The 144,179-nt window shown below is 36.1% G+C and overlaps 2 protein-coding genes across 3 annotated transcripts; one reads left to right on the forward strand and one right to left on the reverse strand.

The window, feature by feature from the left end:
- Window positions 1-30,922: 30,922 nt before the first annotated feature.
- Window positions 30,923-61,632, forward strand: LOC149771920 (uncharacterized). 2 transcript variants are annotated; one of them, XM_089948089.1, is made up of 5 exons: window positions 30,923-31,164; window positions 40,916-41,110; window positions 41,651-42,124; window positions 54,508-54,773; window positions 57,991-61,632. In XM_089948089.1, exons 3-5 carry the CDS (start codon window positions 41,683-41,685, stop codon window positions 58,246-58,248), a joined length of 966 nt encoding a protein of 321 aa, XP_089804215.1. In that variant the 5' UTR covers window positions 30,923-31,164; window positions 40,916-41,110; window positions 41,651-41,682; the 3' UTR covers window positions 58,249-61,632. The 2 variants fall into 2 exon arrangements, with proteins under 2 accessions (XP_089804215.1, XP_089804214.1); XM_089948088.1 differs by lacking the exon at window positions 40,916-41,110.
- A 7,391-nt stretch (window positions 61,633-69,023) lies between these two features.
- LOC149771921 (ras-related protein Rab-4B) lies at window positions 69,024-102,906 on the reverse strand. Its single transcript, XM_089948087.1, has 7 exons — window positions 102,836-102,906; window positions 94,884-94,964; window positions 92,895-93,009; window positions 91,242-91,304; window positions 85,531-85,685; window positions 81,468-81,563; window positions 69,024-77,281 (listed from the first exon to the last, which is right to left on the reverse strand). The coding sequence occupies exons 1-7, from the start codon at window positions 102,849-102,851 to the stop codon at window positions 77,166-77,168; spliced, it is 642 nt and encodes a 213-aa protein (XP_089804213.1). The 5' UTR covers window positions 102,852-102,906; the 3' UTR covers window positions 69,024-77,165.
- Window positions 102,907-144,179: the final 41,273 nt, after the last annotated feature.

Below are 144,179 nucleotides of genomic sequence, written 5' to 3' on the forward strand. Positions count from 1 at the left end.
TTTAATATTTTAATATTTTAATGGCCATAGTTTCTTCAGTGTTACTTCATATATGCATATAGCCATATATTATTACCGTTTACTGATAATACATTTAAAATATAGTTAAAAATAATGTCATACCTAAAGTACTTCTTCCTTTATGTACTTTGATCAAGAAGTGACCAACATATAAGAAATAAAGCAACATATACACCGAGTTTCTTGATATGTGGAAGCCTGTGAAACTGACAGGCTTATACATTTTTGGAGATAACTCTCTTATTGGTTGATCTTAAAATTAGTCAGTACTGAAACGTTGTAATCTACCATGACAATAAATAAATAAATAAGTTAATTAATTAATTAATTAATCTATTTATTCTTCTTTATATAATATTAAGAAGAAGAAAAGCAAGCAGAAGAAGGAAATGAATTATCTAAATTGATATAATGGTATGGTGATGACAACAATGATGATAGTGCTGCTAATTATAATGATGATGATGTAGCTGGAGGTTGCTTATTTTGTGGGTGAACATTATTTTTAACATGATTGTATATATTCATGATCACCTTAAAAAAACTCTTCTGTTTAAACACTTTTGGGAACCGAAGAAAATTGGACTTAATTTATTTGATGAAGAGATACAGTGCTTTTGTGGAAGATGTTTTTATATTTGTGTGTATGTGACACAATTACACAAACGTGGCAATCATTTTTGTTTCACTTCCGCAGATTATCACATCACTAGCTAAGGGTTATTTACCCTAGCTACCTTATGTTTCATCGTCTCGGAATACATAAGGATGATAATTCAATACTTTAATTCAAAGTTTGAATCTCTTCTGGGACTATTTTAGTAATAAACTAGTATCGCTCATTCATTTTAGCTGATATTAAGTGGCATGACAAGGAGATCAAACCTGGGGGTGGGGGTGGGGGGCTTCACTCAGATATATGACTTGACTTATATTTGGAAGCATACGATTAAGAAACCTTGATTTTAGGTCTATGATGTCAGGAGAAGGAAGTAGATAATATAAACTTGCATGCAGTAGTGCAGTAAAGGAGGGTGGAGGTACGGACGGAGTGTTTGCTCCGGGCGCCAGTGGCCTTGGGGAACCAAAATCATGGATGGGCGCCAGAGGTGTTGTGGCGCCAAAGCCCCTCTGGGCTGTCATCGTCGTCCCGACGCCATTTACCTTTAGTACGTCACTGCTTGCATGCAAATTTAGAATGTATTTATGCTTTAAAACAAACATTGCTCTTGTGGCAATGACAATTTGTTACTTTTGATAAGACACATTATTATTATTATTATTATTATTATTATTATTATTATTATTTTGATATTTTGTTCTTGTTGGCATTGCCAATGACATAAAAGTAGAAAAGTGATACAATATACATCACTTTTGCTTTGCATGTAAAACAAAATAAATTCTTTAAATTGCCTGACAATTTATTCAAAGCGTGCACTTACAGGCAAGTGTGTAAAATGTGGTACAGGCAAATACAAATTTATTTCCGGACACAAAGTGTCTGGTGGTGATATCTCTGTTTCATTAGGAAAATTACCAGGAGCTCTATGGGCTAAGTATCCAGGAGAAAAACATCTTCCTGGATATAATTATTTTGGTCCTGAAACCCGACTTGATATCCGACTTGACAAAGATCAACCAAGACCTGGAGAGTGCCCAATAAATGCGATTGATCAAGCATGTCATGTTCATGATGTAGCGTATAAAAATAAAAATCTACAACAACGACATATTGCAGTTGTAAAGTTGATTCACTCGTTAAATTCCATACAAAATAAATCTCTCAGAGAAAAACTTGCTAGCTTCCTAGTAAAATCTGCGATGAAAGGTAAACTAGTGCTAGGGGCCGGTAATAATTCAACCAGTTATTATTATAATGGAATCGATTTATTATAGCCCAAGAGGAAAATGGAAAGGCAGAGAAGCGATTAGTAAATTTGCTGATGCAGCAAATGTTACACGTTCTGTTGCTGAAAATTGGTCAGCACGACAAGCAATATGGCAAATTTATTTACGACCACCTAAACGAATTCAGCACGCACATTTTGATTCAGCATTCCCAATGAAGTTCATCAGGCAGATATTTTATTTTTACCACACAGTACTATTAAAACCGGTAGACGTCAATCACGCACATACAAATACGCGTTGACTGTCGTTGACGTTGCAAGTAGGTATAAAGAAGCAGAACCACTATCAACTAAAGCAGCAACTGAAGTTGCATTCGCGTTTGAACGAATTTATAACGTGGTGGACTACGACAGCCACAGCTGCTACAGGTTGATCCTGACAAGGAATTTCTTGGTGCAGTATAATCTCTTATGAAAAAACATAATGTCAAAATCAGACGAGGACATACCGCAATTCATTGCGATCAGGCAATTGTTGAACGATTTAAGCGAATACTTCCTGAGAGATTGTTTGGATATCAGTATGCAAAGGAAATAATTCGGAAAGGCAAGAGATCTTGTGAATGGGTTGCAAGCATTCCATGTGTGATAGCTGCGTTAAAAATGAAATTACTCTTGCAATTTCTACGAAACCCATCAGTGTGATCACAAAAAACATATACCAATACAACGACATGACTTTTCAAAACAACCAGTACTAGGTACTGTGACTGTAAGATATTTATATGAACCTGGTGAACTTGAAGGTGGTGAAAAAAGAGCGACTGATCCTATTTGGAGTATTCTGACACATAACATTTCCAGTGTGGTAAGATCCACGGGTAGACCTGCAATCTACAGTCTAGATTCAACTGCTCCTCAGCGTCGATTTGTACTCGAACAATTATAAGTAATTCATGAAGACACACAATTACCACTGCGTTCACTTTTGTGAACTGGCGCCTCGACGTCGATTGCATTCATGACAGGTCAGCATCATATTTTCGCGTGTGCGACCAAGACTACTATTAATTCTATCTACGGAAAACTGTCTTGGATTATTATTTGAATATTGCCAAAACATTACTGTGTTACAGCTCGCACAATGATTATTCTGTTGTTGTTTCAGCGTCATTTTAAATTCAGCATCGAGATCAAAGTCGCGTTTATTTTTTTTGTCACACTGTTTATAACTAATTTGTTTCTTACTACATTGTCGCTATTGTCAGCAATGGTTTCTTGAATTTGATTATTATTTTCTGTGAAAATGATAACCCTCCGCAGCGGAGATATTCTTCTCACTCGAGACACTGCGAGATAAACTAAATTTGACCATTCGATACGACCATCAACAATCCAAATATTAATATCAGAAATAGTTAATCCTTGCGACGAACGAATCGTTATATCATATCCCAGAGTCCACGGTGTTTTGTCCATCGTTAAAGCGCTCTCAACGACACTGACACGAACTAAAACAATATCATTTAACACAAGATTTCGTTTCCTTGACTCTGCCATGTTGGAATTTTAACGTCGTTATTTTACCGTCGCGTATCTGCTGGTCGATAACACAATGGTGCAGGTATTTTTGAAAACTTTTCTTTATGTAACAGAAATAATTGTTGTTGAAGTGTATCACGAACTATCTACTTGCTACTATCAAATCATCTGGTCTCCACACTTGCAGAAAATCGTTCATAGGAGTTTCTGAAATTATCTCACGCATTATTTCACCATGAATTTTATTTGGTTGTAGTCTAATTTATTTCTTAAGCTCTCTTAATTCTTGATCAAGCGCTCTATGATCATTAGTTATTTCCTCATAATAATCTACAAACTTTTTTAGCCATTCGTGTGGAGACAATCCAACAAAAGGTGGCTGTTGACCACGATCGCCGCACATTATTACAGCATTATTTTTTTTCAACAACCAATCAAGAAATATTTTTAATGTCTGCAACGACACTGTGCATATTTCATCCCAGATAATAATCTTTGGAATATATTTCTCGCCCATTCATTCAGAGTCCATGTATCTCCCTTCCATCAGAAGAAGCTGTGATAGGTATGAGATTTAACTCCTTCATTTGTTCATTTTTCACAGATGGTGATGATGACAATTTTGATATTTAATTATTTTTGTAATAAATATCTTTGATTTAAATTTATCGAAACGTAAGCTAACATTGAAGATCTTAAATGAGTAAACTGCGGTGACTCACCATCAGTGTAACTCACAATTGTACCTAATTTAGTTCCGTCCGATAAGTTAACATTTCATCGTCTTATAAATGTATTTTTTTTTTGTTGTATCAGCAATTATAAAATCTAGTTCAACATCATCTATAATTAATTTTGCACAATGTCGTTTATGATCATATGAACCTCCTTCGGTAAATTTACCAATTTTTTTTTCTGCCAAGATTTATTTTACGATTTCATTCTCAAAATCAGTCATATCAGGATTTTCATCATCATAATATTTCTTTTGCTGTGGTAACCAAAGGTGTTTCTGCGAACTATATGATATAATTGCTCTTCACTTACAACCAACGATAATAATATTTTTGAATCGAACATAAATAGTAATAAAACTATTTGTGCCCACATTTTCTCAGAAAAGTGTTTGCCAAACCAGACATAACAAATCATATTGAGATCTTCGGCAAACTTAAATGACTCGATACAAGCAAATCCAGTCAGGTCAAAATTTGGTAATGGTTGGATGCCCAAATTGCCCAAAAAATTTCGAGCATTCTCCCATTCCAGGAAAATTTCCGGGATAACATGCAACCATATCAACCAAGATAATATCTTAATAATCGTATCTGGTATTCCACAATCCACCGTGTCCGTATTCCACACAAATGCATTGTATTTCTTCAAGAAATTTCAACCGTGTTGGTTTCAATGAAATTTCCTTCTGAGCAACAGTTAAAGATACAGAAGTTGAACAATTCGTATCTCTCTCACGCGCGATTGAAAAATTTAGACCAGAATTATCTCGCGAATATGGAACAAAGAAGAGTATTAATACGCGTGTAAGACAATTGAAAATGACTATGTCAAATCGTGAAACGATCCATGGTGAAAGTGAAAATGAAAGCGCTGTCATTAGTGACAAAGTCACTTAAGGGGATTGTGAAAATGAAAGTGAAAGTGTTAATACCAAATAATAATACGTGTAATATTTATTCTGAAATTTATTTTATTCTGATAATATTTATTCTGATTGAGTCATATAATCATTATTTTAAATACCATTTACCCCATCAAATTATAAAATCTGACTGCCTTGACTTTGTCAAGGTTGAGTACCATTTACCTGAAATCTGGACAAGAGTCAGTATTCTGTTATAATATATTTACTTATTCCTTGACAAAGTCAAGAGTGGAATTATTATTATTATTTATTTTATTTTTTTGTGTGTTTTGGATGAGATTTTTATTATTTTGAATATTATTTATTCCATCAATTTGATGAAATTGTTTGATAATCTGGTTTAATTTGGGTAATATGCCCATCAATTTGATGAATTTGTTTGATAACCTGATTTACTTTGGGTAATATATACATCAATTTGACGAAATTGTTTGATAATCTGAAAAATTATGGGCAATATACCCATCAAATTATAAAATCTGACTGATAATGATTAAAAAATAAATTCTGTTATAATATATTTTATTTTACCTGATTAGGAATCAGGAAAGAAAATCAATCACGAACGTGAAAGATTTATGATCTTACATACAGATTCAAATTCAAAACTTTTCATCTCAAATCAAGCAAGTGTCCGGATTGGTCAGTAAGCTTGAAATGTATCCTTGATAATAGCGGATTATGACATTGTAGATAAACCAGATTAATGGGTTCTTGTACGATCAAATATCCAGGAGGTACTTGAGGCGTAAATGTATATAAAATATATCCCTGTTGAGCCTGACTGGATTTTTTCAAGATCTACTTGATAGCTGCCATCACATACAAGATTACTGCGATCGTTGATGTGATGCTTACAATTCCTGGTGAAATATGACGACCTCAACCGTATGGAGCATTATTGTGTTTGAAAATACCTGGAGGTGGGGCTATTTTTCTCCAGGATTCAACAATTTTAGGAAAATATTCAATGACTAATTTTTTTAGTTCCTCTTTGTCATAATAGAGTAATATAAATGAAAAATCGCCTGGTTCATTATACTCTTCTTCGCTTATTATATAATCATTGATAAACGGTTCTCCGCGAAAGAGAAGTGCTTGGTTTAATACTGCTTCAATGAAACTTTTATTAACATAATCATAATCTGATTCTATTTGATTTAGATTTTGTATTGTTTTAATAATTTATATTTTTACATCATCATCATAATGTTGTGATATCGACAAAAACAGATTTATTATTTTGCTAATTGATTGATTAATCTCAGAATTAATGGGATTGGAATACATTTTATAAACTTCTGTGTATCTTAACTCGCCACTAGTAGTATAAAAACGATGCAAATCCCACGGAAAAACATCTCGATACACTGGAATGTTTACATATTTTTGTTCGTTAGTAGAAAATTCGGCGCGTTTTGGTTCTCGTGGTCCTTAATATTTTGGCGGGATTTCTGGGCATCCTAATACTGTTCGGATGGACGAGTGATATGTATCAACGGCATAATCTAGAGTATTTGTTTCTATCGCGGTTGATAATGTTGGTTCGTGAACAGTGATAGCTGTTTTGGATTCTTTTTCTGCGCTGGAATTCATCGTTGATTTGTTCAATCTGAAAATTGCCTGTGGGAATGCTAACAACTTGCCAATCAGGAGTTCCATCTGGTTTATTTTTATTTGCAAATACGACTGAATTATTTACTGGTAATCCAGCAAATGATTTTGATCTAATATTTGGCCAACTATGATATACTCGTATTTGTGCTAGTGCTATTTCTTTCGCTGGAATTGCAGTTGGAAAGTTGACGCTAAACGCAGTATTAGTTGAACTTGCTGATATCATGGTGGTTTTCAACGGTGTTGTATTAACAACAATTCGTTTGGCGTTGACACTATTATTATTATTATTATTATTATTATTATTATTATTATTATCATCATCATCATCATTATTATTTTCTAAGTCGGAGGAAGATTATGACACATTTGTACCTTCGAGGTAAATCTTAATCAATTCTGTAAACTCAGTATCTGATATTATTACATCACTTAAGCCTGATGATATCAACGAAGATAATTTTGGAGTATGCTAGCGTCGCTGTTTGTAACTTTATTATATATTCCTGTTGTTTATTTTCGCTTCACTTAGATATTTTTTGCGATAATATTAAGAATACCGGCAAATGTTGTTGCAGCTGAAACACAAATAGCAGCAGAGGGGGCGAACAGACCGACTTTGGAAGCGTCCAAAAACCGAAATAAGCCTTCCTAAAAAAAAGGATTAATAACTTTAAAAATCGAAATAACTAACTACAGAGGCTCTCTCAAAGAGTTTTCCTCTGGGTTAGTCCACGTTATTTCTCCAACTAAAAACTTGTTAATGGCGAGTATATTACAAAAACGAACCAGCTTGAGGTCCCGCCCGCTCTGCTGCTATTAATTTATCCAAATATTTTATCAAGTCCGATTCGATATCTTGTTCTAGGATCGTGCAAATTTATTGTTATAAATCCATGTGCAGTAGTTTGCGCTCGTGGAAAGAAATTTCTGAATTTAATCATATCCATGTCACCGCTGCACCAAGTTTGATGAATATTTCGCAACGTATGTGTATCAGCTCCATTAAACACAACTAAAATATTACAGTTATCTCTGATCACTTTTGGTATTTGTGTGTATCGCTGAGTAACATAAACGACATCGGTATTTTTATGTCTACCTCGAGAAAAAATCCTAGCTGGATTTGATTGTTTATCCAGCATCACATCATCGTATACAACTAAATTATTAATAAATCCGTCTATGGAATCTACTGATGGTGCTTCATCAATATCGGTTATAAACTCGATAACATCGTTATCTTTATCTATTCGCGCGTTTTCATTAAAATCCTTGAGCACATCATAACATCGTTGACCATCAACTGACGGGGCTACCAAATATAATTTATCCCACTTTAACCATCTCATTATAAGATTAAGTAACAACTGTGTCTTTCCACTTCCAGATGGTCCTATTATTACCATTCTGATGGAATTTGGTAACGCAGGATGGTGCTTGACAGGTTCTCGTTTTCTTGTCACTGAAAAATCAATTATATCTATGCTGTATAAAATATCCATGGATTTATATTGTGTGAAGTGCAGGACGCGTACCCCGACGGATACACTAACAACAATTACCACAAAAAATAACAGATCAGCGGTTACGGGTAAGTGTACGCGGTGTGGTACAAAGAAATTTAAATTTATTCCCGGTGATAATTCAGGGACAAAGTCAGCGTTAAAAAAAAAAACCAAAAAAAAAAACCCACCAAAAAAACGAGGTGATATTGCAGCAAAATTAGGAAAATTACCGGGAACTTCGTGGGCTAAATATCCAGGAGAAAAACATCTACCAAGATATAATTATTGCGGTCCTGGTACTCGACTCGATATCAGGCTTGATAATCAGGATCAACCAAAACCAGGCGAGGAACCAATAAACGCTATTGATAAAGCATGTCATGCCCATGATGTTGCGTATAAAAGCAATGATCTACAACATAGGCATATTGCAGATGTGAAATTAATTAATGCGCTAAATTCTATAAAAAATAAAAATATCAAAGAAAAATTAGCTAATTGGTTAGTAAGATCCGAGATGAAAGGTAAATTAGCACCAGGGGCAAGTAATGTATAAATGGAATCGATTTATTATTCACCAATTGGATACTGGAAAGGTAACGCAGCGATTAGTAAAATCGCCGAGGCATCAAAAGTTACACGTGTTACTGCTAAAGCGTGGTTATCCAAACAGACAATATGGCAAATTTACCTACCACCACCGAAACAAATTCAGTACTCGTATTTCGATGTCAGCGTCCCTAATGAAGTTCATCAAGATGATATTCTGTTTTTACCACATGATACTGTACGTAGAAAAACGTACAAATACGCGCTAACCGTTGTTGATGTTGCAAGTAGATATAAAGAAGCAGAGCCGTTGTCAACAAAGATTGCTGCTGAAGTTGCTTCTGCGTTTAAACGAATTTATCAACGAGGTGGTCTACGATGGCCACAGCTGCTACAGGTTGACCCTGGCAAAGAATTTCTTGGTCCAGTATCATCGTTAATGAAGCAACATAATGTCAAAATACGACGAGGACATACTGCAATTCATCGTGATCAGGCAATTGTTGAACGATTTAATCGAACACTTGCTGAGCGGTTATTTGGATATCAATACGCGAAGGAATTCATTCAAGATAAAAGATCTCGTGAATGGGTGGCAAGATTACCAAATGTGATAACTGCATTAAATAATGAGATTACTCGAACAACCAACATGAAACCTATTCATGCAATTACAAAAGCGCATATACCAATACAACGACGTAATTTTTTAACACAGCCAGTATTAGGTAATATCACTCTAAGATATTTATATGAGCCCGGTGAACTTGAAGGTGGTAAAAAAAGAGCGATTGATCCTATTTGGAGTGTTACCACACATAAGATATCCACCGTGACAAGATCCACTGGTAGACCCGCAATCTACAGACTGGATTCAACTGCTCCTCAACGTGGATTTGTACGTGAACAATTACAGATAATTCCCGATGACACACAATTATCACCAAAATCACTTAACTAGCACCTCTACGTCGGTTACATTCAAGACAGGTCAACATGATATTTTCTCGTGTATGACCAAGATAGTTATTTTTTCTATCTACGGTAAATTGTCTTGGATCATTTTTCAGATACCGCCATAACATTATACAATTACAACTTGCACAATTATTATTCTGTTGTTGTTTCAGTGTGTTTATAAAATCAACATCAAGATCAAAATTGCGTTTGTTTTTTTTTTGCCACTTTGTTTATAACCAGATAATTTTTTCTTATTATATCATTTTGACATTCGTCAATATCATCATTGATCACTGACGAGTCCATGACGATTCTCCGCAGTTGAGATATTTTTCTAACTCGAGACGCTGCAAGATAAACTAAGTTCGACCATTCGATACGATCATCAACGATCCAAACAACTGTATCAGTAATAGTTAATCCCTGAGATGAATGAATCGTCATCGCGTATCCAAGCGTCCACGGGGATTTATCAGCACGTAGAGCATCTTCAACAACATCAACATCAACTGCAACAATATCATTCAACACAAGATTCTGTTTCCTTGACTCTGTCAAGTGTCCTGGTATATCAACGTCAATATTTTGCCGTCGCGTATCTGCTAGTCGATAACATAACGGAACTGGCAACGTTGGAAACTTTTCTCGTTGTAACTGAAACAACTCCCGTTGAAGTGTATCACGAACTATCTTTCTACTTGCAACTGTCAAATCGTTTGGTCTCCACGTTTGTAGAAAGTCTTTCATGAGTGTTTCTGAAATTATCTCGCGCATTACTTCACACTGAATTTTATTCGGTTGTAGTCTGATTAATTTTTTAAATTCCTTTAATTCTGCATCAAGTGCTCTATGGTCATCAGTTATTTCTTCATAGTAATCAACGAAATTTTTCAGCCAATCATACGGGTGGTGGTTGACCGTGATCGCAGCACATTATCACAGCAGTATTTCTTGTTAATAACCAATCAAGAAATATTTTTAATGTTTCTAGCGGTACAGTGCATATTTCATCCCATATTATGATCCTTGGAATATATTTTTCTCCCATCCTTAAAAATGTCCATGTATCACCCTTCCATCGGAAGAAGCTGTGATAAGTACATGATTGTACTCCTCGTTGTTTCATTTCTCGCGCGAGTCTGTATGTAGGTGTTAGCACAATCATATCTGAATTCTGAAATAGTTCGATAGCTCGAGTGGTTTTACCAGAACCGCCAGGTCCGTTTAGATAAACTGTTTTGTGTCTAGTTATTGGATCGTATACCGATGGTAACAACAAAGTTGTCGACGACAGTTTTGATGTTTGATATTTTTTACAGTAAATATCTTTAACCGCAACATCAGCGGATTCGGAATAATTAAGTATATTTTCCTTTTTTATTCTCCACGAACCCCACGATGCACAAGTGTCTATGCTTAATTTTTCTAACAGTATTGAATATTTTTTACTTATATAAAACGAATCCGTAGCAACTCTGACAACAAACTGAAAAACCTTATTTATCATCGATAATAAATTTATCGAAACGTACGCTAACATTGAAGATCTTAAATGAGTAAACTGCGGTGACTCTCCGTCCATGTAGCTCACAATTGTACCTAGTTGATTTCCATTTGGCAAGAAAGCTATTTCTCGACTTATAAACGTGTTCTTATTCGTTGTATCAGCGATTATGAAATTTAACTCAGCGTCGTCCATGATCAATCTTGTACAATGTCGTTTATGATCATATGATCCTCCTTGGATGAACTTGCCAATTATTTTTCTACCAAGATCTTTTGTGATCTTATTTTCATAATCAGTTTTATCCGGGTTTTCATCATCAGAATATTCCTTTTGTTGTGGTAACCAAACTTCGGTTTGTTTTTGATATGATATAATTGCTTCGCTGATCGTCAGCGATATTAATATCGCACAATCAAGCATATACCATAATAGTACTATTGGTGTCCACATTTTTTCTGAAAAATGTTTTCCAAACCAAACATAACAAATTGGACGAAGTCCTTTAGTAAACTCGAATGACTCGATACAAGCGAATCCAGTCAGGTCAAAATCCGGTAATGGTCCATTTATCGATACTCGCGTCATTTCGTGCGTCGGATGACCGAATCTTTTAAGGTATACAGAACAATCTCCCATCCCGAGAAAACTTCCGGGATAACACGCGACCATATCAACTGAAATAACATCTTTATGATCGTATTTAGTATTCCACAATCCGCCGTGTCCATATTCGACACAACTGGATACTATGTCATCAAGAAAATCAAACCTAGTTGGTTTCCACGAATTTTTCTTTCTAGTAAAATGAGCCGCAACTGACGGAACAGTAAAACAGTTGCTCAATAGTTCGTCAGTATCATCAGTATATTGCAGTGCAAGATTTTTCATTTTCTCGTGAAGAAGATCTGTTCGATAAATAACGCCATTTGGTCTTACAAACAGATCAAAATTATTCTTTCTTCCATATCTGATTCGTCGTTAGAACTCTGAAATAACCATACTGACACAGGATCGTTTTTACTTATTTCGTAAAATCAAACATATCTCCATCAGAATTGTCTATGGGATAACATTTAACAGTTCGATCTCGTGGAAATATTGTTACTGCGTTAGTCCGCGCGTGTGCGTTATGATCAATAATTTCAATCGAAGCTCCTTTTGATTTATATTTTGATTCATACAAAATCTCTCCTGTTATCGTCGCTACGGTTATTGGAAATTTTAATTTTTTTCCTAACTCAGCGACATCTTTGATAGACGCACCGGTATCTTGAACCATTTCTCCCCACGTGTTTATTATTTTACGTCTTCTATCCGTTAGACCGTTTCCACGAGTCGAAACGGTAAAATGTTCTGTTACTCGTTCAGCTACACAGTTTATTTTTGAAAATTTCGACGGCGCCAGTTTATCACCAAAAATCGCCAAAAATCAGTAAAATTAGCTCAAAAAAATGAGATTTTTCATGCGATTTTTGTTAATTTTTCTGGTAATTTTCGAAAACAAATGAGGATTTTTAACGATTTATCGATAAATCAATTAGAGAACCGCTTGAGGTTTGACCTGACGAAAAACTGTAATTTGACGATTTTTCCTTGACAAATCGACTAAAATAGCTGAAAAAAATAACAAATTTGACTAAAAATGTTGCAATATTTCTGAAAAAATTAAATATTTCAGAAAAAATAAAATATTTCAGAAAAAATGAAATAAAATATTTCTGATAAAATAAAAATATTTCTGATCAAAGATCTATGATCAAAGATCATTACGATAAAAGTATTTAAGATTTTACATGTACATTGACAATCAATTCTCCCCACGCAGGTCAATTAATCGTCCTATGTGGTCTGTGAGTTTGAAATGTATTCGTGACAAATACTGATTATGTGTACGTAGATAAACAGGATTGGTTGGCTCTTGCACGATCAAATCCCCAGGGGGGAACTTGTTGTGTGAACGTGTATAAGATATATCCTTGTTGAGCCTGATTTGATTTTCCGAGATCTATTTGATAGCTGCCATCGATTACGTCACAAACAAGATTGACTGCGATTGCCGATGATTCCCGGAGATACATGTCTGCCCCCGCCGTATGGATCATTATTATATCTAAGAACAGTTGCTGGTGTAGCTATTTTTCTGCACACAGCTAGTATTTCAGGAAAGTTTGTCGCGATAAGATCATTGAGTGATCTTATCAATTCGCCGGTTTCAAATCCTGGTAGTGTAAAATTTAATAAATCTGCTTCAGTTATTTTATAATGATCAATATATGCTTGTTTGATACTATTTTTTTCTCCTGTGTATATATATATATATATATATATATATATATATATATATATATATATATATATATATATATATATATATATATATATATATATATATATATGTATATGTATATATATATATATATATATATATATATATATATATATATATATATATATATATATATATATATATATATATATATATATATATATATATATATATATATATATATAATTATTAACATTTATAACTTCAATAATAGTCTGATTAAAATATTTAAGATCTGATACAATTTGATTTAAATGTTTTATCGTTGCAATTATCTGATGTTTTAGATTGATATTGGGATACTCCAGGATATAGTTTTTAAATAAATGCGCTAAAGTCGTGAATGTAGTTGTGTATTCAGTTTTAATTATATTAGCTGATGATTTGAAATTTCTTTCATAAACAATATTAGTTGAAGTTTTTATATCAAAATCAATGATAGAAAACGGTGTTATAGGATATCTTTTTCCACCACGAATAATAGCATAAGTATCCTTGTCAGTCCATGGATAAAAATTTCGGTATTTTGGAGTTATTATAAACTTTGTTTCGTCCGTGAGAAATTCAATTAATTTTGGTTCTGGTGGTCCATGATATTCTGGCGCAATATCAGGCCATCCTAGTACGGATCTTATCGTGGACTGATAAATATCAACGACGTAATCAGGCGAGTTTATTTCGATTGCAGAAGACAGTGTTGGTTCATGAATATTAATCGATATTTTTTATTCTTTTCTTGTTATTGATTTTATTCTACGCGCAAATTCATCATTGATTTGTTCGATCTCATAACTACCAGTTGGTATTCCAACAACAACCCAGTCAGGTGTTCCTTCGGGTTTATTCTTATTAGCAAATACGTGGGAATTATTTGCTGGTGTACCATTAAATGATCTCGACCTGATATTTGGCCAACTATGGTATACTCGTAATTGAGCTAGTGCAATTTCTTTTACTGGAATTGCAGTTGGAAAATTGATGCTAAATTCAGGATTAATCGAGCTTACCGAGATCATCGTGGTCTTGTGCGGGGTTGTGTTTGTCACGATCTGCTGGAGTAATTCCGTCATTATTAATACTCGTACCTTTAATACCAGCGCAGTTGTATATTTTAATCATCTCTGAAATCTCAAAATCAGATATAATTGCATCACTGAGACTCGCTGATAACAACGAAGATAACTTCGAGTATGCGACCGTTGCTGTATGTAATTTTATCATGTAATCGGATAATTTTTCATTCGTGCAAGTACATATTTTTTTTGCAATGATATTGAGCACACCCGCAATCGTTGTTGTAGCTGAAATACAAACAGTTACAGCTACTGGTGCCATCATTGTCATTGTTGATAATATCACACCGGTTCCAGCAACAACAGCGGATACTGAATAAACGATCACGTCGACGATAACTAGTCGTCGTCGATATTTCTTTACTTTTACTGTATATTGTTCGACTCGATCTTTCAACGCTGCCTGCCATTCACGCGCTTGATTGTACCTAAATTTTTGAACTTCGATTGAGGTACTCATTATATTTTATGCAGTAACCAATTGAGGTGTTTCAGCTACAAATTCTAGACACCACCAGGAAGATGTTGCGGTTAATTTCTTATCAGCTGCTTCCAGAATAAATATTTCTTCGTTTCCGCTATTAATTTAACAGATGCAACCCCGGAAAACTTATCAGTTGAATGTCGCCATGGATACGTTGTAAATATTTCAAATTTTGCAGCACTGAACACAAACAGTCTGTACACGCCAGTGACTGTTGCGGTATATTTGATAGTTTTATTTTGCTGCGCCCATGTTGCCAATCCAGATGATACTGTGTATACGATGTTGGTAATATGCCCGGGAGTAACCCGGCGGGGGATTTTGATCAAACTGGTTTTATTAACGATCTCAGGAATCCCCGCTGCGATGTTTTGCTGTGTTTGTTTGATCGTGTCGATGTTCGTCTTGATATCAACGAGTTTTACGTCAACGATCAACGGATTACCAAACAATTCCTCTGCGGTTTCATTAATTTTTCTAAAGTTTCTGCGAAGATTTGTGAACGCGTTTGTGTGAACGTCATACTCGGCCCGCAACGTGGATAATTTACCATCTACGGTGTTGTAGTTGACGTCAACGTATTTTTTTTGTTGTGGAATCTTCGTCGGATGTTGGATCTCTCAAAACTACTATCTTATTCCCGTTCATACTGAGTTCTCCCGTCATTGTGTCACCGGTATTTTTCACGCGATTAGCAACACTTGCTGTAATTTGATCTCTGATGGTTGTAAACGATACACTTGAATCCCTGATTTTTCCGCTGTCAGTAAACACAGGGATATTATCCGTAACTGCGCCAAGTACTCCTCGAATTATATCATTCCATTTGATATTGCTGGTTTTTAGTTTACCATATCGATCCTGAAAAATAACAACCTCATCTGGGTCAACTCCAGCCAAGTTCATAATATCAGCGCGTTCATCTTTAGTCGCATTCTTCGACAGATCAATGTCATCGGACTTTTTCTTAACGCGTGAAGAAGATCTTCTTCCGTAAATATCAACCATTATATAAGATCTAAGATCTAAGATCTGTTTAAAACGAATTGGTTGCCTGTATAATCATGCACGAATTTATGTGGTGGTTTGGATGATTTTGATATAGCGTTAAGTATATTAATTACTTCCGGCCGCATATTGGCGGATCTGTCATTGTTTGTGTGGGTAGCGTTGAATACCAAACTTGCGCGTGAAGTGGTGCAACATACTTGATAAACTCACGCGGTGGAGTTAACCCGTATGAATCAAAATAAACGATTCCACGTGGATCAACCGCGTATGATACCCAATGAGTACCAGGTCCTGAATTCTAGTCAAGATTAATAATACCTGTTTCAATATTGTTTGGTCGGTCCGGCAATTGATCTCGCATAAAAACACCCCTGAAGTTTTTTATTTTTAATCGTTTAGCAGCATCAAGTAAATCAAAATTTTATGCTGGAGCATCTAACGAAGTGATCGTGGAAGCCTCAGACCTCTTTCCCAACGAGATCCCGGCAATCTTAGGCCGCGTCCCTTTTTTATATCCATTTCCTGTTGCTTTCTTTGGAGCCATTCCAGCAGCGGTTGCAACAGCATCTAATGCGGCTGCTTTTGCTACGGCTGGAGCGTCAGCAGCTATTAACGCTGGTATTGCTGCAAGAAGTGGAAAAATACCACCGGTTTTAACTGAGTCCTTAATCGCACCCGCAGAGAGATTAAGTTTGACGCCTGTTTTTGATTGTTTTGCGCCTTTGAAATGTTTAAGTTGACGTTCTGATAATGATAATTTATTTTGACCACCCGTGATCTGATCTCGCTTTAGTGATATTTTCATTCCGCAGTTTTTTGCTGAATTTGATTGAAGGTTTTTAATCTGACCAGGAGTCAGACTGACACTAACGTGATGATATGACATTTTATGATAAATACTTGCTACGCTCCAAATAATGATTAAAGATTTTCCACTGGTGCATCAACGACTCTCATTCGACCACTACCACCTTCAAGTAACATGGCTTTATCGCTGAGTATAACCGCGATTGCTCTGTAATCAACACCACCTGTACTTAACGTTGCTTTAAGATGTATATCAAGGGCAGATTGTTTTGATAGATCAAGATGCTCCAGTGAAAAATAATAAATCGGATACAAAGTTCTGAAATCATATTGTGATATTTGCAATCCAGTATCTACATTTTGATCACGTCCCATGAATGACATCAAACGATGATATACACATCCTATATGATTTTGTTCATAATTTAGTTGTAAATTTTCTGTTGGTTCTTGTTGTCCGTTTATCCGTAAAGAAATATCTGTGATACCTAGTTTATCAATTATCAGATGAGAGCGAGTTTGTGAGTTTAAACGATTATGGATCTGAAACGCAATAAAAATATGCCGTGGTGCAGAAACACCTTGTTGTGATGCTATATGCCATGTAAACTGACCGTTAACGTCAGTTTGTATACTATCTGTGCTTGTTGTTAACCATGACAACAAGGATTTACCACCTGTGTCCATGAAAGAAGTCAATTTATGTTCTTCTGCGATCGTTGGAGTCATTACCGGCATCCACAGTGAAAGTTTCGATAATACTACTTTACCAGCATCACCAATAGGTCTCCACAGAGCATCGTTATCATCACCCTTTCTTGCAAAAACAACCGTGTGTCTAGCTCCAAAAATAACCTTTTTAATATTCCTACAAAATCCAAAAATATGCGATAGTGGAATTGTACATGAAAAACTTCTATTGGCTCCTAGCAACATATTTTTACGCGTTGCAAATCCCAAGTTGAAATCTGGGTTAGCACCATGAACCACTGGCCACACAGCAGCATCAGCGGTATTGGTATCGTCTCTTGGTCGTCTTATATTATACGGATCGCTTTCAGGGTTATCAGAATTATCTTTTACAAACATCATTGTGGGACCTGCTGATCTTGTATAATCATCAGAATATCTTGCTAGACCAATTATTGTTGTAGCAACGTCGACATCTTTCTGAATTGATTAAATATTTTTCAATCGATCATATATATGGCGCTATCAAATAATGCCATGATCCCGTTGTTGACAAAACCAGCTTTTACTGCATCTGCGTAATTAGTATCATCCGTCCTTACAATTGTACCTTCTACCTCAATAAAAGCCTCAGCGGGTAGAAAATATCTACTTGTGTCATGAACTTGTAGTTCAATTCTTCCACGTTGATCTGGTATTCGTGCGTCATAAGAATAAAACTGATAATCACGTACCGATTCATCTTTAATGACAGGTGCTTCCATGTCAAATGCTCTGTCGGACATGCGTTTGAACATTTTATTGTAATTATTTTCGTCTAACACGTTGATTACCGAGTTCGGGAATTCCACTTCGGGAAGTTCCACTTCCTGATATCAAACTTGAAATATTATTTCCCGATTCACCGAGTCCCGGATCTGCTAACGCTGCCAATATTTGATTTGCAGCTTGATTTATTATTTTGCTGACATCTGCGGGCATAATTTCAGTACTTGGTAATTTTACTGGTTGTCGTTTGCATCTTATTAATCGTGCTAGTCTATCTTTGATCGCAGAGAACACCTTACCAGCAACATTGACAATTGCACCAGGAGTTTTTTCACGAATAATATCAATAGCTTTCATCGATAATTGTTTTGCAATAGGCGCTGCTTTTGGGGCTAACCTTGTAAATAATCCCTGAATAACATCACCAAGTCCATCTCCGTAAATTGCTCTATAGATTGGTAATCGTGAGTTTACCGCTCTGACCTGTACGGATTTACGATGATTATTGTGTACGATCATCTTATTTTATTTACCATTTATCTAATCGCGGTGACTAATCATCAACGAGCTCATCAATAACTTCCCGGTAAACGCCAATATTCATGATGCCGCCGCGAAATAATCGTTGGCAAATATCAGCTGCTTCATTAATTATTTCTGGTGAATTATTTCCGGCACGTTTTAACCGTGACACGTCATTGAGGATATTATCGGGACAAACAAAATTATTTGCTGCGGTGAAGAAGATTGTTGTTGTTCTATTTGTTGCAGAGGTGGAGGAAGTTGATATGAAGGTTCCTGCTGGGAGAGTTGTTCTTGTTCTAGTTGTTTTATTTTCTCTCTATAAAGTCTTTTTACTTCTTTATCAAGATTTTTATATTCTAGATCTCTGTCTTGTTTTTTTGTTTCTGTTACGCGATATATCCATTTAATAAGATTATCATCACTTACTTTTTCATGACGGGGTTTTAAAATATCAGATTTATTAAATAACCAAATAATATTGTTTCGGGTAATTTTTCTCTTTTAGTATTTCTAATATCTTCGACAAACCCTTTCCTAAATATTGCAATCAATTCTAAGTTTTCTTCTATTGGTTTGGGTTCAAGTGCAAGTTCTTTTCTCACGTCGGCGACATCAGTACGAAGTTTTCCAATATCTTCAAGTATTTCTTCATCGACAGGTGGAGGTTGAGCCACAGCTATATTAGTTGGAAGATCTCGTAAATTCTTTTTTGTTTGTTTGGTTCTTCTTGCTATTTTTTCAGTCTGCGTTGCAGTTTGTTCTATACTGGAAAAATACCCTCTTTCCTCTTCTCATCCTCCTCCTTAATATCTCCCCATATAGTTTTTTCAACAGCCGCTGCAGCTTTCTTAGTAGCTGCAGTGACGGGCTTAAATAGTCTTTTAGTGTCTTCTTCGTATTCATCTTGTGCTTCCTGCTGCGCTTGTAGTTTTTTTCTGAATGAATTTCTAACAGTAAGAAATTTTTTGATTGCTTCTAATCGTTCTCGAGCTATCCTTGCAGTATGAGATTCCGGATGTACCATTTTATTATAACATAATGATTTAATTATAGCAGCAGAGGGGGTGGGACCTCAAGTTGGTTCGTTTTTGTAATATACTCGCCATTAACAAGTTTTTAGTTGGAGAAATAACGTGGACTAACCCAGAGGAAAACTCTTTGAGAGAGCCTCTGTAGTTAGTTATTTTGATTTTTAAAGTTATTAATCCTTTTTTCTAGGAAGGCTTATTTCGGTTTTTGGACGCTTCCAAAGTCGGTCTGTTCGCCCCCTCTGCTGCTCAGATTGTTACAACTGCAGGTGATGTCATTGTTATTGTTGATAACAATACACCGGTTCCAGCAATAACAACGGACGCTGAATACACAATTATGTCAATAAAAAGAACATGTCTGTGATAATTGTTTGCTTTTACTGTATACTCGTCAACAACATGTTTTAGTTTGGTTTGCCACTCACATGCTTGATTGTATTTAAAACGCTGAACGTTGATTAGAAATCTCATTATATTTTAAGTAAGTGGTAGTTTAGCGACTAATTCAAGACACCAATAGTAAATCAAGCCGTTTTTATTTTCTTCAGGTCCCACTACGAATGTTTCCTCGTCGTTTTGCTCCAACATCACTAACATAGATCCAGAGGATCCAGTTAGTGGATAACGCCGTGGTATAGTGGTATATATCGTAAATGTTTTTACGTCAAGTATTGAGAACCTGTATATACTGGTAACCTCAGCGCGATGTTGAATTGATTTATTAAGTGGTGACCATAATGCTTGTCCAGACGCTATTGTATATACTACACTGTCAGTGTTTTTTTTTTTTAAATTTTTATTTCGGATAGTTTAATACCGATAACTGTTGGCTTTCCAAAGAAATCATCAACGATTCCATTTATTTATTTTGCGAAAATTTTTAAGCGCGTTCATATGATTAGAATACTCAGATCTAAATGTGGTCATTTCATTATTAATTGAAATTAACGAGTTCATTATTGGGAGATTTCTATTGTCTATGTATTTCTTCGTTACAGCGTCATCGTCTGAGTCTGGTTCTCCAAGATCAGTAATTTTATTTTTAGACACATTGAGAGAACCAGTTATTGTATCACCTGATTTTTGTACTCGACCACGTTTATTATCTGATATCGTTGACATAATAAAACCGGATTTATTTTTCTATTATTATCAATCACAGCTATGTTATTTTGAGTTACTCCATTAATTATAACGATAATATCTTGCAAAGAAAGATTACTCGCTTTTTCCTTGCTTATCTTGAAATACAACCACTTCGTTTTTATTTACATTTGCAAGATTTTATAATTCAGATATTTCATCACTAATTTGTTTACTTACATTTTCTGTAGTTATCCTGTTAATTATTTTGTTTTTGTGCAGAAGATCTTCCGTAAATATCTACCATTATACTTTAAGATCTGTTTAAAACGACTTTATGAGGTGATATTGTTGATGATGACACAGCGTCGAGTTTAGCAATTACTTCACGGCCGCATATTGGCGGATCGGTTATTGTCTGTGTTGGTAATGCTGAATACCAGACTGGAATATGTTGCACTCTGCTGACATATTTTAAAAATTGTTTTGGTGGCGCCAATCCATACGAATCAAAATAAACAATTCCACGTGGATCTATCGCGTATGCAACCCAATCAGAGCGGGAACTTTTATCGAGATTAATGATATCTGTTTCAACGTTGTTTGGTTATTTTGGTAAATGGTCACGCATACAAACACCTCTGAAATTTTGTATATTTTTTATCAGCATCAAGTAAATCAAAATTGGACATAGGAAGAAGATATTTTACGTCTAACGAAGTGTTCCTGGAAATCTCAGACCTTTTCCATACCACGAATGGGGGGTTCTTGGCAGTCTTAGACCATTTCCCTTTTTTTTTTTAGAAGTCTTTATTTCTTTTCCTGTTGTTTTCTTCAATACCATTCCAGCAGCAGTTCCAACAGCACCAAGTGCAGCTGCTTTTGCAACAGCTGGGGCTTCAGCGGCTATTAACGCTGGTATAGCTGCAAGAAGTGGAAATATACCACCAGTCTTGACTGCGTCTTTAATGGCACCCGCAGAAAGATCAAGTCTAACACCGGTTTTTGATTCTTTAGCTTTATTGAAGTGGCTGAATTGACGTTTTGACAAAGATATTTTATTCGAACCACCTTCGATTTGTTCTCTTTTTAGTGATATTTTTGTTCCACAATTCCTTTTTGATACTGATTGTAGTTTTTTAATCTGACCAGGAGTAAGACTGACACTAACATGATGATCTGACATTATAATATCATGAGTGATTTAATTACATGTTTTCTACTAGGCATCAATGACTCTCATTCGCCCACCAACATCTTGAAGCAACATTGTTTTATCTGAAAGTATGACAGCGACTGCTCTGTAACACGAGCTCGGAAGTGTACATCAACGACAGATTGCCTGAATAAATCTATATGTTCCAACGAAAAGTAATAGATTGGATACAGCGTTGTGAAATCCCACTGAGATATATGCAAGCCAGAATCAACATTCTGATCACGCCCTATGAATGTCATCAACCTATGATAAGCACGTGCAACATGATTTTGATCATAATTTAGCAAAACTTCTTCAGAAGGTTCTTGATGTCCATTTATTTTAAAAGCAACTTCAGAAACTCCAAGTGTGTCAAATACCATTGGATTTCTTTCCTGCGAATTTACTCAGGCAGTTTCCTGAAATGCGATGAATATATGTCGTGGTGCTGACACCCCCTGCTGCGATGATATCTGCCATGTGAATAACCCAGCAGCATTACTTTGAATAATATCTGTGGTCATTGTCAACCACAATAATGTTGATTTAAAACCCTGACTCATAAAAGAAAGTAACCGTTGTTCTTCGACGATCGATGGAGTAATTACTGGCATCCATAGGGAAAGTTTTGTTAGTATTACTTTACCAGCATCAACTGCGTTGGGTCGCCAGATTGCATCATTGTCGGTGGCTTTTCTGACAAGTACCACGGTGTGTTTAGCGCCAAATATAACTTTTCTAACATTTCTACAGAATCCAAATAAATGTGATAGTGGAATCGCACACGAAAATCCTTCTTCTCCATTTAACATTGATCTACGTGCGGCAAATCCTAAGTTGAAATTATCATTCATTGTTAGTACTGCGCTGATAGTTGCAGCTCTTGCAGCATCTCGTACATCACCTTCTCTTACATTTCTGTGTTCGGGCTGATCAGTGGTATCCTTTGCAAACATCATCGATGGACCAGCTATCCTGAGTAATCATCGCAGTATCTTGCAAGGCCAAATATCGTCGTGGCAACATCAACATTTTCGAGGCACGATTCAATATTTTTCCGTCAGTCATGTATATGGCGCTGTTATATAATGCCATAACACCATTGTTAACAAAAGCAACTCGATCACCAATTCCGTATGCTGTATCATCTGCTTTCAAAAGTCTACCTTCGATCTCAATAAACGCCTCAGCGGGTAAGAAATATCTACTTGTATCCTGAACCTGTAATTCGATTCTTCCACGTGCGTTAGGTACAACTGCGTCATAAGGATAATATGATAATCCCGCACAGACTCATCTTTGAGAATTGGCGTATCCATGTCAAATGCTGGATCAGATATAGGTTTGAACATTTTATTATATTTATTATCGTCTAACACGAAGACCACTTCGGGAAATTCCATTTCCTGCTATCAGACTAGCAGTTATAATTTTTTCTTTTTCTGACAGGGGTACACCAGCCAACTCTGCTAGTTTTTTATTTGCAGCTTGATTTGTTATTTTACTAATATTTGAAGGCATCGCTTCAGTGCTGGATAATTTTGCTGATTGCGGTTTTCGTCGTATTAATCGTGCTAGTCTGTCCGTGATTGCTGAGAATGCTTTACTAGCAACATCACCAACAGCACTGTGAAGGGGTAAATTTCTGGCGATCTGTGAAGAACACATTAGTTTGAGATCAGAGAACAATTGATTAGATTTATGGGGACAGGCGCGTATCAAATCGCTATACTGCCATGATCGGTAATGTCTTTTCGAGGGGAGAATTTCATTCTTAATTAAGCATTTGTTTATTTAGCCAACAGAAGACTGGTGGAGACAAAAGCTAACTTCGATTCCATAGTGTAAATGTCAAAATTGAAAGATCGCAGAACACTGTTACTCAAACAACAAGGTCAGGTTGACCACGACTTTGGCGCCTCTGGAAAAAGGGCGGCAAATATATTTAATCCTGATTGGTTACGCTAAATAAGGGCGTGTTTCCCACGCTAAATTTCCTAGTTTTAATGTCGCCACATCGAAAATTTTAATTAGTCTAAGCTTTTCTGCAAGAGATAACAAGTGTAAGAAGACTCCGAGAGTAAATTTGGCAGAAATTCGTAAAACTGTTGTCCAAGAGGACTGTTGTCGAGGAAAACCGACGAACAAATTTGGCTGTAGAAGCGAGGAACGCTGAAAGCTCAAAGGTATTTGTGACAATTCCATGTAATTTGTTGATGCCATATATAATGCTTTGCTGAATTTATTTACTTATATTTGCATGAATCTATTTGCTACATTCGTATATCAATTTGCTTTATGAAGTATAACTGTGTTGAGCTTATGCATAGGAAGTCGTACATTAATCTTTAGATAAGTTTGACGAATTGTTTAAATTTGTCGTCTTGTTTGCATAAGAATTAGTTTCCAAGAATTTAATGCATTACATTAGTTAATATGAGTTACGAGAATCCATGTGAATTCACCGAATTTAGAAGATTTCACGTATGATTAAGTGTAAAGGTCTCGTTGACTACCTTAGGTTGGGCTGGGGTGCTCCTAGTATTATCTTTAATTATTACAAAAGACCCACCCTGGCTCGTTTTTGTTAGAAACTGAAGTAGTGATAGAGATGCAAAGCTCCGAGTCCCCAGTCAGCGATACCGACAGTTAAATTACTGAATACACAAAAGGTGGAATTCAAATAAACAACAAATTTAATGCCATTCAATAACAGATAGTCCTTCCTCAAATGAAATTCAATATTCAAAACCCTATCACTCGTCTTTCACTCGACCAAGTGACGGCCTATTTCATCATCTGACTTAGCGTGATAGATTTTCCTCCTATCCTGTGTTTCTACTCATCTGTAGTATTTCTTGACTGGTACCCAGTACCCCTTCAGTCCAACAACCACGTCCTTCACCTTTCCACTTCCTCCACTTCCGTTCTCTCCTTTTCTTGTCTCCCAGAGACTCGGGACCAACTGTACCAGGGTATTTCCCTTCTCTGTCTCCTACAGCTCCTCCGGTCCCTAAAAGCTTCCTGTCCGAACACACACAAGGACATTAGTATATTCCTCTAGCTATCTAGTCTCACACTAAACAACAATCTATCATCAGATAAGCCATTACCTTCTTTGGTCACGCATTCGTGAACATCGAAATACCCATACTTTCTGGTATGGTATACACGGTATCGACTGCTTATCATGCATATATCAATAGATTTCATAACATCGGTATATATAGATTCTCAATCTTATTATACAGAACAATATCACATAATCAGACGCATTTCTGTACATTACACTTCTACAATGCGCTGATATATCCTTACACATTATACTCCTACAAAGTATACACAAATAGTCAAATACCCCTATTAACTAATGTTGCGCACTGCAACCATTATACAAGGTTATAATTCAATTCAACATTTGCAAATCTAGAATATCACATGAATAAATGCACGAGGTTACTACGAATTAACCAAACAGCGAATTACAATATTAATTCTTTACGTAAACATTGTTTATATCTCAAAATATGCATGTAGATCAAACACTACAAATGAATCAAACCCTACAAATGGTAATTCTACGTACTAACGATTCTAGTAATGAAGTATACATACTGCACATAATTAAAGTACAATTACCTTGTCGTAATAGATTGCGACAATCGAGCAAATAAGTCACTGACCTGTCCGAAGCTCCTTTGTAATTCCCAGAATAACAATGTTTCCCGCCAATTTCGAATGACGTCGGAGTAGCTTATAACTTCCTTATGCAATTCCCGCAAGATGGTTTAGCGACTACTGACGTTTAGTTTCAAGACACTAGATTTAAACTTGCGATTACAATGGTGGCCACACCTTCCTCAATTCCGAGTGGATGTCGATTCACCCATGGTCTACATAATTAGCGGACATTGCCCCCTCCACGGCAGTCTGTCAAGGGTGGATTTACGACCCCCACTTGATGTTCCTTTGAGCCCAACACCGGCAATTCATGCCACTTATCTGTGAATCGCACTCAGCCAAATAAGGCGCCAGTAACAAGTTCCTATGGCCATGTTATATACAACTGGCTTCCCACCCATCCTTTTGATGTCGGCTTACACTATCGTAACATAAGTTGGCCGGCCAGCTGTGTACACATCTCTTTGACACTCATTGTTCGCAAGGCTGACACTCGCAACATTTATGAAGCGAATAATTAGCCTCAGGGTTGGCATATACATGTTGCAATCTGGCTATTGTACCTTGCTTATAACGTGACATTAAGGTTGAGTGTGTATTCGCCGAACATAGCGTAGTAAGCTATATAATGTATTTCATTTATTCACTAGTGTAAATTGAGGCTGGCTCGGAACCGTTATGCCTCGTGTGGTCTTTATGCGTGATGAATTAACCATTAAACTAACTAGGGTCGTTATAGGACATGTGGAGCCGACTGATAGCCTTAGCATTTGTTTAGTACCGATAGTAAGATCTGATAACGAGAGGGGGATAGTGCAAGCCCTTGTATCATAAACAACAGAAAATTTAGGTTGTCTCTATTTATATTTTTTTAAAGGGAGAAAATAGTTTCTGTGACGTATTAACTTTGAGACGTATCCTGCGACGTATTATCTCTGAGACGTATTCTAAGACGTATCCTATGACGCATTATCTCTGAGACGTATCCTGAGACGTATAGTGAGACGTACTTGTCCTGAGATCCAGGTGTCTGTGAATCTACGTGCTACGCACAGAGTGAGGACAGAGAGAGGCAAGACCGACGAAAGTCGAAGGAACAGCTACAGTTGTAATGGAGTGAACCGGAGGAACAGGTTATGCAATTGTACAAGGCATTGACTTCGATTGTTCACTCGATCCTAAGATGAACTAAATCTACCAATAAAAAAACAAAAAAAAAACAGATCGGCAACTTTATTTAAATATATTTGTGTTTTGGTAATCCGGTGAAAGTTTTATTTCTAGAAGCAGATTATATTCCTGATGTAATGAATTCTCACAGTTGTTTTATGTAATTGATTAAATTGTTGTTTACATGTACGGGGGCTCGTATTGGTCTGTTCTATATCTCTGCTCAGATACCGGGCAATAACATCGAGGACGGTCAACGTCTATTTAAAGAGAACCAAATTAAGCGGACACCTTGGAAGAAGGTACAATCCGGCAACCCACAAAACTCTTGCAAGAAGAGGGGGACTTTGTGTAAAGTTTCTACAAAGTGGACCGTGTCACGGAATGGTGTAAATGTTGTTAATCAAATACATGTACTCGGGTTTCGTTTCTTTTCTCTGTACAACGATACCCGAGGGTGATTATAATATGGTCTATGTATTTCGAAATCGTGAGTACGATTCGTCCTGTGCCACACGTGCAAGGTGCCTTTGATAAAGAATAACGAAAATTCTAAAGGTATAAATACGTTACTACATGTAAAGGACCTTTACAATACTAATGGTTTTGTCAGCAAGCGGCCTGCTTAAAGGATTCGCACAACTCCAGCTGTAGGGCTGAGTTTTTGATGGTAGGAATATCCGGGGTGTCCGGTGTTGTCAGAGTGTAGAAACGTCCGTGTGTCCGGAGCGTTTAAGGTGCCGGAGCGTCTAATGTCTAGCGTCCGGAGTGTCCAGAGGGACTAAGGTGACCCAGCTGTAGAGCCGTCAAAGGACCAGGGGGTCCGGAGGGTCTAATGTTTCAAGTGATCATAGTATTCCGAGGGTCCGGAGTCTATATTGGTTGTGAAATTGATTCGGAGGAGCTGTGGAGCGGATAAGGTGCACGGGTGACGGAGTGCATCTCCACACATGTATTTTTAGCTGTATGCTAATTTTGGGTTAGTAAGACCCAGTGTATTATTCAGGACTGGAAGGATAGATTGTATATCCGTTCTTGTTTAGTGACATAATTTCGCTACCTGGGCGAATACATTTTTTTACTATGTGTAAACGCTTACATTGTTTACTATTTGAGTGAACTATATTCATCTTTCCATTATTGAATCATTTGTGAAATCATTTTATCCTGTATTTTAGGGTTACTGAACTAAATTTATTTGTATATTTTTTTCATCTTTGAAACTGTGCGTTTTTTGTTAAATAGATCCAATATTTGGATTATAAATACGCACACATCTTCATCATCCACTACTCATATAAATCGCCACATTAAACCATATATGTGTCGTCAAAACGTGTTCTGTTGTTAATCCGAAATATCCCACCCGGTTATCTTGTTACAGACCGTAAATACGCTTACAAGCACTAATACCTTTATCACGAACAACGTCAATAGCTTTCATTCCCAGTTGCTTTGCAATCGGTATTGCTTTTGGGGCTATCCTTCTAAATAGACCCTGAACAACATCAGCGAGTCCATTCCCGTAGATCGCTTTATCCGAAGGTACTCGCGAATTTACCACTCTGACCATGATCGGTCCACGTTGAGCATTCTGTATGATCATCATATTTTATTGTCACTGATCTAATTACATACCCTCAATCACTATGATAATCATCAACGATTTCATCAATAAGAGACCGATAAACCTTAATATCCATGATACCGCCTGTAAATAATCGTTGACAAATATCAGCTGCTTCATTGATGATTTCTGGGGAATTATTACCAGCTCGTCTTCCGCCAATCAGAATTTCTAGTCGATCGACATCAGCAAGGACGTTATTGGGACAAGTAACAACACCACTTCCCCTGGTACCTGTACCAGGAGTAACAAGACAACTTCCAGTTGCTCATTGTTCCTCATTTGTTGTTTTATCTGCTTTTTTTCTTCAATGCTCTTGAGATTTTCAGATCCGATCTGCGGAGTATTAGTAGCGATGCGATATATATATCGACAGATTTCATCGCTCCAACATATTCGGGCTTTACATATTTACCTCTATTACGATATCCAAACGTGAAAATATCAATTACTCGTTTTGGGTCCTTGATAGATGCAATACCTTCAGGCGTGAATTTATCTGTAATGTTAATTATGACTCTTGGCAGTTGTGGTTGAGGAGGTTGCTGGGGTGGTGGTTGAACTGCTTGAAGACGGCCAGCAATATCAACAGGCGATGTTTCACGAGCTTTTTGAGCCGCCTCCTTGCTGTAACAATTTTCTTGGTTGGTTCGACAATTGGTTTAAATATTTGTTCTGTAACTTCTGCAAATTCCACCTGAGACTCTTGACGAGCTTGTAATTTTTGTTTAACAGCACCACGGACTGGAATATATTTCTTAACTGTATCTAGTCGCTCTCGAGCTAATCTATCTGCGTGAAATTCCAAAGCTGGCATACAATCACACACTATTAATGATTTAATTGGTGATTTAATTACACGGAATCTACCCCACACGGATTTATAATAATAAATTTCCATGATCCTCGATCAAGAAATCGTATAGGTTTTGATAAAATCTTTAGATAAAAAGACAGTAGCAGGGAGGGTGCGACCACAAATGAGTGTCCGACGGATAAACAAAACACAAATTTGAAAACAAACGACAAAGATAAAGTAACAAATAAAATAACCCAACTAGAGAAAATCTTGGTCGGTTGGGCGTTATTACGCTTATATTTTTCAGTCTGTAGAAAGCTTTATTTTTCATGAATGGACCTTGCAGCAAATGGTCTGTTCACCCTCCCTGGTGCTATATCAATGGCACTTGCGTCATCAAAGCGGGCTGCGCGGCCTCATTTCACCGTTATTGCTTTGGCGCGTGACAACAAATCAGTTGCTTAGTCATTTTGTCCAAAATGATGTAACGAAGCTACTGATCTGTTGATGCACCATGTTCAAATGTTTTGCGTTGTTGGCAGAATAAGTATTAATCTTCCTTTAAATGCATGGGCCTTCTCTGTTCTTTTCACAAATGATCATTTGACTATCGTGTTTCGTTCATTTGTCAATAGTGTTTGCGCACGAGTGTTTTGTATGTGTATCATTCCTTACATTTTCTGTTGTATCTTTGTTTCATTTTACCTTTGCTTACCCCGTTTGATTTTTGTTTATTTTATTTAAATTTGGTTTATTTCATTTGGAATTAGTTGGATTCATTTGCATTTTGTTTGTTTCTTTTGATAGTTGTCTTTTTAGGATGTGGATCCTTTGTTTTTTTTGTTGTTAATTTTTGTTGCATTATTTATGTTATTGATTCAAATACTTATTTCATTTGGCGTTTGCTTATTTCATTCTTGATATTTGTTTCTAATGACATTTCTGTTTCGTTCGTGCCACATTTGTTTTATTTAAGACTTGATTTTTATTTTCATTAAGTTTTTCTTGATTTATTTCAATTACTCATCTTATTTTAAAATCGTATTTTTGGCGGCGCTGTTTAAACAAACGGTCTGGTTTCCATTTCGATAGTCCATATCAGTGTTTCCCAAAGTCTGATACTCGCACTACCAGTGGTACGCGAAAGGTAGAGGGGGTGGGGGATGCCCTCGGCAGAAAATAAATCACTAATATTCGAAGAAAAAAAGCAAACAAACCACCCCCCCCCCCAAAAAAAAAAAAAAAAAAAAACCAACAACAAAAACACTGCGGTACTGGGAGAAGGGGTACGCCGATGATACTGATGTCCCAACAGGGATACGTGTATGTTTGAGAAACAAAAACTTCTTTCCTGGAATTAAATTGTGTTGCATTTGTAAGTGATGTCCCTTGGTGCTTGAGTGCGTTTGGTCACGTGTTAACTACCAAAACGAGTCAACCTACAAAATGCATGATATAGTGCAAAAGTCAGGGATGCTTTGCAAGAATTGATAGTGTCAGAGTATGATGTTATTCAATTCATTTCATATGTGATAATGGACAATTGTTACAGAGCAAAATTTACAATAAGCGGGAAGAAAGCGAGCGTGTTTCAACATAGTCAACACAGACTTTCCATTCTCGGTTTTTGTGAGACGAGTTTCATTTTCATGAAGGAATTGGGCTAAGTCGGTGAGTCTTCGTAATGAACCGTTTAGTAGTTATTCAGAGCAAATACAGATGTTTATGATGAAAATAGGGAAAAGACTGTATAACAAATGAAATTTATGTAAGGGACATTCAGGGATGGTCCTGGCTTTTAAAAAGCTGTCGCCCAAAAAATCGCCGACCTCAATATTTTGTCGCCAGTTTTCAAAAAGTGTCGCCAAAAAAAGTAGTGTACATTTTTCCAAGTGTTAATTTAGTCTATTAATGTAACAGGCAATGAAAATTACAAAAGATGGATTAGTTCATACTTTAATTACAAGAAGCATTAACAAAATGTTACAAAGTGTTACATGAAGATCCGTCGCGATTTTAGGGCTGCCCACTTGTTGAATGCAGTTTCAAAGTCTAATTTTTCACATCTGTACATGCTGATTCTCATTAAATTCTCGAGAGATGAGATGCAGAGCTTATTTCTGTCAGTTTTTATGAAGTTCATCTTACTGAATGCACGTTCACAGTGTACAGTGCTGACAGGTGACACCAGTAGTCTCTCAGCAGCCCCCCCCCCCCCTTATGGCTAGCTTCACAAAGCTTGTAGCGAATTGCTTCCTAAATCCCAAGAATGATCACTGAATGCTGTATAAATTTTCTCGACAAGAAAAATAGGATCTCCATTCCCACGAATGAAACTTGCACGAGTCAACACCTGGCAATATTGGACCGTATATATAAGCATAAATTCACACCCAACTTAGGGATTCTTTCACTCCTGTATTTTGAGAAATAAATAATTATTATTAATTATGCAAAACTGTTTTTGTTTTTTTAGCTATTTCTTGTTGCGGAGTTTAAGTCTCTGTAGCCGTAACATAGGACTGATGGCAAAAGGAAAAGATCAATGAGTAAAATGCTGCACTGGCGACAGATGTAATTGTGATTTAGATTGTTTCCATTTGCTTTGTATTTATACACAGTTGTCGGTACTTCAAAGGTTATCAGTTTTCTATGAAGGTTCAGCAAAACTATTGTATTGGTATATGTATAAAAAAACAGAAGGATTAGCCATTCAATTAATTGTGTCTGTTCTATTCACGTCTTCAGAAGTCGGTCAGTTGTAGGTATAGTGCGGTAGCATGATTGACTGTATCGCAGCATACAGTACTCAGCCCAGATGTCAGCATAAGCAGATTATGATGTAACAATGCACTGTAAAGATGGGGTTGTCAATAAGAACAAAGGATTGTTTGTGTAACAGATTGATACCAATGCATTGCTTAGTCAAGTTTGTGGCTTCCTTTCGTTCTGCCTTTTAATTTATCCAGTCCAAATCCATGATTGTATGTACAAATTAAATAACCAAAAAGTATGTCGCCAAAAAATCGCCAGATGGGATATTTTTGTCGCCAATAAGGAAAAAAAATCGCAATTTGCGACATTGGCGAAGCCCAGGACGATCCCTGGACATTGCTCCAGTATGCTGTGCTCATTTCAAACTGTTGATTGGATTACTAGAATCACCGAAATACACTTAAAAACCCGAAATACACATATTTTATACCCTAATACTCATGAAGATAAATGTATTATGATTTTTATGTGCTTGAGTCATGAAACAAAAAATCAAAATAAAATTTGATTTTATTGATATTTGTAGGAATTATTTACATTTGTCTGTTTATCGCTCCATTTGTATAATGAAGCCACTCGGTCGTACTTTATTTGACAGCTTTTACTGCATTTTGTATGTTTGTGACAGCCATATTTACTTCAAAACACGTATGTGATATTACCACCAAAAATATTTAATATACATTGTGGATTCTCACAATCATAATCTCACTCTTAATATTTTAAGCTATGACTGATTCACGATTTATCATACCCATGCAGTCGAGTAAAATCAAGCATGACCGAGTGACTTTTTACATAGATTGCACCCGAAATTGGTAAAATATTAAATAATTCGGATCAAAATAAAAGTTTGTTTTGCATATTATCATTATTATTATTATTAAAACTATTACAAATCATAATATATAGGTTTACACCAATATATTCAGTGGTTTCCTTTACCCTCAGTTGTGCTTCAGGGACTCCCAAAATTTTAATTTGTCTCCCAATTTTGAGGCCAAAGTTTGTTTTTTATTCAATCTGACTCCCAATTCTGACACCAAGGGGATTTTTGACTATCAGTCTGTGACCCCTAGGGGATACACTGATATACACCCAAAAGATGTAAATACATAATGTGTATTTTGGTGTTTATTTTGGTTTATGAGTATATTATGGTGTTTCTAGTAACCGCTGATGATTTATTTTACTTTTTAGCATATATATTATTATAACTTGTACAGTCACCTTTGACTGATAAACAGCAGGTGTGCTCAGTCAAGATAATAGTAAATATGGTATCAGAAGGGCTGACAGAAGAATGATAACAAGAAAGGTAGAAAAAAGTGGAGAGTGTCACACTATATTTGTATCATTTCATACGCAGATCAATCTGGCTACCTTGGGGACACAAGGGTTAGTGTACCTCAACTGGCACAGCCATGAGAATCATTAGTGAGTCTAACTTGTAATGACGACCGCATTTGAAAGTGATGGTGGGTAGCTCCTGCTTGTTTGATTGTTGATACATGTCGGGAGCTTTAGCAATGATGGCTGTTAGGTTGTTTCATGTCCAGATAGTATGCAGAAAGAAGTTGAACTTGTAAGATATGTAGCTTCAAATATGTTTCAGAACTTCTTGATGTGGTTACTTCGGGTCAAACTAGATGTTAGGGTATTTCTCAGCAGGTTTGTCTACTAATAGTACTATAGTTCATTTCACACAACATTGCGAATGATATTCGTGTCTGTTGCTCAGTGAATTTCATGTCAGCGTCTTTAAATATGCACAGAAGTACTTAATTTGTTTTGCACATGAACTATTTCAACACCATTTATAATGACAAAAACCGTTAACGCTTGCCACTCATTAAATGCTGAAACAGAGTGGTTTGTTCATGTCAAATTCTTTGATGCCACAATAATAATAATAATAATGAGGACTTTGTATAGCGCCTAATCTTTAGAAGCTCTAAGCACTTTACAACATTAGACAACACCTGTAAGATAAAAAATGTATAATGATATGATTACAAAAACAAACACCATGAAATTAGAAAACATTAAAAAACATGCTGAGAATATTTAAGGTAGGAAACATTATTAGGTCTTTAAGTTTGTTCTTGCAGTCGAAATAAGTGAGTTTTGAGAGCCCTCTTGAATGTGATAACTGTGTCTTTGTGTCTAAGTTCAGTGGGCAATTCATTCCACGTTGCTGGGCCCTGGTATGCAAAACAACGCTGTCCATATGACTTTGTCTTCATAGTGGGAATAATGAGCATATGATTGTCAGAAGAGGAGCGTAAGTATCTTCAGGGATGGTCCTGGCTTTTAAAAAGCTGTCACCAAAAAAATCGCCAACCTCAATATTTTGTCGCCAATTTTCAAAAAGTGTCGCCAAAACAAGTAGTGTACATTTTTCCAAGTGTTACTTTAGTCTATTAATGTAACAGGCAATGAAAATTACAAAAGATGGGTTAGTTAATACTTTAATTACATTAACAAAATGTTACAAAGTGTTACATGAAGATCCGTCGCGAATTTAGGGTTGCCCACTTGTTGAATGCAGTTTCAAAGTCTAATTTTTCACATCTGTACATGCTGATTCTCATTAAATTCTTGAGAGATGAGATGCAGAGCTTATTTCTGATGTCAGTTTTTATGACGTTCATCTTACTGAATCCACATTCACAGTCCACAGTGCTGACAGGTGACACCATTAGTCTCTCAGCAGCCCCCCATCCCACCCCCTTTATGGCTAGCTTCACGAAGCTTACTGAATGCACGTTCACAGTGTACAGTGCTGACAGGTGACACCAGTAGTCTCTCAGCAGCCCCACCCCCTTTATGGCTAGCTTCACGAAGCTTGTAGAGAATTGCTTCCTAAATCCCAAGAATGATCACTGAATGCTGTATAAATTTGCTCGACAAGCAAAATAGGATCTCCATTCCCACGAATGAAACTTGCACGAGTCAACACCTGGCAATATTGGACCGTATATATAAGCATAAATTCACACCCAATTTAGGGATTCTTTCACTCCTGTATTTTGAGAAATAAATAATTATTATTAATTATGCAAAACTGGTTTTTTTTTTGCTATTTCTTGTTGCGGAGTTTAAGTCTCTGCAACCGTAACACGGGATTGATGGCAAAAGGAAAAGATCAATGAGTAAAATGCTGCACTGGCGACAGATATAATTGTGATTTAGATTTTTTCCATTTGCTTTGTATTTATACACAGTTGTCGGTACTTCAAAGGTTATCAGTTTTCTATGAAGGTTCAGCAAAACTATTGTATTGGTATATGTAAAAAAAAACCAAAACAGAAGGATTAGCCATTCAATTAATTGTATCTGTTCTATTCGCGTCTTCAGAAGTCGGTCAGTTGTAGGTATAGTGCGGTAGCATGATTGACTGTATCGCAGCCCAGATGTCAGCATAAGCAGATTATGATGTAACAATGCACTGTAAATATGGGGTTGTCAATATGAACAAAGGATTGTTTGTGCAACAGATTGATTCCAATGCATTGCTTAGTCAAGTTTGTGGCTTCCTTTCGTTCACCCTTTTAATTTATCCAGTCCAAATGCATGACTGTATGTACAAATTAAATAACCAAAGAGTATGTCACCAAAAAAATCGCCAGATGGGATATTTTTGTCGCCAATAAGGAAAAAAAAATCGCAATTTGTGACATTGGCGAAGCCCAGGACAATCCCTGATCTTGCTGGTGTGTACACATGGGTGAGGTCGGATAGGTATATTGGACTAGAGTCCGACAGTGAAACGTAGCACAGAGAACGAATTTTATGTTTGATCTGCTAACATCAATAACCTCTGGAAGATTCGATTTGTTTAGTAAGGAGTGATCAACTTTCCTATTTGGCTATTTTTGGTCATAATGTAGTTGCCTCCCTTTGATTTCTTTATAGAATAAAATATTGACTGTTCCAGAAATCAGGATGAATATGATAGATGACATTTACACAGACCAGTCATTTTCAGCATGTGTCGATTGAATGGTTTTGCGCTGTATGTCAATATGAATTGTGTTTAAATCTTTTGTGCACAAAAAGAATTCGGTAATGTCAACTACATTTCGAGACACTGATGTGAAAATTCAATGAGTAACAGACATTGATATCATCTGCAATGCTTTGTGGAAGGAACTATAGGTTTTTGATGATCTTGAACCACATTGTGAACTGATCCTTGGTTTGCCTGGACTTCAGTGACTCCCACTGGAGATAATTCAGCATGGTTCTGATGCTGCGGGTATTCTTATATTTGTTGGTATGTAGAAGCTCTTCTCTATCTGTTTCATCAGGTTTTGGTTATGCAGTTTCCAGCAGTCAAGCTGTTTTAAGCCAGGTCACACAAGCAAGAAGGATGCAGAGCTTTTGACTTCCACACTGCTGACTGTCAGGTTGTGTAGCATAATTTTACAATTTTGTTGTTTGTTTTTTTCTTTACCATCTTGTCTATGTAGCATTTCCAAAAGATTTAGAGAGTTCCACCCCTAGATAATATGTTGCATCCTCAGTGGCTGGCATATGTACCCTGGCAGAGTAGTCAGACAGGATTGGATACTTCTTCATGTAACCTTTAAGGCTGCTACATTTCTTTGGGTGGAAGGACTACCCCAGTTTTTTTTCCCCAAAGAGCCAGTCATTCCAGTTGTTCTTGTAGAATTTTTAAGTTCTTGTGGGCATTGATTTTCTGTTTGACTATATACATATCTGTAAATAGCCTTTTATTAGATTTGACACTAGATGGTAGGTCATTGATGAACACATGGAAGAGGATTGGACTCAAAACATTGCCTTGAAGCACTCCGCTAACATCAAGTGGGGGGACAATAGCCCTCTGGAATCTGCCTGTCAGAAAATCTCTGATCCATTTCAGAACATTACCTCTGATGCTGTAGTGAGCCAGCTTACAAAGGGATAGATTGATGAGGAACACATAAGCCTTACTAAAGTCAAGGACTTCAAGATTCTGTTGCTTTCCTCTGTTAAAGGGTCTGGTAAGCTCATCTGCAAGGGTAACAAGTTGTGTTTCACAGCCTTCTTGGGCACTTAAATCATACTGGTTGTCTGTTAGGAAGGTGAAGTATTCCAGATGACTGTGATGTTGCTGACTGTTATGTGTTCAAGCATTTTGCAGCTGATGCATGTACAGTAAGGGAGACAGTAAATTGAATTTTTCTCCTTTATTGAAGATGGTTTTGACATTTGCTGTTTTTCATACATCAGAGATTGATCCTGTTGAAAGGCAGTTCCGGTAAATATGGCACAAATATAGTACACACTCTGTTGCTAGATCTTTCAGGATCCTTGCTGGAATCATGCTTATTCCAGTGGCCTTCTGTGAGTTAAGCTTCCATAAAAGGCTTTGTACACCTTTTATGGTAAGTTGAATATCAGGCATAGCATAGTATGGTTCTCCCTGTGAGCTGGGGAGGTAACTGTTGTTGTGTAACAACAGACTGGCATTGCCAATTCAGTATGTTGACCTTGTAAGATGTCTTTGAATGTAGTTGCCCATGTTCTTTGAAGGGGGGGGGGGCATACAACATTTGTCTCTCTATATGGTCTTCATATTATTCCAAAATCTGTTCTGCTTTGCATTGGTGTTCTTGATCAGTGTTTCCATTTCCAACAGGTTTGTAGCATTGGTGTTCTTGATTGGTGTTTCCATCTCCAACAGGCTTGCCATTGGAAGTGTTGGGCTCTTGATTGTGCTTCTTGGTAAAGTCACATATCTCTGGACTTGCTGTTTTCTGTCATGCAACAATTTTGTTTCATCTTTTGGGTTTTAACTGATTAATCTATCCAAGGCTTTTGGTCTTGTTTCCAAAGATCATCTTTAATCCTATGACTTTGTCCATTAAACTTTTTCATCTTCTTCTCAGAAAGATTCCTTGTAAAATTTGCAGCATGGTCTTCTGTTTTGTTTATGAATGGCTCTTGATGGATAATCAGTTAATCACACATCTGTCCATAACAGTGACCTGTTATTATGGGATTTCTTCATTTTCATTGGTCATAGGCAGGATGTATGAAAACTGCTTCATGGTCAGCAGTTTCTAATACGACATCACATTTATTGATTAATGTCTCATTGCTTGTCAAGAACAGATCAATCAGGTTGGAGGAAACTTCAGTGACCTGTTTTAGTGCATCTACAGTTCCAAGAAGATTTCCTTTATTGAAAGAGATGTATAAAATTTAACTTTGAAAACATTCTTACTTTTGTTGTAGCAAGCCATGTTTGTGTTGCTGTCTGCAATTTGTAATGTATGTATTGCTGACTTTATTTTTCCTCAGAAATTTAGTGATGCTCATATTTGTTCTCTGACTCAGAGGTGTATACATATGCATCATAAAGTCTTGTTAGATTCAATATTTTTATGCATATTCCCTCCTAATTAATACAGACTGATATACTGTAAGCTTCTAAAATGTCTATATTTATTTTACCTGGGGACAATAAAGATGAGCCTCATTCCAAGTGACTCTACGATACTTTCTTTCATTTAGTCCACCTTTTAATTTTAGTGAATTATTTCCATAAAAAAGTCCCATTCTGTGGAAACTCTTCCCCATTGTGATCACACTAGACAACACAATAGACAGAGAGTGAGTGACAATCAACTCTGAAAGAATAACACACTAGACACCACAATAGACAGAGAGTGAGTGATATCAATTCTGTCTTCTTAGGGAGAATAACACACTTGACACTGCAATAGACAGAGAGTGTGTGAAAACCAGGCTGTCTTCTTCAGGAGAATAACACACTAGACACCACAATAGACAGAGAATAAATGAGAATCAACTCTGTCTTCTTGGGAGAATAAAACACTAGACAGCACATAGACCAAGAGTAAGTAAGAATCAACTCTGTCTTCCAGGGAGAATAACACATTTTCTTTAAGACACAGCAATAGATAGAGAATAAGAATCAACTCCTTCTTCTGTTGGAGAATGACACATTTTCTTAAGACACAGATATAGACAGAGAGTGAGTAAGAATCAACTCTGATTTCCTGGTGAGAATAAAAGTAGCATATGCATATACAGTGTGTGTGTGTGAAAGAGAGAGATGACGTTTTCTGTAGCAGCAGTTTGTGATCACTATAATCGTAACTTTTTGTTCTGCTATTGAATTCAGAAATGGTCAAAAGGAAACAGTTTAAATTTTTGATATCTAAAATTGTATGAATGTCTGCTGATTGAAAAGAATTTGTGATGACCCAAGGTTCCACATTGATGATGTTCTTATTCTTGTTGTTTTGAAGACAAAAATTTTAAGATTTTTTTTACTGTAAACTAGCTTTTTCGTATTAGATATGTCAGGGACAGATTAAAAAAATATGAATCAATTACATAGGTCATTAGTAAGATCTGAACTTGTTTATTGCATGATTGTGTACAGATGAGCTTGTAAATGTTACTTCCAGATGCTTGATCCAATACATAATCAGGGATGTAGACTTTGTCTAGGTCCATTTAGAACTTCCCCATCAGAAAGCTTCAAACCATCACTTGAATTCAAAAGAATGAAATTGTCTCTCCTGAGAGACTGTCACCTTATCCAGCATATGATGTAGTCTTCAGGACCAAATTCCAAACCTTGTGTGTTCAGAAACTAACTTCAGTCCATCACATACAAATTCATCATTGCTTAAAAACAGTAAGCCTGTTTTTTGAAATACTGCAAAATTATGTGTTCCAAAATCACCACTTTGGCAGTAAGGCAGTTAAAATCTTCAAAATATATATGTAGAAAGTTCTTTCACAGATTCTGTTGTTAAAACAGATTGTTATTGTATTTACATATAGATGTTTTATGCTTCAAAACACAAGTTGGTTATGTTTTCATCATCAAATGATAACTTGTGGAAATCTAGTGGTGATATCTTGTTGGGGTAAGACATTAATGGCCAATTTTTTATTAAAATGAGTGAATGTGAAAAAATTTGTTTTGCAGCACAATTGATATGAACACCTATTAAGCCACATTCACTACATTTTGCTTGCAGCTGCAACACTCGCTACTTGGCAAGTTGAGGGAGCATCTCAAAAGCCATAAACTACTGCCTATGTCTACAAAAAATGACATGGCAAAGTTGTTTTTGCTTTCCTAATAGAAGAAGGCAAAGTTTACATTCTTTCACTGACTTAATCACCCACTTTGCATGGTAGCGTGACCCCTACATATGGTTTGAAAGATGAAAACAAAGTTGAAACGGCCATTTCAGCTCCCCATTGCATTATCTCGAGCTATAAAGCAGAAATGTTTACTGCCAAATCTTTTTGCTTATAAAGTTTTGAACAATATCGAAATCTCTCAAGGAACAAATTTCATCATCTTTTCGGACTTGCATAATCTTAAATTTGGCATGTTAATATCCCAGATGTTTCAGAAACTTGATTTGCTCATGCACTATGGGGAAGTATTCTGTACTGTTGTCTGCCTGATCACATTTGTATAAAAGGTGATGCTAGGGCATAAAAAGCAGCCAAAGCTGCCCTGCAGTCACCGGTTTCCAAATGGAAGAGTCCACATATTGACTTCAAATATAGTATAAATCAGCATGTTCATCATACTTGGCAAAAATAATTATATAGAATGAAAACTCCAAATTAATTTCAGAACATCAAACCTACGTATCACGGTGATGAGGTGGTATTGTGCTGATCACATGTCAGACATACATACCTGACTCGTGAATACCTTGTGAAGGGTGAACCGCAGCCAGAGTGCATACCATGCTAGTGTCCAGTGACAGTGGTATACATTCTTGATGAGTGTCTGGACTTCCACTCTGCAAAACAAGAGTATTTTGCTGTGAGCTTGACAAAAAAACTAGGATGATGTACCACCCTAGAAATTTTTTGACTTTCTGAGGAAATGCAGTTTAAGTAACAAATTGTAATCATTTGTTTTAAATATTTTAGGTGTGTTACCATTATCTTGTTCATAGACATTTTTCTGAATTTTAATGTCTTTGCTGTTTTATTGTTACTTACTATTCTTAATGTTTATATTTATTTGGAAGGGTTTATCTTCCTACCATTTTTTGTAACAAATTCTAAGCTCTTTGCATTTTATTTCTTACAGGGATTTGTGAGATTGAAAATTGTATTATTATGTTTTAATTACATTCTGCCAGGAAATGAATGAAAATGTAATTTTTTTCACTGCTGATGTTCATTACTTCTATAAGCGTTGTGTACAAATAATTGAGCTACAAGACACTCAGATTTAGAAATTTACAAGAAAAGCGTGTTAATCCTGTTGAGGCATAATAATTATTGTTCCATCAATGTTCTGGAATGTTGAGAAACAGATTTTGTTAAAATTAAAATTCTTTAATATTTTTTTCAGTTAAATTTGAAAAAGCTTTGACAACAGTCAAAATGGTGTCAAAAAAGTCTGAATATCGACAAGAGTATAAGCCATGTCTTTTGAAGAGGAACTTCCCCATTTATTTAGAAAATGTGCAGTACAGGAATCATCGTAGAGACCTAGAATTTGCACACACCCCAATATCCTGGGAAGCAGAAGATTCAACACCAGAAAGTACATCTTGTGAAGATATAGCTGCTGATAAAATTCCCCTCTCAAAACAGAAAGTAGAGGAAGAGAATGAGGAGAAGAAAGATGATGGAAAAGAGGTCAAAAAAGAAAAGGAAGACGTGAAAGATGCCCAGAAAGAGGAGGAAGACAGTGTGGTCATTATCAGGCAAAATCGAGATCTAGCTAAGGTAGCCAAGGAAAAGTTGAATAAATATGCAAGCAAGGAGAATAAAAATGAGTCAGAACCAGAAAAACTGGCAGCAAAAGAAAAGGACGAGTCAAGTGAGACTTTGTGTATTTTTGTAGCCTTGAATTTTAAAGGATTGTACTGATACTGTCTTACTTGCTTATAATTTGGGTACAGCTGCAAACAACATTGACCCTCATCTGGCATTGCATAATGCATCGGCAGATAAAGCTGTCTGTTGTTCTATTTAGTATATCTAACAAAATGCATAGACCCTAACCTGCCAGCACAGTATGTTATGGCAGATTTGGGTGCACAAAGTTTGCAGTATTTTGGACTAGACCTATAGGCAAGTAATTATATATATATATATATATATATATATATATATATATATATATATATATATATATATATATATATATATATATATTGCACTTGTTAAGATTGATAATTGGTTTTGGTTTTGAATCCAGCTACAAAAACAAAAATTTCATCTTTCCCATCTATACTCCATGTAGACCAAGGAAGGAAACACCCTCCCCCCATCCTTCAGTGCACAGAGGAATCTTTTCTTAGACACAGGCCTATGGCAAGTAGCTTGAGAAAAATCACTTGCCTGGTCAGACACAGGTCCATGGCAAGTAGCTGGAGAAAAATCACTTGCCTGACCTGAAAGCCAGACAAGACATATTTCTTTACTACATCATGTATTATTTTGAAACACCCAACATCTTCTGGAAAATTAAATGGTCTGTGATGTATACTTGTGATAATGTTTATGAGACTGAACACTCTTTTTCATTCTGCTGTAGAGGGACTAACAGCTAACATTATTTCCAACAATTTCAGTTTCTGCTTATCTGGTGTGGAATTCTGAATAATTGTGGCATACACCTCTGTTCTTGTGATCTCTGACTCCATTCCTTCAGCTTTGCCTTTAGGTCGATGTATAGTCTGTATTTCATTACCACAGAGAGGAGTATTTGGGGTCATTGGAGAAGTTTTGCTGTTTGGATGGTGCAAAAATCTCAGTAATTCTAAATCAAGTTGGAAACAGAAATGAAGCAGAAGTGGCTTTAAGTTTAATAATTGATATTGTGATAGTACTGTGGTTATCTTACAGACAGACACTCTGTATCAGTAGAATCAACAGCTACCAACTCTTTGAACTAAATGGATTAAAATAGTGTAATTATCCCAGTTCATGTAGGGTGATAAACATTGTACTGGAGGATTTAATAAGTTTAATCTTCAAACAGTTACATAGGTACTTCTTAATATATAAACCACTGATTAAAAGAAAAAAAAATGTATTTTCTGCACAATAACTTGAGTTCTCTGTTATTATTGGTTTCCAACCTTTGTGAATGGCTTGCACTTGGGGTGAGGATGAACCCTGTTGATTTGGGGGTTCAAAGATCAGAGGTCATGTTCATTGTGATGTGGAATATAAATGGTTTCTGCACAATAACATTAGTTGTACATGATTCACCTCAACCAAATTTTTGGGATGGCTTATACTTGGGCAAAGGAAGAAGCATACTGAATTTGGGGTCAAAGGGAAAAAGGTCAAGTTTATTGTGACTTAAAGAAGAAAAATGATTTCACACAAGAACATTGGTTGACTTTTGGCTGGATGCTATGCATGATAGAATTTTCTGAATGCATTTGCACTTTCAGTTTTTTGTGTGGATTAGCTATTAAACTTGGTACATAATATGCTTGTCATCCAAAGATATGCATATTTGATAAGTCATTTTGCTAACACTATTAGCAGAATAGTTATGATCTTGTGAACTCACTTGGTGTAAGGTTAGTTAAGGCATGGCCTTGTGTTTGTTCTTCATTGTTCATTGTGCATCTAGCTGTCAACAATTTCTCATTACCACTCTGGAGTCCATGTTTCTGATCTGATTGCAGTTAAACGTGGCATATGGCTGTATATCATCAAAATCTCAGATGAGTTCGATAATATGAGATCACTGGATACTAATGATGTGGTCATGTACATAATTGTTTAAACTTGTACCACACTGGAGTCCATGTTTCTGATCATATTTTGATCAACCTAATAATACATGTTTATATCATTAAGTTACTAGATGATTTTGTTAATGAGTTAAATCTTGCATACTAATGAAGTGATCTTACTTCTGATTGGTTGAGGTTGTTGTTACACCGCTGGTTGGCCATATTTCTGAACTGATTTTGATCAAACTTGCAATAAGTGTTATATCATCATGATCTTAAAGGATTCGATAAGGAGTGACATCCACACATATTAATGAGGTAATCTTGCATTTAATTGGCTGAGCTTATTATCATAAGATCATGGATAAATTTGGTAATAAGTAAGACAGTGTGCATAGTAATTATGCATTTATTTTAAGAAACCATTTTACCATTTATGCATTTATTGTAAGAAATAACTTTGATTAGAATATAATTCAATATGATATTGAATTCTGTCAGTACATATACTACAATAAGCCTGCATAGGGAAAAGATGCAATTTTAAGTAGGAGAGTGATATAAGTCCACTTAAACCATGTTTTTATCATTGACTCTATTGTTGGGTAGGGGATATATTTGAGAAAATTGCTCACCATTCCTCAATATTACTTTATAAGAAAAGATAGCTGACTTTCAGCCGTTTGTTTTTGTTAAACAGGGTGAAAGAAACTTAAATTGTACTATGAACAGTAAAGAATTCCATTTTAAAAAAAGCAGAAAAAAAACCCTGTTGACCTCAGTCTGCTGATGGAATAGACCTGAACATTAATCCCATAATCCTTAAGGTTATGCTCTGCAGTTTCGTAGTTGGCATAGGGTTAGAATTTAAAGACAATTTCCATGGGTTTTCTCACTGGTTATATTGGTTATTTAGAAAAGACCTTGTATGTCTTAGGTATTATTCAAGAACCTTTAATTTAATAGCAGCCATTAGTTATCCTGTCACTGTTGCATAGCTAATCTATTTTCTTGCTGTCCGTATGATGTGAATACCTCCTCCCAGAGTGAAGAAAAGGTCATTTTGACCTTTTGCACACCACTGTCGCATAGTGATGTGCAGAAGGTAAATATACCTATATGTCATTCTTTTCATGGACGCCATGCTGTATAGATGTCTGAAGCCATTGTGACAGGGAAGTTAAGCCTGTGGACAACTAATATTCCGCATTTAGTGATCTCTCTCTGCAATGTTTAATAATTCTCAGTGTTACTATTGTCCGTTCATTTCTAAAACCGTATTGTAGCTTTCTGTTTTCCCCCTTTGAATTTTGTTCTTTGCGGGAATTCGGAAGCTATCTTGTGTTCTACCTGTGGTGGTAGACACTTTTACTTTAAAATATTAACTGAATGGTACGGGTAAGTCCCTATATTCTTGGAACGATAAGAGGCCCTGCTCAGATGTTGAGGACATCATTTCCTCCATTTTTCTTCTCAACTCAATAAAATAGTTATAACTTCGTACAACGCTCGCATTGACATTCATGTATTTGCATGTTACCTCAGTAACAAATCATCAAAACTGGAATATCTTATTTCTTTCAGTAAAAAAGGAAATACTTCAACGATAATTTCCATCCTTTGTTTATTCATGTGTAAGTTGAGTTTCACAACAACAAGGGACCACATCACTGATAATATATATATATATATAAATTTTCAGAGACAAAACATGCTGTAGGGCAGTGTGGCCACAAAAAGATCTCATGGGATACAAACACAGACTGCATCAAGTGCTCCAGGTGCACTTGGAAAAACCATTGCACCATTTGTGATTTGTGGTCTTCCAGCACCTGGCATCTAGTAGATTTCAGGCATACCTATCAAAGAAAAAAATGGAAGAACATTCCATTTTCTTTATCCAATTTTTCTGGCTTTTCTTCCAGATCTCACATGTTAGGACAAACATGTTCAGCGGCTGTTGAACCTCCTCCAGAATGAGGGTTTCAATATTTGAGAAGCCGTTCAGCTTCCCCCTTGTAGGGAGATGAGGGGAAGTTCTCGCATCCCTAACAGAATTCACACTTCAGGTAGCAAGCTGCTCCTTCCTGTTGGGGAAATAGAGCACTGCAATCGTGGGTTGTGCCCTTCCATCAGGGAGGTAGAGCACTGTCTTATGTTACGTGTTTAGGCTCTAATAAACAGTAACAAAAGAAAGAGTGAAAACAACAAGCTTTGAAAAATTTAACAAATAATTTATTCCATGGAAGAACAATGTAAAAATAAAAAAAAAAAGAACTTACAGTTTTAAGAATCAAATCCAAAAATAATCCATTAATAATCCATGAATTAAATTTTAGAAGTCCTAGTAATGAAATGTTCTGATGAATTCACGTTTGAGTCCCGACAAAAAATCCAAAATGGAAGGCAATGAAATATACTGTAGCCTTTATGCTGCTGTATCATCTACAGTTCTTTGTTATTCCACAGTCAATAATATTCCAGTGTTTGAATTTCCGAATAATGTTTAAATAAATGTCTTTGTCCAAGAATTCTGTATGAGCACTCATATATTTCCAGGAAAAAGAATTAATCTTTAAGAATCCAAATAATTTGAATAAAAATTTAAATATAACTCTAAACTGGTCACAAACAGACACTTTCCAATGTAAAGTAAAAGCCCAACTGAGAAATATCTCTATAGACATCGGTATAAAACCTGAATACTGCACAATTTCGGAAAACCCAGAATTGTGAAATAGAGGCTATTTACATATAAAATCACGTACTCCCAGTATGATCTTGACAGCAACCAATCATTTTACTTTTAGAATAAGATAAAAGTAAAAAGTTGTTTACTTGTCTCAGTGATTTCTGAATCAAGGTTGGGCACTAAGTCAAAAATAGAAACAGTGTTTCTATTATTAGGTGTTTATGAAAAGAGTCCGGTCACACTGAATTTTCTGGAAAATATCAAATTCCTAGTAAACAAAATTACATTACTTTGACATGTAATGAAATAAAAATAATTGAAAAAAAACTTACAATTAAATTAAATCAAATATAAATTAAATCAAATAACAACTACGATAGTGGGTTGTGTCCTTCCTCTAAGGAGGTTGAGCACCATGACTGGGTTGTGCCCTCCCTTGAAGGAGGTTGAGCACTGTAACTGTTGGTTGCACCCTCCCTTTAGGGAGGTTGAGCACCATGATAGCAGGTTGCTCCCTCCCATTAGGGAGGTTGAGCACCACAATACATATTGTGCCTCTGGCAATGTGTTGGCCCCTTCAGTTAGGGAGAGAACACATCACACCCATGATGCACAGTGAAGATGAGGTCTTCTCCTCTACACTCATTGACCTCATGATACAGGGTCAGGGCCAGGATCGAGCTTCTCCCTCTCCCCCCTTCCACCATCCCAATATATGCAGGATTTACAACCCATACACAGGTTTGAGGCAAGGGATGGGGACCGTTTTGGTGCCCCCCCCCCAGTTATACCTTTGAACCCTTATGGGATGTGGGGCTTTCAACCTCAGGGACCTTGGTCCATTATTCCCCCATGAACTACTGGACCTTGCCATACCAGTCAATGTGATGCTGCAGCTCGTGTCCCATCATCACCTCACCAAGTGGGTTCCTTCCGGATGGCTACAGATGTTACATCATCGAGGATAGTTAGACGTTCTTGTCTCCCCTCTGCATCTCCTGATCAACCAGGGGCTGCGACACATAGTACTCCTATGCCCCTCCATCAAGGGACATAGTTATACCCAGCCACTCTCCAACTCAGAGTGACCTTGACTATGAGGACGATGATGCTTTCTCCATCCTCATTGACTCCCATTGAGTTTGAGACAGAAGCTGTGGCAATGACTTCTTCTCTCAGGCCCACACCCTCATCTCAGGTGGATGTGGAACAAGAGAAGGTCTGGTCCTTTGATAAGGGAGTAAACAAGGTTTACCATTTGTTACCCCATGACTTGTGCCCCAAGCCATCTGGCACACAGTCCAAAAATATCCTTTCCCGTTTGGAAACCGCTCCGGTGGCCTAGTGGTTAGAGTGTCCGCCTCAGATGTGGGAGGTCGTGGGTTCGATCCCCGGCCGAGTCATACCAAAGACTTACAAAAATGGTACTAACAGCTGCTTCGCTTGGCGCTCAGCATTAAGAGGTTAGTGTTAGGACTGGTCGGCCCGGTGTCAGGATAATGTGACTGGGTGGGACAACATGCTACATGTCTGCGGCATGATGCCCCAGTGCTAGACATCACTATAAACTGCCACATTGCAGACATCGTAGCAATATGACTGGAAAATTGTTAAAGCTACATTAAAAATCCAAATCACATCACATCCTTTCCCGTTTGGAAAAGATCTCCGGGGTACCACCTCAACCAGACCTCTTACTTCTCCCACATTCATCTACAATTGAGGAAATATCAGGAAGGTTTTTAAAAGGCCAAAATATTGCTTGACAATGTAGAGGGTGGTCTTTCCTCTCTCTCTCTCCGTTGACACCCCGTATCTCCTTCAAGCTACCAGGTACCTTCCCCAAAGTGGCCTATTAAACCTCCTTCGGGTGCTGATGTGGCCAAAGTGGGTATTTGATTGGGATCCTGGGCATGCCTTCCCATCAAAACAATTGATGCCAAGGAATAGAAAAACCAATTGCTTGTAACTATAGCATCACTTGCCAAACTTTTCTCTGCTACTTCCTTCAGTATACTGAGAGAGGTCTCCCTGAATTCAGCTGCATTCATGTGCTGGAGGCTATGGCCAAAACATCCTGGCATGCTCTATCTGCTGCCATGGCATTATAGGTGGAATTTCTGCACATCCACCATGTTGCTGCATTGGACTCTTTGCAGGTCTTGCTTAACCACAGTAAAGACCTTCTAAGGACTGCTCCTCTTTGGAGGCCTTATTCCTACCATGGCTTCTCAAGACTTACTCGATCACCAACATCAGTCTTTTACCTCCACTTCTGGTCCATCCCAATCAACCAGGAAATGAGGTCAGGCAAATAGTCCTTGGGGACCATCTGCCAAACCCAGGCACAACCCCAGTCCAATCCACAAATTCTTGCTAGACCACCTCCTCCCTCATCAGGTCCATGGTGCTCATGTTGCCACAGATGCAAGAGGAAATTTTCTAACCCACTTTCCTTTCCTACCAGGGCAGGAAGGGGGTAGGAGCAGCCCTAGCAAATTACCCCATCTCTTGCCGTGCATCCCTTACCTAAACATTCCAGTAGGTGCTCACCTAGGCCTTTTCTCAGAGGCTTGGTCAAGTATCATGGACAATGGTTGGATCCTCTCCTTTGTAAACAAGGGTTATCAACTCCAGTTCAGGAACAACCCCCACTATCAAGGATGCCCATTTTCTTTCCCCAGTCCAATCTGGTGGAATTAAGGGAAGAGGTGCACACCCTTTTGCAAAAAGGGGCAGTCGAGAGGGTTTTTAAATGATCAGTCTCCCGCCTTCTACTCCCAAATATACCTAGTCACCAAGAAAAGCATGAAATTTTGAATCATTATCGATCTCTCCCTGCTCAGCCAGTTGCTGTTGGTGGAAACCATCAAGATGGAGACAACCTCCTCAATCCGGAACACTCTTCGTCAATCTGATTGGGCAGTTTTCATCGACCTTCAGGATGCCTAATTACACATCCTCATATTTCCTCCGCACTGCAATATCTTCATTTTTGCCGAGACCAGGACCTTTTCCAAATTCAGGTTCTGCCATTTGGAATCTCTTCTGCAGCCAGAGTCTTCACCCAGGTTATGGGAGTAGTAGCAGCCTACTTTCGAATACAGGGAACATTGATTCTCCAGTATTTTGACAACTGGCTGATTCACTGTGTTCATGTTCAGTCCCTTCATCAGGATCTGTTCCGCTCTTGGTCCACCATAACTCATTTGGGTCTCCTACCTAACCGCGAGAAGTCAGAACTCATTCCATCACAGAACTTTGTTTACATGGGGATGAACTTTCTCATGAAAGCCAAACTTGGTCCAGGTTCCCTTGGATCGGGTAGATTGAATCCTGCCTCTCCTAGAGATGCTACGAGCAAAAACCATCATATCTTTTTCTGTCCCTATTCAAAACCTTGAACGCCTCTGCCAAATTGGTTCCTTTAGGACATCTTTACATGTGTCCTCTACAGTTCCTTCTTCTGGCAAGTTGGAAACTTCAGAGATTCTCTATCAACCCCAATCCTTCTACGACCAGTATTTCACCACCATTTGCTTTGGTGGATAAATTGAGATTCATGATGGGGGTCCGTATGCATGCACCCGATCCCCATTCCTGTCTGTTCGCAGATGTGTCAGATTCAGACTGGGGCGTCCATTTAGAGCCGGAGGGCATAATTTTATATGGTTCCTGTACTCGGGCCAAATTGTCCCTCCACATCAACAACCTAGAAATGAAAGTATTTATAGCATTGCAAGGGTGCATCAACTTAATAAGGGGCCGACATCAAGGAGGCACACATACCCCTTCTCTTTGAATGGAGGTCTGGAACCTTTTCCTCTGGGCAGCCTCAGAGAATGTCACAATCTGAGTTAGCCACATTCCGGGTAAGATGAACATATTAGCAGCAGCCTGTCCAGAACAGACAGAACTGTCGTCACAGAATGGTCTCTTCACCACTCAGTAACAGAGTCCCTGTTTTCCCTTTGGAGAAGACCTCTGGTGGAGCTGTTTGTGACCAAGCTGAACAACAAACTTCCCTGTTATGTGTCTCCTGTCCCAGATCAGAAAGCATGGGTAGTCGATGCATTCAGCTTCCAGTGGAATCACCTATTTGCTTATGCCTTCCCACCATTCCAACTGCTTCCACAAGTTCTGCAAAGAGTCTGAACTTCCACTGCTCAGATCATTCTCATTGCCACATTGTGGCCCCAGCAACCATGGTTCATCAATCTCCTAGACCTCTTGATAGATTGATCCAGGTCTCTATCACACAGGAGGGATCTTCTGTCACAACACCGATCCACTTCAGCCCAGACATTTTCCACCTTCACACCTGGCTCATATCAAACGATCTCTCTGCCAGAACAAGTTTTTGGACAGAGTCACCAGTTGCATCATTCAAGCCAGGAGAGCTTCTTCATACAAAGTTTATGATGCCAGGTGGAGAATCTTCTGTGATTGGTGAAGTACAAAACATGTTGATCCTATCTGCCCTTTCTGTAAATTCCATTGCTGTTTTCCTTTTGTTCCTCTTTGAGACCAAAAGATGTTCAGCATACACTATTAAAGGCTGTTGAGCTGACTGTGTTCTTTGGTCATTAACCAAAGCACCTTATGAACCACTGAGTGAAGCTTCCTTTGTGGATCTCACACTCAAAACTGTGTTCCTTCTCACCGTTGCCTGGGTGAGACGAAGAAGTGAAATTCATATCTTGTCCATTAACTCAGGCTGTCTTATCCCCTTACCCATAGAGATTCTCAGTCTCAGTAAAATATGCACAGGTGATGATCAAGATAGAGTTTTATGCCCTGTTAGTGCACTTCTATCTTAATGTCTCTAAAACAAAAAGAAAAGGTAGGAAACATTCTTTCTCCCTATTAAGGGCTCTGTAGACATTCAGCTGCCACTATCTCCTGGTGGATCGTCATGACAATCAAATAAGCCTATGAATCTCTCACTGATCGAGACCTCACCTTTATGAAACGTAAAGCCAATGAGGTTCGAGCCATTGCTACCTCATTAGCCTACTTTAATCATTCCGTTTTGGAGGATATTATGAAAGCAGCTTTTTGGCTTTCTCATAATACCTTTTCCTCCTTTTACCTCCACTTACCTCCACTCATTAGCAACAACAGAACACAGGAATTTTTTCTCTGGGTCCCATTGTTTATGGCACAGCATGTTACTTACAGAGACATGAACATTCTACAGAAGTGTACCTCTCCATCTATGGTGAGTATATTTAATTTCTCTGTTTTTGATTAGTTTGACATCAGCCTACCAACCTTACTGACAAATTCAGCTAAGCAATAGTGACAGGATAAGTAATTCCTGCTTTTAAAATGTAGTTTTTTCTGGGGTAGAACTAATTTTAATTATGCACTACTTACCTGTCGCTATTGCTGAATACCCTCCTCCCACCCAGCTCTGATATCTTGCATAATTGTCATCTGTGAAAAGATGACATATCGGTACATCTACCTGTACCATGCGACAGAGTGGTATGCAAAAGGTCATACTGACTTTTTCTCCACTCTGGGAGGATGTATTCACATCATACGGATGGTATATTTTTGGCATGAAAATCGATTAGCTAAGCAATAGTAACAGGTAAGTATTGCATAATTAAAATTAGTTTTACACACACACCCCACTACATTTTCCTTTATTTTGGTGTATGATTGATGGGTGTAATATGGATTATAGAGTATACAGTTTGGCCTTACTCCAGGTGTGCACCTTTCAAAAAACTGCTAACTCCACTTGGTCATTTTCACTTCCTGAACTTCAGAGGAAAATTGTAAAAAAAGAAAAAGCGCCAATAACTTTTTTTTTTTACATTTTATATATTTGGTAGTTCCTCAATTACACTTTCAGAAGCTGGTATTGTCTAGTTGGGCAAAATTCATTTTCTTACTTTTATTAGCAGCTAAAGATAGTGTACTTTAGACAAATTGAGGCTGATTTTTTTAGCACAAGGTAGCAGTCATTTTAGTTAGCAGTGTGTTTAGATCATGTACAATTTCCACAATATCCAAAGAAATGTTAGCCTCAAAGTTGCATGGAGATATGCCAACATTCTCTCCACTGTGTATGTTTCAAATGCAAAAAACTTCACCTTACATATGCCACTCTCGCAAAAGTACATAATATCTGGCGAGTGCTCCCTTAAAGAGCGCATACATATTAGTATTGTATGATTTAATTTTGATTATATGGCAGAAACATTTAAGTTGCAAGCATCAAAACAGTCCTTTTGAATAATTCTCCTGTATCCCCCCCAACAGTATTTATTAGAGTCAGTCTCACACAAGCATGTCCCCCCCAACTCATTGATGAAAAGTGAGCTATTTTAAAAAAGCACATTACATTTTGTCAACATAGCAACCAATCTTATGCTGAAAGACAGGAACATGAAACTAGACAAAATTATTCCTGGGATGTCAACAATAAATTTTACAGTTTGAAAGGGGATGGAACAGATGAGGTGCATCAAGATCAGTGGTCAAAGGTTAAAATATTTGCTTATTGTTTAATATGGAAGAAAGCTTGTTTTGTCATCATTTATTTTTTAATTTCATTGCAAATAAATGAAAAGAAACATTTTAATTATATAATTATTTTACTTAATGCAATAGTTTTAAATTTAAGTTGACTTTATTCCTATATTCTGAAACCTCTAATTTCCCTATAATTAAGGTCACTACTCATACAAACATGTGTCAAGGCATATTATGTAAGCAAGAGCAAAATAAACAGAATTAGTTTATTTACCATTTTGTTCAGAACATCATACATAATGATATGAATATAAGAAAAATAATTGCTTAAATTTTCATATTTGTTTTAAGTTGGTGCTCTACAGTTTCATATTTTGCATAGGGTTAGAATTTTAAAGAAAAAGAATTTCCCCCGGGTTTCCTCTCAGGCTATACTGGCTATTTAAAAAAAGACCTTGTATACATCAATGGTATTGTTCAAGAACCTTTAATTTCTTTTATTTGGTGTAGGATTGATGGGTGTAATATGGGTTATAGAGTATACAGCTTGGCCTTACTCCAAATGTGCACCTTTCAATAAACTGCTAGCTCTACTAGGTCATTTTCACTTCCAGAACTTCAGAGGTAAATTGTAAAAAAATAGAGAGATTGGCAAAATTCATTTTCCCTATTTTAATAGCTGCTAAAGATAATGTACTTTAGACTAATTCAGGCTATTTTTTTTAGCACAAGGGAGCAGTCATTTTAGTTAGCAATGTGCTTAAATCATGTACAGTTTCCACAAGTACAATATCCAAAGAAATGTCAGCCACATTGCGTCAAAGCAGCATAGAGGTATGCCAACATTCTCTCCAGCTGCATGTTTCTAATGCAAATAACTTCACCTTACATATGTCACTCTCTCAAATGTACATCATAACTGGTGAGCTCCCCCTCAGATGGCATATGTACACTTTTGGTCTTTGTTTTAGTTTACTTTTGTAAAAGGAGCATCCCAGAATATAGAACCGGACAAGAAATCACAGTATAGGTTTGCCATCTAGGAACAGACAAGAGTGATGGTTTGTTTTGTTTATCTCATTTTACTCATCACAATATAATGCAGTGAGCATACTTTTTCTGAAGATATAACTTTAGTGATAGGTACATAATTCTCATTTCTGAGTTACTATATTTGGTGTGGTCAAATATTTGGATACAAGATATATTTTGTTTATAACTCTAACTTATATTTTTTCCCAAATGATGTATGTCACAGATATTTGTCCCCTTTATGGATCCTACAGATCTCAGTAATTATAATGTAATCTTTAAATGGTACAGGAAGTAAAAGCACTTTGCTGCAGCCCAAAAAAGTTGATGATAAAACATTTGCAAACAAGTTGAGACCAAAGCGACCCAACAGACTGAGAAAATTACCCAAGGCACAACCCTTCTCTGCAGCTATGGAAAAGTCCAAGAGAAAGAGTCCACCCCAGCGCCCTGCCAGTGCATCTCATGAACATCCTCCATTTGCCATGTATGGTGTCTCAGAAACAGGAAGAGATGTAGGAATGCAGAGGACATTTAATGTTAGAGCATCCAAAGAGGTAAATATACTCTTCCATATTGTGTATTTGTTAATTTGTTTATTTTCTTTTTCTATCCCTGCAATACAGCAAACAGTAGGGGGATTTTGTTTTCTATTTTGTAAATATCCTGAGGTTTCTTTTCTTCAGAACTGGCGATCTTTTAAGAAAAAGAATTTCAACTAGAATCTGACTGAAACTTAGGCTAAACTATGGTTGATGTAATTGTGATATAAATTTTTTCATGGCCTTTTTAAAAAATCTAGGTAACTGCTGAAAACTTGGTGTTATTTTGATTTAAGAAGAAAAAATTTTGCCACTTCTCCTCTAGGCTACTTGGCAAAATTAACATTAAATTAATGGGTGAAATCAGTGACTGATGATGTGCAATAAGGGATTTTCCCTTGGGATGAATTTAGGATAGGTTTCTATAAGAGTTGTCAAGAATGGTCTTATTTGAGAAGTAGTATTTCACAGTTGGCTACATTTCAGAAACCTGCATGAAGTTAATATGTTCATGTAAGATTTTATTTATTTGAAAGTTTTCTAATCAGACACTGATCATAATTAGTAGCACATGGATAATAATAGGTTGGATATAATGGGTAGGAAGGCAGCTAAAGAAACCACATAGATACTAAATATTTCCTTATATAATAATTATTGATCATAGTGTTTGCACTGTTGGATATTGTGGAGGAGATCGAAGTACATACACATGCACACACACTGTTCAGTAGACCAGATAGTAATTACATATCAGTAAAAAGAATTGCTGGTTATATGTAATAAATGCATTGCCCTCTTTAAGGAGATGGTGAATGTTCTTTGTTGGAAAATTAGAAAATGAATGCTGATATCTTAAAAAAAATTTTTGCCAGTTTGTGCTCAAATTTTACAATACATTATATAAAGTGAACTCTTTCAATTCAGTACATATTATACACTGCCCAAACTGTCGATCTGCCATTGCATAATACACCAGCAGATCTGGGTCTGTGCAGTTTGTTATGAGTAATTGTTGAACAAATAAAATAGACCCAGATTTATGCAACAGGGTCTCTCTTGTTAGCAGTAGGAGTCAACTGATAAGCAATTATATATATTAAATATTGTCAGTAGAAAATGATGTTGTTCCTTAAGCAAGCTCTGGGGACATTCTCCTAGTCCAAACTGCCAGTCTTCCCTCATGGGATATTCTTCCAGCCAAATGTGCCACTGTTTCCCCATGAGACACTCTCCCAGCCTAAACTACCAGTATTCCCCTAGGGGATATTACCTCTGTAAAAACCTGCCAGTCTACCCCCATGGGACATTCTCCCAGTCAAAACTTCCATTGTTCCTCAAAGGGACATTCTCTCAGTCTAACCTGCAAATGTTAACCATGGGTACATTTTCCAGTACAAACCAAAAATCTGCCCTTGTTCCCTCAAGAGACATTCTCTAAGTCCAAACTGCCAGTCATCCCCCAGGGACATTCTCCCAGTCCAAACTGCCATTGTTCCCTCAGATTTAAGAAATCTCCATATAATGATTATTATAAAGGTACAGAAGTACATAAAATGTGCCCCCCCCCCCCCCCAGCTTAACCAAAGTAAAAGTCTGGAATATGTGTTGCTTGGCACATTTGTGGTCTTATCATCAAGGTCACAGGTCAAAGTTCAATATTGTAAAGGATTTTTTTTTTCCTTCACTATATACATGTACACATGTGCATGTAAAAGCTATTTTAGATGCAGAGATAAACCATGGTACACTTATGGTTATCATTTTGATGGCATCTCAGTGGTCACTCATTTCTGCATTGATATTAAGTTTGATGGTCTGTGTTTTTAATCTCATGATCAAATTCTTTTCTCACAAAGTTTCAAAGAAACCATGCATATGCTTGGTATAATATGTGATTTTAGCAGCTTCCCATTACATTATAGTTTTCTGGTTTAGCCAAAGTCCAGCAACATGGCTGATGACAGATGTGCTACTAAACTGTTAGAATTTTCTGGATATAAGGAATATTACAACTCTGAAGTACGCAAAAATAAAATTGTCCATGAAATAATCTGGAAAACAACAAATCAATTAAAATCTTAGGTTGATTGATTATGATGGGCTATTGATCAATATTTCAGTTTTTTTCAACACTACTTATTGCTTGTACAAACATCGTGATGATATCGTAAAAAATATGTCAGTATCTAGATTCATCTTTTTATTTCTTGATAAAATAACTAACAACGAGTGGGGTTTATACTCAACATCTCTGATGTGAAGGTTGATCAGTTGCTCATCTAGCTTGATTCTCTCATATGTTCCCTGCTGATTAAGAACATTTTTTTTTTAAAGCAAAGAAACATGGAAAATGTGATGTTTTCTGAGAGAATATATATAGAAAAGGACTTTCATTCACCATAGTCAGAACCAGATTGCTGATTTAGTGAACCTCAAAAAGCACGTAATAAAATAAGGTGCCCCAGTTTTTAATGACAATATTAAGATTTGGATCTTCCAAATACATGATGAGTATAGATTCAAGAAAAGCAATAGAAAGTTTTAATATGCTGTTTTTATTTTCTTACATGCATTCATTTGACAAGTGCTAAATTACATTGAGGTGACAAAGATATTTTTATGTTCATGCATGCTGTTGTTATCAATCATTTGCATTGCACGGTAGTTTGGTACATTATGTTGTCAGCAGTAATGGACCCCAGTTACTATGTTGTAGTGATGCAGAGCTGTATTTTAGAATGAAACTTGAGCATCAAGTTAGCCTTCATGCTTAGGCATTGTCAGGACCTTGATTTCTTGCTTAGGCATTGTCAGGACCTTAATTTCTTACTTAGGCATTGTCAGGACCTTGATTTCTTGCTTTAACATTGTCAGGACCTTGATTTCTTGCTTTGGCATTGTTATGACCTGGATTTCTTGCTTAGGCATTGTCAGGACCTTGATTTCTAGCTTTGGCATTGTCAGGACCTTGATTTCTTGCTTTGGCATTGTCAGGACCTTGATTTCTTGCTTAGGCATTGTTATGACCTGGATTTCTTGCTTTGGCATTGTCAGGACCTTGATTTCTTGCTTTGGCATTGTCAGGACCTTGATTTTTTGCTTTGGCATTGTCAGGACCTTGATTTCTTGCTTTGGCATTGTCATGATCTGGATTTCTTCCTTAGGCGTTGTCACGACCTTGATTTCTTGCTTTTAATAAGTGTGACATTCATCTTTTTTGTCCTTTTAGATTGTAAATCCAGCAGCTTTTCTGGCACTAAAGAGACCTCTGATTGAAATTAAGCGGCGAGAAGAAATGCAACGGAAAGTTTCAGCACGGGAAAAGAAAATGAAAGACCCCCTCATTGACAAAATATCCAGAGAAACATCCAGTTGGGAGACAGAATATCAGAATAGATTTCCTGCCTATGAGAGATCAGAATATGCTAAAGTTCTGTCAGCTAGAATTCCTAAAGATCGACCTATCTCAGTGCCTTACTTTTTTTGAAGAATTTTATTGATCCTTGTAAATATTTATATCCTGCTAATTCAAGAATAGTAATTTTACCTGACAGAAATGCAGTCTGTTTGTCATACATTTATATCAGATTAGGCAAATTAATTAATTTTATGTACACAGGAGTTATTTTATGTTTAGAATAATTTCTTATTGCAGAGGCAAATTTATGTAGCATAAAAGGTTGCCAAAAAACTTGATGGTTATATTGGAAGGCAGTCTATACATTTGAAGTTTAATACACATATTTTCAGTTCGAAAGCTGTTGATGACAATAAGCATCCTTTAAAAAAAACTGACAAAATGTAATTATTTTGCTCATTGATATCATTTTACAATCAAAAACACTTGTCATTGCCAAGTCTGCATTAAGAATCTCATTTTACCTTCTCTGCATAGTGAGTGATTTATTCTAGAATCATGTGTCTATTTTGTAGCATGTTAGATAGTGATGCATAGAGTCTTTAACATGGTTCTTTTGAGTTTGAAGTGAATTGGTGCATATAGAGAGCATGTAAGAACTTTGGTAAATGTGTAACATTTGATGCTTATGAACTTTCTCAACATGCATAGATTCTATATCTACAGTGTCTAAAACATCAGGTTGGCAGTGATACATTCTAGATATGAATTAATCCCATTATCAACAACTTTATATATTTTGTTGGTGATTCTTATTGGTTACAGTATACATGCAATGTACAAAGTGCTTTACAACTTTAATTGACTCAACTTTTCCATAAATTAAAACAAACAAAAAAGATAAACTTCTTTCCCAGCTGGGAATAATCATTTTGAGCAACCGTTATTGGTGTTGGGTTTTTATGTGGCATTAAACATCCTGCATAGGAAATGGGAGCTAGCTGACTTTCCTGCGGACACAATGAGGCACCTGACCAGTTATGTTTTAAAAAATGATCAAATGGTCCATAAATAAACTAATTAGATAATCAGATCATTATGAAATAAATTGATATAATGGTAGAATAATGGTTTTGTTTCAGAATACTGCAAAGCATTCATTTGACTTCAATATCTCCTATTTTTTGTCAGTGTGCAAAATATTTGGTGGAAATGTATTTGAAAGATATACATACATTTTTACCTACACAATATGGTCATGCATACTTACGTTGTCATCTTTGAGATGCATTGAATACTAACAAAATAAGTGTATCAACTGACTGAATCGGTGACAGAATTGATAGAGGCACATACATGCCTGGAAAAATATAGAAATCTTCCTTCATAAATTATATAATTTTAGAAAATAATGGGTCAGGACTGTACAAACCTTGGAACAGATGAAAGATAGCTCATAACATTAAAAGGATGAAGTAGACAGTTACATTAAATTCATCTATAAAGTTAGTTTTGATAGTTTTTTAAAATTGGCTTTAGCTCAGAAAAACATGCATACATGGTGGTTAAATGCCATGTACTGGGTATGTTAATATGTTGGTCATCAGTGATGCATTTCCACAATGCACATGTTTAAAGTCATGTTCTGTCATGTGCCCCGGTCATGTACAAACCAATGATCTGTTAGATCTTACAGCCATAATGGCACTTATGCCAACCATTTTTACTGGAATCATGTGATATTTATTTATGATGGGTTGGTTGGTGTGTTTTTTAATGTCACATTCCACACTTTATATATACTCATAATCACATATAATTGTTACGGTTTTGCCTCATAATATTCTTTGATAACATATGCTGTTGGAAGCATTCTTGTGCACTTTTGCCAAGTCACTCGGGTACTTAGGCGTGTAGGTTATATTTCAGAGTATGATATTTTTGCATCAGTACAAGTTTTCAGACTAGTCAAGAATTACAAGTAAAACCATTATTTCTTGACAAGATTTTATGTTCAAAGTCTTGCTCACATTTTTGATACTTCTGACTAAGGCCTTTAGTTATCTACTTAGAATATACTTGGGAAGTTATGCATAAGGGTGATTCCTTAGTCAAATATTAGGAATAATGACTTCCTACCCAGTGAATGTGTTATTATTATTATTATTTTTATTATTTCTGTCTATGACTGCCAAAAGACATTCACTGCTTAAATTTTCATTCATTTCTATTTCAAGACTTTCTTGCAAAAAAATTTGTACCATACTGTGATACTTTTATTTCATATTTAAATATATTTTCTTTATGAATCTAGTCTTTGTTTAATTTCTGTACTTTTCAGTTCTTACTGCAATTTTCAGGAATGCATGGTGTAGTGAGGGCATTTTGAGCCATGTAGTGATGGATCATATTCACTTTCAGATTTTAACCTCTGTCCATTAATTTGAAGTTTTACTAATATTTATGTACCTATAATAAGGTAACATCTGAAATTATTTATACAAGTGATTTTTCAAAAACTGCATTGCCAGTTATTCATTGAAGATTACTTGACACATTGTTGGGTTGCTGAGATTGAATTTTTCAGTTAACTGATGCACTGTTGTATAGTTAAAAAAATAAATAAATGTGATATATAGTTTAACTAAGATATATATAATTAGATGAATGTGAAAGATTCTGTTGTATATACTTGCATACAAGTAGCATCCAGTTGCAAACAGATCACAATTTGCATAATGCACAGGCAGATCCGAGTCAGTGTTGTTTCATTGTTTAGACATAGATTCAGATTTGCTGGTGCATTATTCAACAGTGGATTTGGCTCTGTGCTGTTTGATGTTATATCTCACTTGTACAAAAATCAGTAGCTTTTTGTCAATCTTACTACATATATCACTAATTATTGAACCTGCCCTGGCAGAAAGTTTACATAGTGATCACTTTGGTGTCCATGTATGTGTCTGCCTGGCCCCTGGATTAATCTCAGTGTTAGAATTTTTACCTTAATTTCAGTTCCATTTTATACACTACTCATGATATTTGGAATACAGCACAGCTTCAGTATGAACTTTTCTTTAGCTAGCTCATTAAATGCCCTCATTGCTGAAGCATATAAGGCAGGTTCGATGTGCAGACCATGACCAACTTCTTGTTTTGTTGATAGCATGGCATACTTAAAGCAGAACCCTTGTTATCGGTATCAGTTGTTGAAAGTTTGGAATTTTTTTGTATGCAGTATCACTAAAAATTGTTTCAGATTCCCATTTAACTATAAAAATATTGTTCACTGCTCAAGATATGACAAGTTTGGATACCATTGTGTATAGATGTTTCACATGGATAAGTCAGTCCTGTGTGTTGTAGATACTGTGGAACTAAAAATGATCATTACTTTACAGTGTATGCCACAGACTTTAGTTGTAGCTCATCAAACATGCTTTCTTTGCATGTACTTTTGTGATTCGAATGTAGTCTTTGCCATTTTATTTTAATAAATAGCCCTTAACTGTTTCATGGTTAGTGTTGTCAATTCAAACTCCTTAACTTAAATTGTGTTTACAGCTTCCATCATGAGTAGAACAATGTTCTTGTCTGTTTCCTTTCTTTTGGTTTTGAAGCTCAAAACAAGATGAATATTGCATCTTGGGGTTTTATTTAAAGAATATAGTACATAAACTAAATAACTTTTGATCTTAGAAACTGTTAGAGAACATCATAGTTTTACTGAACAGAAATGCAAACAGGTAACATTTCGTTAGAACCAAATTCTCAACCTTTTCAAGGGGAAAACCTAGCTTGCTTTACAATGAATATTTTTTAAAAAAAAAAATCATAATAAGGATTTAACAATGTCTAAATCTGGTGACACCATATCATGGCTGTAGAAATAAAGGTTGCGAACATTTTGTGCTGGAATTTCAGCATATACAGGAAATGGGAGTTTGAAAAATCCCCTCCAAGAAGGATGTTTGCAAGCAACTTTACTGTAGCATCAGCATTATACGAAACACTTCGGGATGGACCATTTAAGTTTTGAATGGAGTTTGGGCAGCCCATGTTTTTTTAAAATTCAGCTCCCATATAGCTTGACAAATGTAAACTGATTTGTACCAAAACTGAAATCAATGAAACTCACTATAAGATTATGGCTGAGGTCCACAGTTGCCATCTTGCCATGTACTGTATCATGCAGTATCAAGATGAGTCATTGTACAGAATTTAACTTGAATATATTCCATAGGAATCTGAATACTGTATGCAGTTCATTTGATTACAGCATTAATAATTGGTAATGAACAAATGGAGTAATTTCTTTTCTTCAGGAATGGACTATGTTGAACTTGTTGATTGATTGCATGATAGTTGTCCAACAACACACCTAAACCCTGTACAAATGATGACAACTTTTCTTTTTCATGTTTGAAGTAGACACTGCATAACAATTTAACAACTTTAAGCCACCTATGGTACTCAGCCAAATTTTTTTTCTCCATAAGTAGCCAGTAAAGATACTGCACTGTATAACCTCCTCAACTCAAATTGTAGTTCCTAATTATAAAATTGGGTCTTCATTGTAGGTAAGGCCACTTTAATGGATTTTAAAGACAGGGCTGTTTCATACTGGGTATAACATGCACCAAAAATAGACCATGTAATATGTGCAGTTCATATTTGAATGTTATCAGCTAAGGACTAAAATCATGTGAAATGAATTCTGTGGAACGGATACAACTAAATTTGGTCACTTGAATGCGATCCATTACAGATGCATGTTATATGAGGTGTTACAGTATAATGGTTTATTGTGAAAGACTTTTGTACATGAATGTGCACCAAAATTCCTCACTTGTCAAATGTTGGAGTGTTTATTTTTTAAAAACGTGTATCTTTACATAGCAATGGGTTCAAGCAATCCAAATATAAAAAAAAACAATAGATTGAACTAGATATGGATGGGTACCTGGCCAGAATAATTACCTACCAGGTATCAAGACCTGCATGCCCAACCCAGATATATATATATGTATTTATATATATCTGTACCTGGACCCAATAAAATTTCCCTACCCATCCATCCCTAGTTGGGGTGCATTTTCTTGTGATATTCGTTAAATATCTATCCTCACGTAAGGGTCATTACATAGAAAAGTATGGGTGGGGGGGAGGGGGAACATACCATCACCAATTGCCCATAAATTAATATCAGAATAAGTATTTAAAAATTCAGATTTGCACAGATTGAAGATGAGAAAACTCGCATAAATATTTCACAATAGAAAGCCAGTACTGACAATTTACAGAAGGTTTTAAATAACTAAAGATTTTAAAAGGTGTCAAACTTTGTTTTTTTTATATATTTCCTGATAACATCAATGTTTAGGATATAAGCCTGCTTATTCCCTAATCCAGCCCAAATAAAAGATGAAAATTCATTTTTTCTGTCTACTTCATATAGACAAATGGCAGTAACTCTTGCTCATTACCTCCCCTTACCACCACCACCACACAGATGCCTACTTTCATGTCCCTATTCACCTGCCATTTCGAAAGTTTCTTTGGTTTGCTTCCCATGAAAAGTTTACCAATTTCTGTCCTCTATTCAGTCTAAATATCAATTCCTAGGTCTTTACCAAATTTTATGGATTGTGTTATCCTGATCAAGTCAACTTCCTATACAGCAACTGTGGCATATCTGAATGATCTCCACCAAAAACATATGGCAAGTTTTATCCTCCTCGGAGGCAAATGCAGTCTTTCTTACCATTTGAATCCTCTCAGTTTTCTTGTGAATTGGGGAAAAAATACAACCTTCATCCATCCCAATGTTTTGTACACCTTGGTATGGAGGATATGACCAATTTCAATCACGAATGTCTCCCTCATGTCTGTGTCACATGGACTGTTGAACTGGCACAGTTATTTGCAACAGGATGGAAGTTTCTGTGAGGGAGTTCTTGCAACTCCTCAGTGTAGCAGTGGAATTGATCCCGCTGGGCTGCCTTTATATGCGCCAATTACAAATGAATTTGCTGGCTCACTGGTGCCGTCTTCTAGTCTACTCGATCAAAATGTCAAGATCACTAACAAGGCATGATCATTCATGTGTCATGGTGCAACCATGGTTGGCTCATGACATGAATTCCCAACAGGATGTGGCAGTATGTACATGTGCCAGTACATGCGATTGGGTAGCCCACCACTTGTTAACAGACTTTGAATACAGTCAACAACAAGTGGGGACTAAGGAACTAGCTCATTGCATCAACCTCCATTAGGAAGCTATCATAAATGCCTTTCAATCCAAGAAGGACAGACTCTGAGAGAAGTCCATCCTAATTATGTCTGACTACTACGTAGAGGTAATTTACCTCCTCAAACAGGGGGCTACCAAACTGCCTTACCCATGTGTACTGGTTTGGCAGTTTCTTTATCAGTGCTGCCAACTTCTTATCAACATATTAATCATACACATTCCCAGCAAAGTCAGTGTCCTGGCCAATGTTCTGCCCAGAGAGGGTCCGGTTATTCATAAGGAATAGTCCCTTCATCTATTGGATTAGGGGGTGTCCCATGATCTGCCTTTTGCAACAAGTTGGAACCATGAATGCGTAACTTTTGTCTCACAGGTTCTGGGTCCTAAAGCTTGGGCTATGGATGCACTGTAAATATTGCAAGATAATTCCGATAGTCCATGTCAGATGAGACAAAAAGTCCTGGGTCAACAAACTGCTCTTTCTAGCAATAGACCTGCCCAGGAATATTACAGCCAAACTGAATCTCTCCAAACAAACATGGTTGTACGTGTTACACTCATGTCTGGGACCATCATCTCTTTCATGGCTCTTGTCAGGACAGTCTTGCAAAAGAAAGAATATAGACCTTCAATTGTGGAGAGAATCTTGAGAAGACCTTCCACTCTGAGTGCTTGTGAAGGAAAGGGGCATGTTTTCAGGGACTAGTACTGAGTCAAAAACAGTCTCTCCAAGTACCTCAATCCCTGATCTAGCTGACTTTTTCTCTGGCTCTGTGAGGAGAAAATATGGGCACCAGTTACAATGAAAAGCTACAACTCCATAATATATGACACACTCAGCATCATGGCAGAAGAGATACTGGTCATCCCAATTTGATTTGAATATGCCGAAACGTTACCCTGTTTCAAGCTGGAATCTGTCCTGGCTCTTATCATGTGTCAATTCTGAAAAATTCAAGCCATTAGTCCAGACCTTGCTGAAGCTGTTATCATACTAATCTGTTTCCTGATAGCTTTAGATTCTGCATGCAGGTTGAGAGACATGCCTTTTCAGTTGATCCAATTCTTATCAGATGGTTTGGTGATCTTCATGACTTAACCAGGCATAGTACTCAAGAACCAGTCACCATCAGGTGCAGTCAGAGTCATCATATGCTTCCACTCATCTGTAAATGAGTTGAGAGCAGTCGCCATGTATGATCCCGTCTGTACTACTTGAAATGCACATAGACAAATCAAGGCATGTGCAAAGGTCTTCTTTATGCTTGTAAAGGTGAGAAATTAGGTCATGGCCTTCCAAGTTAAATCCTTGAGGCTTAAGTGGATTATATGCTCTGCATACTCTGACATCTCAATAGCTCAGAGTCGCCTCATGAGAGAGAATTTCAGCTTATGAAATAAGAACAATCTCTAAAAGCCTCACCATTCTAATGCAAACATTGTGATCTGAGACATCATAGAAATGTTGCCAGGCATATAGCATCAACCTTCTTGTAACTTTTATCTTGGGGATTTAGCTTTGCTGACACAAAACCTTAATCTAGTGGGTCCCAAGGATGCGCCCAAGATGACCATCAACTGAATTAAACTAACACACCTCTCAGCCTCGCTGGATTCACCAGTGAATTTTGATGGTAAGAAGATTTCAATAATCATCTTCTTAATCTGACAGTGTGGTCACAGTTCATGTGACCATATACTGTGTTACTTTAGGTAGGTGAGTGGGTTATCATTCACATAGGGAATTCAATCTTTCTTCCCTAGAAGGATACCCATGGTATAGGTAGGATGTTCAGCATTCCATCCTATTCACTTACTGTTAATGTGATCAGGGAAATATTTGAAGGAAAAAGCAAATTTTTAATTATGTTTTTCCTTTTCATACATTCACCAGTCATATTAACATTAGGGGATATAGGCCTGCTACTTCGTGAATCCAGCACTACTAAAAGGACGAAACTTTGTTGTTTTTGTCCATCTCATGTAGACAAAGGGCAATAACTCTTACCCATTACCTCCTTGCCTTACCACTACCCGGTGTCACTAGTTTTTATGCTTTGCTTCCACGCAACATCATACGAGATACCTCATGAACCCAGAGCTTTGTGTTAAATATGAACCATCCATACAGGAGATGGGATTTATTTAGATTAATATTCATTCCTAAACAAGTGATAAATATTATTTCTTGAATTTTACAAATATTTTATGTAAAACTCTTCTTAATAAATTTGTACACTTGCTTCGACTTGGCAATTTGTAGACCACATGGTACAACACACTTTCATTGATGTATGTCACTATCCATGGTTTCATTTACACTACTGTTTGGTTAGTAAAGGTTGTTGTTTTATTGCCTTACTAACATGTTGCATTGTTCATTTATAAATTTTGATTGTGTTTTGTTTATCTTGTCATTTCAGTGAAACCTGTCCATGGAGTATAATAAATGCAACAAGTTCAAGGCTATGATTTGCATGTGATGTGCCTTGTGTGTACAAAATGTACTTTGCCAGTACCATAAAGTCTGTGCTCTATATGGAATGAGTTTGTATTGATTGCAGTTTTGCATAGTTGACCAAGGCAATGAAAGGGTGATGATGACGCACAAACTTTACAATTCCTACAAGTAAATAGGATACAGTGAGGGAGTTTATCCTCCTTTGTATGCAGCCAAGGTGGTGCAAGTCCCTCCACGTCTGAGGATGGCCGTCAGACCTGTAAGTCCAGGCACATGGGGTTTCTAATGGATCTATTTTTTTTACTACCTTATAGCCATCTGAAGCCATCAGCTATCATCCAATCAGTTGCACCATCCTTCCAGCCATCTCATTCAGGGGATCCTCTGAAACATCCTACTGTATCTCTAAGCCTATGGCTTGATCTTTCAACAGTTGTGTAGATTTTTAATGATAGATTTTCTGTCCTAACATGTCTATGGCTACATATAGTAACAATTATGGGGATCTTAGTGACATATCTGTTGATCTCACCAGGTGTATGGCTTCATCTTTTGACAACTCTGCAGAGCTTAAGGATAGATTTTCTGTCCTAACATGCCTACAACTCTATACAGTTACAATTATGGGGATCTTGATGATAGATCTACCCATCTTGACAAGTCTACAGCTTCATGTCTTGCTACAATTACTGTGATCGTAATGATCTATTAAGCTTAGCAGAGACAAAACTTGAATCAGTGGGTGCCGTGGTTATGGCCCAAATGACCACTAGACCCAATTAAACCATCACAGTCTCTTAGCTTCACTGGATTCACTATTGAATTTTGATGGTAAGAACATTGAAATAATCATCTTTTTAACATGATAGAGCAGTCATGGTTCATATGACCATAAACTGTGTTGCTTTAAGTAGGAGAGTAGGTTATAATTCACATAGGGAATACAGTCTTTCTTCCCCCAGAAGGATGCCTAAGGTCTAGGTAGGATGTTCAGCTTTCTCTCCTACATGCTGTCCTAACATTAATGTGATAACGAAAATATTTAAGAGAAAGCAAATTTTTAATTATGCTTCTCTGAGAATACTTACCTGATCACATTACTTAAAAACACTTCCAACCACCCTATCATGCAAGCATCATCACTGGTATATCACTTGGCATAAAAACTATTGACACCAGTGGTGGCAAGTTGAGGTAACATGCAAGAGTTATTGCCCTTGGAATAAACGAGATACAGGTGGATTATGGAGGTAACAGGCTTATATCCCTAATGGCAATGTGATCGGGTAAGTATTATTGCAGAATGAAAATTTAATGAAAAATTTGCTTTTTGTTGACTTTGTCATTTTCTTTCACAGAACTGTTATTACAGTTACAGTTTATGAATTTGGCAATTTAATTATTAGCTTGCCTGGTCATAAGATTAAGTGAACTTGTATTGCTTTGTGAGCATCATTTGTTCATTTGCTTGTCACCTTTCTGAATTTTTTATCTGATTGTGATCAAACTTGGAATGTAGGTTTTGTAGTCAAGATCATGGATGAGCTCAGATATGAGCAAGATCAATGTATATTATATGAGGTGACCATGAATCTGATTGGCTGAACTGGTTACCACTCTGGAGGCATATTTCTAATCTGATTTTTATCCAACTTGGAATATGAGCTTATATCCTCGAGATCTAGAATGACAAATTATATATGGCATTACATGTTATTGGAGAGTTAATAATAAATGGTTGTGCAGTATACTGATTATGTGCAGCGACTAGTAATAATACTATCTTATTTTTTGACCCTGAAGATCCCAACAGTTATTTGTCAAGAGAAATTAAAATCCAATGGATCAAAGATGGATGATAAGATAAAAGAATCATATGCTATATTATTCACGGGGATTATGATGTATGTGCTGGCTTATAGTGGCAGACAATGTAATTGCAGCTGGGATTTTATTTGTCTGGTAGATAAAATGGTTAAGAATAACATTGGATGTTACTGTGTTGAGCTCATCTGAGTGACTGAATCATCTCAAGGTGAGGTTTTACATGCCAAATAAGTATACAGTCATAGTGTGTGTGTGTGTGTGTGTGTGTGTGTGTGTTCTTAACTGATGAAGTACATCATATATACCGCCATGAACTCTTTCTGGGAACTAAATATATGGAAGGAGATAGAAAAACTAGTATCAACTTGTAACTTTATTCAATGACATTCTGATAAAACACTGGTTGTAGGTAACATTTGATGAAATTAACTGCATTTTGATTTGATTTGATTTAGCCTTTATATTTCCACTTGCAAATGAAAAAACTAAAAGCAGAATTTAATTTCTTCTTACTCAATAATATGTATTCAAAATGCTGTTTCATCTACTTGTTACTAAATAACCACAAAGTCAAGTGTAGTAAAATTTAGGTTACTGTGACCTACTAACAATCTCAATGAATGCAGTCCTTAAGACAAACACACTTAAGAATTCTTTTTTACCATACATGCAACAGTGTTCCTAATAATAAGCTTAATATGTGAAAAGCTTTTACACAAAATTTAAACATTAATGATGCCGTCTACATTCTTGTGATATCTTTGTCTAGGATGTACTTTGATGGTGAGACATAATAATTCAATTTATTTGTGAAAGAACAGATCAGTCTATCAGGAGCATAGAAGAAAATTTGACTGGTTATCAAGAACCCTAAATACTTTTTATAAAAAAAACAGTTGCCAAGGTCATGTGCAGTCTGATCAAAGTAAGACAAGTTTCATAAAGGATCAACAGATCCTACATTATGATAGATAGTATGTAAGACAGTAAATTTATGTCATTCCAACATTATGATTAAATAATCTGCAATCAAATATTTCTTTTTTTTCTGAGTGTTTATCATACTCTGTGTTTGAGTATCACTTTCTGATAGATTTAGCCGAAGAAATGGAGCATTCCTATCTGAGGAATAAATAGGTGGTGAAAACTGGATGTGCATTTATGTACAAGTGTTGATATCACTATATAAATATACATCCTTACTTGTTAAATGAATATTGACATACAAACATTTATCATGCAGCAAACAAGTTAGATCTTAATATATGCATCAAGTAAATATCAGTCACTAAAGAAAACAAAGATGATTGGGAAAAATATCGTATACACTCACTTATAATTAAAGTCCAACTGCAAACAACAGAGACAATGATCTGCTACTGCATAATGCTCTGGCAGAACGGGATCTATGTCACACTGATTACTCCAAGCAGATGTGGGTCTATGCAGTTTTCAGTTTGTACGTTATGCTATGATAAAATTGCTAAAGTGAACAGAAATTTCAGTTAGCCTGAGCAATTAAAAAACTGAAGATATTGATACACTCCTTGTGTAACTGTAATCCAGAAATAAATTAAAAAAGATGAAAACTGTGAACCTTGAGTCAACTAAAAAATAAAAACATGGTGTGTCCATGCAAACATGAATTTCAACAAGAATACATTTAAGAGTAGGTAACAATATACAGAGTGGTATGGAGGATCAATGACAAGGAAATTGACTAACACAGAAACACAGCAGGACTACCAACCCAGGCTTGTCTGGACTGGATGTGAACCCATTACCCACTGTTTGTAAGTCTTAGATTACAAATGAGCCACTGTATGGAGGACATAAATATAAATACAATCTACTGTTTTTAATTAGTCTTACCATAAGAGGGTTAAACACATAGACATAAGAAACAAATGACTAAAAATACAAATGATACTCAAGCATAAAACTGAGGGCAAAGTGGCTTAGTTTTGATATAAAAGAGTTAGTCTGGTGGAAATTCATCAACATACAAATTTTTTCATGTGTAGATGAAAATGGGTTCAACATGCCGTGTGTAGTGAACAGAAGCTGAAAATGTACATTAGTCAATCATGAAAATTAAGCCACTGTGGCCTACTTTTGGCATGGAAGATTTGATGAACTTGAGGTGCATGAATATACCAATTTTCATCAGTGAAGGTCATATAAGGTACATAATACTAATTGCATAACAAATGAATGCACAAACATGGGAACAAATTGGAAAGACTATGTCCCTTATTCTTTGGCAAAGGAATATAAAAAAATTAAAAGGGAACAGTCGCTTAAATTTGTGAACTAAAGTCACAAAACAATGCCTGAAAAATGTATAACTTTCACAATTCAAATCTTCCAATAAGGGTGTTTTCTGTCAGACTGGCTTCAGACAGATTCTAACCACTGCACCTACATTCAAACTTTCGATTTGCCTTGAAACATCTTGAAGGAAATGGCTATTATTCACACCTGTGCACATTTTATTTTATTCCTAACTGTGTTGGTTTGGAACTTTGTTAAAAAGCAATATGTTTTACACCTATCCAAGGTAAATTTACAGTCTATCCAGGTCATGTCATGAGCCCTCCCACAGCAAAAAGATACATATCTTGTAATTGTGGTCTTGTAAAAACATTTAAAAAATGATAACAAAATGATGCGACTAAATATAAAGAACATTTGCTTCAGGTTTAGAGAGTGAAAACTTTGGTTAACACCACCAAGTATGAACAAGGCATCCAATTTCACTGAAATAATGCACAACCTGTAACAATGGACTACAAGGTAGGGCTCATTTGCAAATTTATATACAACCTGACCTGTTTGTTCCCACTGCACTTGATCATGAATGTCTCTTGGGTCGAAATGATAAAATTTCAGAAAATTTACATTTATCAGGGTCATTCAAGGAATTTTTTAATTTGCAGTTCTGGACTCCTTCCTTGGAAAAAGTTGCAGTCCCAGACCTAACATAGGAGTGTCAATATCCATACTTTTTTCCATGCAATAATTCAGAACATTATGCATGTACTGTTGCATCATCAATATACATATCAGATGGATTAAGCTCATTCATTGTGAAATATTTAGAATTAAAATAAACAAATGAAAAATGAAGACAGCTGATAAGAACAATAATTGTGATTGTTTGTGAAGATATAATTATTCTCACTGCTTTTACCTTGCGTATCCTTTAAGAAAGAATCGAGGAGAGATTACAGTTTATTTTCTAGATCAATTTATTTAATTAGCTCCATTCCATTTCAAAGTAATAAATTCACTTTTTTCTTACACAAACACAAACTTGAACACACTGCTAGTTTAGGATCAAAATCCACATTTTTTGGACCTATTGTCCTTGGGTTGAATTTTTCCTTCCACTGTTGCAACACCATATACATAAAGTTAACAATGTCCCATTGTTTTCAAGTTTATCACCCATGGGAATGTTCTATTCCATGATTTATAGTATGAATCTCTGTCTCTTTTGTATTTTGTTTTCTTTATCAAAACTAGATACACATACTAATTTCCTTTGTCAAACTTGCAAGAATCATGCAGCCTTGGTTTGAAAGAAATTGGAAAAGTACATATGATAACTGCTCAAAACCTAAAGTATATTTGCACATGACACCAAAAAACAGCTTATTTTATGATCATTTATGGTGATTAGCATGGGAGTGTATATTTTTCCAACAAACAAAATAAAATAAAATCCCACAATTTTGGCCCCATTTTTCTAAATACAGTATATGATAAAATGCAAGAGGTGTCAAATCACATGTGCATGTAATTAATCTAATGATCAAAATGATCATTTGGAACTTGCAATCAATTACCAGGCATCTTAATCACATTGCTTACTAAGCTCTAACCTATGTGGCTTCACCTAATCCCATTACAATTGCTTTAAGTTTGTACATTAGCTCACACACTATGATTGATACTTGTTTTGTAGAAACTGATACAGAAAATGAGAATTCTGCAAACAAAAATCTTGTTTATATCAAGAACTTGGCTGTTGTAATTTTTAGCATCCTGGAGAACCCTGAAATGCTATTTCTTCATACAGAACTGAAGACTGCACTAGGCTCTAATTTTGATGACATTACATACAACAATATATCCATAATTACAATGCAATATCACTGTACATTGTTTTGAATTACACTTCATCTGTCATCATGATACTTGGACATGAGTAGAATCTGTCTTTAAAGACCACCCCTTCTATAAAAAATATTTGGTCTGTCAAAGTTGCTTCTTTCAATGGTTCACTAAAAATGTAATTTTAGGAATGTCTGTATATACGTACATTACACTGATTCAGTGATACCACTGGTCTGAATAATATATAACTGATTAATCAGTGCACTAAGAATGTGGTCTCTAATGACGAGAGCTTTTCATGGCACTGGTCTTACACCAATAAAATAATTACATACATGTCATAAATGCATAGAAAAAAAGGGGACATGCTACATATATCAGAGATGTAAATCTGGAGATACAATAATGTCGTATAATCTTCATAACTAATCAGCAATGCCTTCAGTACCATTATTGAATCAATACAATGTACCTATATAATATATAATCATTCCCAAAATCACATTTTAAGTGAACTAATACCAGTTAGCATGTTTTTATAGTTCATAAGCATTTTCAGTGATGTCCTGGCACAATTTTCCAGTGACTGTCTTAACATTAAAAATGACCGAGATTATCCTGTTTCATGTTTTATATTTTCAGGAAAAAAACCTGGTGTTGAAGATTAAAAATTGTATTAATTACATTGGGTGAGCATGAGGTTATGAAAACAAAGATCACCTTACCCAAATAATAAAGGTTCAAATTATTGTTTTGGCTTAGAACTGGGTCTATTATACATATTTCTTTGCCAATCCTTAAGTTAAACATGAAAAGGTTGTGCTGTTTCATTTGCTATGCTCACATGTTAACAGTTTGTTTCTTGGTGTAAGAACATGTAACTTTAAGCTGTGCATTTTGGAGTCTTGTGTTGTAGTCCAACATATGGCAATGCTGATAATACAAAATCACACCATGGAGTCTTACCTTGCAGACCAACATATGGCAATGCTTATAACCTAGGCAAAATCATTCCATGGAGTCTTACCTTGTAGACCAACAAATATCAATGCTGATTGCCTTGACAAAATCACACCATGGAGTCTTACCTTGTAGACCAACATATGGCAATGCTAATAACCTAGACAAAATCATTCCATGGAGTCTTACCTTGTAGACCAACATATGTCAGTGCTGATAGCCTTGACAAAATCACACCATGGAGTCTTGTAGACCTTGTAGGCAATGCTAATAACCTTGACAAAATCATTCCATGGAGTCTTACCTTGTAGACCAACATATGGCAATGCTAATAACCTAGACAAAATCACACCATGGAGTCTTACCTTGTAGACCAACATATGGCAATGCTAATAACCTAGACAAAATCACACCATGGAGCCTTGCCTTGTAGACCAACATGGCAATGCTAATAACCTAGACAAAATCATTCCATGGAGTCTTACCTTGTAGACCAACATATGGCAATGCTTATAACCTAGGCAAAATAATGCTGCACTTGAACAATGTAAGCAAATCTTACAAAACATATAATAGACAGTCTAACTGTACTTGGAAAGATGTTAGATCTATCCTGTCTGGCAAAGTATTTTTTAAGTTGTAAATGTGAGACATTCAGGCAACATGTACATCAAAGTGCCAAGCAAAGTTCATTGCATCATACATGTTGTACAAATCCAGTTGGGCACACAATACTCCTTGGCTTACAATGTACCAATGATATCATCAATCTTTAATCTAGGATATGTCCATAATGTTTTATCATCCTTGGAATACTCAATTGTTTGGGTTAAACACTGCCAGTGTAGTCCTTTTTCTTGCCCAGATCAAACTCTTAATGTTTCTGTCTTAACATCTTTGTACATGGATAAACCTTTCTGAATTATTATTTTTAAGAGTCCAAATGAAACAGTGTGGAAAATTTACCTTCCTTGATTCATAAGCAGTAAGGTACATAATATTTTCTGTGTAAGCATGAACTAGATTCAATCATCTATTTAAAAGTACACATGGTGAAAAGGGAACTTCCATTTACAGCCTCAACTACAGTATAATGATCAGATCTAAATGATGGTACATATAAACAATGTACCATATAATCTCTTTCCTACTACTGTAGAAACACACACACACACAAAAGATGTGCTATGAACCATTTCAGTGAATATTAGCTATCATAGCTACCACAGACATACCCCTGTCTCATCTTCAGCTGATAATCTTGTCTTGACAGAAAATCACCACATGAAATATGAATTTGGTCAAACCTGTATCAAAGCACATTATTTTCAAAGAGACATTTTTAAAAAAGGAAACACAAAATTAAATTCCTTATCTATACAGTAGATACCAAAATAAACCAATAAAGGACACATGCATTCAAACACATCTGTTTTAGGTGCCTATAGGTGGTCTATTAAAGTGGACTGCAGTGTATTGGTCAAATAAAGACAAGAATATCAAGCTACATCTAACGAGTAGTAAAAGCACAAGTTTAACTTACTCCAGACCAAAGCAGCATTTTATGTTGCAAGGGAAGAAGAAATCTTTCCTTTTTCATGTTTATTTTTTCTGTTAATAATAAACATCTGTATGGAGTTCTGAAAACATAAAAGTTTTGGAACACTTGGTTGTGTGTGGCATATGATGCAGTCTTTCTACAGGAAGTGAAGTTTAAAATAACTGACATCCTAAGTTCTGGACCCAAACTAAGCACACAATTTGAACTCCATAATCACAACTCATAATACAGAATCTCTCAATACTGTTGAAACTTAATAGTTATGTACAGATAGTAATTCTCAGATAATGCCAATATTTCTTTTTATTTGAACATCCCTCCCAGTCAAACTAAACTAGATCAATTTTTTTTTTTAAATAAGAGGATAAGTTCATTTTTTGTGTGCTTAGAACATTTTATAACTCTGGGCCTTAGTACTATAATAAAAAATAGGCAACAATATTTGCAAGACACAGACCCATAATTGTCTGGGTAAATATAATGCTACAGATCCAACATGAAATTATTCACAGCTGGCTATGTTAAAATGACAACATGTGAAGTCTGATTAAAAGAACACACACATACATACCAATATGCAAGCACACTATATAGACAGAAAGACAACGTATGTGCTCTCTCATGATTATATACAACCAAAAGTTCTATTAATAATTTAATCTTTACAATGCTCTAAGTAAAATGTGTTCATGGAACACACAGGCCCCACCACAGTGCCCGAAATGACTTAAATGTGACACATAACTATGGTGTGATGGATGGACAGATGGATGGAGAAATGTGACACTTTGTGCCCTCACCACTGTCATCATGGGGCATGAAACGGCAAAACCACTGACTACATATATCGGAAAGTCTTTAACACCAAAATGAACTGGCAACTTGGTTTTCACAAAGAACATAAATATGTCTTAACTTCATCTATTAATGTATTATTTAACAAGTTTGTGTGTCATTAATTTACTATTTTGAAAGTTAATGTAGACAAGCTAAAACCCTGATATTTTCAGCTTTCTTTAGATACCAATATTTTAGTGATATTTCATTTTCACAGTAATGACTAGATTTTGATATTCATGCAAATTCAGTTTTAAACATGTCCATACTTGAATCCACCTTTAAATTAGAAATATTTAGGAACTGAAAAGGTTCATATTCAATTTCAAGTATAAAAGAAAATAGATGAGAGAAAGGAAAAATATAAGATCCTTGAAGAACAACACTTATCTAGGATGCACATATCATATCATCATCTCTATGAAAGATTGTCCAAATTTATATAAGTATTAGGAATTCTAAAGTATTGTTACAACACATGTGCAACACTTATTCTGCTAATGCAAAAATCGTCTGACCTACATCAAGTGAGTGGGAAGAGAACTATGTGACAACTCAGAATGACACAAATTAATAAAGAGCTGTAACAATTACTGCTTTGATGTATCAATTCAAAACATGTATGCATGATATGTGACAAAAGCAGTGATATTGGGTATGAAAGCAAGCATATAGAAATAAGTGTGAAAGACAATAGTTATGCAGGTCAAAGCTGATCAAGGATACCCAACTGAGGCAACATGCTCATCTTTATGGTGTAAATGAGTAAAATATACATAGAGATGAGACTGTTGAGACCATACTTATACTCTTTCATGAATGTTAAGGATATAATATTGAAACATCAACATGTTCAAAGCTCTTATGTTTAACACAAGTGTTATACTGGAAAGAATGATCTAACAAGCTTATTTCCATGAATCAGTTCAAGTGAAAGTCATGACTGATCCCATTTTGTGTTTATGTAGTTGACTCCCAAGACAACATGGTTTGCCAGAGTAGTCTCCCATTACGTATATGTGCTAACAAGCACAGTCTGGTTTCTTTAGCTCTCTTTGCTGTTTGTGTCTGTCCAGCCTTCGGAGTGAGGCATCCCCATACTGTATTCCAGACCCCATTCTTTCAGGATCCAACTCACCTAAAAAAACAAACGATAGTTTCTGTTGAAGAAAATGTTTTTGGGTCTTTGTAATAATATCTCTGTTTCAATCATGAGTCAACTAGATATGACATGACCCCCTAATAAAAGTACCATATTGTCCAGCATTCAATTTTTATGCTACTTATGCTGGTAATGTATGGTCCAACACTCTCAATTTATATTCTTCTTATGCTGGTAATGTATGGTTCAACACTCTCAATTTTTGTTCTACTTATGATTTGCATTGTTTCAAGAGTATCATCAAAAATACTGAATGCAATAGCTATATCCCTACCTGTATTACATGCATGGGTAAAAAATAAACATTCTTCCAATCCTTCTGCTTTAAATGCTCTTAATTAGCAGTGGGTACATGTAAGTTTTGATCACTCACACTAATTGTGCGTCCAGTACGGATCACTGCCATCTCACCTCTGTCTGCGTGGGTTCGAGTCTCGGGTTCAGCCAATGTGGGTATGTGAGAAAGCTTGCCAATAGCTTCTCGTGGGTCAGTGGTTCTTTCTGGGGTTTTCCTGGGTTCTTCCTCCACCATTAATACTGGCCGCCATGTATAGCCTATCGTGTGCTGAAAAATGGCGTTAAACCCTACAACAACAACAACAACAACAACAACAACTAATTGTGCTCAACTGATGGAAAATGCTTAAGTGACATTTGCTAGATTGTCTTCATTAGGTTCAGTTATTTGTGTCCTAGTTCGTCATGATGTAGCCCAATCAATTAAGTGAAACAGTAATATGGAGTTATCCTCCTCCCAACCTCATCCAAATTATATTGAAGCTGATGATTGTTATCACCATAGCAAAAAGCACATCTAGATTACTAGTGTGATAATGTAAACCAAGTGTCATATGATAATGCTTCAGAAAAAAAAGCATGAATGATGGATGAATGGATAGAAAATCTATCTTGTGAAGATAAACATAAAAAAACCACTGAAACTTAAGAACTCCCTAATAACAAAAGGCACATCAAAACCACTAATCTAATACGTGTATCAAGCTTCACTGAGACATCCTGAAGTCAAGGAAATTTTTCCATAGAACAATAGTGTAAATGGTGGGTGGATAGATGGATGAAAAAACAAATAAAAATATCCAAAAAATTAAACTCAAGAATTATGAATAGCAAAAGGTGAATTTACATTATTAGTTTAATAAGCATATCAAATATCATAGATATCTTAAATGGTTTTGGGAAATGAAAGTGAATAATGACTGGATGGATGGCATGTATTTATATCTCTACAGTGTTTAATAGCACATCAACACACTCCTGGCTTTAAAGCACCAAGTTACTTTAGGTATACTAAAACTGGCATGCAAAGCAATGATAACAGTAACAGTAAAATCATTCAAATATAAAGTAACAATATTGGTATAAACAATGTATTTAACAAATTCCAAGACCTCAACCAGAACGTCATCACTGGACACATCTAAGGGCAAAAAAAACATGGCTTCTGCCATGCAGGATGGCATACTGAGTCTATTGTAGTTTCCTTGGTCTGCAGGCAGTTAAAAAGATCAATGGACAAAAACATTAAAAACAATGAAACTCTGAAAATATCTGAATAGTAAAAGGTACAATAAAACCACTAACCTAGTATGTGTTCTAAGTTTCAAAGATATATCTAGAATAGTTTTGAAGTTCTGCCCTGGAATTAAAAATGTCTAGGATATATGGAAGAAGAAATGGATGAAACCGACTGTGGGTTCAAGCATAACTATGCTCATTTAGGACCAGCTACACCATGGAATGAATGTACGTAAAGTTTCATGGCAATCATCCAAGCAGTTCAGGAGAAGAGATAATAAACTTGTGCTTATGATGGACAGATGATAAACAATAGACCATCCCATAATTTATAGAAAAAAGTTCTCAAAATCTGATTAGCTGATCACCTGGGCAGATCATTCCATACACAGACCTACAACCTTAATGAGAGCTCAGTGATGCTTAATGAGACCTCAGTGAGGCAGCCATTATTTTGCTCTAAGTCAGACCAGTTATAATTATCAGCATGGTGTAACAAAATAACATGTACTGCTGTTGTAAACTTGGAAAACATGTATGTACAAAGTTCTGAAGTGTGAGCAGAGACGGATGCAGTCAAGGTAAAAAATTCTGTAAGCTAAACTGTTTGTTAAGTACACTTAGACCTTGATTACCTCCAGTATAGTTTCACAAGCTGCAGTTCCAAAACCATTGGAGCTAAATGGCTTCTTGGTATCTCTCAATTTGATGTAATCCTTTGTTATTTTTTTGGCTTAAATTTTACATGGCAACAGCAGTCATCTTTCCCACTATGAGACGTACTCAAATCAATACATGATATCCAGTAAACAAAACTTGTCCTTCCTTATTCCCCACCCCCATCTGAGTATTCTTTTGTTATACGTCTGTGCTGATAGTTTGAACCTATTAAGAGTCTTATTGTCCCTTTTGCCTTATTTGTTGGATACCGTTTTTAGAAAATTCTGTAAGCAACAACTTGATCATGTAGCTGTTTGCATAAAAAATATAGGCATTTTAAAGAATTGAAGGTACTCCTGCAAAGTTAGTCTAGTTCCCTGACTAACTCTACATAATCTAATACGAAACTTGGATCTGGATCAAACACAAGCCTGCATCCAAATTTGACAACAATTATTGCATTTTCATAACTTTTCTGCTATTATTCCACAAGTCCGTAATTTCAGAAAAACTTATGGTCAAAATATAAGGGTTGGCAGGTCTGTACTTCATCAATTTCAATTATTATGAAATTTGGCATGTGATAAAAGTTGGCATGTAATATGAGAATCAATAAGGTAACAGCAACTTGAATGAGTCCTGTTCTTTTGTTGTTTTTTAAGAAATCTGATGCTTTGTACAACATTAACACTTGCAGTCATAAACCCCCAAAATGCTCATTGAATATTGTTTGTATTCTCAATAACATAATCTCTACAAAGAATCAGACTGACTGAACCAGGCTGTTGTAATTTTTTTCAATGGTGTATGTATGTGGTTATTTTTTAGATTCAATTCAATTCATTCTGGATGCCCTATATGATCTCTACAATAATAAGTTATAATTAACACTGATCATGTTTAAATTCATAACCTGGTATTTTAGCAGGGTGGATGAGATTATTTCAACCTGTTTGATCTGATTTCACCCTTTGTCTCTAGCTCACGGTGAAATGAAATCAAACTGGCTGAAAATTACCAACCACCATGCCATGGCACTGTGACTAAAATTTCAATGTATTACTTTGTGTTAATTAACTAAAATCATATCTGACAGGACTGAATGCCAGCTTATACTTTACAATTTCTGATAAAAATGACTGTTCCCAGCCTGGGACATCATCAAATACTTCTGCACCAAAATGGTCATTAACCCAGACAAACATGAACAATGGTTTTGTGCCAATAAAATCCAGACTGATAAATTCTTGATAAAAATAAGCATGTAAAATTTATATCAGCTCTGTTTAGTCCTTCTATAAAATTTATTACACACCCATTTAATTTTACATGGTTGCTCTGGCATTTGATACAGATGGTCAATCTATATCACACACCCAGACTTTTAACTATTTAGGTATTTTCTCTGATCTCAGTGCATTAGTATTCTTAGATGCACTGAATAGAGCTTTTATAAATTCCAATTCATTTTGAATTTCATTAACACTGCAAATCTAAAAATATTATGAAAGAATAAAAACGGGAATGTAATAAATATGAATCCACATTAATGATTTGTTCCAAGTAGAGGAAAAAACCCACTTGATATAGCTTATGGATACATCTCAGCCAACTCGGAACAAAACATGCAGTTTTGTGCACACATGAAACAGAAACATAAGGGATGTCTCTAAGTAAGAAAAAGAAAGTTAAACAAGGGCCAAAATTAAAATTATGTGGAATGTTAATGAAAAATATAACTGATGATTTGACTCATATTTTAATTTAATGAATACAACCTTAAGCAAACAGAATTATAACTTCTGTCCAATTTATCAAGCAGATAAAAAAATATGACACAATGATGAACAAAAGGAGGATTAACAGGAAGTAAATGTAAGGAATTAAACACACATATGCCACACCAATTATACAGGTAGGGCAGAAAAATAATAGAATAATGGGATATGTTGGGATCATTGCTTACCTGACTCTATCTTGGTCAATATTGATCGAGCACATTTCAGAAATGTTTCTTCGACATTCTCTCCTGTCAAAGCACTTGTTTCCAGAAACATTAATTCTGCAAGGCATAATGAATTTCAATGTAATTTGCAAAAAAAACCTTGTCTAATTACAGTGAAACCCCTTAAAACCAAAAAACTAGGGGGAGAAAATACATAAATAGTTGCACAACCACATCCTCACTGATATCAGCAGTAGTTTTTAAGACCAAATAAAACTTTTAATTGTTTACGTTTTCACATGATTTAAACAAGCTGAGGGAGAATTGTGTATGTGTATGAAACAGGGAAACACTTATGTGACTTGGGAATGACCTGAGAATATAATTATGTGAGAACAAGAGTGTGTGTGTGTGTACAAGTGCAAAACAATTAAGAATGGTGCATGCTTGTTTCGTAACAATGAACAATTATTTGAACAACAAATGTTCCTTTTGTTTTGTTGGCCTCTGTCAACAAAGTATCAAAAGCAAGGCTTGCAGACCTTGTTAATTAAAACCCAGGAATTACATTTAAAAAATATCTGTTCTATTAATCATTAATGCAAATGAATACCATCAATCATGATTAGACAATATGCTGTTCCACCTAATCTTTCTTACTTATCTACAAGTGTTTAGTTATTAAAAATTTACTTAAAAAGCTGATCCATCATTACTGTGTATAGACCTTGGATTAGCCTCTTGACAATCCTAATCTGTCATGTGTATCAAGTATTATTTATACCTCATGTGCCCCTAAGGTTTTTCTAAATATCTGACTTGCTGATAAACCTACTACAGTATCTGTGTTTCTGTGTTTTATCTAATTCATGACCACATCCTTTTACTGGACCACTAACTCATTAACCCCTAGAGATTCTTGCCACTTTTGCCTCAATTGGGTTAGGCAACACACTTTAGGGGTTAATTCTGAATACAATCAAATACATCTGTTTTCTATGAGGTTTTCATTCAGTCAGTTGCATATTTGTATTTAAAGATGTTATTTTGGACTATCTATTTTGCTCACACATGTGCAGAAGGGCAAATACTGAACTCTTCTTTTTTTGCCTACTGAAAATATCATTTTTGTGTCCTAGCCACTTTTAATCAAAATCTCAATCTTATCCTACTTTTTCAAAGGTTCTCTGCCCAAATGTAGTTTGGACCGGTGAGCTTTAGATCTCAGGCCAAAAAGTCTAAAATCCAGTTCTGAAAACATTTTGGCCTTAAAAAGTCATGTCTCAAATGTTAGGTTTTTCCTGTTGTATTTTGTAATGCAAGTACAGTAGTCCCCCTCTTGAACATACCCCCCGACCAGCGGCCACCCACTTCTTATGACCAGAATCCCTTGGCACTGACGCGTTTGTGTTCAAAAGTACCCTTCAAGAACGACCACCCCTCTAACGCGACCAGCGGCCAGCATATTAGTACAAAAATGTAAAATGTTCCCCTCACAAGCAGCCACTTTTTATTTCAAATGTATCCAGAACCAATAATTAATTCATATCGTGATGTAAGGTAAGTAATCAGATTATCTCTATCGTTGAAACATGTCTCCCAATGTCAAGATTCTGTTACTGAAAGAAGTGTTGACTAAAGTACATGTAACACTAAGATTAATATTATATTATTGTCTATAAAAGCTGACATTTACAGAAAATGGGCTCAACAATGTTATGAGTTTTGGGCTTCACACATCTGTCGAGTTCTTCTCTTTGATGGTTACAACAGGACGTAATTGTCAAGATCATAACAGGGTCAACATAGGCTAAAAATAGATTTTGTGCATTAACATACACACAAAGAAAAATTAACTTTGAACAAAACAGAGTACCAAACAAAGACCGAAAAATCATGTGACAACACATTTATCACTTCCTTTATGAAGACATTCTGTCCACTCTACAAAAGTTTTGTCTGCATAATTAAATAGCATAAAGTTAGCAATATCCAAATAAATCATTACCAAACATTAACATGTCATCACGTAAATGGAGACGTATTATTTTAGAAGAAAGTCGGCTATTCTACTCAATGACATCAGGTGAGGTGGAGAGGGGTGACTTGCCGAACAATTTTATGAAAGACTCAAATAAAACAATTTTATATTGAAAAGACTCTAATAAACTATGTCATAACCGATAAGGAGGTTATTCAGCAGCATTGGGAAAATGGAGCAAATGGAAAGAGAATTATGTATGTACCAAGATTTAAATGACATTTTTGAATGGTTTTGCTATGTGCATGACAACAATACTCGCTCGTATATCATGCTTATGCCAAGAATAAGAACAATTAATGTATATTCATTTAAATAAGTCTATTAATATAAAAGAACCTTTTAATAATTAATGTTACTTCGAAGATATTAAATGAAGATATTAAATGCTTTGAAGTATGTAGCTTTTTTACTATGTACATTACATATACTTCTCACAAAAAATTTGGTGCCCCCTGGAAAGGCCACCCATCTTATAAGGCCACTTTCCCGGTGCAGAAGGGGTGGCCGTATAAGAGGGGGACCACTGTAGAAAATCTACATTATTTGGTATCATTGTAGAGCTACACCTGTCTAATTTTCCACTTTGGTGTATAGTGAATGATGTTATGGTACAGTGCTCAGAAGTAGGGTGATGCACAAATGTGGCATGTAGGGTCAATGAGTTAATATCAACAATTTATGAAATTCAGTATTGACATTGAATTTTGCGGATTGAAGTGAGTTCCAGTTTTATTCCATTTTTCAGTGTAACATTGAAATTCAGGACTGAAAAGTGTTGTTTTGATTTTCAGAGTTGAGGGATTTGCATTTACCAAGAAAACAATATTTAAGAAGGACAATTTCAGAAACAAATAAAAATTTTGATCATGAAAATATCATATGTTCCCAATACATACTGCTGCAACATTACATCCCTACTGTACATTCTTGCAAAATAATCTAAATGGTGAAAAATGTTTTTGTTAATTCAGTTTCTCTGCTAAATCAATGAAAAATTTAATGCACCTGAAATTGTTATGGCTTAAAAATGAAGCTAAGAACTAATGTTGGTTGAAAAATTATGGTGCTGAGACCTAAAACCAGGAACTTCAAGATAAAAGTTACCTTATGCTTCATACACAATTTACCAAAACCTTTTGCTGAAATAGTTCACCTTTCAAATGTCTTTTCTGTTATTTGAAAGAAATCTGCCTTGTATTCTTGCTGTATAAATTAGGCAGCACTAAGGCGAACTTTTCTAAATCAGACTGAATTACTGTCTATAATCTGAAAATTAAATATTTCTAAGTAATATATTTTAAGTCCAATTTGTAAATTGCATTTTTTTCTTTCTAAAAGCAAAGGGAAATGGATAATTCTTTAGCAATAATACAGAATTCATAAAATGCCCCTTACAGCAATGTAATTATATAATGTGATAGCTACAATATGTTGATTCATCATTTTCATGTAGCACCAACTCAAGTAAAGTACATATTCAATCCAGTTTATGATCCGAACGAAAATGAATGTCTATTTTATCTAAAATCATGTTATTTTAGTGTCTAAATTATTTGTATCCTTTTTATCTTACCCTGCATTGACACTATAAGATCATATCAATGTTTAAGGGCAAAACAGCAGAATCACATCTAAGGAATAGCATTTTGGTATGAGCAAGCTCTGGCATTAAACCACCCATGCTTTTCTGCTCTTGGCACAAGACAAAATTTTAGATTTGGGGTGTAGTTCAAAAGGACTCTGTCTGGAGGGTGAAGGAAAAAGCCATGTCATCTATTATTTGATTCTAGAATAATCATCACATATTTATTATTTGATTCTAGAATAATTGTCACATATATAATTCAAACTGTTGTTTTCTGTACCTCTAGTCATGCAAACTGGGTTAGTGATTCATGCATGTTTCATTATATTGGATTAGAAATATGGCTAAAGATACACTACTGTTGACATAGATACAAAACAAAATATTTGAACATTTACAATTGCAAATTGTTCTTGTCTTTTCACTATGTTTCCAACATGAAAGAGATGTCTTACCATTTTCCTGAGCAAATCTGCTGGCTTCTAGGAATGTGACTTCTCTCTCTGCCTCAAGGTCCTTCTTGTTTCCCACCAATATGATCACAATGTTGGGACTGGCCAGAGTTCTGGCATCTGTCAGCCAGTTGGTCAAAGCATTGTAGGTCTCACGGCTAAAATTCAAGTTAAATATGTAACAACCAATCACAATCCAAACAGGAGTTGGACACATAAATTAATGTAATGGGAATCAAAGACACTGATTATTAAATTGATTCATCATACAGCTGTTTAAAGTATATAGAAAAGGCAGATGACTACTGATACTTCAATGCTTTACATTCAACAAGAATTCTATTCAATGTTACGTCTTGCAGGTTTATTCCATGAAAGTCTTTATAGCATGAAAAGTATTGACTGAGACCTCCTTCTGCATGTGATGAGCATCAACCTTTACAATAAATACACCCATCATGTTTCATGACTGTACACATAAGTGTCAGAGAAACTCAGCTAAACACTTAATATACATGCCTTGGTCAAAAATGAATGTGACTGAAAAAAGTGACATCTATGTCTCACCTATGCTCTGCAGGTGAGAAACAACTGATTCATTATTTACAAAATATATGTATGCACAGAAGTAGTATATATATATATATATATATATATATATATATATATATCTGTCTGTATGCACAGGGTTTAATGACACATAAGCACAATAATGGCTACATAGTGCTGATTAAAAGCTACCTTTAAAAATGAAAGAATGAAAGATAAAGGTAATAAATATAAAACCAAAGTACCAGTAGTAATTGTATAGAAGCCATAGTACTAGTAGTAGTAGATGTAGTAAAATGCTCTGCAGGTGAGAAACAACTGATTCATTATTTACAAAATATATGTATGCACAGAAGTAGTAGTATATATATATATATATATATATATATATATATATATATATATATATATATATATATATCTGTCTGTATGCACAGGGTTTAATGACACATAAGCACAATAATGGCTACATAGTGCTGATTAAAAGCTACCTTTAAAAATGAAAGAATGAAAGATAAAGGTAATAAATATAAAACCAAAGTACCAGTAGTAATTGTATAGAAGCCATAGTACTAGTAGTAGTAGATGTAGTAAAATGTAATGCTTCAATGAATACTTGAGTTCTCAAGTTCCTATTGGGTACAGTTTTGACTAGAGTGCAATTTACTGCCTAAGTACTAATATTCCACAAAATAAGCAAAACAAATCCTACTGATAATTGTGGAAGTATGTTCCTTATGAATATCTTTTGTCACCTTGTGGCAATCACATGGGTCTGTAATCTTGCTTGTATATCATGTATATTGTGAATTCTTTATACTTATTTAATCTTCTTCACTTCTTGTGGGACATAAAGTAACGAAGTCTATTTAGGCAGAATACTATTTTAGAAGGACAAAGGATACTTATAAGTGACTCACATTTAGTGGATACTGATTTATCAAGCTAAAGACTATATATAGATGAGTTGGTGGTATCCTTTACATTTTCTATAGAACCCCTTCACAAAATTAAAACTATATGTGCAAAACTTGGCAACACAACAGCTCAGTTATTTTGAGCTTGCAAATATAGTAAAACATTTCCTAATGGTCACTTTGGCAGTCAGTGGCCATGTGTTTTCTAACCAACAGTGGTTTCTACCTGCCTAATGCAGTCACTGGATGATATCAACAGTAACTACTCTATATGTGCAAATTAAACTTTTGTTTGATGAGCAAGGCATTGTTTAGATAAAAGCATATCATGGAAACGTGATGTATACATATTATATATCTCAAATGTACTAATTGTGCTACAATCACACTTTCAATCTAACTCAGCTGTGTCAACTGTCAGATTTGAAATTAATGCAATTATTTTAGTTTCAATCCTGGACTGCCTTAAAAATCGGGAGGGCGTGGGAACCTATCTACATGCTGACAGAAGAAAGAGTCAGTTCTCCATTTTACAGTCATATGGAATCTGTCAATTAGTAGTAAAATTAGAATTTTGTCATGGTGCACATAATAAACTAAAATCAGTGACTTTTTTTGGGGTAAGTGATGATTTAGCTTACAGGATGGATTAACATGAGCAGGATACAGTAATCTGTGTGTGGAAGAAATTTTGGGAGAGTACAAAATATACACAAGTTTTATAATTTTGTTGTACAGTAGTCCCCCTCTTGAACGGCCCCCCTGACCAGTGGCCACCCGCTCCTTATGGCCAGAATCCGTTGGCACCAACGAGTTTGTGTTCAAAAGTACCCCTCGCGAAAGGCCACCCGTCTAACGCGACCAGCATATTAGTGCAAAATCATAAAATGTACCCCTTACAAGCAGCCGCATTTTATTTGAATATGTATCCAGAACCAGTATTGTATTCATAACGTGTGTTAAATAATCCGATTTCTGTTTCCCGATGTCAGGTTTTCGTTACTGAAAAAGTGTTGAGTAAAGTACATTTACCACTAAGGTTAATATATCATTTACGCCTCACGAGAAGCCAAATTTATTACATAAAAACCGAGAAAGACTCAAATTTTAATCCATACAAAAGGGTACGTACATGTAATCCAATTAGCCTTACTGCTGTGTTATCATAAGATGTCCGGTTTAGTCACTATGATAATTGTTAAGAATACAATTATCGAACAATAGTAACAGTTGAGAAGTGGCAGTATCGATGTACAATACCCAAGTCAGCAGGAAAATGGTTTAATAGCCTTTATGGCTTCCCTTAGTAAGATGTTGAGCTTGTTCACTCTGGTAATCAGTGGCTATTACTACTGACAATAATTGTCAAAATTACGAATCCTAGCAGCTGCGAGGTCAAATCTGCGTGATGTTAATGGTACATATCGAAGCCGTGTTGGCTTCTCTCACCTAGTTTCAAGAAATGTATAAAAACAATAGGGTACCAGACTGCGACTATCGAATCACGTGACAAGATCACTTCCTTTAAAAACACACGGCAATTTCTTTAGATGCATACAAAATTGTTTTATCAGGATTTTAGTTGGCAACATGAATAACTTACTGCAAAAAGATCAAAATATCATCGAGGAAAATAAAAATTCTCAGTTTAGAGGAGAACGTGAAAGTAATTCAAATGACGGCGCGGGGGGGGGTTGTCATCGAGGATCCTTGCAGAAAACTAACGTCGGGAAGACTCAGATAAACAATATCGTGAAAGATAATTAAACAATTCTGCAGAAGTGGAAAAGTGAAATGGACGGAGAAAGGAAGATTGTTTGAGCCAATAAGACGTTTGTATCCTGATTTGAAAGACAAGAAAGAGCAAAAATTTTGTCAGTTGAACTGGGATATGACGACTTTACTGCAAGTAACGGATGGTTGCACAGATTTCAAGTGCGACACAATATCAAGTATTCTGTCATTAGCGGCGAATCAGCTGAAGTTAATAATGAAATTGTCGAAGATTGGAACAAAAGACTAAACGATATATGCAGGGGATATGACAGCAAGGATATTTTTAATGTGATGAGACTGGTTTGTTTTTTAGACTGTTACCAACAAAGTGACGTGATGTGAACTGTAGCATAATTATAAAGACAGTTTTAAAACTGTATCAATGGTTATTCATAGCATTCTTTTGCAAATGATGACAAAGTTTGTTTTACATTTATTTCACATCATGCATGTGATTTTTTAATTAAAATATTAAATATTTAAAATTAAATGTACTTGTGACTTTTTTCCATATGTATTTACTATTCGCATTTGTCATCCCCCTCTAGAAAGGCCACCCGCATTATAAGGCCACTTCCCTGCTGCATTAGGGGTGGCCTTATAAGAGGGGGACTACTGTATAGTGTATATAAAACAATCGCAATAATATAATAATTCAGTGTATGGTATTTCTTTAAAAACCAGCTTCGCAGGGTGAGCCTTTGTACAGAGGTAACCTGTGTACAAAGGCCAATTTCGCCTTTTCAAATGGGTGGCCACAACTGACAGGTCTGAATGTAATTTCAACTGCAGATAGAAATGACTTTTGGCAGATGACAACTTACAGATGGGAAATTCCATTCAAATTAGTGTAATCTTTACAAGTCATTGTTAGTAACTTTTGCATGGTATAATGGACATGACTAATATTAGGCTATATTATGAATAAATTTCCATTCATTATGAAATTATAACACCATACCACTTTTAATTACAATTCCACAATTGCAAAAATGGCCAATTTATACATGAATTTCTAGTTGCCACCATTTGCTATTCAATTATACATCTAACTGAAACCATGATTTATTTACCAGCTTAAAATAACTTGAGTTCTTGTGCTGTCAAGGTCTGTATTATTGTAATATTAATAAAAAAATATTTTTTTATTACAGACAACTGAATGATATACATATTCAACAGTGCAGAAACTGAATTTAGTACTGTGTAGCCAAGTAAAAGCTGTCCTGATACTGATCTCAGATATTTAGACTTTTCATGCTTACAGCACTGTCTTCTTATTTTTCCACCAAAAAATAATGCCAGTCCCTTTTCTTCATTACAAAGAACCACAGACATGATCTGGTTTGCTACCCATGATGATGGAATGAATTCAATAGATAACTTTGTTCTGACTGGTCAACCAAATCTGACACATCACAGCAATGTTTCCATGGTGATTTTTCTCAATGACATATAATGCGTATGCTTACTAAACAGAATTGTAACATCCTTATTGAAAGGAAATGTACTAATATTTTGTGGGTGGGTGGGTGGAGTAGAAATGTTTTCTTACCAGACAGGAGATAGTAGACAGTATCATAATAATTTCTAGGCCAAGTCAAGTAGTAGCATTAGTAACAATAGCAGCTGAGTATTAGTAGTCCTGGTAGTGATTGTAGTAGTAGTAGTAGTAGTGATTACAGAAATAGTAGAGGTAGTGACTGTAGAAGTAGTAGTGGTAGTGACTGTAGAACATGTAGCAGCAGTAGTACAAGAAGTGAAGAAAGCAGTGGATCACAGCACCTCTCACAACTACCACTGTTTTGACAGGATCCTCTTCTTAGGATTCAAAGAGGATTTAATAGGACTTAGCATGTCCTATATCAGATGTTTTAACGCTACTTCCTTTTGATGCAACTGCCCACTGTCATCACAAAGTTACTACTTGTAATATATACACCTATTTTTGAGTCCACCTGTAAACAACACAGACCCTGATCTGCTCTTGCAAAATGTGTTGACAGATCAGGGTCTATGTTGTTTGTTCTATTGATTACTTCTACAAACAACACAGTCCCAGATCTGCCAGTGCAACATGCAATGACAGATCTGGGTCTGTATCTGTATTTGACTCAGGAGTGAGTATGTGTTGTATATTTGATGAGGAAGTTGGCTAGAAGCTTAATTATCCAACACAATAAGGATAACTTATGAAAAAACAAATATCTTATAAACAATATGGACAAAAAAGCCTACATACTCAGGTGATGGACTACACAGTTTAAACTATAAGGTAAATTCTGGATATAATGAAGCCAAGGAAACCAAAATTATACTACAAAATCTGAATATCCTTTATAAAACATCGAAAGGGAAAATTCAATATTTGACATCTGATTTTGTTAAAAATGGAATTTCCTGCACTTTTTTGTGTCTCTGAAACAAACTCAATTGATCTGGTTATTGCTGGTAATGGCAGTAGTTGATAACCTGGTTATATCATAAACCAACAAGGCACCAGCTGCTCCTCTGTAATAACTACGGGTCACCGACCTGGAAAAAATAAAAACTAGGTTTAGAGCTATATTCAGTTTTCTGTTTTGCCTGAAATTATATTAAGCACTATTGTCTAAGTGCATCATATTGCACTTTGGAATAATGTTGATGCCGATGAGATGACTGGAATGATGGACATTATGTGCTATGTCTAATTTATTGAATATTCATTACAGATGTGAAAACTGATTGTTATCAATAATTACATGGCTCATCTCCAGTTTCACTGTAGTATCTGCCTACCCTGCCCTGCAGCTTGTATCCCCACCCCCGAGTTTAACAATGGAAAGCCTCAATGATACAAAAAATGGATAGAATAGTCATTTCAATCATTAATTTTTAACTTAAAACACGACTGTCTCCAGGGGAGGGCACTAACACATACATGTTGTTTGTATTACTTTATTTTTTCTGACAACATGAGTGATATAGTTTAGCATATTAAATAAGTTAGGAATAAGTCCATAACTCTGTAGAGTTACATCCCCTTGAATCCAAGTAACGAAAAAGATTTAGACTGCTTGCTGTTTATTCAATCTTCATAAGGAATATTAAAACTAGACATTATAAAGACTAGATGTAGCTGACACAGTTTTTATCTCCTACATATGTGTAGTTCCACATATAAAATTCAAGCAAAACAGCTGCTCTTCTGAAAATCTTAGGATGATTCAGTCTTAAAAAGGAATACTTATATTTAACATGTTAAGATGACAATAAATAACTAAAAAGCAGCTTTTTTTTGTTCTTTTAATCTGAAATTGTTACCAAAAAATTGGATTTGGCCAGAAAATATCTTTCACAACATCTCATTTGACTACCATGATGATGCACAGGTGATACATGTCAAACATGTGATTAAAAGTGCCATAAATATACTGGTAATTATATTTATACTATTTAGATTAACATGTGGCAAATACATCTGTTTTGTAAAGAATTATTTTAATGCCATAGAGTAAGTATGGTGAAGTGAAAAAGAACCATAGTGTGTGTGAGTGTGTGTGTGTGTGTATATATATATATATATATATATTGAGGACTTGGTCTCACTTATGTGTATCCAGGCTGTAGGGATATGCTCCATAGAGAGTGATATTGTATATACCATAAGTAATTATATAAATTACATTTTTTCTGAAAAATTTACATCATTCAGCAATATGATAAATCCAATATAAATCTAAACACATTAGCAGTGCCCAGCATACATTAAAGCAGATCTCAAGATAAATTCTCTCAATAAAATTATTCCCATTTCTGATACTATGACCATATAGTTAAGTATATCATTCAATGAATTTATGCATGATAATTACTGCTTTACAATAGTTTGTAAGGAAATTATGTCTGTCCACTAGACAAGTGGGAGAACAGATGATTGAATTAAGGATATTTTGTCAAATTGATTGCGATCTATGTGACATTTATATTATCTTCACAGGAATCTGGATTAAACACAAATTCCATATCACCGATTTTTCAGGTAAACCAGATATTTGAACAGGCTATAAAAAATATGACCTGCTCCAACCCTATCAGCCAATACCATCATTAATCAGTCATTTACTGGACTGCGAATCTCACCGGAATCTTTCTTGCCCAGCAGTGTCCCAGATCTGTAGCTTGACAGACTTTCCTCCCACATTTACCACTTTGCTTCCAAACTCCACTCCAATGGTATGATTTGAATCCTGTTTGACTGCCAATAAAATTAGAACTATTTAATATGCTGAGAACTTAGCATTATCCACTTTGGCAACCAGAGTGGTTCTATGAGGAAGGCCAGAACTCAGTTTAGAATGGGGCAATAAAAAAAATAAAAAAACAGCAAGTAAAATATTGCATTTTCTTTACTTTATGATTGTCTGCAATTAAATAGCAAACAGCAGCAACCAGTAGTTGCTAAACTTTGTCAGTAAATGAAAATTAAGCATAGTTCTGTATGTGCAATTCAAGGTGCTATGTATCGCCTGCACTGCTGAACCATATTTTGAATACCCACAAAGTCAATGTAGCATCAAAAGTAGACCAATGTGACTTCCTTGTACCTGTATTGAGGCCTATGCTGACAACAATGACAATGTTGTTTGAAATGTGATACCAATGTCTCACCTATCCATTACAGGTAAGGCATAAATGAACCAAAAAGAGCTTAAATCCATAAAAATATTTATTGTGCAGCAAATGTTCATTACAAGAAAGGATGCATTAATATTAAGGAAAATGGTTATTTCCACTGGTTTTTAGGTCTATATTAAAAACATGTATGTGTGTATGTGTGTGTGTGTGTATGTATGTATGTATGTATGAATGTATGTATGTATGTACAAGGTTTAGCACAACCCTGGCCATGTTGTGCCTAGTAGGCTTAGGTATCCCCAAAAAGGCATTCAAATCAAAGGTAAGGCAAACAAGAACACTGTGAATGGTGCATTATATGCCAGTCCCATGTTCAACACATGCATTGCATGCATTACATGAGCATGATTATCTCTACAGACTGATTTCAATATATGTGATCTTAAAGTTTGGTCCAGGGCCCCGAGTGTCCAAGTGGTCTAAAGTGCTCACCGTTACAGATAACTGCCCTCTCACCTCTGTCTGTGAGGTTTCAAGTCTTGGGTTCAGCCAATGTGGGTATGTGAGAAAGCTTGCCAGTAGCTTCTCATCTGTTGGTGGTTATATCTGGGGTTTTCACGGGTTCTTCTTCCACCATTTATACCGGCCGCCATGTATAGCCTATCTTGAGCTGAAAAATGGCGTTAAACCCTACAACAACAACAAAGTTTGGTCCTGGTCTGTTGTGTGGAACTAATGTTATTACTAAATGTTATTGTGTGGAAACCATTCTTATCCTCAAAGTCAGTGAGCATGACATTCAACCTTCTGACCTTACTCCAATAACTTTCATCAGCAACTTCTTATGACACGCAGGATAATGTATCAGGTCTACTTTCAATCCCCTAATGCAAGTTCTGCATGAGTTAACCACTATATGTTCTTAACTATGTAACAGAAAGGAAGTAAAACCAACAGGGCTATTCAGAATCCCCTAATGCAAGTTCTGCATGAGAAAGGCCAGGTTGATCTGACTTTTAACGACCTCTTAAACCACTAAAAGATTCATACGAAAATGCACTATATATAGTAAGTAAATAATATTTATCTTTAACAAATGTATCATCAGATAATTTGTATAGAATTTTAACTAAAAAATGTATATTTCTGTTATTTATGTAAGCATGTCATCTATAACAAGTGCATTTTTAAACTGTTTGTACTCTTCCTTTACAGAACAATATCTATGCTGGAAAAATATAAGAGAAGTTTTAACAATGAAACCATTGAGAATCATAAGTGACATCTGGTGATAATAAAATGCATTACAGCAATTATAAAAATGGCCAAATTAGGACCATAACATACAGCATGATTACATGGATAAGCAAACAGAAAATTATAGAGATCTGATTCTTTATTAAAGCCAACAATATTCTTGTAATTTAAGTCTCAAATATATTTAACAGCATTTATCTATAGTGAGATTTAATTTAACAGACACATTTAACTTACATTTATTCTCTATGAACTGGTGAAGAATACAGGACTTGCCAGCTCCAGCACTGCCTATTACTAAAAATTTAAACAAGAAATCTGAAAAAGAAATAATTAAGTATTTGAGCAAGAAACCTGCAAAAAGATGAACATGAGAGACTACATAGTTGAATATGAACTATGAATAAAATACTTTTGAAAAACTATTTGAAAGTTTAAATAAGTTCAAAGTCTCTTTTTGCACTAACATAAATACAATGATGAGATCAGGTCTTGACTGAAATTGTAATGCAAGAATAAGATCAGGTCCAAGTCTTGACTGAAATTGTAATGCAAGAATAAGAAGAATAAAACAGATAAGTAGAGTGAAGAAGAGTCAGACATAAAAATAAAATTACTTTTAGATGCCACTTTTTTTTTAAAACAATTATATACATGTGTTGGGAATGCAAGATGGGTGATTCAGTAAGGGTTCAGTTGGATATTGCACCTGTAAACAGGTGAGACAGCAAAGCATGGTACATCTGGGTGTATACTTCAGATCAAACATGGGGCAGAGTACATTTTGCACCATGTAGACCTGAAAATCAAAATACTCATACTGTTATATTTCTAGAGTGAAATACTCATACCTGCACTCCTGCTCTAATATGAAAAATGTACTCTTTATTGCAGGATACATTTTGCAGTGCATCATTTTTTAGGGAACTAAAATGCTCTCCAGAATTTATATTCTAAATTAACAAGTGAATTTGACCAAATATCCCCACATACAAAACAAAATGTGGCAGTGGCATGAATCACACAAATGTTTATTATTTTTTTCAATTTGTTTTCCTTTCATAGTAAGAAGTGCATCCCTTAGTAGTACTGGAAAGAATGTTTAATATCCTGACTTAATGTCAAGTTCCAGTGTATTCCTCTTAAGGATGCTAAGTAGTTTTAGTAATTAAAAATACAAATCTCTAGTCGAACTGCCTCAATCTTCCATTTATGCCACTATGTACACGCTTGTACTAAATGAATTTAGATATACATTTTTCTTGATTCAAAATTATTTTGCAACATGAAGTCTCTCTCTCTCTCTCTACATTAATAATGTACATTTCTATCCCAAATATTGCTGAACAAAATCTTTGAAACTTTATTTGCAGATGTCAGTAATGATGCAGTATGATCACATGTCATGTTTATGCTCTCACTGCATGTCTATTCAAGGCCAACTGGCTTTTTTACAAAAAATATAATTTTCACTTGGTATTGCAACGTTATGCTTGAAATATTTTAATTGTAATAATAATAAATTTTCAGTATTATTAGTATTTTACAATATTAACTAAATAATATTTTAATAATCCTCCTTGTCTGTATACAAAATATTGGATACTGATCACACAAATACTGTCCATGGACTTAACCACTGATTTACACACCATTAATCTCCTCTTTCTCTAAGCAGCCATGTATGTGTGTAACAAGTAAACTTTTCAAGTAACAAGAGGGCCTGATAGCTCACCTTGCTTACAACAGCTGACCATTTCACTAAATAGGCTCATGTAGTAATGATAGGACACATCCTATGTAAATGATCTCCCCTACTTTACATCATGTAAATTTTAACTATATCACAAGAAAATCTGTTTCTAAGCATAAAGTTTTCTTTTTGTTGTTATTATATTCTAATCAACTCATCACTTCAATTACATTTAAAATAATGGAATACTGACTTTTAAAAGAATGGTTTTGTAATTATTTTTTTATTATCCCCCCTGAATGATTCAAGAACCTTGGAATAATTTACTGTATATGTATCAGACTAATGTAATCTGTAATTACTGCTTAAATAATATATGACAAACACTGCTTGTGCATGGTAGATGTTTCAGTACATTGATCGCCTTCAACGACAAGTGCCTTTCATTTCCAATCACACATGTAACAAATCTCTCGAGTCACGTCTTTAAAAATGATCACCTAATCACCAAGAAATGGCAACATGCATCAAATCAATCTCTGAAAATTGGCAAGCTCAGCTCCTTTCATTTTTGTATCAGAAAATTGACTGAAGATTCAAAAGCCACCATAATGATTAGGGAAGAGCATATCCACCCACTGTCTGCAACCGTGTTAGGATATAATGGTTGACAAATTACTTATAAATATTGAGTAAACATTCACATTATGTATGTGCAAGAAAATACATGAATAACCTTTTACACAGACAAGAAGATGGAAGTGACATACTTTGACACTGTATTGTGATATAAAGAATTGACAGGTGAATGAAATCATAGGCATTTATGTAACAGAAGCAAGCAGTACACATAAATGCTTAATAAAGGTGAGGACTTGCAGATCATTTAAGCATTCTGAACTGATCATAACCTCTCTCTCTCTCTCTCAAATTGTTGGACTTGCACATTGGCAAGCACCTGCAAACTTGAATTTGCCCGAGCTGAATTTGAGCTTGTCCCTGGCATCACACAAATTGGTGAGTGTGATTTGGATTTTTAGCACAGCTTTAAAAAATCTTTTAGTCATATCAGTGACTAAGATGTCTGCAGTTTGGCAGTTCATAGTGATGTCTTGCACTGGGACATCATGCTGCAGACATGTAGCATGATGTCCCACCCAGTCACATTATCCCGACACCAGGCTGACCAGTCCTAACACTAACCTCTTAATGCTGAGTGCCAAGTGAGGCAGCTGCAAGTGGCATTTTTATAAGTCTTTGCTATGACTTGGACGAGGTTCTAATCTGTGACCTCCTGCATTCAAGGTGGATGTTCTAAGCATTTAGGCCACTGGAGAGGTCATCACACAAATGGATTTGTCCATCCGTGCCCTTTTAATTAAATCTGGATGTGTTTCAGTAGAAAAGCATGTAGGGTAATTTGGAACATTTTTATTAAAAGTTAAAGATACAAAATACAATTTTCAACTAATCTGTGACCTGTGGTAATAAGTATATGAAATACCATAAAATAATGCACAGAAACATGATAACACATACACGACTAATCTTGCAGGCAATGTAACACCAAAATACTAGCAACTGTCAAAACTATACATTACTAGGCACGGGTTTTAACAAAACTATGTTCTTATTGGAGCTAAATCAAAATTAAAAACATTATTTGCAAAAAAATATCAATAATTCTGCACAGAAATTCTGATCCTTTATTAGAATACTGCACAGTTATGCTAGCCTGTAATTGTACATTTGCTCTAACAATTATGAATTTAATTTTGAAAATTTTTATTAAATGTATTTCTTTTAGTTTACTAACATTTCAAGCTTTTCTTTATACCTTTATATCATAATACTAACAATAATGTATTTCTCAAATGCTCTGATAATAAGACATTCTATTTCTGAATGCCTCACATCATAAGTCACCTCACTCTGGCGGACCCACTGATAAGAGATACAATGCAACACAGAAACTTTGCACAAATGTACATTTTAAATAATCTGTAAAGTATTTAAAGTGTATATGAGGAACGAGTCTCCTTCTATGCCAATATATATGATCAGCAATGGAACATGCAGACTGAATAATTAAAAAAGTTATCACAGAATTGGCAAGGGGGTAGATCCCAAACCGCACGAGTTACGAGTTATAGCCACCTAGTTAATTTGCAGAAGGGGAGTGGGTGTTGTCAATAATTTTCTTTTGTACCAACAGTAATGGGTACCTGTGGCCACAGCAGTTGTTCTGCATCTGCAGGAAGAACAATGTGTAGGACATGGTTGTTATAGTTGTCTACACTCTTGCACTCAGACTTGTAGTTGCTGTTATTGTTGTAGGGTTTAACGCCATTTTTCAGCACGATAGGCAATACATGGCAGCCAGTATAAATGGTGGAAGAAGAACCCAGGAAAACCCTGGAAAGAACCACTGACCAACGAGAAGTTACTGGCAAGCTTTCTTATGTACGCACACTGGCAGAGCCTGAGACTTGAACCCGCACAGACTGAGGTGAGACGGCAGTGATCTGTAATGGTAAGTGCTATATACCAATCGGCCACTCAGGGCCCCGACTTGTAGCTGTAAATAAAGATTTTCCTTGCATGAGTAAATTGCACTACTTCTTGTGTTTTGAAGATGACACCATAATGACTTCCAAATTTAAGACAAGACATGAAATTGGTAATAAGAAGTTTCAAAAGCATTCACGTAATGGAAGCAACTGGCATAGTGACCAAGATCAGTCCAGCATCTGATCAAATGGAGCAGTCTCAAATGGCTCAAAATGCTGAATTAAAACCACTGATGTGTAGTCTGTTTGGAAGTAGTTCTAACCATCTTGTCAAGAATAAGAATGCATAAGAATAGATGATAAGCTATGTCTGTAATATGCATGCTGGAAATACAACCAAAATGTCAGTACATATAAAATACCAACACCCTACCAATGACAACCTTCTAAAGAAGTAAAGACTATCAAGTTGATAGTGGGTATTGTTAATGTATTGTATCATAGATCATGTATCATGAATTGAATCGATATGTGATGGAGGTGTATTGTTTCACCCCTACAGGTAACAAGCACAGCCAATCAGATTCAAGATCAGCTCACTAATATGTGTGGTTTTTGCTCATTAACAAAATTATTAGAGATCTTGATCATATAAGCATATATTATAAGCCAGATCAAATTCAAATCAGAAATGTGGCTTCCAGAGTGGTAACAAAGCTCAAACGCAAGATCACATGCTCAATAAATTGGTCTCACTCTTTATTGAACTCAACTAATATTCTGATAATACAATTCCATATATTATCGTTTGATCAAATCTGGAAAAGAAATTTTGACTCCAGGATGATTGTTGTTATTGTAGCTATAGGGTTTAATGCCATATTTCAGTGCAAGATAGGCTATACATGGCAGCCAGTATAATTGGTGGAGAAAGAACCCAGACCCCCCAATGAACCACCGACCCATGGGAAGCTCCTGGGAAGCTTTCTCATGTACCCACATTGGCAGAACCAGAGGCTTGAACCCACGCCTACAGAGGTAAGATGGCACTGATCGTAACAGTGAGCGCTTGAGACCACTTGGCCACTTGGGGCCCCACACTCCAGGTGGTTTGAGAAATCATTGACATATGTGATGGATAATGCACAATGGACACTGGCACATGCCATAAGCTCACTTAAGCCTTATGGCCAGGTGAGCTAAATAAGATGATAAAACTGATACTAAAAGACAAAGCTGTGAATTCCCCGTCTGTCTCTGCTTTCTCATCACACCTGAATGGGCACTTGTGAGCCCAGTATTTAACAGCATTCATTCTGCATAGCTTATCTTCTGCATTATATATCTGTATTCTTCTAACAGCACAAATCCTGAAATATATATTCTCCAGCCATGCTTGTAAATGGCAACAAGACTTTTAGCAACAATTCTTATTTTGAAGAATACAAAACAGGAGCCATAGTTTTGTATTAAGGTTTTCTGATTAATTTAAATTAATTTTCACATTATAATCTGCTTTAAGAACCACATAATCTTATGCTAATTAGCATGTGTGTGGGTGTGATTTGGATTTTTAACATAGTTTTAACAATTTATAAGTCATATCACTACAATGTCTGCAGTGTGGCAGTTAATAGTGGTGTCTAGCAATGAGGCATCATGCTGCAGATATGTAGCATGATGTCCCACCCAGTAACATTATCCCAACACCAGGCCGTCCAGTCCTAAAACTATCCTCTTATTGCTGAGTGCCTAGCGAGGCAGCTGTTAGTATAATTTTTATATTGCAGGATCGGACAATTAATGTTACTAATAAGAAGAAACCATTTGTATATGATTTTGTGAATCTTGCATTCTAATGGCAACAATTTGACCAGATCACACCCATTCTCAGAAACTTTTCTCTTTGTTTTGATGGATTACACCTTCCAAGATGTATGGTCTATACAGTAACTGAAAACTGCTTCAGCCAGAGAGTATTTATATTTGAGGTTTTACATTGATACCATACAGGGTCATTTGCAGTACCATGTGCAAAAGTGGTATAACAGCAAACAGTTCAGTTTAAAAACTGCTTCCTCAGAAGCAAATTTGTGGTTAAAAAGTTTTTAAAATGTCAGGATAAAAAGGATGTAACAACACATTTCGTGATCTACAAATTAAAACCAAGTGACATAATTCCACCCAATTGCATGGTAATTAGTTTATTGCAACAGCTTCATCTGCATAAAGTAGTGCAAGTTTCCTGTGTCACTTGCCACATCATTTTTGATATTTAGACATTTATGATGGGGTGTAGGGTCAGAGCCAACTGCCTATTGAAAAGTTGGAATTCAGCAGTTCAGTTGAGTAATTAGTCAGATTTATAGCTAGTTTTACAAAATTCAACGTAACAATGCCAATAAATGGCAAGAGATATTAAGCAAACTAAACAGATCTTGAAAAAAATTAGTAAAGTTCAACATTTTAAAAAAAATAAGCTGTATGTAGAAGAGAAACAACAACGAATAGGATGTAATGTGTTTAAAACATCTTGTTTATGGGGGACCACTTTGGTGGCCCAGTGGTTAGAGCGTCCGCCTAGGATGTGGGAGGTCGTGGGTTTGATCCCCAGCTGAGTCATACCAAAGACTTACAGAAATGGTACTTACAGCTGCCTCACTTGGCACTCAGCATTATGATGTTAGTGTTAGGACTGGTCGGCCTGGTGTCAGAATAATGTGACTGGGTTGGGTACCATGCTACATGTCTGCGGCATGATGCCCCAGTGCTAGACATCATTATAAACTGCCACACTGTAGACATCGTAGCGATATGACTGAAAAAGTGTTAAAGCTATGTTAAAAATCCAAATCACACACACACACACACACGCTCCTGTTTATGGGTGCAAAGAAACAAGTGGTAACTGCCATCAACAGTGTCCATGTTTAGCTGTTGTGCGGACGACCACAAGTCTTTAATCATGCTAGTTTTTATAGGTTTCGGGAAAGGAATAAATCTAATTCCTCCATATATACGATCTTGATATTGACTGTTAGAATTACAAAGCCCCCTTTTAACGCCATTTCACCTTTATCGATCAAACAACTTTCACCATTATTGATCCAAAAATCGACAAAACATGATACAATAACCAATTCATTATCGCGACAGTCAGCTTGTCAGAAGGAAATGGCGGACATAAACAGTGCATGGAGTTGTGTCTAATTTACGCTCGCTGATTGATAAGTGGCAATAGGTCAATTTCCTATAAACGGTAAAAACTGGTTTTCATCAGTTTGTGTAACAGTGAAAATAAAAGTACTGCAGTATAGAAAATAATCACTGTAAATGATAGATTAATTTTCTGATCAGTCTTATTACATAAATGAAGAAAATGGGGAAAATAGTGTCTGATATAACGGCACGCTGAATGTAATTCAAATGGAAGAGAGATTGGATTATGGGGTATGAAATGAAATCTTAACGGTAGGCCTCTAAAGTAAAATGAAGACAATGGTGTAATGCTGATGAATTTCTATAAATGTCCGATATTTCCATTGATGTCCTGGGCCGAAACGTCCATGTACCAGGTGGGGCAAAATGTCCATTGAAGTGGGGCGAAATGTCCTGGGCTGAAACGTCCATACTTCGAAAATTAGAAATACTTTCAGAGATTGTTGTGAACACTAATGGTAACATAACTATTTTTGGAGTAGCTGACGCTTGTTACTGATCGACTGTTACTTACTCCTAACTGGTAGTGTGGTGGGGTACGTGTCGTCTTCATGTCTTAATGACTGTCCTACAATGAAAGACGTTGATCCTAATATGTATGATTATACATAGCAGTATCGAAGTCTTGCATTTTAGGACTACCCCACCCGTTTTTCTGAAATATCCTTTGAAAATCTCTCATAAGAACAACGTTTGACGACATTAAAATCTTCTGTATTTCACATCCAATTATGAAAATGCATGTAAAGTATCTTCAGTCTGTTTACCGTATGTTTCTGACATTCTTTTTAGCCGTATGATCACAGTGTTATCATCTGTCTCGACTTCCTGATCATCTGCTAAAGGTCAAGGTTGCTCTGAGGAACAAACTATGACTGTCGGTAGCGGACAATCGAATCTCATTGAAGACCGCCAAGTCGAGACATTGCTAAAATCATTATGTGTATGTTCTGTTCTTTGCGCCTCTCTGTGTTTCAAGTCGTCATCTTATACGGTGATAGTTAATGTACTGCAGTACAAAGTTTACACTGATGATTTATTTAGTGTCTGATCAAGTTTGAATTAAATTTAATTGATGTATACGTTTGCCGTATATTTAATTGATTTAATCTTAAAATTAAAGTTGATTTATAGTCAGTGAAAAAAGACAACTATATTGTGATGTTTATCTACTAAAAAGATTACAGATTAAAAAAGAAATATATTGGTAGTCTTGGACCAGTAATATTATGTTTTTACACCTCGTATATGTATACTAAGAACATTAAAAATTAAAACTAAAACTGCAAAACAAGCTAGGCCTTTTCAGATCATTAAAAACTAACTGACTACAATAAGTTTTGTTTAACACACTTCTGACATATTACATTAAATATCAACACTAAAATGACTGGACCATATTGATATTTAAAATAGAACTATCGTAATACATTTCGAGGCATTCAAATGCCAATTTATCTATTCATAAATTACTCGAAAATGTCACTGGACCATTCTGATTCTAGGAATACTCATACATTCAAAAATGACACGACCAGTCAATTATCAAGACATTTTGTGGATACAAAATGATTAATATATTTTCTTGATGAATGATTAAGAATGGCAAAAAGTTACGGTGTATTACATTAAACAGTTTTCGGATAGGTGATATACGGTGAGTTTTTCATGAACATAATAATATCGGTGTAATTTAATGGGATCAAAATGTGGTAAAAATAAAAGATAAATAGTACTTCAACGTTTCAGACAAGATGCAGATTTATAGATTACTATAAATAATAATATAATTAAAAACGGTAACATAAAACTCGAAAGTGAAGTGGTTAGGACAGAGCAGTTTGAGCAAGAAATGCATCACGTATTTGATGTGGGTAAATACACAAATTTGTATTCAGCTATGTTTACAGTACTCTTATCTTACCTGTTGAGGCTCTAATAAACAGTAACAAAAGAAAGAGTAAAAACAACAGTTTTGAAAAATTTAACAAATAATTTATTTCCCTGGAGAAACAATCCAAAACTGAAAAAATAAGAACTTACGGTTTTAAGAATCAAATAAAAATATAATCCAAGAATAATCCATGAATTAAATTTTAGAAGTCCTAGTAATGAAATGTTCATATGAATTCAAGTTAGAGTAGCGACGAAAAATCCAAAATGGAAGGGGAAGACGTATACTGTAGTCAGTATAGCGCTGTAGTGTCTATAGTTCTTTATTATTCCACAGACAATAATATTCCGGTGTTTGAATTTCCGAATAAAATTCAAATAAATGTCTTTGTCCAAGAATTATGTATGAACACTCAAACATTTTCAGGAAAAAGAATTAATCTTTTAGAATCCAAATAATTTGAATAAAAATTAAAATGTAACTCCAAACTGGTCACAAACAAACACTTTTCCAGTGTCCAGTGTAAAAGCCCAAACTGAGAAATAACTCTCCAAACATCACTATTAAATCTGACTACTGCGCAATTTCGGAAAACCCAAAATTGCAAAATAGAGGCTGTTTACATCTAAAATCACGATTTCCCAGTATGACCTTAATAAAAACCAATCATTTTACTCCGAGAATAAATAAAAATAGAAAGTTGTTTACTTGTCTCATTGATTTCTGAATCAAGGTCGAGAACTAAGTCATAAATAGAAACAGTGTTTCTATTATTAGGTGTTTATGAAAAGAGTCAGGTCAAACTGAATTTTCGGGAAAATGTCAAAACAAAATTACATTACTTTGACATGTAATGAAATTAAAAATAAAAAGATTTGGAAACTTACAAACAATGAAATTAAATCAAATATAAATTGAATCGAATATACATAACACTCCCCCCCCCCCCGAAAAAGAAAGATTTATATGATAAAGCGTTCTTTTTACCATCAATTAATTATACATGAGGTTAAAAAGAACTCTTATAAATTATACAAAGTGTACATTAAATAATACATTTCTATACACGGGAAAGTGCATCTGCTATTAAATTATCTTTCCCCTTGAAGTGCCTGAAGTCAATATCATATTCCTGTAACAACAAGCTCTACCTTAGTAGTCTTTGATTTTTATTTTTCATCTTGCCATGAAAGTAAGGGGGTTGAGGTCACTGAACACAATAATCGAAGGAGGAGCTGAACTAATGTTGTTGTTGTTATAGGGTTTAACGCCATTTTTTAGCACAAGATAGGCTATACATGGCGGCCAGTATTAATGGTGGAGGAAGAACCCGGGAAAACCCCGGAAAGAACCACCGACCTACGAGAAGCTACCGGCAAGCTTTCTCACATATCCACATTGGCCGAGCCCGAGACTCGAACACAAGCAGACAGAGGTGAGATGGCAGTGATCCGTGACAGAGAGCGCTTTAGACCACTCGGCCACTCGGGGCCCCCTGAACTAATGTAAGCTTCAAAATGTTGTAATGCCAATACCAAAGCCAAACATTCCTTCTCGATTGTTGAATAATTTCTTTGCTGCTTATTTAATTTCTTAGAAAAATAGCACAATGGATGATCAATACCATTTTCGTCTTCTTGAATCAAACTGCTCCAACCCAAACATCACTTGCATCAACAGACAGTTTAAATGATTGGCTGAAATTTGGAGCTGTAAGAACTGGTGCGCTTTTAAGGATGGCTTTTAACTTGTCAAAAGCCTCCTGACATTTTCAATCAAAAGGAACTTGTTTCTCTTACTCAATAAGTTTGTCAGAGGTTCAGCAATTATATAAAAATTGAAACAAAATTTCCGATAGTATCCAGCCATACCTAAAAAAAATCGCATCAGTTGCTCTATATTAACAGGTACAGGGAATTCAAAATAGAATTGACCTTAGCATCTATAGGTTTATTTTGTCTAAGTCCAACGATATGTCCTCGAAAAATTACACTAGCACGACAGAACTTTCTTTTGGATAAAATAATTGTCAAACTTGCATCTGTGAGTCTGTCAAAGAATTTCAGAATTGTTGCTAAATGTTCTTTCCAGGTGTCGTTGTAGATGATGACGTCATCGATGTAAGCATCACAATTGTCTGGTTGGTTGGCATCCGTTAGTCTCGAGAGACGATGGAAGTTCGCCCATGAGAGATGTCCCTGTTGGTGGTTGTGCAGCGTTTGCTGTGGCTTTGTAGCCCAACACGGGAGTGGCAGTCCTTGCTGCACTTGAAGGTTGAGTCTCGTGTGGGTTGGAGCTGCTTCTTCTTCCTCTGCAATCGCTTTTCACCAGCTAGCAAGCGTAGCTTGTCCTCGCCGGCTTTAGCTCTAGACCAGTGATCAGAGCAAGTCGCCAGCTGGACCTGTCTAGAGAAAGCTCTTCCCATGTGTCGACATCGATGTCAAGGGCTTTCATGTCGCTCTTGCAGACATCCTTGAAGCGGAGATGTGGCCGACCAATTGACCTTTTGCCAGAGGCAAGTTTCGAATAAAGAATGTCTTTGGGGATCAGTTCGTCATCCATCCGACGTACATGGTCCAGCGATATGATGCGACGTTGGCGGAGGAGTGTGGCCATGCTGGGAATCTTGGCACGTTCAAGCACCTCGTTGTTTGTTACTCTATTGCTCCAGGTGATCCCGATTATGCGTCAGAGGCATCGCATGCGAAAGACGCTCAGTCTTTTCTCTTGTGAGGCGTACAGGGTCCAGGTTTCACTGGCGTACAGGAGAATGTTTATCACGCAGGCACGGTACACGGAGATCTTAGTGTTCAGGGTCAGCATGCTAATGTTCCACACTATCTGCGACAACCTGGAGAGAGTTTTTGATGCCTTTCCAATCCGCTTGTTGAGCTCAGCATCGAGCGAGATGTTGTTGGTGATGGTAGAGCCGAGGTACGTGAACTGACTGACTAACTCAAGTTTGTAGTTGTTGATGATGATGCCTGGGGAGTCCGGGTCCTGAGCCATCACGTTTTTTTCTTTAGGCTGATGGTCAACCCAAACTCATCGCATGCTTTAGCAAAGCGGTCCATCAGGTTTTGTAGCTCAGCTTCTGTGTGAGTGGCTAGAGCAGCATCGTCTGCGAAGAGTATGTCCCTGATGGTTGCTTCACGTACTTTGCTCTTTGCCTTCAGTCGTGCCAGGTTGAACAGTCTGCCGTCTGATCGCGTGTGCAGGTAGATTCCTTCTGTGGACGTCCCAAAGGCGTGCTTGAGCAGGACAGCGAAGAAGATGCCGAACAGCGTGGGGGCAAGGATGTATTCCCTGTTACACTCCGCTGCGGATGTCGAAGGGATCGGACGTTGAGCCATCGTACGCACTGTGTCTTTCATGTCATCGTGGAAGGACTGGATCACGGTTAGCAGCTTTGGAGGACATCCAATCTTCGCCAGGATTGTGAAGAGTCCGCCTCTGCTGACCAGATCGAACACCTTGATGAGGTCTATAAAGGCCAGGAAGAGGGGTCTGCGTTGTTCTCTGCATTTCTCCTGCAGTTGCATGACTGAGAAGATCATGTCGATTGTGGACCTCTCTGCGCGGAACCCGCACTGCGACTCTGGATACACTCAGTCAGGATGTGTCTGCAGTCTGCTCAGGATGACGTGTGAGAAGACGTTACCCACAATGCTGAAAAGGGATAATGCCCCTGTAGTTGTTGCAGTCGCTTCTGTCGCCCTTGTTCTTGTACAGGGTTACGATGTTGGCGTCTCATATCCTGAGGCACTGCACCCTCATCACAGCACTGGCAGAGGAGGTCGTGCAGGTGTATGAGTAGCATGCTGCAGCCGCACTTGATGACTTCTGCTGTGATGCCATCCTTCCTGAGGCTTTATCTAAGGACAGTTTCTCTAAGGCCTTCTTTAGTTCGGCTACAGTAGGTCTCTAAGAGATGCTGCCCGTTCTCATTCGTCTTCCCAACGCCAAACGTGCCAAGACAGGAAGGCCAAGAGTCGGCACCCACTCCAGCGTTGAAGTCTCCCAGTAATATCAAGTTCTCTTCCCTGGGAATTTTGTAGACGAGCGAGTCTAACTCGTCGTAGAACTCATCCTTGGTATCTGCGGTGGCGCTTTGTGTGGAAGCTTAAATGCTGATCAGGTTGACAGACCCGGTTGTGGTGTGAAGGCAGAAGGATAGAAGTCTTCCGTTTCCTTGTTGGCAGGGTTCTATCATCCCCAGCAGAGTGTTCCTGACGGCGAATCCAACAATAAACTCTCTTTCCTTGCCAGAAGAACGTGTAGTTCTTTTCTCTGAGGGACCCGAAATCTGGTAGCCGTGTCTCCTGTAGTGAGGCGATGTCAACCTGGAGTCTTGCAAGTTCGTCGTTGATGACTGAAGTCTTTCGAACATCGCTGATTGTCTGGAGGTCATCTGAGAGCCCAGTCAGCATGGTCCGGACATTCCAGATACCTAGCTTGAGTATTGGATGTTTCCTTTTTGGTTTTCTTTTGTTATTTATTGGTGCAGTAGTTGCAGTCCGCTTGTCAAGCACTCGCGTACCCTAAGCCTTACGCACCCAGCAAGGCAGCTGAACTGTGGCGGGACGGCACCTTATTGGTTGGGGGCTGCCCAGCTTGAGGCGGGCGATAGCTGTCCAGTGAGACCTATTGGTCTCTTCCACAGTCGGAAGCAACCCCTGGCGTCTGACTATACGCCAATTGAGCGGTCACGTATAACCGATAAACTGCTACTTCCAGTGTTGTGTCGACGCTGTGGAGCGAAGCTGGAGTGTCCTCTCCGGGGTGAAAGCCTGGACAGGGAGATATGGAGAATCATCTGTTGCCGATGCAGCTGATTCCCATCTCCACGCAGCTGATGTATCCAAGGGAAAGGACAAGCTGATACGTCATGGTACCAGCTACGTCGCAGAAGTTGCCGAGATGACACTGAAGCAATGCAAAGTCGCCTTAGGGACTCCGTCTCCGGATTTTCTGTTGGGGCTTACTCCATTAGCCTTTCCCATGTAAGGGTATAGTCGCAAGACATCGAAGGTTTGAAATCGGAGTTAACTTTCTCCTAGATGGGCGACAATCCAACGTTAACGAGCCCTATCTGCCCGAAGAGTCTGGTTTTATGGCGACAGAAACTCACCTGTCATGCCTTCTCCAGTCAGTTTAAACAGGTTCCGCCACTCGTGAAGGACTGGAGCTGGATTTGGTTGTCAGAAACTCTATCAGACGCAAGCCATTGGGGGATTTCCAAGGGAAGTGGGTGCTTATCTCCCACAACCCCCTCCCCCCCCCCCGACGATAACAACCTTTGGAAGCCATCACAATTGTCTAGACCAGAGGTAATCATATTCATGAGACGTTCAAAAGTACTTGGCGACTCTTTCATCCCAAACGGCATTACTTTACATTGATATAGTCCACCTGGAGTCACGAATACCGAAATTTCATTTGCCCTTTCCGTTAGATGGAATTTGACAAAATCCTTTTAGAGGGTCAAATTTGGTGACATACTTGGCATTTCCGATCTTGTCAATACAGTCATCGATTCTTGGCAATGAAAATGAATCTGTTTTTGTCACACTATTCACCTTCATATAATCAGTGCACATACGTAAAGTTTTATCTGATTTTAGAACAAGTAGGCACGGTGAACTCCGGTCAATTTTACTGAGCTCTATAAAATCATTCTCCAGCAAATAATTAATTTTATTTTTCAAGTATTACTATTTGAGAGTGTTCATCCTGTACGGGTGTTGTTTCACAGGTTTGGAATTTACAATTTCAACGTCATGGAAAATTGTGTTCGATCTTATAGGAACATAAAAAATAAGTGCTTATATTCAAATAATAACTGTTTGAGCTCATTTCTTTCTTGCTCTTGCAAATGTGAAAGTTTCTGGTCCAGATCTTTCACAATTTCTGAATTCCGAAGATTTGTCACTCCAATATAGCAGAATCCGGTGATATTCCTTCACATAAATCTTCACTGAGTGGGGCAGGTACAACTAAATTAATTGCATGTTTAACCTGGCTTTCTATTTCAATATACTGATACTCCTATAATTTAGCTTTCTATTTCAATATACTGATACTCCTATAATTTATTTAGATCCCAGGTGCATTAAATTCCAAATTCAAGCATAACTGACTGGAAAGTTTCAGACCTAAAATATGACCCTTGACCCAATTGGACAGAGTTGGGAAGGCCAAATTGAGTTAAAAAAAACTTTATCAAAGCTTTCACTATTGTTTTAGATTTAATATTCCTCAAAGGAATTGTTTGTGGAAGCCTTGTTGACGCACACATTATGGTCAACAGGTATTGGTTACCTGACTTGGTCTTAGGAAAGGGACCAACACAATATACCATAATTCTACTAAATGGTTCGTCAAAGGCAGGATTAGGTTGTAGTTAAGCCTTAGGTATCTTCTGATTGGGTTGTCCTACCATTTTACAAGTGTGTGTGTGTGTGTGTGTGTGTGTGATTTGGATTTTTAACGTAGCTTTAACGATTTTTCAGTCATATCGCTACAATGTCTGTAGCGTGGAAGTTTATAGTGATGTCTAGCACTGGGGGCATCATACCGCAGACATGTAGCATGGTGTCCCACCCAGTCACATTATCCTGACACCAGGTCGACCACTCCTAATATTAACCTTTTAATGCTGAACGACAAGCGAGGCAGCTGTTAGTACCATTTTTGTAAGTGTTTGGTATGACTCAGCCGGAGGTCGAACCCACGACCTCCGGCATCCGAGGCGGACGCTCTAACCAATAGGCCACCGGAGCGGTTCCATTTCACAAGTATGACAAGATCTACAGTATTTACAAACATCACATTTGATTTTTGGTCAATACAAGTGAGTCAAGATCTTGTGATAAGTCTTATTAATCCCTAAATGACCAGCCAAAGAAGTTTCATGGGCCAGACTAAGTATTTCCTGTCTGGAAGATTTTGAAACTACAATTTGATAGTTCACTGACCAACCGTCAACAGCAGGTACCTCTTGAGGTCTCCATTTTCTCATAAGAATTCTATTTTTAATGAAATAAAAGAGAGGAATTTCATTAGCTTCAGTTTCACTAATGGCCCTTTGAAACAAACAGGAGATCTCTGGATCTTTTTCCTGTTCGACGACAAGTGATTGTCGTTTGTCATCCTGATTAGAAAAAAGAAAATGAGTGGTTAAAAGAGGATAACTGATCAATACCTTCTGATTAATCCAAACATGGAGCGAAAGTGACCTCATCAAAAGCCTGACCAATACATGTGTCAGCTAAAGGAAGACTTTCCTTATCAACTTCATTCTCAAGACGTTTCTTTGCCATAGCTCTGGTAAATGCACAAGCTGGGAATAAATCAGGAATTCTTTTTCAGTTGGATCGACTTTCTGATCCAAACAAAGCTTGTCAGTTACAAGCGGACTAACCACAACCTTGTCTCTTGCTAGGTCGTTGCCTAGTAACAAATGAATGCCCTCAACGGATAAATTGGATACTGTTCCGACTGTCACTGGTCCTGAGACTAAGTCTGATGACAAATTTTCGCAATGGAGAAGAACATTAACAAAGCCGCACTCTACTCCCTGAATAAGAACACTCTCATTAGAAGAAGACTTTTCAGAAAAAGGCAAAGTCCCTGACAATAAAAGACTCTTTGAAACTAATGTGTCCCTTAAAATTTTAATAGGGATAGGATTGGCCATGTCACCCGAGAGTGATATAGAACCCTATATGAATGGTTTGTTATTCTCCATAATAAAGTCAGACTGGGGTTTATTAGACCCAACAAATGTATTGCTTTCAATACATGACCGTGACATTGACATCTTAGAAATAAGAGCATTTGGAATAGGTCTGTCTTGATTCTGATGCCTATTTTTCAATTTGTAGCAATCAGAAATAACGTGTCCTTTCTTCTTGCAATAGGTACACGTAGGAAGAGACAAGGATCTTGAATCAAACTTCTCTGAAGCTTGATTTTTAGAAGTTGTGCCAGTCTGAGATTTAGTAGGGCTTGTATTATGCTGAAATACTTTTCTGCCAGAAGTCTGTTGAGTGGAAGTCTTTTTTACAAGAGGAATTTTATGAGTTAAAGAATAGTCATCAGCAGCACGAGCAGCATTTTCAAAGGTTTCGATCTTATGCTCGTTAAGATAAGTCTTAATATCACTATGGACACAGTTCTTGAACTCTTCAAGTAATATATGTTGTTTGAGACTTTCATAATCTTGATCAACTTTCTTGGCTAAGTACCATTTATCAAATAACTGCTATTTTCTCTTGCAAATTCGACATGAGTTTGTCCAGCTTCTTTTTTTATAGTTTCTGAATTTTTGCCGATAAGCTTCAGGGACTAAGTCATAACCCTCTAAGATGCATTCCTTAACGTATCATGGTCACCACTTTGATGAACTGTCATTGAATTGTAAATATCACTAGCCTTACCAGTGAGTACACATTGTAATAACTGAGTCGAATGCTCCCTTGGCCATTTTAAATTTTCAGCAACTTTTTCAAAACGAGTAAAATATTTGTCTACTTCTCTTTCTCTGAACGGGGGCACTAACCTAATATTCTTTGCAACATCAAAACTTAAATTTGTATTTGAAGTGGGAATGTGCTTTTCACTTGCCATCCCGATTTCTTTTATTCTACATCGATATTATTTATTCTTCCCTTTCACTTTGCATCCGCATCCGTCTCTCCCTCTCCTCTTTCTCCGACTGTAAATGCATTTCCTCTTTCTCTTTCTCCGACTGTAATGCATTTGCTCTTTCTGTAACTGTATCTTTTTGGTAACTGCATTTGTCATTCTCTCTCTCTTTCTTCCGATTATAAATGCATTTGATTTTCTTTCTCTCTTTCCTGTCTCTATCTCCTCTTTCTCAAAGTGTAACTGCATTTGTTTTTCTTCTTTTTGTAATAACATTTGTTCTTTCTGTTTTTCCAATTTCATTTGTTCTTTCTCTTTCTCCAATTGCAACTGCAAGTGCATTTCTTTTTCTTCTTTATCTTTTTGAAGTTCCAGCTTCCTTAACTTCAATTCCATCTTGTATTTTACTTACTGATCGAAACCAAATCACTTTTATCAATAACATTCTTTTATACCAAGTACTGGACTACACTATTTTGTATTCCTTGCTTCGTTAAGGAAGCCTTACATCAGAAAGATCATATTTTCTGACAAATTTAATCAATTCATCTCTTTTGAAAATTCTAATTGTTCCTGGGTAGGACTTGAAAGAAAGATTTCCACTTTTGATGACATTTTAGAAAAAGCTTCCTGATTTCACTAATGATTTCTAAAACTAGGGGTATTCAAATTTAAAAGCAAAACAATGTTTTGTTTTCTGAAATATTTAGCCAAAATTCAAATATTCAAGGACGAGGCCCCAATTCTTATGTTACGTGTTTAGGCTCTAATAAAAAGTAACAAAAGAAAAAGTGAAAACAACAAGCTTTGAAAAATTTAACAAATAATTTATTTCCCTGGAGAAATAATGTAAAAATGAAAAAATAAGAACTTACTGTTTTAAGAACCAAATCCAAATATAATCGAAGAATAACCCACGAATAAAATTTGAGAAGTCCTAGCAATGAAATTCTCATAGGAATTCAAGTTCGAGTCCCGACGAAAAATCTAAAATGGAAGAGGATGACGTATACTGTAGTCAGTATAACGCTGTAGTGTCTACAGTTCTTTGTTATTCCACAGAGAAAAATATTCCGGTGTTTGAATTTCCGAATAAACTTTAAATAAATGTCTTTGTCCAAGAATTCTGTATGAACACTCAAATATTTCCAGGAAAAAGAATTAATCTTTTAGAATCCAGATAATTTGAATAAAAATTGAACTCCAAACTGTCACAACAAAACGAACATCTTTACGTCCCAGTGTTTAGAAGCCCAACTGAGAAATATCTCTATAGATATCGGTATAAAACCTGACTACTGCGTAATTTGGGAAAACTCTGAATTGCGAAATAGAGGCTGTTTACATCCAAAATCACGTTTCCCCAGTATGACCTTAATATACATAACTGGACTACTTGAAGATCTCCTAAATATTTCCATGAAAACTGCTGCGTTCATAAGTTTACTGAGTAAAACATTTATGAGCGAAGAGTAATTTTAGGTATCTAGTTGTTTACAGACCGAAAGATTTGAAAGAGGAGGATACGGAAAACATGCTTTGCAACCAAGAGTTGTTGTATACGTCAAGGAAAATGACATATGTGTGGCACAAGGTAATCAACTAAACTGTGAAGTATCGACGCAAGATCTGGTTTTCGGATTTTGTATTTACAGTTTATATATTCATTCTTTGATGTATTAAACTCTGCCAAACCTCACTGCACATGAGACTTGTAAAGTTTAATACTGGAGGACATTGATAAATGATGAAATAAATTCTACAACAGATAATAATCAATCTACTGGCTGGCATTGCTTCTTTCGGCACATTAGTAACAGGTTAGTAGACGAGGAAACAGTTTGACTGAATACATGTTAAGGTCTAATTTAGTATGCAGTGGTTATTTGATGCAGAGGTGCAAAACATAACAACTATTGCACAGATTCTTTCGACAAAATCAGACTGTTAAAAAGTTAATGGAATTATTCGTTCTAAGGCAGCATGGTTAAATTTCATACAAAATATCCGGACTGCGTATAAAATCAAAGGTGACATTAAACTATGTTGTTGGTGGTTACGGTACCGTTTGCTATCGGGTGATATGGTTATTTAAAAAGATCAGCATCGCCAGATACATTAATACTATTGAGAAAACCAGTGACATGAATATATCTGCAGTAAACACTACCATCCAATATCAGTGTAGGAAATAACGATACTCCAAAAGCTGATGAACAGTATGTGAGAGTGAGAGTACGACAAGAAATTGCAAGCTGAGGCAGAAAATAAGTCAAAGTTAGTAAAGTTAGGTAGAGAAGATAAGAAGGATGATAATAATGATCATTTCCTGACAGATCGCATTTGTTTATTTGATACACATTAGGTGACTATATAAGAGAATTATCAGCTATATTCCAATTTTGTACGACTCGGAGAGGAAATTTGATTGATTTATAATTTGTTCGTTTTAATTACAGATTGTAAAGCCATTTATTCTAAACTGACTGTGCCTAGCTAGATTGTTGTGAAATTATTCAGGGATTTGGATATGTAGTTAATTTCATTGGATTACATGAAACAGTCAAGGACTTAAGTGATATTCATATTTCAGTACCTTAAAGTAAAACTTCTGGATATTAGAACAGTGTTTCTTGATTGGTGCTAGCACATAAGCACTTTAGAATCTTCATTCAAATTACATCGGGATCGTTTCTGAAATACTATGAAATCGATAGTACATTTAGGAAACATAGGAATTCATCTAATATTGTAATTAATTTTTAATTCTTTCACTTTGTTTGATTTTATATTTAGGGAAATAAACTTATCAAAAACTGAATGCTTGTTGGGTTTTACCATTTCTTGTTACATAGTTTAAACGCAACAATAATTGAAATCGATACTAAAGGCTTTAGGAGTTGTTTAAGTTTGCATTTAAACACATTATGAAGATGATGTATCTTTTTTTGTTTCGCATCTATACCTTCCATAAAAATGCAAATAACAAACCCACTACTGGCAAAATAAAAAAGATTGTCCAGTTGAGAACGAAACATCATGTCTAGCAGTTTTCAAAAGCCAGCTTATTACGATGTCAAATAATACTCCCATGCAATGCTGCTGCTGACGTTAACATGGAAAAATAAAATATTGCCAAGATTGCTTTAATTTTGTTAATAAACAATTCATCTTTGCCTCCTGCTGGAGCTCTACCGACAACTATTCCTTCTACATCTCATTCTAATCCTTTCACAAAATTTGCTGTTAAAGTAATGATAAACATTTCGCCTATTAATTGAATGTTCTTTGTTATTTTACTGTAATTCGATCAAGACTGAAACATGACTGTAAAGTTTGTTTGCAGCTTTTACAACACTTGTAACTATCCACATGATAACACGATTGTATTACAATAGGTAATTAAAACGTTTGTGGACTTTTTGGGGATGAGTGATTGTTATTTTAATTGTAGATTCATGTGGGTTATGATCCAAAGTGTGTTTACAGAAGACAAAAATGTGCAGTGGAACAAACACTTGAGATCAAACACAATTTCTAATTAAAAATATTTATGTAATCACAAAGAAACGTACCATAAAACATTTACACTTAAAAAAGTGGAATGCATAGTTTTGTCATTAATAAGTAGAATTGTCTTTGTGTCATGACGAGCATCGTCTGGTTGACAATATAAGCACATTATCATAGGGACACATAAGTACTCTGCAGTTCAACGGATACTCAAGCCTTATTAAATGATTTACAATCTTTATTTTACATAATCTGTGATGAGATTATTTTCAATATAGTTTGCTTGGACTGTTGGTGCCTGCAGTAGCTATAACCACATGTCTCATTGTCTTCATGGCCTATTACGATCCTTTTTTCATCGCATAGTAACCAAGATCTATTGTAAGTCATGTTGTACATTAGATCTGGGCAGATGAAAACGATGGATTTGAAGACCTTCCCATATTGAGACTTCAATATATTTAGTGCAAGCATCTAAAGATTGTCAGTAGCAAATTTATAATAGTATGATGGTCTTTTACATGCATTAATTCATGTCTAACATGACTGATTTGTCTGAATGTTCACAAGAGCACCAGAAACAAGCTAAAATACATCTTGTGGTCATGTCAATTTTATATTCTGTTGATCTTAAGGTCGATACCTTGTTGCAACAATAATTAATTTATGTCCACTATCATACAGACTATAATCAAGTATACTTCTCTAATCAAGCCAGATGCTATGATTTATCCATGTGCTCTTGTCGTTAATTAAATACTTTGTGGTTTCTGTAATCTGTTACCAGAACTGGAAACCCTGGTAATATATCTTATTTGGTAGACCTCTATAGTCGTTGAGATTTTTTATCGCTTAGTTAAACAAAATTTCTTTAAAATGTATTCTGCGAGAATCAAGTTTAAGGTTCGTTAAAGTTGTTTTGGTTGCTCTTCCTCTCCGTAACGATATATTCATAAAAAAAACCCACAACAGTTCCATTGTATTTGGCAGGTACTGATGGCTGTTAGGACTAGAGGTCTTAAAATATGTAACAAAAAGAAAGTGAAACTAATAATATAAGTAAAACCAAGAAGTGATTTTTTTCTCTACCATACAAAGTGAAAATTCAAGAGACACTCACAGTATTGTGAATTAAATACCAAACAATCATAAATGTATAACAATAGTCCGAAATATTGAATGTTCCGAATGAATTCCAAGTCTTGAATGTCCTGATAAAACACACTGATGCAGTCCAGTATGTCTCTGAATGAGTTCATAATAATCCAAAGTAGTATCGTATTCCAAACGTGAACGAGCTGTACTGATCCAAAGGTTAATGTGCGCTTGAGTAATTACCTCCAACACTTCCGAGATTTTTACAAGTGAAAAGTCAATGATATTCCAAATCTGTTACCGAAAAGAGCAAACTGTATAGATTTAGTTCCAGTATTTGGTGCATTATCTGACTCTGATCGTACCTTTCCAAGATTTTCATTCAAGATACCTTCCTCAATCCCATTTGTCGGACCCAGGTCCTAAATAAGGTAATCATCAATCTTTGTATGTCGTTCAAATGTTGTAGCCATTCAACTCAAAACGTCATAGCTTTTGTAGGATATTGTGATGTTTTATAATATATAAATTGCTTCCACTGCATTGTTATCATCTCCCATTGCATTCATATCATAAAGAAACTTCCTGGTACAATCAGTTTATTTGGACTTGGCTTTGTAATTAAAATCTTGAAAGTCTAGTAAGGCTGAAGTTTCGTATGTGTGTACGTGACAAAATGTTTTGTTGAATTAATGTTTAAATCCTTGTGATATCCTTTCCTGCCGATGAAGAGTAAGGTATCTACTATGCGTTGACATGTTTACTACTTTACCTACATAAGCGCCAGAGACGGTGAAGATTAGTCGTAGAAGGAAAATTGTGCAAAAAGTACTTTCATAGAAACTTGCAAGCAATAAATGCATTAACACCCACCACAAGTACAACGAATTCTACCTATTGATCAGATGGAAAGTCAAATCTAGTAAATGTACGCTGTTTAGGCTGTACAAGTTTAACATTGTTTTCTGGGTGGATAGAGGTTGGGATTATGCAATGTATGCGTGTTTACGGCAATATGGGTAGATGTGTCGGAATGAGTCGATGCATAAAAAGCAAAAGATTTATCCAGCTTGTTCAAAGCACAAAGTCAGGAAGCTTTGTTGTTTCAATCTTATCTTTCATTCAAGAGTCTAAACTCTGTTTTCTTTGGACTATGCAGTTTTTCGCTGTAATTTTTCCATGGGATTATTTTTTGTCAGTTCCATCTAGAGCAATTCATTTGAATAGACGGTTGCTTTCGCAGCTTTGTATTTGGGGATGTAGCTATTCTACTTGAAGGAAACACATATTGATACTGCTGTCATTTATTTTACATCCTGGCAGAAAGACTTCTTCTTTCCAATTATCAAGAACATTTATATCTTTTAGCGAATATGTACTATTCTGCAGATTAGATTCTTTCTGTCAAATTCTAATTCAATAGGAAACACTATTTTGGTTATCCTACAATCCAATGAATAAAATGATCAAAATTACTTTCAAATAATGTTATGCGTTAAATACAAACGTTGATAAAAATTGTGCACAACCTGGATTCCTTGATTTGGATTACACATTGTTCATCTAAACAGGAAACAAAACCTGATAGGCCCTAGTTAAATCCACAATTGTCAAGACTGTGAAGTAATGTAAGTGGTGTTACGTTTTAAAAGCAGTTTAGCTGAATTATTTTTCTTCTCTTTAATAGCTGAAAGTTAATCGGTTAAATTCAGTTGAATTAACCCAATCCCGGTACTTCAATATTAGAACAGTGCCCAAGTCGCAAAGTAACACACATCAAGGAATTAATTTAGTTTTCCCCTCGCAGCTGTGCTGTTACCAAATTCCTTCTTTCATGCATCTATTATAACACCCCAACACAAAACACCTGAAAAATTTCCTTGCTCAATTCATTTTGAATGTCTCTATGTTTTCGTTTCCTTTTCTTGTTAACTGATGCGAGTCATTTTATTTTCTTTGTTTAGGTTTTGAGCACATATATCTGTTGTAAACGATTTCTTATTTCAAAATCATTTGATCTGTTTTCATTCTTTTGATCTGTGGGTCTAATTTGTCAATGTCACCGTTTACCTCACCACACTATAAACCAATTCTAAATGTACATTTTCTTTAGTACCTGTTTTACCTTGTTTAACCGCAGCACGTAATTTGCTGTGAAATTCGTTTAATAAAATTTCTTTGTTTTGCTCTCACTGATCTGATTGTTTCGATCACTCACATTTGGAATGGATAAACCTTAACTTATTTTCATAGATCTTATCTTGTTCTCATGTTGATTTTGCATTAATTTTCCTCAATTGTTTGGTTATTCTTGTTAAATCATTCGTTTTCTGCAACACTAACTGTGTACTAGTTTTGGTTAATATCTTGTTAAAAATCGGTGATTTTTGCATTAATGTCACTCATTACAAATGCAATTTCTTGGGTTGTTTTGTTTTGTTCCACCATTTACATATTTCTATGATTGTACCAGTTGAGACTGCACAGTGTACCAGAAAATTGTTATTTTGTGCACGTGACTCTCCAAACACATCACTGCTTATCTGTGCGCCGCTGGTTGTAAATATTGTTGGATGAGCACACTTTCGTTTAGGGATGGGAATATGAATGTTGGTATAAAATTAGAGGAGGGTCTCTATCGATGTGAACAGTTCACGAGCTCCAAAAGCTTTCATTTTGTTCTATCAATTTATTTATATAGGTCTGTGATTTTATCGCCTCTGTCAGTAGTAGGTCCGTGAATTTATTGACAGTTTCATCTATGACTTAATATCTTTTAAATTGTTATCCTTAAAAGTCTCAAGTAATTCGTTATAAATCCGTCCTTGTAAAAAATGGACAAGTTGCCGTATCATTTAATTTAAGAGGATCAAGTAAATTTGCAATGCTCTTAATTTTTAGGTTTAAATCACTGTTGATTGTTTGTTCCAGTGTACCATTATTGTCCTCTGTCTTCTCTTACGGTTTAACAACAATTTCACTTGCTCCTCTGAAAGATATTTGTATCATCTTTTTGATATTTTCATTAACGTGCAACATTTAAAGGCGTAATATGAAAAATCAATAACTCATCGATTTTTATCGCTGATGCTGATATTCAATCTGTTCATGATATCTTTTAGATATTGTTTTTAATGATCATTACGTTTTGATGAACAAGGTTTCGGTAAAAATCATTTTCACAGGCATATATGCAAGAAAATAGGACTAAAAGTTATTAGGGTAATATTAATGTTCTTGAACTGATTGACGATGACATATAAATGGGTTGGTTTCAAAAGCTCTCTAAATTTGTCCCATACATCCCTGACTATTGACTGATAACAATTTGAGTTGTAATTGGTGATGGATAATGGTGAAAGTCTTTCTAAGAGTGAGTTTGTGTTTCAAACATTCAACAACTATACTGCCTTCTTTGTTATACGCCAGCCATAATGAAGAACATACACCCGTCTGTTACTAAGCTTGTTTCTGCACAATAACTCTAGTTTTGCAGCTTCAACAGTTACCAAACATTTTGGTTGTATTTCGCTTCGGACAGAAAAGAACATTATCGATTTTAGGATGACAAGGTCAGTGACTGAAAGAAGAAAATAGTTTCTGTTGCAAGATGCTAGTTATAAATAATATACCTAAACCAAAGTATGTGGATGGTTTTCACCTTGGGTAAGAAGAAAACATGTCGACTTTACGTCAAAATGTCGAAGATCAAGTCATTCAAAGAAATAAAAGATTTGAGGATTATTATTTCACTTCTCAACCATGATCCTTCAAAATGGCTTACACGTTGGACAAGAAAGAAGCCTATCGATTTCAAGGTCAGAAGGGTCAAGGTCAAGGTCACTTTGGTTTAAGAAAGAAACATCGATTTTGAGTAAAACCCTAAAGTATAAAAATGGGATATTGATTGGAGTATTGAAAGATCAAATGTCAAGGACATTGTGGTTATTGAAAAAAATTTGGTTTTGCAAAATAAGTTTTGTTTATCTAGAGTAAGTTCTTTGACCTAAATTTCTGATGCTTTTACTTAGGGTAATAAAGGAACGTACTGATTCTGGAGTGACCATTTCAAAGTTAACAATCATAGTAAATTTAATAAGATAATATTGGCTTCTGCACATTATGTTTAGTTCCTGACAGCATACCTTATCAAAGGTTGTGGTCACTGAGACCCGTTGGTTATCTTTCTCAAGTAAGACAGCCATGTCTTTTATACACAGGGCAGACTTATAATGTGTCGTTCACGGTGCACATGGTATCATTTCGAGTCATTCCCTTTTTCACGTATAGTTCAAGTTCGTTAAACTACCAGGAATTAAAACAGTCAGTTTAATTATTTATTATTAATTATTTATGTAGTAAAAATCTATTGTTTATCAGCTCATCAGAAATATCGTTATACCCAATAAAGAAATAAATCTGTTCTGTGCAATAAAATGGATATTTTCCATTTCTGTTATAATTTAATCGCTACAATAAGATCGTCGATTTCAATATAGCTCTCAGTTAACAAATGTTCAATCAGTTAAGAGTCGTGCCGAAAGCACAGGCCCCGTCGTTTAGTTTCTGTTTAATTAGCTTTCTCGTTCACATTGTCGTTTCTTCACAAGACCTAGCCTGCGATGACCACTTTATACCTTTATTGTTTCATGATTACTGACGCTCAATTGTCTGCAAGTTTCTTTAAAATATCTGCTTCCTACAATTTCATACCAGCTTCTAATTTGTCCAGGAAACTTTGTTGTACATCTGCTTATCATTCAAAGACTTTAAAACGAGTTTGCTTTTTTAATGTTGCACCAACTTTTAATGTCAAAGGAGCAATTACACCAGTAGTTATCTTTTATGTATCTATAATTTTTATTGTGTGTTGGTTTTCGTCCAAGAGTATAAATTGCTAGGGTAATTTTATAAACGATGTATTACATATCTAATTTAATAATAATTGAAGAATACATTTTAAATATAATTATTACTTGTAGGTCAACATGTTTACTTATATTTGTGTTCTAGACATTGATTATTAATTTGGAAATTCCTGGTCTGCATGATTATTGCCATGACATTTAAGAGAAAAACCTGACCTTGTTAACAACTTAGAATGTTATGAACGTTAGACCTTCATCCTGGTCCTCCTGCTTCGTGTCAGTCTTTGGGAACTGAGATCAGAGTATATAGTTGTGTTTAGATATAATTCTAGAAGAATTATTTATTGAACTCATTCATTAGAATACTAAGAGCTCATTGACTGGATTAACACATTATTTTGGGATTTTTCGTGAATTCATATGAAATTCAAGACTACTGGTATATCAGGATATTCAAGACAATTGGAATTCATTCAAGACATTCTGAACTTTAGATCGGACATTTAGGATTGTTTGGGATTTAGTTCACAATACTGTCAGTTTCTCTGAAATTTTCACTTCGTTACTTAGAAAAATAAATTGATGATTTTACAAAACTTGTTGGTTTCGTTAATTTCCGTTATATAGTTTAAACATATAGATTCGTCACAATCGCTTATGGCTTGCAATCTAAAATTAATAAATTTATTGGTAGTGTAGGATATAAAGGAGGCATTGTCCCAGAGGAAGGATGACAGTTCTGCTCATGATGACGCACTTAATTCTTCTCTCAATAACATTTCAAAAGTATCACGTATTCAATAATAAGAGCAGCGTAAATTGTGCTGCTAACGGATTTTGTGTCAGTCGACATTTGTCTGTAGATAAAGGCTGTGCTGTTTATTAGCCAAGAAAGTTAAAAGCATTTAGCAATGGAAACTTGACTTGATATTTTTTCTCAAAGCTGTTTACAATTTTGTCTGGTTTAAAATCCATATGGTATCAGCATACAGTTAGTTTAACAAATTCTCCATTATCTATATTTTATAGCGTTCTTCATCCTTCGAGTTCGATGATGACCATGACATCACTAACTAGTTTGGTTTCTGTGATTACGTGAGTGGCTGATCAGTTTGTGTTCTGAAGTGTATGTGACACACTTGACAGGAGATGTCGCTTGAGTTTGATCTATACAGGACGAGCTGCAGGTCGGATAATCATGCTTCCTGTGCTCATGCACCGCTTTTGCAATTCTCCATTCAAAGTTTGGAGACGTATGCCTCTGCAATCCCACACATTTGCGCGTAGTCTGCCAATGGTTACACCTGCTTCAGCAATTCCGGCATTGGTTTTATCATCGATGTGGACTGCCCATGACAGTATGCTGTCGAGTACGTGAACTTGTCCACTGCCAGGAGGGTTTGGTCATTTACTGTGATGGTAGACCCTGTTCAAGGCTTTCCTGGTGCAGGTTGGTGCATGTACCGTTCTATTCTTGATACTGATTGTCAGACCGAAATTGTTACAAGCTTATTCTGCTGCATGTGAAGCTAGGATTTGGTATTTAAGGAACAGTCATCAGCAAATAGAAGGTTACTAACAGTCACTTCATGTAACTTCCTCATCGTCTGAGTCTCCTCAGATTGAAGAGTTTGCTATCAGTCCGGTGTCATATGTCGATACTTAGTCATAGTCACACAGCCTAACTTGACTCCACAGGTGGCTGGGAATAGTTCAGATGAGTGTTAAATAAAACTAATTTATAAACCTTTTGTTTCACTCGACATTTGTTTGTAATTAAAAGCGATTCTTTACACGATATGTACTTTATCTGAAAATAGTTAAAGCATCTCTGGGATTGCACTGGACAAGGTCCAGGCATTGCCATTGTATATAGAAAAAGTTTTGTCATTTTGAATTTTGTTCGGGCCTTGCTGTCGTTTATAGTGGTATTGATCTTGTCAGTCTCGAACATGACGTTTTGTACAAGAGACTTATAACAAAGATATCACCATCTTTAAAATAATAAGTCATAGCTTGACTGTGTGTTCAATATGTGCTTTTGGAACAAAGATACTCCATTTTATTTGAGTTTGTTTCTTTTCCTTTATCTTTTGATGTTTTATACTTTTGTTATTCATTCTTCAATATATCTGGTTCTTATCTACTGAATAACAGTGCTCCTAGTTGTTTACCGAGTCCAACTCATCGTGGATGTTCTGTCTTGCGTAAAGTTAGTTTTAGGATAGTCTGGTTCCCTGCTTAGTATGCTCCCTGCGTTGCACTCCGCTATACTACTATAGCGGAGTGTAACGCAGGGAGCATACTAAGCAGGGAACCAGACTAGTTTTAGGATGACGGTGTTTCTGCGTACATTGTCTTTTGCATGACTTATCAATTGTGTATTCATGCTCATCTTTATCCTGTTCATCTTCCTTTTGTTGCAAGAATATTTGTGACGTTACAATGGCTACATCAACATGAATTCAAGATGGTGGAAAGGTTAGTTTTAAGTAATCGTGTAGAAGGCGATGTGTTTGATGCACACTATTTCAATATTACCTTGAACCACAGGTGCTCGACGCGAGATTAATGTTGAAAAAAAGCGATAACCTAAAGGAAAAATATCATAACGAGTGACAAAAGTACCTCAGATTACCCTCATGACCCATTCTGACATAGGACTCTGTCTAGGCTGCTATAAAAGAGATAAACGTAAGCAAACTTAAATATAGAGACTACTGTGAAAATAAATGCCTTGTTTATTGATTTCTGCAGAAAGTGGTTAAATTTGAAAAGCTTCAAGGTGATTTAGACACGAGTTATGTCATACTAGGTGCCTTTTTCTGCCTTTCTGAGCAACAAATCTTAGGTTCATTGCTCAAATTCCAAGATACAAGATACTCAACAAAGTTATATAAAAATCATAAATGTCCAAGAAAGAGATTGCAATGAAAAATATTCGATTATTCAAGTCGTGCAACTTCATCACTTAAGAAAGCTTGAACAATACTGCCTAATAGTGGTTAAAAAACAAATGAATCAACAGGAAAGCAACCAGTACTCATTTATTTATTAAGTATTCCTCTGTGCTGTACTTAATGTTTTTAAGCTTGTATTCAAGGCAAAAGGGCAAACTTAGTTTAAATGAAAAAACAAATCCAGTGCTGGTCATGCCATTCGATATCATGCGATTATATTTCTGTTCATTTTTGTAAACGGGTCGGTGGTTCTTCCATGGGTTTTCCAGGGTTCTCCCTCCACCAGTTATACTCGCCGCCATGTATAGCCTATCTTGTGCTGAAAAATGGCATTAAACCCTAGAACAACAACAACAATTTCTGTAAGCTGTAAAAGTTGTCGATTGGAATAAATTGACTTACCAATGACGGTAAGATGTAGCTTCGAGAAGTTTTGGAAACTTTGCAGCTTCAGCAAGATTTCCATGGTTTTTTTTTTGGTTTTTTTTTGTTTTTTTTTTTTAAAATTGATCTTTTTCATCCATCTTTCGATTATCTGCATGTTCTTTTTCAATAGCTATGTACACTTTGTAATGTCCAGTTTGTGTATGTAATAAATATTGTAAGGTGGTAAAGGATTTGATTATTGAAAATTCAACTTACGATAATGGTATGACACATACACAAGTTAAAACAGAAGTTGATGATGTCGCAACTCTCGAATACTAGTTAAAACGTATCACATGTTGTCAAAACTACACTGGCTGGCCCCAAAACATTATGGATGAGTTGAAGGAGCAGATAAAGAAAGTATTTAACATTGATGAAATACTAAGACAAAGAAACAATCAATAAAAAAAATCACATGAAAGATGATTCTAATGGCAAGGCCGGGACGGTTGAAATTTCGATGAAAGGAGCGTCAACTCCATGTTATGCCCTAGTACTATAGCAGGTCAAACTAGAAAGGGGTTGCTGTTCACATGGATTTACACAAAATAAGGCAACAAGTGGACACAACCGTGTGATACAAAAACTGACATCAAATCTTAATACCCTCTGAAACCTACTGTAGTATTAAGACAAATAAAAACACTTGAGAAATAGAGATGCAAGCAGTATACACAAACAAACAATTTAATCCACATGTAAGTGAAGAAAATAGTTTAAATGACGATTACAATGAAGGTGGAGCTCTACAGTTTCGTATTTTGCATCTGTATGAGAATTTTAAATAAAATAATTTCCCGGGTTTCCTCACTGGTTATACTGGGTACTTAAAAAAGATCTTGTGTATCTCAGATATTGTTAAAAGAACCTTTAATTCCCTTTATTGTGATGTGTAATTGATGAGTGTATATGGGTTATAGAGTATATTGTTTGGCCCTACTCCATATGTGCAGTTTTCAAAAAAACTGATAGCTCCACTTGATAAGTTTCACTTCCTGAACTTCAGAGGTAAATTGTAAAGGAAAGAGCTGATAACGTTTTTATATTTTATATGTTATACATTTGGTAATTCATTTATCGCACTTTGAGAAGCTGGTATTATCTAGTCTGGTAAAGTCATTTTCCCGATTTTAATAGCTGCTACGGATAGTGTACTTTAGACTAATTCAGGCTGATTTTTTAGCGCAAGGGAGCAGTCATTTTAGTTAGCTTTATGCTTAAATCATGTACAATTTCCACACAGCAAAATATCGAAAGAAATGAAGAAGAAAAAAAAGCATTGAAGACATAAAAGCTGATATAAGTAGAAACCAGAAGCAATTGATGTATTGCACCTGCAGTTGGAAAGTGTTGAAAGCAAAATAAGTGCACTTAGTTTGGAGAGAAATCTTTGGAGAGAAAATATTGAGAAGATTAATGAAAACGTTAGAATTACCATTAGGCGAAAGTAAAAAAATAAATGTTTACAAAAAAAGGTATGTAATAATAGCTGCTACAGCTACTGCAGTCTACCTAAATATAACAACTGTTGCCCTGTCTATAGCAAGTTGTTCAAAGATTTATTTGGGGAGTATGTAGAAGAACTGGCAATAATGCTGCACCATGGTTGGAATATCACAAAAAACAAACTTTGTCTAATTACTGAAGACTGACCTTGTAAAGTTTACCAGATCTACAAATTGTACTGTATATTTAACCAGATGCAAATTGATTTATTTACCCATTTCAAATACGTAATTGATTCATTCTTCATAATTTTCTATTTTAAACATAGATTTGCCATCCACGCTGATGCTTATTATTTAAATGTTATCACAAAAAATGTAACCTTTAAATCTTCGGCTTTTCTAAAGCACTGCGATATTTTTTTTTACAGAATGTCAAACCATTAAATTACCACAATTATCTCTTGCATGTTCTTTGTCTACACAACAAGGTTTGATCAGACTTTCATTCCTAACTAGTAATAAAATAAGCATTTTCTCTTGATGCTGGTAATGATGTTGTCGTGTTGAACTTGTGAACCCTTTCTATCCCCTCTATAAAAACTATATTATTTATCCCCATGTATGTTTTTCTACTATTTGCTAATATTCTTACTGTCCTTTTTTGTTGTTCATATTTTATGTGTCTTTTTATTTTAATATGTTGGTGCAAATATCTGAGTTTAATGCTCTGCCACAAAACATTTATATGTGTAATCATATAATTCATAAATTAGGTAAAAATATGCTTGTGGTCTTTTTCATTCGAACTGTTTCCTAAATGAACAATTTCTACAACATTGGTGTCTTGCAGACCTTTTGCTGATTTTTCAATACCACAAGTATAACATTTGATTATCTCCATTTACTTTTGCTAATAAGATCTAAAAACGCAAGATCTTGATATAGCTGTAGAATAAATACATAGCTAGGGTATTGGACTTAGATTTTATCTTTGCCAGGGGAAATATGTCAAAACAATTTAAATTTCATTATAATGCATCATTGTTTCTATGTATTTCCTGTTCCTCAGATCCAACATCTGTCAGATTGCTCATCTTTTAAAGCATAACCACCAACTTCGCGTATGTCACAACATTTATTCAAGACTCATGCACATCCAATTAGATAATTGTGCAAAACATGATTAGAGAGGTTTTAAACAGTCCAAAAGTAGCATCAAATCAATCTTAATAACAAGAGAAGAATTTCAATACGTTACCATCATTGAATAATAAAATATCGTTAATTTAGTGTAGCCTGGGATGCACACAACTCCTATTCACTGTGAAAGGTAGATAAGTAATATGTATACATTCACTCTTGTTATTTCATGCTTTCTTTTAAAGCAACACATCCACTTTAAGCGATAACTTGATATGGCTTACATGTTTGTCAAAGAAATTTTAAACAGTCAGTAAATATAATTACTATTATTACATAACTCTAATGACTGAATATTCTTGCTGTATGTTGCAAAAATAGCAAACTAATTAATCTTGTCAGTTCACTTGCACTGGAATGCAAACGAAGAAGAAAAAAAGAAAGATGATAAAACATAAAGATAAAACAAGGAGAGCTTTTCAAGATTTGAAGTTATGATACAAAAGAAAAAAATGCAGGTAAGAGAAGAAAAATGTCAATGGCTTTATGGGGATGACTACTCTACTTTCCTCGAATTAGATTTTCGATGTTGACCATTTGCTTAGTGATTGCTCTGAAGGAAGGGGGCATTCAAATATCACCTTTATAACTGGACAACATGCAAAATTGCAGCAAACCCACCAGGCCGATGCCAACCAATTTCACTACTGACTGGCACAAAAAATGAGTACCCAGTCCATGTTGCCAGTTGAATTTGTAGCTATGTAGAGTTTTAGTCCATAAATTGTGTAATTTATCATATTAGTAGAATATAATAAATACCATGTGAAAAAGAAATAAGAGACTGCATATATAGTTGATTGAATACATGAGAGACAAAAAGATGACTGCTATTAAATAGCTGTACTGATTTATCATAATTTCTTTTGCTTTACATATCTTTCAGAGTTATGAACTCTCTTACGTGTTCAGTCAACTTTATATGCAGTCTCTTATTTTAAAGCTGTTTTGGCATTGTAAATGATATTAACAATTTGGTTGATGTTTCTACATTTTGGTCAAATGTTTTAATTTTATTTGAACTGTTGCTTACTGAACTCTAATCCATCCTCGAGATTTTTACTTTATTCATGGAGTTAAACCTTTACCACAAATATTACATCTATGTTCGCAGAATGAAGTTTGGACATACTTTAAGTTGTGTGTCAGGTATTAATGAAATGTATTTAACAGATTCAACTTTAACTTTCTCTTGTAAAATCTGCACTTACTTATTTCATGATTCCACTCATTTACTATACTTGAAATAGTATAGGAATGGCTATTACTTTTATTGTAACCGTTTACTAGCCAATTTTCAGATCATTTTGTTCAATCTTTCTAAAAAAACTTTCTTGATGATTTATTTTCCAATAAAAGAGAAGACTGCAACCTGTGGTCGATATTTTTAATGTTCCCTAAATAGAGATGGTACATTAAACTCAATCATGATTCCAAAATATGTATTGCTTGGGAGGCCAAGATTTTGTATACTCTGTGAATATTCCCATCTTCCTTACTTCCTGAGGTTAATTGGCCATGGAAGACTTTTATCAACTTTATTTAATTTGACTATAGTTTAAACTATTGCTTATTTTCATCATTTTTACATATATGTTTATCTTTGCTCCAATCTGACAAATATAAATATGAGTTTTCCTTGAGAGTGTTATGACTCTATGGTCTTAAAGTAAGTAACAGAAAAAAGTGAAAATTCAATCCCAAATAGTCGTAAAAGTTATATCACAAGGGTCAAATGTATGCAGTTTCAACTGAATTCCAGTAGTATTCCAAACAAGTTCCAATACCGAATGTGTTGATATGCCATTAGTCTTAAATGGGCTAATGTGATAGTGGCCTGGAGTGTGGCGATGTGCTAACTGTTTTGATGTATCACAATAATATAATCCAAAAATGTTCTTGTCTGAATTCAATATAACTGCAAATTAATGTTCCAGTCCATATTATTGAGCACTTTGTCATTCTTGTGAAAAATTATTTGAGAAAATAAATCCACCAATACAGTATTATTTCTATGTTTTACACATTTTTTTGGTATTATGACCTTTCTCTTGAGAAAAAAGACGTCAGCTCAATTAAGTAAAACCTTTAAAAAAAAATTAAAATTATTTTTATGCATATGTACATGATCTGCTTACACTTTTCATGCCTTCAAATACATTTATTTTGGGGGTTATACATTTTGTCATTTGTGGGACTTTGAATTGCTTGGTCTGCATTTCGGGCAAACCTTTTTTTTTTACAGACATTCATCTATTTTGGACTATATTTGGGTATATTTCAATATTAAGTGGTGTTCCTAGATGAAACATACATTTCAAACAATTCAAACATGATCCCAAATGGTGTTACTAGATAAAGACTAGCTGTGGGACAGTTCAGTTTGTGTTGGTTTTTGTTCGTTTCATGCCATTTTTCGGCACATGATAGCTATACGTGGCAGCAAGTATATCTGGTGGAGGAAGAACCAGGGAAAACCCTGGGAAGAACCACTAAATCACAGGGGACATTTCAGATATTGCATGTATTTCAATTATTATGAGTAGATATATGCTATTTCTGTCACAGTTCTACCATTTTCCCAAGTAGTGCTTCTGGATGAACACTACTTGAGTAACATATCAGTATAATAATAATAATAATAATGAGGACTTTGTATAGCGCCTAATCTTTAGAAGCTCTAAGCTCTTTATAACATTAGACAACACCTATAAGATAATTAAAAAAACATATATAATGATATGATTACAAACACAAACACCGTGAAATTAGAAAACATAAAAAAACATGCTGAGAATATTTAAGGTAGGAAACATTATTAGGTCTTTAAGTTTGTTCTTGCAGTCGAAATAAGTGAGTTTTGAGAGCACTCTTGAATGTGATCACTGTGTCTTTGTGTCCAAGTTCAGTGGGCATTTCATTCCACGTTGCTGGGCCTTTGTATGCAAAAGAACGCTGTCCATATGACTTTGTTTTCATAGTGGGAATATTGAGTATACGATTATCAGAAGAGGAGCGTAAGTATCTTGCTGGTGTGTACACATCGGTGAGGTCGGATAGGTATGTTGGACTAGAGTCCATCAGTGAAACACGTAGCACAGAGAACAAATTTTGTGTTTCATTCTGGATCGAATGGATAGCCAGTATAGGGTACAGAGCAGCGGGGCGGTGTGCTCTGATCGTGGTACTCTAAGTATAATCCGAGCAGCTCTGTTTTGAACTTTTTGAAGTTTTTGGAGTAGATATTGAGATGAACCAGACAGAATTGAGTTACAATAGTCCAGTCTTGCAAGTACTAATGAACACAAGTGTTTTATGGCATCAACTGAAAGATATTTGCGAATGGAGCTGATGCGTCTCAGTTCAAGATATGCAGCCTTGCATATGTTCATGACATGTTGGTGCAATGTGAGAGTACTGTCCAGAGTAACATCTAGGTTTCATACTGATTGTGTGAATTTAATGTTGGTGTTGCTGATATTTATTGTTTGAGGTAAAGGATGTGAATGAGAAAGTCTTTGTGTTGTGATAAGAATGGACTCAGTTTTATCATCATTCATCTGCAGCTTGTTACATGTCATCCATGATTTCACATCAGAAATGCACCTCTCTACGCCTTGGGTGGTAGCATGAACTTTCAGTTGGGTGGCTAGATTTGTATATTTGGGTGTCATCAGCATACAATTGGTGAGACACTGGATGATGATCTATGACACTTGAGAGCGGCTAAGTGTATAGAATGAAGAGAACAGGTCCAAGAACAGACCCCTGTGGAAGTATTACTCAGTGAAGACTACATCAGTGACATTTTAGACATTTCACCAAGTAGATATGTTAAGTGAAGACTACTTAATTGATATTTCAGACATTACTCCAAGTAGCTTAAGTGAAGACTACTTCATGAAACAATTCAGACATTACTCCAAGTAGACTAAGTGAAGATTACATCAGGAACAGTTCAGACATTACTCCAATTAGACTTACTAGGTGAAGATTACTTCAGTGACAGTAGAAACTATTTCAGGGATTGTTCAGGCATTATTTTAAGTAGACGTACTAGGTGAAGACTGCTTCAGTCACAGTACAGACCCTACTCCAGGTAGACTACCCAGCTGAAGTTAAGTGAAAGTTCAGACAATACCCCAAGTAGACTTACTAGGTGAAGACTGTTTCAGTCACAGTTCAGACATTACTTTAAGTAGACTTGCCAGTTCAGACATTACTCCAAACAGATTTACAAGGTGAAGACTAATTCAGTGACAGTTCGGACACTACTCCAGGTAGACTTCCCAGCTGAAGTTAAGTGAAAGTTCAGACAATACTCCAAGTAGACTTACTAGGTGAAGAGTACTTCAGGGACAGTTCAGACAGTATTTCAAGTTCACTAAGTGAAGACTACTTGAGGGTCCGTTCAGGAATTACTCCAAGTAGACTTACTAGGTGAAGACTGCTTCATGGAAAGCTCAGACATCACTCCATTTAGACTTACCAGGTGAAGACTACTTCAGTGACAGTTCAGATAGTATTTCCAGTAGACTAAATTAATACTACTTCAAAGACAGTTCAGACATTACTCCATCTAGACTGCTAGATGGAGACTACTTCAGAGACTGCCCAGAAAATTTTGTGATGGGTGGGGGTCATGACAAAGAGGATGTATAACGAAATCAACTACAGTAGTCTCTGTTCTTTTTATGCGTTCTTTGTTCTCAATTGAGTGTGACTATAAACATTGTTGAATGAATTTATCTAATGTACAAAGCTAATTAATGCAGCACATAAAAGATATTAACTTTTGTGAACAAAAAAGTTATGTGCTGAGAAGAGGAGAAATATGCAGTCATAATAACAGCATCATATGAGATCAAAGGCAACACTTACAGTAATGTTTATTTGAATATTGAATTCTCAGTGGTCTAATTATCTTGGCACTGTAATCTTGATCAATAAGCAAGTAACAGTTTCTGTATTTCACATAATTTAATTACATTTCTACTGAAAAATTAAAATGTTCACCATGAACCTGATATTGTCCTTGTTAATGCCTGTCAAACCCTCCTTTAATCTCTGACCAAGTTGCTTTCCTTCGTAAGTGCCATTGCAATATCCTCGCTAAGGTCTGTTGCCTCACTGTCACACAGGTTTGGCGTCATGGTATGTTTGGTTTTCACTTGTGGTTGGGGTACTGGTATCCAAGTGGGTAGTTTGTATCAATCTCTTGAAATCTACAAGAAAATAAAGTTTTAAATATTTTACATTTTACAGATCGGGAAAAATAAATAATTTTTCACTGAAAATATAAGGTTTTAAATATTTTAAATTTTACAAATGTCTGCCGCTTTAGTGATTAAGGGAAAAAATAAATAACTTGTCACTGTCATGTACAACCTATCTAAAATTCTGTTTTTAGTTATGTAGCTCAGATCTACGAAAAAGTCTTTTGACTCTTTCAGTGGCATGAACATGCTAAGAAGAAATACTACAAATAAAATTAAACTTTCTATTCGAAATAAGAGAATTTGGTAGAAGAAAAAAAATGGGCTATGTGTGCATGTTACTGATAAAAAATATGAAGGAGTAATGAATCATTGAAAAGAGGCCTGATATCACTAACCTGGATAATGGGCACTTGTTCATAGGGGCATATGGCTGGGGACTTGTTCAGATTTCACCTACAAACATGTTGTGGCCTACATCCGTAAAACTTAATAGCTGACCACTACAGGTTTGCCCCATCCCCCTGCCCCCCAAAAATTCTGCGGTAGCCCCTGACCTGGATGGTTGATATGACTGCTTGTGAATGCAAATATTGAAATATAGCAGGGAGAACAAATATTGGAGTACAATTGCTAACTTTTTTTTTATTTTTGGTCTCCTTGATCTTCTTTCCACACACATACAATATCAATATTGGCATAAAAAGGACAAGATATTCATACAAGAAATTTTGTTCAATATATCTCTCCCTGTCCTTGGGGATTATGCCCTGATTCATAACTTGGAAACTGTCCATATCCCCATCGTTAAACGCTTGACATTAAAATGGGAGTTATAATGCATGGTGAACATGGATTCATGGTGTCATACACATGGGCTCCAGCACCGACAGGCAAGGGGGAAGCACTTGATTATTATTATTATTATTATTATTATTTCCTCCAGTTTTAAAATTGGAAAAAAGAAAGTGTGTGTGTGTGATTTGGATTTTTAACATAGCTTTAACAATTTTTCAGTCATACCGCTACGTTGTCTGCAGTGTGGCAGTTTATAATGATGTCCAGCACTGGGACACTGGGGCATGATGCCACAGGCATGTCCCACCCAGTCACATTATCCTGACACCGGGCTAAACAGTCCTAACACTAACCTCTTAATGCCCTGCGCCAAACGAGGAAGCAGCAAACGTGCTTTTGATAGTTTGTTTACAGCTGATGCACATCATCCGCGAAAAGATCTTGGTCCCTTCGTAATGTGATCTTCGTCTTTGGTAATTAGCAGCAGGTTAACGGTATTTTCTCGGACAAGCGTATGGGCTAAAGCACGATGTCCGATACAAAGACGTTGACGGCGATGGTGGCGTTAATGTTCTCAAATTTTGTGATGTCTAACACTTTCATAGGAATGTGAGATTGCCAAAGCGTATCATTCTCTGATATCTTGTATATTTGCTATCTTTGTCGGCGTTGCCTTTGGCGGCGGGGGTACCGGTTTTCTACATTTATGATTACTCTTTAGGGAATCCACTTTGGCTTGGGATTATAGTCTTTGCAGCTGTTTGCATTCTTGGACATCGTCCTGCTGTGATTTGGGTCGGATGTATGATCCATCGTCTGGTAAATTTGGGTGAAGGAGCTTGATCAAACGCCATGTGGGCTGGGGTGGGTGGCTGCCTGGGAGTCGGTGTTGGGCTTTGACGCCTTCGGGCTTGCTTGGGTCATCTGGCCTGCTGACTGGAAGCTGGAGTTGGGTAATTTGCTTGAGCAGCCAGTAATGTTTCTTGCATATCATCGTATTCTCTCGTGGTCATCTGCCTCTGCTTTAGCAGGGCGTTCATTTGCTTTATGCTAGGCATGTTGGTCGCTAGGTGTGTGTTGGCTATGGTGTCAATGATACACAAACTTTTTCTACATGGAAAATTGTCCCTGTTTGTTGCTGACTCAGGTCAGCCTGCTATGGCGACCCTGGTGTGTATTTCTATGAATGTTAAAATATCTAGGATTTCTTTAAATACGAGTATTTGGTCGTCGCCGGTTAGCGTCGGGGAAAATATGCTCTTTCTCCACCATAACTCTAAAAGAAAAGTGTGTGGATTTGCGTACTTGAGTCTAGGATGAGATTTACTATGCAGCTCGCTAGGTCCTTTCCTACGGTGGCACTCTGTAGTTTCTTTTTTTGCAAAGGGTAAAAATTTTAAAGAAAAGAATTTCCCAGGTTTTGGGTATACTAACTATTTAAATAAGATCCTGTATATCTTGGTATTGTTAAAAGAATTTCTAATTTCCTTTATTTTGGTTATGATTGATGGGCGTGATTTGGGTTATAGAGTATACAGCTTGGCCACATCCTTAGATATATGAATCCTTGAGAGAAGACGTACACCCTTGGTGCCCACCTTGTCCTCTCAGTTTATATGCCGTTTATGCTACATTTTGTTTCCGTGGTAGCATAAAATAATAATGGCTGCAGAAAATTCTAAATATTAAAAGGCACCTCTGTGGTACATGCGTGACAAGTATTTTAAGTTTTGTTGACATACTTTTAAAAGTTTGAGAGTTTTGCTTAGGATTCAAATATGTTTTTGTATAAAGACAGAATATAGTGTTAGCTATATACATAAATTCCCCCACTGCATACAGGAGGTTACTGAATGATTACTTTAGTTTAGTTGTTAATCGTAGAGTTTTTAAAAAGCTCTATTTGAAGAACAGTTCATCTTCAGATTAAGGAATTTTGGCATGCAGTGCAACAAACTGTCATTTGTTTTCTTTCTTATCCTTACATTTCACTGTGAGGCTTTTTGAATTCTACATAAAGTACTCCATTCACATGTACAGTTTAAAAAGTACTCATGCGAACCCATGCTACTAACTGGGAAAACCAGAAGTATCAGCAGGGAGGGCGAACAACCTCTAAATGGTTCACCCGTATTTTCGCAAAATACGACTTCCTGGGATATCACCGTTAAAAAAATTTCATATCCAGCGTAAGACAACTCCGTCGATGACAAATTGGCTTACCTGTTATCGCTGATAGGTTTCTTTCTTTGTTGTAACTTCGAAGGAAAGAATGCGATTATTTCGTGACAGGTTGAGAGCGTCGCCCTCCCTGCTGCTAATATCCAAAAATTTTATCTAACCCGATTCGATACCGTACTGGAGGATCATGTAAGTTTATTGTTACAAATCCGTGCGGAGTAACTTGCGCTCGTGAAAAGAAATTTTTAAATTTATTCATGTCCATATCACCGCTGCACCAAGTCTGATGAATATTTCGTAACGTGTGAGTATCAACTCCGTTAAAGACAGTAAGAATATTACAGTTATCTCTGATCACTTAGGAATCTGTATATATCTTTGAGTAACATAAATCACGTCAGTGTTTTTGTGTCTACCTCTGGAAAATATCCTAGCTAGATTTGATTGTTTATCCAACATTCATCATCGTAAACAACTAAATTGTTAATAAATCCATCAATATCATCAATACTTGGTACTTCATTAACGTCAGTAATAAATTCAACAACATCGTCTCCGCTCTCATTTAATGATTTTGCACTTTCATTAAAATCTTTTAACACTTCGTAGCATCGTTGATCGTTCACAGATGGAGCTACCAAATACAACTTATCCAACTTCATCCACTTCATTATTAAATTAAGTAACAACTGCGTCTTACCACTCCCAGATGGTCCAATTATAATCATACGAACAGAATTTGGTAGCGCAGCATGATGCTTAACTGGTTCTCGTTTTCTTGTAGCAGAAAAATCAGTGATTTCCATTAGAATAATGTAAAATAAATATGGATTTATATTGTGTGAAATGCAGGGCGCGCACGCCAACAAGTGATCTAACAACCATTACAACAAAAAATAACAGATCTGCGGTTACGGGCAAGTGTGAACGATGCGGTACAAATAAATTTAAATTTATCTCCACGCAGTCAGGTGAAAAACCAAAGCAAAAGCCAAAACCAAAGCCAAAGTCAAAGCCAAAGATTGCAGCAAAATTGACAAAGTTGCCAGAGGCTCCGTGGGCTAAATACCCAGGAGAAAAACACCTCCCAGGATATAATTACTGCGGTCCTGGAACCCGACTTGATATCAGATTTGATGACCAAGATCAACCAAAACCAGGTGAGTATCCGATAAACGCTATTGATAAAGCGTGTCATGCTCATGATGTAGCTTATAAAAGTAAAAATCTACAAGATAGACATATCGCAGATGTGAAATTAATTCACGCGTTAAATTCCATCACTGATAAATCTTTTAAGGACAGGTTAGCTAGTTGGTTAATAAAGGTAAATTAGCGCTAGGTGCTGCTAATTAATTATAATGGAATCAATTTGTTATTCCCCAAGAGGATACTGGAGGGGTACTACAGCAATTAGTAAAGTCGCTGAAGAAGCAAAAGTTACACGCGTTACTGCTAAAAAGTGGTTATCCAAACAGGCAATATGGCAAATTTACCAACCACCGCCTAAACAAATTCACTTTGCACATTTCAATGTTAGTGTTCCTAATGAAGTTCGTCAAGCTGATATTTTATTTCTACCACATGATACCGTTAAAATCCAAAGACGTCAAATTACATACAAATATGCGCTAACTGTAGTTGATGTTGCAAGTAGATACAAAGATGCGGAACCGTTAACGACTAAAACAGCAACTGAGGTTGCTTCTGCGTTTGAACGAATTTATCAACGAGGACCTCTACAGTGGCCACATTTGTTACAAGTTGATCCTGGCAAAGAATTTCAGGGTGCAGTATCATCGCTGATGAAGCAACATAATGTCAACATCAGACGAGGACATACTGAAATTCATCGTGATTAGGCAATTGTTGAGCAATTTAATCGAACTCTTGCTGAGCGGTTATTTGGATATCAATACGCGAAGGAATTCATTCAGGACAATGGGTTGCAAGATTACCAAGCGTGATAGCTGCATTAAATAATGAAATAACTCGAACAACCAACATGAAACCTATTAACGCAATTACCAAAAAACATATACCACAACGACGTGATTTTTCAGCACAACCAATACTGGGTGATGTCACTGTGAGATATTTATATGAACCAGGTGAACTTGAAGGTGGTAAAAAAGAGCGACTGATCCTATTTGGAGTATTACCACACATAATATATCTAACATAACTAGATCTACTGGTAGACCCGCAATCTACAGACTAGATTCGACTGCTCATCAACGTGGATTCACACGTGAACAATTACAAGTAATTCCCGAGGACACACAATTACCACCCAGATCACTTAACTAGCACCCCTACGCCGATTACACTCAAGACAGGTCAGCATCACATTCTCTCGTGTATGACCAAGACGATTATCTTTTCTATCTACAGTGAATTGTCTTGAATGTTTATCCGAATACTGCCATAACATTATACAATTACAGCTTGCACAGTGATTATTCTGCTGTTGTTTCAGCATCATGATAAATTCAACATCAAGAATAAAGTCGTGATTATTTTTTTTGTCACTTTGTTTATAACCAGTCAATTTTTTTCTTATTATATCCATGTCAATATCATCATTAACGGTTTCTGACGAGTCCATTACGATTCTCCGCAATTGAGATATTTTTCTAACTCGAGACACTGCAAGGTAAACTAAGTTCGACCATTCGATGCGATCATCAACAATCCAAACGACTGACGACTGTATCAGTAATAGTCAGTCCTTGAGATGAATGAATCGTCATTGCGTATCCTAGCGTCCACGGGGATTTATCAGCGCGCAGTGCATCTTCAACAACACTGACATCAACTGCGACAATATCATTCAACACAAGATTCTGTTTCCCTGACTGTCCTGGTATATCAACGTCAGTATTCTGTAACCGCGAATCAGCTGGTCTATAACACAATGGCACTGGCAGTGTTGGGAATTTTATCTTGTGTAACTGAAATAACTGCTGTTGAAGTGTGTCTCTGACTATCTTTCTACTTGCCACTATCAAATCGTTTGGTTTCCACGTTTTCCAAAAGTCGTTCAAGGAAGTTTCTGAAATCACCTTGCGCACTATTTCACACTGAATTTTGTTCGGTTGCAGTCTGATTAATGTTTTAAATTCCTTTAATTCTGCATCAAGAGATCTATAATATTCAGCCACTACTTCGTATTGGTCAACAGAATCCTTCAACCAATCCTGTGGTGATGATCCAACAAACGGAGGTGGCTGACCGTGAGCGCCGCACATAACTACTGCAATATTTTTTGTTAATAGCCAATCAAGAAATGTTTGTAATGTTTCTAACGGCACTGTGCACACTTCATCCCAAATTATAGCTTTTGGAATATATTTCTCTCCCATTCGGTCAGGAGTCCACACACCACCGCTGTATTTGAAAAAGCTGTGATAAGTACAAGAATTGACGCCTCGTTGTTTCATCTCCCTGGCAAGTCTGTGTGTTGGTGTTAGCAAAATCATATCTGAATTCTGTCCAAATAATTCGATCACTCGAGTTGTCTTACCAGAACCTCCCGACTCGTTCAAATAAACAGTTTTGTGTCTGGACACTGGATCATACACAGACGGCGCCAGTGACAATTCTGATAATTCTGATTTGCAATAACTATCTTTAACCGCAACATCCGCGGATTCACAATACCAATGTAACATTTCCTTTTTTATTCTCCACGAACTCCATGATTCATCATTGCTTGTGAAACGAGCCAGGATGAATCCGTTGCAACTCTAACTGCAGTGTCAGGAAATCTATTTATCATCGATAGCAAATTTATAGAAACATAAGCTAGCATTGAAGATCTTAGATGTGTGTACTGAGGTGATTCTCCATTAATGTAACTAACAATTGTGCCCAACCGTGTTCCGTCAGACAAGTAAGCATCTTCCCGATTACAAAGTATATTTCTCGCAGTGGCATCAGCAATTATAAAATGTAATTCAACATCATCCATAACCAATCGTGAGTGATGCCGTTTATGATCATATGCACCACCCTGAGTAAATTTACCAATTATTCTTCTACCGAGATCTTTTGCTGTTTTTTCACTGTTGCTGAGTTTAATCTTAAGAATATTAGGAGCATCATTAACAATGACATCAACAGAAACATTTGGACATTCTTCAATGACTTCGTTGAGACTGATACGCTCCGGTGTTGGTAACCAAACCGCAGTCTGCGGCCGATATGATATCATTGCTTCACTGACCGTCAACGATATCAATATTTTACTGTCAAGCATATATCGTAATAATACTATTGGCGCCCAACGTTTCTCTGAGAAGTGTCTGCCAATCCAAACATAACAAATAACATGAAGATTCATAGTGAATTCAAACGACACTACCCGAGCGAGTCCTGTCAGGTCAAAATCAGGTAATGGACCATTAATTGATACTCTTACCATCTCGTGATAAGGATGACCAAATCTTTTAAAATATCCAGCACACTCTCCCACCCCGAGAAAACTTCCCGGATAACACGCGACCATGTCCACAGAAATGACATCCTTGTGGTTATATTCAGTATTCCACAAACCGCCATGTCCGTATTCGATACAACTTAACTGAACATCTTCGAGAAACTCAGTGCGTGTTGGTCTCCATAAATTTCTCCCTCTCGCGGTGTGGGCAGCAACTGACGGGACTGTAAAACAATTAGTTAATAATTGCTCAGTATTTTCTGAATATCTCTGTGCGAGGTTTCTCATTTCTTCATGCAGAGATTCTTTACGATATAATTCACCGTTAGGTCTTAAAAATTGATCATACTCGCCATCTTCGGAGCTTTTAAACAACCACACTGACACGGGGTCATTTTTGCTTATCCGTCTGATAGCATCGAACATTCCACCCCAAGAGTTCTCTGACGAGTAATATCTCACAACTCGATCTCGTGGAAATATTGTTACTGCACTGGTCCATGCATGAGCGTTATGGTCAATAATTTCAATTGGTGATCCCTTTCCTTTATTTGCTGATTCATATAAGACCTCTCCCGTTAACGTTTTTACTACCATTGGAAATTTTAATTTACTTGATAACTCAGCGACATTGTTTATTGACGCTCCTGTATCCTTAACCGATTCAGCCCACTTCGCTATTTTTTCACGTCGCAGATCGGTTAAACCGTAAAATATTCCATTACTCGCTCGGCTACACAATTCAGCTTTGAGAATCTCATCGGGGCAAGATCATTAATGTTGGGTCTATCATTTAGCTGATAAATTCCATAAATGACTGCTGTTACAGGATACGATCGAGCGTAATATGGTCTGTCAATCTCAGTTAACATTCCCGGCTTGGAATCGTTACTTAACACAGCGGTTTTTCCATTAGCAAGGACAGGGTCACGTTATCACGGATAATCCACGTATCGGAATCTGCTTGCACAATAAACTTTATTCTGAGAAGATATTTCTGATTGAGGTAATCGGTAATTGTTTTCACTCGTGCATCACTCTTTATGGCATCAATAACTTCGTCGACGTTGACTTCGTCATCGCGTATAATTTTAAATGTAGACCATACGTGAGATGTTCCATCATTACGAAATTCTTTTTGGGCATCCCTGAAAATATCAATCAGATCAGTCAGGGCTCGCCTCCGCGAGTCAGGGGTTAGTCTGTCAAGATCGAATCTAGAAGCTTTCCAGGGCTTGATTGCAGATAATCTCTCAAACTCATCCATATTATATTTAAGACAATCATTTAAATACGAAAACTTATATATATATATATATATATATATATATATATATATATATATATATATATATATATATATATATATATATATATATATATATATATATAATGCCTCAAACCAATCAGTGCAAGTGGTTTAAAGTGGGATCTGTAACTTTTTGTAATAAATCCTGCAGAAAAGAATTCTGCGGGGAACATTCATAAAGCATTCCAAAGGGGAGTTTAGGACCAATACCGTGTCTGCGATGTGGTATTGAGTCGGGGTAAAACACAGATGTGCGCAAGTTGCGGCGTAAAAAGATATCGTGAACTTAAGCGATATTATGATAAAAAAACAATGATGCGTTGAAATGTGAGTGCGATTATATAACTAAGTTTCAGGCAAATTATAAATTAGACAAATGACATTATTATTGTATAAATGAATCAAGAGTTTACCCCACACCCCATCATCAAGAATTACGAAGCGAATCATAATGGAATAGTTAGACACTGTAGGCTGAAAAAACCAGTTGGTGTTATTACTAATGCTGGTTATCTAAGGTTTGGTGTTGGGAAGAAAAAAATATCTCTGTCATCGTTTTGTGTACGAGGTTTATCGCGGAGAGATCAAAGACGGTATTGTGATCGATTATATCAACAACAACAAACTCGACAATTCTTTATCCAATCTGAGAGTTGTCACGTAGAGCGAGAATTGTAAATCCCGTAATACTGGCTGTAATGATAATACCGCCAAAGCAATTTTATCCATAAATCTAAAGAGAAACGAAAAAAAAAAAATATTTCATTCGATGTATGCAGCTGGCAAATATTTTGATATTTGCAGCTCTTCAGTACGAAAAGTCGCAGAAAATATATATAAATCTGCATTCTCAAAAAAATATAATCAAATGATTACTTTTCATTATTGTTAGATGTGTTTTATTTAACCTTTTTGTCTGTACTTCGCTAAATTCCGAGGTTTTTTTAATGTAAATAGCATTATTTAAGGGAGATAGCTCCGTTAAGCATATGTCATGCAGTTAATTCCCTCCCCTTGATTTCATCAAGGTGATTTCATCAAGGAGATTGTGCAACACAATCTTACCTTTACAGGTAATATCCAGCGCGGCAGAACTGTATACAGTTATTTTTTTTTTACAGCCAATACAGTTCGTGGCGTAACCGTTTTATTGTATACACACTGCCTCACAGTCTATTTCCGCATTAACACTTCCGTGTTTGATAAAATAAAAAATTGTCAGTACAGGTAGGTGTTATTTTCACGGTAATGTTTAGAGTCAAAATCCAGTTCAGAACTTAAATTCAGCTGCAAATTGTTAACTGTCTGTCAACAGTTACCTATATGATAAATTTTAAATCCTTTATTATTAGATTAGACTATGGTGCATTGGTAGATCGGCTGACTCTCGTCCCCGACTCTGTCAATGCCAGTGGTTCGAGTCTCGTAACGGGCATAATGTCGACGGTACCAATTAATATGGTTTTATAATTGGGGGTGTTTTTCACCCCTGGGATTTGATCTTTGGGGTGGGTATGTACATGAATGCAATACAGGTATGTTTGTGGCGCGCCCCCAACATAAACAGTAGCCGTGGATGCATAAAGCTCTAAGTCACATGGACCCACAAAAACAAAACATTCAGAAAGAATGCGGCCAAAAAGAAACGATCACGAGGATGCCGAGAAGCCATAGAAAAGGTTCTGTAAGACAAAGTCTCAAGACAAAAGACAAAAGTTTAAAAGTACCTCGTGGAGACACATAGGCCAGTGCGCAAGGGCCCATGACTGATAACCGCTCATCATGGCTACTGTTTATTTTTGGTCTAAAATATATATAAATAATGAATTACGAAAATATCAATAATGTAATTTCTGCTATTAAAAAATTAGAAGAAAACGGAATTAATATATCTGATAAATTAAATCCTGAAAAAATCATGTCTGATTTTGAAACACTGTATGAGGCTAAATGCGAAGGGCGGTATATTTTGCCTGCTCAGTACAGATTTATAAAGAAAATCCAGAAGGAGTTATATAAATCACTGGCTGCAGTAGAAGAAACACAAATAAATGAATTTGTTTCGTTGTCTCGTGCAGTTGAAAAAATTAGATCAGCATTGTCTCAAGAA

This window comes from Sinohyriopsis cumingii, unplaced genomic scaffold (assembly GCF_028554795.1).
Source record: "Sinohyriopsis cumingii isolate HCF-2022 unplaced genomic scaffold, ASM2855479v2 utg001591l, whole genome shotgun sequence".
Lineage (NCBI taxonomy): Eukaryota > Metazoa > Mollusca > Bivalvia > Unionida > Unionidae > Sinohyriopsis > Sinohyriopsis cumingii.

Coding starts and splice junctions, on each gene's coding strand:
- LOC149771920 (XM_089948089.1), top strand. CDS start 41,683: ATGGTGTCAAAAAAGTCTGAATATCGACAAGAGTATAAGCCATGTCTT. Junction 42,125..54,507: donor AAAAGAAAAGGACGAGTCAA/GTGAGACTTTGT, acceptor TAAATGGTACAG/GAAGTAAAAGCACTTTGCTG. Junction 54,774..57,990: donor ATGTTAGAGCATCCAAAGAG/GTAAATATACTC, acceptor TTGTCCTTTTAG/ATTGTAAATCCAGCAGCTTT.
- LOC149771921 (XM_089948087.1), bottom strand. Junction 93,010..94,883: donor CCAGTTCATAGAGAATAAAT/GTAAGTTAAATG, acceptor TTTTATTGGCAG/TCAAACAGGATTCAAATCAT. Junction 85,686..91,241: donor TTGGTTTATGATATAACCAG/GTTATCAACTAC, acceptor CTTGAATTTTAG/CCGTGAGACCTACAATGCTT.